The sequence below is a fragment of the Rhinoraja longicauda genome, chromosome 1 (genome assembly GCF_053455715.1).
Source record: "Rhinoraja longicauda isolate Sanriku21f chromosome 1, sRhiLon1.1, whole genome shotgun sequence".
NCBI classification, from domain to species: domain Eukaryota; kingdom Metazoa; phylum Chordata; class Chondrichthyes; order Rajiformes; family Arhynchobatidae; genus Rhinoraja; species Rhinoraja longicauda.
The window spans coordinates 92650975-92795153 of record NC_135953.1 but is presented as its reverse complement, the minus strand read 5'-3'; the positions used below and the strand labels follow the sequence as shown (position 1 = coordinate 92795153).

General features: G+C 40.9%; 1 protein-coding gene across 4 annotated transcripts; it reads left to right on the top strand.

The window, feature by feature from the left end:
• Positions 1 to 48276: 48276 nt before the first annotated feature.
• pde5ab (phosphodiesterase 5A, cGMP-specific, b) lies at positions 48277 to 140349 on the top strand. Of its 4 annotated transcripts, none has more exons than XM_078402389.1 (21): positions 48277 to 48914; positions 68808 to 69381; positions 70959 to 71048; positions 73456 to 73527; positions 75799 to 75888; positions 80357 to 80494; positions 82084 to 82151; positions 90701 to 90812; positions 90932 to 91016; positions 99161 to 99336; positions 102269 to 102319; positions 106301 to 106447; positions 112103 to 112228; positions 114774 to 114868; positions 115572 to 115659; positions 117767 to 117867; positions 121190 to 121267; positions 130282 to 130345; positions 137745 to 137819; positions 137981 to 138064; positions 140149 to 140349. In XM_078402389.1, exons 1-21 carry the CDS (start codon positions 48817 to 48819, stop codon positions 140260 to 140262), a joined length of 2526 nt encoding a protein of 841 aa, XP_078258515.1. In that variant the 5' UTR covers positions 48277 to 48816; the 3' UTR covers positions 140263 to 140349. The 4 variants fall into 4 exon arrangements, with proteins under 4 accessions (XP_078258515.1, XP_078258507.1, XP_078258532.1 ...); XM_078402381.1 differs by having other exon boundaries at positions 102269 to 102328; XM_078402398.1 differs by lacking the exon at positions 48277 to 48914 and adding an exon at positions 50976 to 51110 and having other exon boundaries at positions 102269 to 102328.
• The last annotated feature ends 3830 nt before the right edge of the window (positions 140350 to 144179 follow it).

The following is a 144179-nucleotide window of genomic DNA, read 5'->3' as shown; positions in this document are numbered from 1 at the left end:
AAGAGCCCAAAATATTCTCATGTTATAATGTCGGCTTTAGCACAATACACCATTTGAGTGCAAAGTTGACATTCATCAGGAATGGAAAGGGTACAAAGAAGATTTACAAGAATGTTGCCAGGACTTGAGGCCCTGAGCCAAAGGGAGATACTGAGCAGAGTAGGACTTTATTCCTTGAAGGGTAGGAGGCTGAGGGGTGATCTTGTAGAGGTGTATAAAAATATTATAGAGGTGTATAAAATCATGAGGGGAATAGACAGGATGAATGCCCAGAGTAGGGAGAATCAAGAACCAGAGAACATAGGTTTAAGATGAGGGGGAAAAGATTTAACAGGAACCTAAGGGGCAACTTTTTGAGTTTTGAGTTTAGTTTATTATCACATGTACTGAGGTACAGTGAAAAGCTTTTGTTGCACACAGAAGGTGATAGGTATATGGAACGAGCTGCCAGAGGAGGTAGTTGAGGCAGGTATTATGGCAACAGTTAAAAGGCATTTGGCCTGGTACATGGATAGGACAATTTTAGAAGGATAGGAACATTTTAGAAGGATATGGGCCAAACATGGGCAAATGAGACTAGCTTGGTGAGACATCTTGCTAGGCATGGACAAAATGGGCCGAATGGCCTGTTTCCATGCTAAATGACACTATGACTCTAATGGCCATCCAGCAGATGGTTAAGCAGTTGAATGGCTCTGTGTTGGTATTGATTGAGGGAGGTGCATGTGAGTTCTGGTGAGCAGCTCTTTAGCACCTCACGAGTGCAACTATGGGAGGAGAAGGAAAGGTCAGCACAGTAGTTCAGCAGGTGGTCAGTCTGAAGAAGGGTCTCGACCTGAAACGTCACCCATTCCTTCTCTCCAGAGATGCTGCCTGTCCCGCTGACTTACTCCAGCATTTTGTGTCCAGCTTCAGTTTAAACCAGCATCTGCAGTTCCTTCCTACACAGTTTAGCAGGAGGTGCGGCACGGTAGCGCAGCGGTAGAGTTGCTGCTTTACAGCGAATGCAGCGCCGGAGACTCAGGTTCAATCCTGACTACGGGTGCTGCACTGTAAGGAGTTTGTACGTTCTCCCCGTGACCTGCGTGGGTTTTCTCTGAGATCTTCGGTTTCCTCCTACACTCCAAACACGTACAGGTATGTAGGTTAATTGGCTGGGTAAATGTAAAAATTGTCCCTAGTGGGTGTAGGATAGTGTTAGTGTGCGGGGATCGCTGGGCGGCACGGACTTGGAGGGCCAAAAAGGCCTGTTTCCGGCTGTATATATATGATATGATATGATATGATATGGTTCCAGCATTCCAGGTTCAATCCCAACCTCTGATCCTCTCTGCTTGGAACTTGCACATCCTCCATACAACTGCCCAGGGTTTTATCTGGTATCTGATATCCCCTCATATTCCAAATACATGCTGGCTGGGAAATGATTTAGCGACTCTAAATAGCATACATAAGTGCAGGAGAATCAGGCTGAAGTTGATGGTTATTGCGAAATAATGGGTTACAGGGAAGTAAGTGGAAGAATGGGATTGATGGAATAGCTCGGAGAGCTGCATAGATTTGATGGGCTGAACGGCTTCCTTCCATGTGGTAAGAAAATACGACAAATATGGATATGCAGGGATTGAAGGGATATGGATCATGTGCAGGTAAATGAGATCAGTTTAACTTGGCATCTTGTCGGCACAAACATTGTGGGTGGTAGGGCCTGTTCCTGAATGGTACTGTTCAGTTATCAAAGTTCTAAGAAAAACGTCATGCCACTTAAAGCCTAGTTCAACTCTCAATGTTGGTGATAGAAATCGTTGGACAATGGTGTGTCTAAAGAGGTTTTTAGTGACCCTGTGAGACATTGGAAGACATTCTTGGACAATTTGTCAGGATCTCACTTACATTTTATTGCTATTTTTCTTGGATTGTTTCTCTAACATTGCCTAATGAGAGTGAGTCCTTTGGACAGTGTGTGATCGTCTACAGGAGAATGCTCTTTGCTGGTCATGAATGAAAGGAAGAGAAAATGAGGCAGGGGTCTGCAGGGGAGGTTTGGAGGGGAATGGTTGGGGGGGGCAGAAGAGGAAGGATGGTGAGGAAAGGTTTCAGTCAAAATAACTAATCCACTCTGTTTATAAGATTTTGGGAGACTGCCCTTCACCATTAAATCCACTATGCCCTGGAACAAAAGTGTAAAATAAAAGGAGGCAGTAGACGAACAAGTCCCTCAGAACTACGTCACTATTCAAAAAGATTAGGGTTGATTGATCTTGCCCCCCCCCCCCACACACTTCTCACAGTCTTCCCTCCCCCGCTGACACAGACGTCTGGAATTTATTCAATAACTTGGTCTCCGTAGCTCTGTGGGGTAGAGAATTCTAAACATTTGAAACCCTCTGAGAGAAGAAATTCATCTTTCTTCCCATCTCAAATGGGTGTAACTTCTTATTCTGAAATTATGTCCCCTAGTTAGACTTGACTTTATTTTAGACTTGACTTTACTTTAGACTTTAGAGATGCAGCGTGGAAACAGTCCCTTTGGCCCACCAACTCCATGCTGATCAGCAATTACTCCATACACTGGAACTAGATCATCCAATCCATGTCCACCGTGTCAGTCCCTTTCAAAATATTCTATGTTTCAATATGATCACCATTAAATCTTTTATATTTTAACCAATATAAGTCAAAACTTCATTTCATGCATCATTTCATTTCATACAAGATTTCATACATCAAGCCAGCCCCTTTCATCTCGACTAAAATTAATTACACTTCTTTCCACTGCATTCAGTGGAAGAATATCCTTCCTTAAATTGTAGTCTAAAACCATCCAGTACACTAGATGCAGTCTCAAGGATGCCCTGGCAAGCTGTATTAAAACCTCCCTACCTTTTACTTCATACCCCATGCCATAAAGACCAGCTTTTCTAATTACTTGCTGTGCCTGTGTGCCAATCCTTTATGTTACTTACACAATAATACTCAGATCCCTTGTATCGGTACACTTAAATAATAATTAATTTAAATAATAATGTTCTTATACATTCCTACTCCAAAATGGTTGGCCTTGTAATTTTGCCCCATAATACTCCATCTGACAATTTCTTCCCCACCCACCTTACTTATCTCTATTTCTTTGCAGGCTTTTTTGCACCCACCTCACAACGCACTAACCTGTTTCTTCTTTGCATCATCAGCAGTTGGCTACAGTCGGCTCAATCCCTTCATCCAAATCGTTCACATAATTTGTAAATAGTTGAGGTCCTGGCATTGAAGTCGATGACATGCTCCTGGTTACTGATGCCCAATCCAAAAATGTCCCACTTATTTTCCTGTTACAAACATAGAAATTCTGGACATGCTCAGTGGGTCAGGCAGTATCTGGAGGAGATACTTCAGATCAAAAATTCTTAATTAAAATTTAAAAAGAGAATAACAAGTTAGTTTTAAGTTACAGTGTGGGGCGTGGTGGGGGGGGGGGGGAGGTGGTGTGGGGGGGGGGGGGAGAAGGACTTTGCCCTTTCAGGACAAAGGGAATACTGATTTTCACACAGAGAATAGTATGTTCGTGGAACGCTTTGGCTGGGGTTGTGGTGGAGGCAGATGTAATAGTGGTGTTTAAGAGACATTTTAAATAGGCATATGGATATGCCAGAGATGGAGGGGTATGGATCATGTGCAGGCAGATGAGATTAGAGGAGGCCAGAGGGATACAATGTTGATGAAATTATCCACAGGTGGAAGTTAGAGAAAGAACACAAAGGAACATTGAAGCCACAGGAATGTTCAGCATGTGGATAGTGCTGGTGGAGAGAGAAAAACTGAAGCATTATTACAGATGGATAACCCTACAGTGGAACTGCCCAATTCGGGTATCTTTCTATAACTTTGATTCGGCTGCATCTGAAATATTGTATATAGTTCTAGTCGCCCCATTACTGAAAGGACGTGGAGACTTTGGAGAGGATGCAGAAGAGGTTTACCAGAACGCTGCCTGGATTAGAGAGAATGAATTATAAGGAGAGGTTGGGCAAACCTGGATTGTATTCTTTAGATTGTATTCGAAAGATTCTTTAGATTCTTCAGAAGCTGAGGGGAGTCCCGATTAAAGTAACTATGAGAGGCTTAGAAAGAGCAGTCAGAAAATATTTCCGAGGGTGGAAGCATCAAAGACTAGATAACTTTAAGGTGAAATGGGCAAAGTTTAAAGAAGATATAGGGGACAGGATTTTTACACAGAGGGTTGTGTGTTCCTGGAATGCATTGCCAGGGGTGGTGATGGAGACAGATACAATAGTAGCATTTGTAAAGCTTTCAGACAGGCATGTAGCTTTGCAGGCAATGGAGGGGTATGGATTATGTGCAGACATGGGTGACATTAGCTTAGTTTGTTCGGCACGGACACTGTGGGCCAAAGGGCCTACTCCTGTGTTGTACTATTCTATGTTCTATGTAAAATGGCGAAAGTAAATTACCTGAAATTGGGCAATTCCATGTTGGTTCCAGTGAGTTACAAGGGAAGGTGAAATGCTGTTCTTCAAGTTTATACTGTGTAGAGTACCATGGACATCCATGTCTAATTGGAAGTGGGAGCGGAGAAGTAAGGTGGCAAACAACTGGAAGCTTCCCTGAAAACTAACAATTGGCAGATGTCTTATTCATATAAATGCATTGCTTACAACCTTGTGCAATCTTTTCTTTTGCAGTAGCTTGACAAATGGAACATTATTTATCAAAACCCAAATACTGTATGTTACTTCTACTGGTTCTCCTTTATCCATTGTTAATTATATCTTCAATAGTAAAGCTGTCAATCACTTTTTTCCTTTTCGTAAAACCAAGTTGACTGTGCTTTAGTGTATTATGGTTTTCTTAATTTTTGGCTCTTACTTCTTAATACTAGAACCCAACATTTTCCCCGATTAAAGATGTTAGGCTAACTGGCTTACAGATTCCAACTTTCAATCTCCTTCCTTTCCTGAATCGTCGGCTTCTATTTGTGGATTCCAATCCTTTGGAATTTCCCCAGAATCCAAAGAGTTTTGGTTGATTAAAACCATCAAATGTACTAACTCTACAGTCACCTTCTTTAAGACCCTTGTATGTCGGCCAGAAGATCCCACAGACTTGCTGGACTCTAGCCCTATCAATTTGCCTCATACTTTTTGATTCATTTACAGAGATGGCTTTAGGTTCCTCTCTCTCCTTAGTCCTTTGACTTTATATTATTGTTGGGGCGTCTACAGTGTCTTTTGCTGTGAAAAATGATCTAAAATAATTATTTAGAGATGTTTCTCTATTGCCCAGTATGGATTCCCCAGTCTCATCCTCGAAGAGACCAATGTTTATTTTGGCTTCTCTTTCCTCTTCATAGAGTTTCTAATGATCTGTTTTAAAGTTATTGCTAGGTTACTCCCACGTTCCATCTTCTCTCTCTATAATGTTTTTGATCCTTGGCTGACTTTTAAATATTTTATGTTCTTCTGCCCCCCCACTACTTTTTTTTACAAATTTGAATGTTTTCTTTCAACTTCTCTAAATAGCTATAGATGTTGCATTCTTCTCATGGTACCTTTCTTTCTCATTGAAACATGGCTATGCAGAGATTTGCAAAATATCCTCTGGCCATTTACCCTCCCTCCAGAATGCCCTTCAGCCATTCAGTGACATCACTGACTTTGAAATCAGAGAAGCAACTTACCAAGACGCAAAGTGCACGGGTAACTCACTGAGTCAGGCAGGATCTCTGGAGAACCTGGATAGGTGACATTTCAAGGTGGGACCCTTCCAGCATTTTGTGTGTTTTTTTGTAAACTAGCAACTGCAGTTCCTTGTTATCTATGTTCTCCAGAGATGTGGCCTGACCTGATGAGTTACTCCAGTACTTTGTATCTTGTTTTGTAAACCAGCATCAGAAAGTCTTAGTATCTACAAGCAACATACCGTCCTAGAGTCATATTTGTGGCTGCAGATAAGTCTGGTCACTCCCCTGATTATTGTCTCCCCAATCCTCATTGCTCTTCCTCACCTCTTCCTTATATTCCTACCCCAATGTCCACACCCTCACCTCCTGTGCTGCTGGGCCTTCCAATGCGGTGCTGATGTGGATCTGGCTGCCCAGGGGAACCATTGTCCTCACCTGTACCCTGCAATGAACAAACGTGCCATGACTGCGTTGTCTGTGTTAGTCAAATCACTTGTAACACTCACTTTGTACACTACAGATGAGGTACGAATATATTTCAATCCTACTTGCATTTCCACATAAGAAGGGGGTCTGGAACTCCTCAATCCCAGAAGCATATCTGTGCCTCATTCTCTATTGCCAGAAAATGCTAATGAAAGAGAGAACCAAAATCCAATAGGATTGGGGATTCCAGGGCTTATTAACTCTGTTTGCACGAGCTGCTCATTTAAACTCAATTGTATCTGGGACAGATTACATTTTCTTTTGCATTTACCATGATGTGTCCAATCACCAAATCCAGCTGGACCAGGCAGCGAATGTTATTGTAATCATCAATCTTGAATTGTGATACTAACTTCAAATACTTAAGATTGGAGAGTTATTCTCATCTGAAGGACCGTGACACAGTTAATCATCACAACATGGCTGTAAAGTGTTTTAATTAAAATGTGACTGCTACAAACCTGTCCCTGTCCTTTTCTCAATGAGTTAATCACACCACATCAAGGCATGAAAGATATAATATATGCTGTGCTGCTGACAAAAATGGAGGTGGTGAAATCACATGGGTGCATATGTAATAAATTGCTAAACGAGAACAAATAAACATTTTCTTCAAAGTTATTTCTTCAAATTATTGCAGCTAAAAATGCTCATATCCAATGCAAACATTTTTGAATGAAAAATGTCTTTCTTTTTGATGCAGGTTGGGTCTGATATGAATGCAATATCAATTGACAAATTAATAATTGAGATTATTGCTTTTATTGAACCATACTAATTTAATCTATGGTTGTCTCATAAATATTGAACTTTAGCAATGCGCACTTAGTGGTCTGCAGTAACAACTCATGATTATATCTTCATTCTTCTTCATGGTACTGTCAACATCTGCGTTTTGTAAACCATGCACATGGTATTGTTTCAGCACACCAACACATTCATTGGACTCGGAATATGAAAGCCAGTGCAATTGTGAGTTCAATGGAAACAACACAGAAAAATGTAAATGTCTTCCCTGTGTCCAGATTGGATATGCACCCATTTCTCCCTTTCCCCTTCCCCATCTCCTTCCACTTATATTCATTTCTCTGGTATCACAATTCAAACCTTTTCTATCCTTATCTCCTATCTTGCATATTTTGTCTCTTTACCTATGGCCTTGGTCCAACCATCTGCAAATCAATAACCCCTTCACTTGTATCCACTGATTACTTGCAGGCAGGCTTTTTCCTGCTCCAACCTCACTTACAACTCTCTCCCCATATTACAATCAGCCTGAAGAAGGGTCCTGACCCAAAATATCACTTATCCATATTCTCCAGACATGCTGCCTGACCCGTTGAGTTACTACAGCACTGTGTCTTTTTTTGGTCCTCAGGGAATGTAAATTAATTCAAGGTGTAGGTGTGAGTTTATTGTGCAAAACCGCAGGACATTCATGGCAGAGTCAAACCTCCAACTTTCCCATTATGAGGATGTTAAGTGTAGATTTTTTTGTCTCGTTTGGTTTAGTTAATTATTGTCACGTGCACCGAGATACAGTGAAAAGCTTTTGTTTGTGTGCTACCTGGTCTATCCAGTGGAATGGATCTTGGTTTGTAGGCTGGTAAGAAGGTTTGTAGCAGCCAATCAAGTTAGGATGCCCAGTGATCCTGGACAGGTGGCGTGTTTGAGGAGTGAGCATCGAATTATGGGAGAAATGATTGGGACCAAGAATTATGTGGTACAAATGAATTGCAGGGGCAGGATGGTTGATGTTTTATTCATTTTATTAATCTTTTATGGCAGAGAGGATAGAAAATTAAGTTGAAGTGCAGAGTAGAAGAGATGTTGAAGAGAATAAAAAAGACCTTCCGAATCTGGAGTAGGTGTAAGTAATGTACAAGGCACATCTGTACCACTGAGAAAGGGAAGAGTGCAAAGACCCGTGTCAACATGAAATTTGTAAACGCACCCCATATATTATAATCACAATTTAATTATGTTCCTTTGTTTAACAGGAGTGGTTCTTTTAAAGGGAAAGCAGTGTGATACATTGGATTGTGACACTAACTGGCAGGTTAGCTGTGACTTTTCAGGTTGACGGGCTACTATCATCTGAAGGGCTATGTCACATGGTTAATCAATGCAGAAAGTTTATCCTGTTCTTGCAACTCTCGTTAAAATATAACTGTCAGGGGTAAAAGATGTTCCCCATTCCTCCCGGCCATGGTGACCTAGATGTCAGCTAATGTACACTACACCCAATCATTAATTACACCTTATCTTCAGTTATTACCTCAGAATTGCCGTAGCTCTGAGAACAAGAATTGCATTAGTAATGTACATGCCAATTATCAGAACCTCTTGGTGCAAACTTTCAACATGCTTTGTAGTGTCCACTCTCATCAATCCCACACCACATGTATATTGAACAAGTCTCTGCTGTAAAGAATACCAGAAAGAAATGCTGAATTATTGCTTTATCTCAGATTTCAAATCATGGCAGGAACCACTTATGTAATGTGTTCATGGTTCTGTATATCCTATTTGATTATCTTTCTGCTTTTTAATTAATCCCGGATATCCGATGTTCATCTGTCATGGTTAACACGCAGAGGCTGTGAATAAATGAGCAAAGAAAATTCAGACTTTGATGCACATTGACTTAGAAGTTATGAGACGATGTCTGCTTATTCTAGAATTTATCAGTTCATTTAATTAAATGCCTGGCATCCACAATAGATTTTTTTGTAAGAAACTTTTGTACTCACAAATGTTTATTTGGGCCAATCCGTGACAGCAGAGCCATTGCAATATGGTTGATCTTAACCTAACAAGACATTTAGTCAAGGGCAATCAGACATAGACAAGAAGAATATGTAAAATGGAAGCAGGATTAGGCCATTCATAATAATCATCACTGATCTACCAAAGCGCCAGTTTGCTGCACCAAACCCCTATCCTTTGATTGGCCTAATGTTCAATCAATGCTGGTCTTCCCATCAGTGCCCACATTTCCTGAATGAATAAACAGTATCACCTAGCAATCCTTGATGTGTCATTTTAATTTTCAATGAGCTGATGTCTCCAAAGAAAAACAAATAGAAGCCACAAATGTATTATTTATTGGTCTATTCATACCACTAACTGGGTTTCTTAAAAATCCAATAGGATTGTTATTGTATTTTCAGTTTTAACCATATTATTTATTTCCTGATACTTCTTTCATCTTATGGGATACTAAGCATTGTTCTAAAACCTCTTAAAATGTTACTAGTGACAAAACTAATTAATATAGCAAAAAGAAAGCAATTGTATTAAATGATGAGTTTTAAGTACTAGAAGTGGCCAACCATATTATATATTTCCATTCTCTGGAACTTTCCTTTAAGGTCTTCAGTGAGATATTAATATTTGCAAGATGTTTCTTTTTTTAACCAATGATAAACAGTGGCTCTTTGCACACTTTTCTGCAGCCTAAAACAAAACATGTTTCTATTCCTTGGAGCGCAAGAGGATGAGGGGTGATCTTATAGAAGTGTAAAAAATCATGAGATGAATAGATTGGGTAGAGCACAGATTCTCCTGGCCAGGGTAGTTGAATCGAGGACCAGAGGACATAGGTTTAAGGTGAAGGGGAAAAGATTTAATAGGAATCTGAGAGTTAACTTTTTCACACAAAGGGTGGTGGGTGTATGGAACAAGCTGCCAGAGGAGGTAGTTGAGGCAAAGACTATCCCAAAGTTTAAGAAACAGTTGGACAGGTACATGGATAGGACAGGTTTGGAAGGATATGGACCAAATGTGTTGCAGGTAGCATGTTGGCTGGTGTGTGCTTGTTGGACCAAAGGACCTGTTTCCACACTATATGCCTCTATGACTATGACTCTACATTTTGCTTTTAGAAAATGTGCAACATAGAACATAAAACATAGATCATAGAACAGTGTAGCACAAGAAGAGGACCTTCAGCCCACAATGTCTGTGCCAAAGACGATGCCATCACTGATCAACCTGCACATAACCCATATCTCCCCATTCCCTGCATATCCACGTGCCTTTCCAAAAGTCTATTAAATGCCACCAACAAGTCTGCTTCAACCAACACCCATCCAGGCTCTCACCACTCTCTGTGCCAAGCACATTTCCTTTAGAGTTTGTCCCTCTCACCTTAAAACTAGTATTTGATTTTTCCATCTTGGGAAAGTGGTTTAGACTATCTACCCTATCTATGTCTCATCATTTTATGTACTTCTATCAGGACTTCCTGCAGCCTCCGGCAATCCTGAGAAAACAAGTCAACCTCTCCCTGTAGCTAAACTCCTCATCCAGGCATCATTCTGGTAAACCTCCTTTACTCTCTTTCCAAAGCCTCCACATTCTTCCTGTAATGGGTTGACCAGAACTGCACACAATCCCATAAATGCAGCCTAACCAAAGTCCCAATGAAGCTGCATCATGACTTTCTGACTTTTATACTCAATGCCTCGACCTGTAAAACCCAGCATGCCACAAGCCTTCTTTACCACGATATCTACTTCTGTTGCCACTTTCAGGGAGTTATGGACTTGGACACCAAGATCCCTCTGTACATCAATGTTGTTAGGGGTCATATAATTAATTGTATATTTTCCCCTTACATTTACAAAGTGCAACACCTCACAATAGTTCAGATTAAACTCTATTTGCTATTTCCCCACACATTTCTGTAGTTGATCTATATCACACTGTATACTTTGACAGATTTGTGTGGTCCCAGCACAGATCCCTGCAGAACTCCACTGATCACAACCTTTAATGATAAATGATGATAATAAATGCAGATTTTAGCGAACTATCCATCAAGTTTGAAAGCATCTGTGTCTAAGTGTAGCAACAATTTCTTCGCCGACTGCAGTCTGGCTCCGTTTGTTCTCTATGCGTTGGCAATGTTTCATTCATAGATTTAAGGCTGCATTTGAAATCCTGATTATAAATGGTTGTAAATTGCAGAGAACAATCCAGCCAAAGTGCTGTTGCACTTTCATTTGGTAGATAAAATAAACGCTATATGATCGCACTTTTCTAAAATAATGTGCAACAGCAAATTAAAATATCTTCAGTGATGAACTTTAACCAATTGTTAATATTGTGAGGAAGAGGCCAAGGTCCTCTCTCCTCAATGCTATGTTTGTTTAAGTAATAATGCATTGCTCCAGGGCTAAAGTGGCAGTGAGTGAACAATGTCATTGTGAAAAGTGACAAAGTGAGAGTCTGGAAGTGACAAAGTGCATCACATGTTGTATCTCGGTTTGAGGTTTACATACTGACTGACCTGGTTCTGTCACAAAGGATTATTTTATTTTTTTCTAACTTAGGCATGAACTCAGATAAATCTCTTGGCTCAGTTAGGTTTGCTGCATGTTGAAATCCAGAGAATTTATTTCCCCTGGCAGTACAATGGATAACAAAATTCTCATGAACATTTAACAATTTAAGTTCCAATTATTACAGAGAAATTTCAGTACCATGGTTTGCAAGAGCAGTTCAAGCTGAATGGCCTTTAGCAGCTATATTTATTTCTGACAATTTTTCTTATATTAAAAAAATGTTAATTGGGTTAATTGCTTCAACAAAATACCATGTACAAGAGTCGTACAGAAGGAAATTTATCAGGTTGAAGCCAGAACTCTTCTTTAAAGCAGATCTGGCTCTATCTGCATCAGTGGAATGGAACTGCAGTATTAACATGAAGTCTTGGTGTGAGTGTCTGTATGGTTAGACGATAAGACCATAAGACATAGGAGCAGAATTTGGCCATTCAGCCCATTGATTCTGCTCTGCCATCCAATCATGGCTGACCTATTTTTCCCTCTCAATTTCATTCTCCTGCCTTCTCCCCATAACCAAAGACCTATCAATTTCTGCTTTAAAAATACTCAATGACTTGGCTTTCACAGCTGTCTGTGGCAATGAATTCTTTAGATTCACCTTCCTCCGGTGAAATAAATTTCTCCTCATCTCCGTTCTAAAGGTACATCCTTTTATTCTGAGGCCGTGCCCTCTGGTTCTAGAATCTCCCACATTCTCTTTATTTCCACTCTATCTCGGATATTCAGACCAAGCTAGTTGAGAGCTGGATAGTAAAATAATGGAGGCCTGGCTAAGTTTAGTTCTATTAAATGAACTATTGCATTATAATTTCATGATCAAGGACAAATTTCACTCAATATGTACTCACTAAGGAACACAAAATTCTCAATGTGTGGAGGCAACAAATACATACATAAACATTTCAGTGATTGCAGAGGGGAGCTGTGACTTGACATAGCTTCAGTTTGAAAACTTACACTGGATTGGCACCTTTACTGAAGGAAATATGCCAAGCGGTTCACAGAGCTGTGTTCTAAAATGGACGCTGAGACAAAGAAAGGAATGGCAGATAGAAGAGACAACTAAATCCAGTTGCTAAACACTTTAACTCTCTTTCCCATTCCCACGCTGACCTTTCTGTCCTGGGCCTCCTCCATTGTCAGAGTGAGGCCAAACGCAAATTGAAGGAACAGCACCTGATATTTAGCTTGGGCAGCTTACAACCCACCAGTATGAATATTGATTTCTCTAACTTCAAGTAACGCTTGCATCTCCTCTCTCTCCGTTCCTCCCGTACCCGAATCATTGTACTAGTTTCATGGCATCCTGGTGAGTTTCATTGTCTGTATAACTCGTTTTCACCTAGCCCACAGCTAACAATGGACTGCTTATCATATCATATCATATGTATACAGCCGGAAACAGGCCTTTTCGGCCCTCCAAGTCCGTGCCGCCCAGCGATCCCCGTACATTAACACTATCCTACACCCACTAGGGACATTTTTTCATTTACCCAGCCAATTAACCTACATACCTGTACGTCTTTGGAGTGTGGGAGGAAACCGAAGATCTCGGAGAAAACCCACGCAGGTCACGGGGAGAACGTACAAACTCCTTACAGTGCAGCACCCGTAGTCAGGATCGAACCTGAGTCTCCGGCGCTGCATTCGCTGTAAAGCAGCAACTCTACCGCTGCGCTTCCTTGATCATCGTTACGTTTTTGCATATATTTCCATTTCTTTGTTCTATATTTCTCTATATCATTATCTCTATCTCTCATTCCCTTTTCCCCTGACTCTCAGTCTGGAGAAGGGTCTCAACCCAAAATGTCACCCATTCTTTCTCTCCAGAGATGCTGCCTGACATGCATTTTGTGTCTATCTTCAACTAAAACCTTTGTCAGGAACAGGTGTTTAAAGGTGGGGGCAATGATGGGACAGTTTAAAAGGAGAAAGAGGTGAGGGCGTGACGCTCAGGTAACCTAAGGCATTGGAGCTGGGAAATAATTGGAATTGCAGCGGAATTCAGTGGAATTTACAGGGTGGCTGGAGAAAGTTAGAGAGGTAGGAAAAGGGGAAGACATTCAAAATACATAAAATGATGGATGAGATTCTGAAATATCTGCAATGATGGATCTTGGATATGGCTTGGATATGGGCAACGGAGGATGTGAGGGCAGCCAAGAAAGCAAAGCCACAATTGCTTTTGAAAATAACGAGCAATGAGTAAAAGAGAAATAAACAGGCACAATGATGATATTTATTGATTTAAAACTCATCTCTGATTCAACCTGAAAACTGAGGTTTGTGCAATCTGATTGATTATCTGGAAAATGGCAGAATTTTATACAATGACATAAAAGTGGGTAGTATCATAGACAGAGAAGATAATTATCAAAAATTGCAGCAGGATCTTGATTAGTTGCGGAGGTGGGCTGAGGAATGGGTAATGGAGTCTAATGCAGATAAGTGTGAGTGAGGTATTGCATTTGGGGAAGTCAAACCAGGCTAAGGTTTACACCACGAATGGCAGGGCTCTGGGAAGTGTGGTAGAGTAGAGGGATCTAGGAGTGCAGGTACATGGTTTCTTGAAAGTGGTGTCACAGGTAGATAGAGTAGGCTTTCAGCACATTGGCCTTCATCAGTCAGAGTATTGAGTGTAGAGGTTGGGACTCCTGTTACGGTTATACGACATTGGTGAGGCCGCATTTAATGTGTTCAATTTAATGCGAGCTGCAGGTCAGCTTCAGGTGGAAATTATGGCAGGACCGCGTGTGGCTGAAGCTCCCAGAGGGAGGATGGAAGAGGTGCCAGAGGAGGTAGTTGAGGCAGGTACTGTCACAACATTTAAAAGACATTTGGACAGGTACATGGATAGGAAAGGTTTAGAAAGATATGAGTTAAACACAGGCAGGTGGGACGAGTGGAGATGGGGCATATTGGTCTTTGTGGGTAAGTTGGGCCAAAGGGCCTGTTTCCATGCTGTATGACGCTATGACACTTTATGACTGTTTTTAACAGGCAGAAAGTTCAAGGCAATTACTTGCATTGTCATCAGTGGCAAAATTTGACTTATGTTCACATCCTTGAAGTGAGGCCAACAGATGCCAGGCATAACTAATTACAAGGGCAGCTTTTTATATCCTTCATGAATTGTCCTTGAACGATTGGTGATGTGGAGCTTTTTGAACTAAATTAAACCTTTAGCACGAGGGTCTAATTTGGTAGGAAGCACTAGAATTTTAACCCAACTATTCCGTTATAATATTGGAAGAATCGTTAGCACAGGGCAAGGATGGAGAAATGGAACAGAACCTGGAAACAAACATGGATATATTTGCAAAGTAGTAAGGTGTGTAGAATTGATGGTAGGCAAGTAGGCCTGTTACCCTTGGCCTGAGGGGCAGAGTCACAGATGTGGGAAATGTAGTTGAGGTTTTGGTGGTATGCTGTAGAACATTGTGTGGATGATATAGACTGAAGCCATGTTGTTTCGATCATGAAAGGAATTAACGTTTAAGGTAATGGACAAGGTAACAAGTGGGCTTTAGCATGGGTGGTGTTAAATATGTTGAGTGTTGATGGGGCTGCACTCTTCCAGGCAAATAAAGAATTTCATTCCTATGAAATATTGCAGATAGTGGAAAGGCTTTGGGAGTGAGAGGTTCATCTCTCACTGCTGAACATTCAGGATCTAACATGCTCTTGAAGCCAGTTACTTACAGTCATAGAGTCATACAGCATGGAAACATGCCTTGCAACCCAACTTGTTCAAGGCGACCAAGATGCTCCGTCTCAGCTAGATCCATTTGTCCGAGTTTGAACCAAATCCCTCTAATCCATTCCTATCCTTGTACCTGCCCAAATATCTTTTTAATTTGGCTATTGCACTTGCCTCATCTCCTCTGGCAGCTGGATGCATAGGCCCACCACACGACATGTGAAAATCCTACCCCTGAGGTTCTGATTAAATTTTCCCTCTCTCATCATAAACCTACGCCCTCTAGTTCTTGATTCCTCTACCCCGGGGAAAAGACTGTGCTCAATCACCCTATGCCCTTTATCATTTTATACATCTTTATAAGATCACCCATCAGTCTCCTACACTCCAAGGAATAAAGTCTTAACCTGCCTAACTTCTCCTTTTACGAGCCCTGGAGCATTCTCATCATTTTTTTTGCACTTTGTCCAGCTTAATGTCATCTTTCCTGCAGCAGGGTGACCAAAACTAAACACAATACTCCAGGAGCAGCCTTGTCAATGCCTGCAACATAACATCCAACTTCTATACTCGACTCCCTGACTGATGAAGGCCAGCATGCCGAAAACCTTCTTCCTCACTCCCTGCCATTCTCCTGCCTGTTTTGTGCACTGAACTTGCTGTAATTGACTTCATCATCAACTCCCAGCATCTCATCTGCTTCACTGCTGCTTTGGATCCCACTCCCCTGCCAATCTAGTTTAAACTTTCACAACTAATACTGGAGAATCTGCTTGACAGGATATTGGCCTCCCTCCTGTTCAGTTGCAACTTTTCCCTCTTATACATGTCACTTCTGGCCAGAGGAGATCCCAATGGGCCAAAAATATGAATCCCTACCCTCTGCATCAACTCTCCATCAACGCATTCATCCATCCTCTCTTCCTGTTCTTACTCTCATTAGCATGTAGCACTGTGAGTAATCCAGAGATTATTATCCTTGAATCCTGCTTTTTAACCTTTAGCCTAGCTCCATATATTCACTCTGCAGGACCTCATCTCCATTCCAACCTATATCATTTTTCTTCTGACTGCTCCCCCTCCCCCTCCCCCTTGAGAATGTTCTGCAACCACTAAGGGACATGCCCAACCCTGGCACCAGAGAGGCAACACACCATCCCCAGTGACTCATTTGCAGTCACAGAATCCTCTGTCTGTCCCCCAAACTATCTCTATAGCCCTGTCTGGGTTATAGAGATAGTTGAGGGACAGACAGGAGGCTGGCTCTGCCTTCCCTTTCCCTCAAAGTCAGTCTTGATGCCACAAACACTAAAAGCTGGAGTAACTCAGCGGGTCAGGCAGCATGTCTGGGGAAATGGAATAGGTGACGTTGCCTGAAGAAGGGTCTCAACCCGAAATGTCACCTATTCATTTTCTCCAGACTCGCTGCCTGGCCCACTGAGTTACTCCAGCTTTTTGTGTCCGTTTTCGGTTTAACCAGCATCTGCAGTTCCTCCTTACACTCTAGATGCCACTGACCTGGCTGCTGCTTTTTCCTGAGCAGTCACCTCCCCAACAGTATCTAAAATGGCACACTTGTTTTTGTGGGGAATGGGCCCAGGGGATTCCAAATGTCTCTACCTACTTCCTTTACCTTTCCTGGTGGGCACCAGCTGCTGTCTGCCTGCATGTCAGATGTGACCACCTGGCTGAAACTCCTATCCACGATGCTCTCAGCATTCCAGATGATCCTGAGGTTGTTAAGGTGCAGTTCCAGATCTATCATGCCGTCTGTCAGGAGTTGCATCTGGACACATTGTTCACAAGAGCAGTCACGAGGAACACTGAGAGCTTCTCTGATTTCCAACATCTTGCAGGACGAGCACACCTCCACCCTGAATCAACTAATATTGCTTTGAGAAAACAGATTATCTGAAATGGTGGCAGAAAATGCTAACAAATTTGTTTCAGAAATAGAGATACTTCCAGCTCCAGATGAGATGCCGGAGAGAAGTAAATCTACTGTTCAATTGTGCTTTTATTGTCACATGTGCGAAGTGCAAACACACTGTGAAATTCATTTCTTACAAACAGTTCAGTAAAGTATTGCCATAGCTAAGCACATCCCCGATTAGCAAATTGTACAGATAGTGGTCTACTGATCGGGCATGCAAGAGGCACCATGTTTTGGCGCTATTTTCAAAGTCTAGTCTTCGCTCTATTTCTTTCGAGCGGAGCATGGTCCAGACAAATCCCAGGTGTTGTGGGCCTCCAGCCATTGCCTTCTCTTGGACGTGTGGATCGACCAGCGAACTGACATCCTCTTCTCGCCCATCCACCTTTGTTCCCCAGGGACGCCTCCCGCAACCGACCTCAATGGCGCAGTAGGCCAGACCCAGGTTGCCTCTCTTCTCCTACCAGCCTTGCTCCTTACCAGTTGTGTCCGTCGTCGTCGCCGGCTCTATCCTCCTGGTCTTTCGTCTTCAGGGGACGAGCAGGGGCCAGCTCAGTGGGCTCCCCTTTCCAGGCCATGGCCCACCTATGAACAAGGGACCGGCTCGGTGGCAACCCCTGCCGGCCCTGGTCCGCCGGGGCTTGCCTGCCGGCCCTGGTCCGCCGGGGCTTGCGTTGGGTCGGGAGGACCGGCACGGCAGCTTCCCCCTGCAGGCGGCGACCCTCTGGGAGCTTTAGCTGCACACGGCCCTGCCAGAATTTCCACATGAAGCTGACCTACAGGTCGGATTAGGGGAGTGGTAACTAAACATAGGGATGGAAGATGGAGACTAGAATTTGGATAGCGACTGATGTTCACTCAGCAGGGCTTATTCGATCAGTGAAACAGCTTTCTGGTTTGAAGCAGATGTGAGACCCTCAGGACAGTGGGCATATTACCAAAGAAAAACAGTGCAAGCTCACATTAAAGAAGTTTAGCAACAAAGTGCTGGAGTAACTCAGCGGGTGAATTTGTTGGCAAATACATGTAGGAATGTGGGGATGCTAATTTCTTCCACGTTATTATTTAAAGCAGAGACTTTTTTTTTCTTTTAATAACTCCTTTCAATATTTTTGAAACTGCATTGCTAAAAGCATGAAATGTTTAAGTAAAGCTCATCACTACTTGTATACAGTACTCAATTCATTTACCACAGACTCGCTACATAAATCTTTCTTTAAACTATCTGATGTGCACAGCAGAAAAATCATGTTGGGACCAAGGCAGCTGCTATCACTGATGGGTTTGGAATACAGATGGAGGAAGTTTTGACTCATCTGCTAGATATCAGGCTGGCATTATTGGCATAAATATGAAAGCTGACTCCATACTCCATTATCCAAGCAACTGCTTCGGGATAACTTAGAAAAAAAAAGTAGACTAAATTACACGACATTTCATGCTGCCGTGTCTCCTAATATTAGAACCAAAAGCACAATTTGAGATGTAGTGTAATTTTCACACAGGAATTGTCAAAGAAAACATTGGGGTAACATCACCAAAAATTATTTTTAATTGAAGATCGCATGCTGAAGGATAATCATAATAATCATAATCATACTTTATTAGCCAAGTATGTTTTGCAACATATGAGGAACTTGATTTGCTGTACAGTCATACAAATAATAAGCAACAAAACACATGGTATAGCTCCCGTACCTTTCTTTTTTAAGGTATCTTTTCTATGAGTACACAGAATATAGGTTATGTTCATGGACGACTAGTTGAGCCAATGATTCAGTTACATTCAAATCTACTCAGAACAGTTGGAGAATAAAAATTGATGCAAGGAAATAAATGAATTAATTAACCAAGCATCTGTAACAGTTACAAAAAAAAACAACAGATTATTGAAAAATCCATCGTCATCAATAAAATTCTTCAAATAATGTGGTTGACAACTGATTTTATGCTCAACTCTTTCCAATAAGACTTGAATTGCTCACCATTGTGTTGAAACGCAAAAGATAATCCATTGTCAGAGATAATAAACACTATTTGTGCATTAATTGGCTTTCTCTCTATTTCTGCTGAGACCAGAAAGTTCTTTGAGGGATGTTGTCTAATAAGGGGTGGTCATTGCAAGTAATAGGATCTGTAACAATTATTTTTAATGCAGGGATGAATGTCATTGAAGGTGCTGTTACCCCTCCCACCCCTTACCCCACAGAATCTACCACTCACTTAGATACTAGTCACAATTTCTAGAGGTCAATTACCCTACCAAATCCTATGTCTTTGGGATGTGGGAGGGAATCGCAGCATCCAAAGAAAACCCACGCAGTCAATGTGCATAAACACAATGAAGATGGCATGCAATATCAGGGTTGAACTTGAGTTACTTGAGCTGTAAGTCAGCAGCCCCATGGACTGTGCCACTGTGCCACTTTGTGACACTGTATTCCATTTGCCATTTCTTTGTCCACTCTCCCAACCTGTCCAAGACCTTCTACAGACTCCTTGCTTCCTCATCACTACCTTCCTCTCCACCTATCTCCGTATCATCTGCAAACTTGGCCACAACGCCACCATTTTCATCATCCAGATCACATGCAGATTAAAACACTTTTTTGCTGTTGTTTATGAAATGTCCAGAATTATTTGTTAAACCTAACAGATTCCATCAACTGGAATCTTCACCGGACCTTCTAGTTTGCACATTCAAACAGGGCAATCAGAAAAATTCCACATTGTGTGCATTTCCACTCATCAAGGGTTCTATTGAATATTGAGGCAAGTTTGAGCACCATATTTGGGCAATGATTCAGATTCTGCATTTTTGTAGATAGGTATGTATCAAATGGTTTAATTGCTCTTCTAGTTAACTTCCTTCCAACTGTTGTGTTTTCATCTGTTTTATGAGATCATTCTGGTTCCACACTGCAGGGAGTTTTGGCAAGTCAGACATATCAACAGAAGTAACAAATTTTGAAGTGCACTCAGCACTTCACACTGGCCAAAATACCCCAAAATGGTTCAATAAACAGTTTTTACATTGTATTACAATTCTTTCATTACTTAAGGGTCAATTTCAATGTCAATACCACAGTCTGCATCAACACACTAATGACTTCAAAATGGGGTGAATGAACTTACACCCTCTTATGGTCAATTCAATGATCAGCCCCAATGCCATTTTAGAGACAGCAGCCTTTGTACAATCATACGCCTTCCTGTTAAACCAGCAGACCCTCTTTTGTATTCAACCCGCCATCCTCTGACATGCCTCTATCATTGTGAGCTCCACCTTTCCTCAGTTATCGATGCAGTCTGCTTTGTTCTACACCTTCCCAAACCTCTAGTGTCCCCCTCCCTGACTCTCAGTCTGATGAAGGGTCTCGACCCGAAACATCAACTTTTCCTTTTCTCCAGAGATGCTGCCTGACCTGCTGAGTTACTCTAGCATTTAGTGTCTATCATCTGGCATCCATAAGACCATTAATAGCTTAGATGGGACATCCTGGTCAGCATAGATGAGTCGGACCAAGAGGTCTGTTTCCATGCTATATGACTCTATGAAAGCAATTTTAGGATGGAACTGGTTGGATTGCAAGTTGAACAGATTTTGAGCAGTTTAATGGAAAGTGGACTCAAAAAAGACATTGGAAAAATAAAATGTATGCTTCTTTTTGTGAGGAAAGAAGCAGTTTTACCCAGACTTATCCTCTGTTTGTTTGTTGTTCCAACCTGATCAATATTGTCCAAAGGTAAGTCTGACAAACTGCATTTAGTACTTACTTAGAAGCTGCAAGTTGTCAATTCCACTTAATGGACGCAACAATTTTGTTGTCCCAAAATTAAGATTGACACCTACATCTTTCCTTGCACTATCCTTCTCAGTGATAGTAGCCAAATAAGACAGACTTTTAATTGTTCAGTTTTCTTCGGGTAAATTTTCAGATGAAGTGCACAACTTAAGTATATTTGAAGACAGGACCAAAAATCTGCAATTTTAAATTAACTTTTTCTCTCACATCCCCCTTCTGAAGAAGGGCATTTGACTCTAAACATTAACTGAATCTCTTTCCTCAGATGCTGCCTGCACCGCACCTCAGATCCATCTCGGCCTCTTTATTTTACATAACATATTTATTTCATTGAGATTTATTTTTTATTTTTTAAAAAGCTATTTATTTTAAAGAAGAAACGCGATTTTTCCAAGTCACATTGGAAACCCTACGAGGAATGGGCCCAACGGGTCTATGTTCTAGTTCCAAATAAAATTGCTCTATTCCTTAATTAAATCAGTAAAGGTCCACTTATCTGATCTATGGCAGAAATGTGTGCATAACTGAAAATAAAACAATTTAAAGGTTGCAAAATCACTGCAAATTATATATTAAATGTAATTTTTTCACCTTAGTGATGTGGCTATTCTGGTGCTCTTATCTAATTTGCCTTATTGATTTAGGTATGTTTATGCATCGATCCTCTTATGTCTCCATGATTCCCTCTCTCTGCCCCCAGTATACTTTGGTTACCATCGAATTCTGAATCTTCATTGCTCACTAGTATGTTTACTGTATGAGTAAAATATTATTGATTAAAGTAAGCAATTCAAACAGCTTTCTCCAGATAAACAGTAATTATAGACTAGACAATGAAAAAAATATTTTAATGTATTTTTTGAAAGAGTTCCGTGGGAAAGTTTGCAGCAATTAATTAAATTAAAATTGACAAAATATGATTTTATGTGCCAGGATGTTCAATAATATGAAAAATCAAATTATTTACTCGCAGATAAGCACTCTAAAACACTGCAAGATCAAATGAGTTGAAATATTGAATGGGAAAAGGATGAATGGTATTTTAATAAAATATAATTAGTTCTTATTTTCAGGACAATTAATTTTTTGGAGAAGATGAATATTTGTTTAATAATGTCTTTCCCTGGCCAATTTTTAAATATATGAATCAATGACCTTCTAAATAATTTCCTTTTCAATTATGATAAGAATCCTCAAAGTCAATGTCATGGTTAGTAAATGCTGGTCACCTGGCAGTACCCAGATTCTGAAACATAAATAAATCATTGCAATTAAGAGGTTATATATATAAATGATTGAAATTAGCCCATTTTACTCTTATTTCTAGCAACCATTATAAATTTTACAATGGTCCCATTTAGACATATGTAGAGTAAGGCAGTGGAGGAGACATCTTACATCTACAAAGCAGAGATCTGAACTATCCATTAAGTGACACTAAAGATTCCATTACTTTTTCTGCAAAAACCATGAGAACTCTCAGAAATCGACTAAGATTTACATCCATTCTCTAGTGCTTTTCTGTTGGCAAAAATGTGCCAGTTCGCACGATTAATAAACATCTGTGTCATATGGCATATTTTGAAAGCAAAAAAATGATGTTTAACATTTTAGAGGTGCCAGTTCATTATACTGCCACATACTATCACAAAATAAGCATTGCCCATATCTAAATGCTACATCTAACCTCAACCTAAATCTAAATGCTCACAGCATTCACAAAAAGGTAGATGAATTATCAAATATAAGTAAATATGTATGATCGAATTGCCATTCTGGAAATGCGGATGCAGGATGATAAAGCAGTGGTCTGAATATTCAAGGATATTTGATATTCAGGAAGTACAAGCAAGAAGGAAAAAAAGGTGTCGTTATTAATAAGGGGAGAGATCAATGCAATCCTCAGCAAATCATAATGTGGAAATGGGATCAATCAGGGTGAACCTAAGAAATAGGAAAGGGCAAAAAACATTAGTAAGATTCATCCATAGACCACCAAATAGTCATTTTAATAATGGGCACAAAATAATTCAGTTAAGTAAAATAATACAGCATTTGTGCGGGACTATAACCCAAGTGTAGAAGTCAAATGAAATGGTTTTCTAGACTTATATGTTAACGAACCAACCCATAGAAACATAGAAAATAGGTGCAGGAGTAGGCCATTCGGCTTGTCGAGTCAGCACCGCCATTCAAATGTTAATGACTGATCATCCAAAATCAGTAACCCGTTCCTGCTTTTTCCATATATCCCTTGATTCCGTTAGCCCTAAGAGCTAAATCTAATCCCCTCTTGAAAACATCCAGTGAATTGCCCTCCGCTGTCTTCACCCGGGAGAAGAACCATTTGTTTTGTGTAATGAGAAAGGATTCATTGATAATCTTGCTGGGAAGAATGAATATGATAGAATTTCACTTTCAGTTTGCAACTTGAGTCTTAAATTTCAAAGTACATTATGAATATATAAAGATTGGGTAGATTTGATGGGGACAATCAATGGCTAGCTTTAAAGAAAATAAACCATAAATTTAAAAAATATATTCCTTTATGGTACAAAATGTAATAGTGATTCATCTGTACCTGATAAAGGAAATAAAAGTTATTACATTAAAAGAAGAGGCTGATAAGTTGCCAGATGTAATAGTAGGCCAGAGGTGTGCCTGTGATGGGTGAAGATCAAGAATGTGTGGATGACACAAATGCTGTTGGTAACATCTAAAAGAGGATGATGAATACTCGGCAATCACACTTGATCTACTTGGAGGGGTAATTGGCGGCATGACAACAGTGTACATGGCAACAAACAAAAGCAATGGCAGAACAGTGAGATGCAGGACAGGGCAGCTCATGATTATCTCTATTCATGGATGTGTTATCACTACTCCTGTTACTGCCTTGTATAATTTATGTACAATTTATGCATAATTTATGTTCTCTGTAATGTTTGAGTGTGTATGCCGGCGAGCAAGCTTTTCATTGTCCTGTACTTCATCGTACTTGTGCATCTGGCAATAAACTCCACTTGGCCTGACTCACTGATAAATCTTGCCCTAATTGATTTATTTTGATTCCTGTTTCTCAGATGCCTTAAATTAAAGATCTTAATCCTCATATTAAACCTCCTACATAGCTTCACCATGTTTGGAATCTCTTTAAGCCCAATGATCCCAGCCACCACTGATCTCTACTCCTCCCATTTTGGATTCTTGCATATCCCCTTCTTCCATCAAATTCCCATCAGCTATTGTCTGCCTTTGCATCTCTTTACAACCCATCACTTTGTGTAAAATTTTGAATCTCTTTTTCTTTGTATCATCATCGATTTTTTTAAAGCTGTTTATATGAAACAATTTAAAGAGTTTTGTATGTATTAAATATTCTATATAGATTCAAATTCTTAATGTTCTCAGTTAATTATAATAAACTGATTCTATGATTGTTTACGTACTCTAGCAATATAAAGCATTTTTACCATGACCATAATTTCTTAACTTTTCTTGCTGCAATCAAATGTTTCTTGGAGCTTACATCATGTTGGTTAGAGTGACGGATTCAATGTGAATGATGTAGGACATAAAATCATAGGGCTGCAGCTTTGCTTTATTTATTTATTGTGGGAGAGAATCAGCCACCATCTATGTCCAGGTCTATTCAATCAGTTCTATCGTCTCCCCGACATGAGTGATATTGAATGAAGATGAAGTATTTCTCCAATGACTTAGATTTAGGGCATCTTTGGCCTACAGGAAATAAAGAGTAGAAAATCTGTGAGTCATCTGAAACCTTTACTCCAAATTGTGTCAATGCGGATTCCTGAAAAGGACAAATTAAATTAAATTCACAAGAAAAATTCCAAAATAAGAGGATCATTCGATCATGCTGTCATTTGTTTCATTAAAAGTGAGTCATGTCTTTGACAATTAATTACAGATGAGGAATTGTGTGACTAGAAAACTTGATTGTTACAATGATATATTTTATGAACAATGGTTTCATGATTGTGCCTTCTCAATAATTTATTCAAAGTATTTCTGAAGAGTTAATTAACATAGCAAACATGTATTAAAGAATGATAAAGGCATATATATTTATTTTAAATGGAAATGCAATAGAGATTTAACCTTTCAGACTAAACTAATTACTTTGGGAAATTTCTGCCAAGGACTGTGGGAAAGGGTAGATTAGAGGAAATCCTAAGTACATTTAACAGAGGAGAACAAGAAAAAAATCAGGATCTAATGATGTCTTATATCAATAAATAAAATGTTAAAATAATAGCAAAATAAAGAAAAAAATATTACATAAGGAGCAAAGAGGAGAAAGAAAATAATGTAAAATTCATTATTTATTGAAAGTCTTTTCAGATGATTCAAAATCTTAAGGGAGGAGAGGAGACTCCTGTCCTGCATTTGTGATTGAAAGATTAGTTAATTATTATTAGTACTTCTTATTGTTCAAAAGTTTATTTTATTGTATTCATTGACAAAATATATCAAGTTTCTAAAAAAAGGAAGCTAAGGGCTGGGTGAAGCGACGGCGCAGTGGTAGAGTTGCTGCCTTACCGTGCCAGAGAACTGGGTTCGAACCTGCCTATGGGTGCTGTCTGTACCTGGTTTGTTCGTTCTCTCTGTGACTGCGTGGGTTTCTCCAGGTGCTCTGTTTTTCTCCCACACTCCAAAGACGTACTAGTTTGTAGGTTAATTGGCTTCTGTAACTTATAAATTGTCCCTAGTGTGTAGGATAGTGCTAGTGTATCGAGTGATCGCTGGTCAATTTCACAAAACTGGGCAGCCATAGCAAGCTCATCACATTGTGGTTCATATTAAGACTTCAACCATGCACTGCCTGAGTTCAATTGAATTGATTTAAACTCACAGGTTTTATCCTCAAGAGGAGGGGCAAGGAAGGAGGGAAAGAAAGGACATAGCATTTCCCCACACAAGCAGCTTTAACACTTTCTGCCAAAGCTTAGAGCGCTTATTGGGTTTTTGTGGACCTTTCACCAAAGCTATGTGAAATGAGTGGGAGAACTATTTGGAAAATAATGTCCTGCTGTTTTGAGTGCATTGGACAGAGCATTTATTTTCACAAGATCTTTTCAAAAAGTCCGAATATATTCATGGACTGTCAGATACCTAAGCCTACCTTGGCATTGCATTAACGTTATATTCCACAAGATGTCAAACCTAATTGGTGTGACATGGTCTACATGGGTAGAACTCACACATTTACCTGGAATCGGCTTTTTGGTCCTTCAATTTTTAGCCCACTACACAGGGAAATTTGCATCGCCATAGAAGTGGAATAGATCTGTCACATTGAGAGTAAGCAACTAAAATGATTATGCTCAATAAAGCTACATAAGCTTATTTTATCCTATTCAAGAACAGAATGAAATGCTACACTTGAAGAATTTCTCAGGCATTTGTCCACTGAAAAGCATCTGATAAAGAAATAAGATTTGCACGTGAACTTTTAAACATGAGCAATGGATATTATTTAATGTATATACTTTTGTTTTGAGTCAATGTTATGACATCAGGTTTAAATGATATAACATTCATTTCAATGGTAACAGACACTGACTAAAAGCCAGCATTGGTTTCAACAGGAAAAAATGCAAAACTCCTTCAACCCAATGAGTCACTCAAATTAAAAATGATTCAAAATACATGTCGCAATTAAAAATATTAATATTTATTAACGCTACAGTGCATGTTGTAACATTGGTTGTAATTTAAAACTTTAATTTGTGGGAGGGATAAGAATGCATACATTTGACTGGTTAATGAATATAGGAAAGATATTGTCAAGCTTTAAAGGGTTCAGAGAAGATATACAAGGATGTTGCCAGGACTAGAGGGTCTGAGCTATAGGTTGAGTAGGTTGGGTCTTTATTCCTTAGAGTGCAGGAGGATGAAGGGTGATCTTATAGAGGTGTATAAAATCATGAGAGGAATAAATGGGGTAGATGCACAGAATTTCTTGCCCAGAGTGGGGGAATCGTGGACCAGAGGATATAGGTTCAAGGTGTAGCGGAAAAGATTTAATAGGAGTCTGAGGGGTAACCTTTTCACACAGTGGGTGGTGGGTTATGGAACAAGCTGCCAGAGGAGGTAGTTGAGGCTGGGACTATCCCAATGTTTAAGTAACAGTTAGACAGGTACATGGATAGAACAAGTTTGGAGGGATATGGACCAAACGCAGGCAGGTGGGACTAGTGTAGCTGGGATACGTTGGCCGGTGTGGGCAAGTTGGGCTGAAGGGCCTGTTTCCACACTGTATCACTCTATGACTCTATGACTCTAGTCCACTGCAGTCACCGTTGCTCAGCCGAACACTTAGGTTCACAAAATGGTTTTGAGATAATACCTACCTGATCATGACTTATCTTTATCTGAGCATCATTTATTTACTCCTCGTCCCATAATTTCGAGATATACGCGATCACAGTAGGTGCCGAATTGGGCGATTATTGATACCAGAATAAAATATGCCACTATACCTATTGAGAGCAACCATTCATTTTAAGTCACTGTCATGCAGCTGGCAGTAAGTAGATAGACACAAAATGCTTGTGTAACTCAGCGGGACAGGCAGCATCACTGAATAGGAATGGGTGACGTTTCAGACCCATCACCCAGTAGGTAGGTTCTGAAGAAGTTCTGCTGAAATATGTGAAAAGAAATAACTATTAACAAATTAATAATTTTTACATTTCTTGGAAAGTGGAGGCAAGTATAGGTAGGAAAAAACTGCAGATGCAGGTTAAAATCGAAGGTAGACACAAAATGTTGGAGTAACTCAGCGGGTCAGGCAGCATCTCTAGAGAGAAGGGATGGGTTCACCCAGGGAGAAGGCAGGGAGAGAAATTTGAAAGAGGGGAAGGGAAGGACAGAACTCGGCAAGTAATAGGAGGATATGGGTGAGGGGGGTTACTTTTTCACTGCTCCCCCTCTGAGATTCCTGCTGCTCTCCTGCTTTCACAGTTTGCAACTCTTCAAACCTTTTGTTCAGCTAATTCCTTTCTTGCTCACCCATTTTTTTGCTTTTTTTTCTGTATTAATTTGAGCTCCCAAAAGTGAAAGCACTAAGATATAATCCATTAATCCATTAATATTTTCATATTCTACTTCATTTATTTCAACATTAGGACTTTCTATATCTTCAATCATCACTGCTGGGGATATTTTTAAATAGTTCAACGGGTAACAGTGTAATTTCCTCCGAGTTGATATAAGTCTCACAATGTTTGCACCACTTTAAGATTTTGTTTCAATTATTTTCTACTTCTAAGATTTCATATGGTGTATTGGAAGACTTGACCAAAAATGTCGATGGGATTTTCTTTCTTCCAGAGCCTAAAATTTGGCAAAGTATCAATTCTATTTTACCCATGGAAAATCTGCTGGGATATTTTTAATCTTCATTTATGGTTGAGAGTAAGTTATTTTCTTTGTTCTTCGTATTTTTTTCCAGCAAATAGGACAGATGTCTAATTACCTGATCCTCGTGCAGTGTTGGGTGTTCCACACTGAATTGTGCCATACATTCTTCCAGGCTTGCTGCCGATTATAATTTAATGGGGTTACATGCTTCACGCATCAGAGCATTGATGATTGAGTTATTTGACATAAATTTCCTGCTGTTGCTTGCAAATTTCTTGAAGGATGTAATTTCATCCGATCATTTTACCAGCCACGAGTCCAAGTGGGATTGTCTGGCTTGCAGAGATGTCAATTTTTTCTTAATTTAGTTTTTTGATATTTGTGATGTATTCAAGCTCATGCTCAATTCGGTCCTGTTGTCATGGTGATCTTGTAACGGCAATGAAATTGGTTAGGAATTTCAAGGAAATTGAACCACTGTTGAGGAAGGGGCAGCGGCTTTTTTCCATTATGATGGTGTGCAGCTTCACAGAAGATAACATAGCATTGCTAATCCTATCTTTCCCAGAGGTTGCGCCAGAAGTGCTGTTGAACATGAGTTTAGGAGTTGCAGGGTATCCTGAAAATAGTACATTCTGCAGGTAAAATGTGCCTGTGGTTCAGAGAATGGATATTAAGTTAAGTAGCAGTTTGGTGTGTAGCTTCTTGGCCCCACCACTGCAGGGGTATTCATCCACATTTCTGTTGAGAGCCTTACAGAAAGTGGAGAGGTGCTGAGGGGGTGGCCCATTCACTTCAGAGTACCCAGCCATAAATAGTCCTTGTTGATATGATATTGGCATGATTAAGGTTTTGATCAGTTGTGATTGTCGGGTTATTAATGGTGGAGGACTTTGCATGACCTTAACAGTGATTGAGCCTTTTCTGGTTCAGGAAGGTCAGAGTCAGACATCAATGTGGCATTCACTCCCTACTTAAAAGAATAACCCAACTTTAGAGGAAAGTCATTCACAAAGAAAACTAATATCATTGAGTTTGCTACCCTATGAAACTCTAACAACAATATACTGGGGCTAAATAACTGGTGGTTTGACAAACAATAATCTCTTCCTGTGAATTTGATGTCATTCTGACCAATGACTGATATTTAGTTACCTTGATTTGGCTGTGGTTCTTTGGCTGTGGTTCCTATTAAAGCATATATGGCACAGAGAGGTCTCATCGGACACCCGGTATCTCCTCTTTGGCATAGATTGGAGAAGTGCAGAAATACCAGTTTTGAAATAACTATGTCCTGATAAAGTATCGCAATTAGTGGTGCTGTAAAAATACCAGAAATCAAAATACCTCTGCAATAAAGATTCATGCATGCAGCTTGGGCATTGGAAATACCTAGCATCCCCCAAAAAACATTAAATGCTATTAGTGATGCTGTGGAATGGAAATATTGTGGGGATCACATGTTTGAAAATCAGATCGAGTGGGCCAACAATCAACAAAAAAAATTGGGGTTTATATCTTGGATCATACCCTTAATTAAAGTTCATCTTTAAAACTGTCCACAATGTGATAAGGAAAATTATCAATGTTCAGGAAGAAGATATTGATGCAATATTGAGGTCAAGACTGGCATTTGGAAAACCAAAATTAAAACAAAGTTTTGCTCATTGAAATTACTTTCTCTCATTATAATATCATCTGCTGAATGCTATGTCAGCAAGCTGCATTTCGACAGCTGTTTCGTGGTGGGGTGTTTAAAGAGAGAAAACTTCTCCTGAAGGGAGATTTCCATCAATGAATTCTGGTATTGCTTCTATTTCAATTTCTCTTGTGATTGTTGCTGAAAATGGTTGAAAGAAAAATAAATATTGCCGCCAGGCCTTTATATGACTCCCTGGAGGTGCTGCTGGCAGTGATCAATGGGAGGAGAAAGAGCAAAGGACTCTCAAATTAACCCCCACGAGAGAAGTCGAATTAAGCCAATTCTTAAAAGATGGGAACAAGAGTCACTGTTGTGTATGCCTTATTATGTTTGGTACACGAGCAAATCAAACTTGTCCTTGGCTGATTGGATCCTGTTCTATAGGCAATAAGGTGTACTTATCCACATCATCATCATATCATATCATATATATACAGCCGGAAACAGGCCTTTTCGGCCCTCCAAGTCCGTGCCGCCCAGCGATCCCCGCACATTAACATTATCCTACACCCACTAGGGACAATTTTTTACATTTACCCAGCCAATTAACCTACATACCTGTACGTCTTTGGAGTGTGGGAGGAAACCGAAGATCTCGGAGAAAACCCACGCAGGTCCCGGGGATGTATCTTTGTTGATGTACGTGGGCTCCTGGTTCACGGGTATGTCGATTTTAAAATCACTTTAAAAAAAAAAATTGAACATAGAACAGTACAGTACAAAAACAGGCCCTTCGGCCCACAATGTCAGTGCTGAGCATAATGTCAAGTTAAACTAATCTCCTCAGCTTGCACATGATTCATGTCCCTCTATTCCCTGCATATCCATGTGTCTATCCAAAAGCCCCTAAAATGAAAATATCGTATATGCCGTCACCACCATCATTGGCGGTCCATTCAAGGCACCCATCACACTTTGAACTTTGCCCCTTTCACTTTAAGCGCCACTCTCTGAAGCCTCCACATTCTTCTTGTAATGGGACGACCAGAATTTCACACTATACTTCAAATGTGGTCAAAGCTGCAACATGACGTCATGACTTTTAAGATAGACACAAAATGTTGGAGTAACTCAGGAAGCATCTCTGGAGAGGGAATGGATGATGTTTTGGGTTGAGACCCTTCTTCAGACTGAGAGTCAAGGAAGAGTGAGACTAGAGATATGGAAGCATATGATGTGAAAATGACAGAACAAAGCAGACGATGAACAAGGAAATGTAGAATGGTTCATTGTTAGCTGAGGGAAAGGTGACAATGAGGCATACAATCAGTAAAATTAATCAGGACGACAGTGAAACTCGTGAAAGAATTAAGGTGAGGGAGGAAGGGAGAGAGAGGGAAAGCAATGTTGGTCGGTGTGGGCAAGTTGGGCCAATGGGCCTGCTTCCACAATGTATGACTCAATGACCAACTAGCTGAACTTCACCAGCAGAATCACAACAGTAGGCAATAGAGATTAATCAGCAACTAACATGCAAATTTTGGAAAGAGAAAATCCTCGAAGTACTGAAAGCTACATCTGTGGAAAGAGAACCAGAATTAATATTTTATGTCCTGGTCTTATTTTTCAGGTTTCCGGCAGTGGTATTGATTTTCATTTACTGCTGTGCTCGTGATAACCTCTTTCACCACCTTTGCTCAGACTGCCTGAACCTACTTGATCTCCCGGTTGCTAAACACTTTAATTCTCCTTCCTATTCCCACACTGATCTTTCTGTCCTAATTCTCCTTCATTGTCAGAGTGAGGCTAAATGCAAATTGGAGGAACAGCATCTCGTATTTTGTTTGGGCAGCTTACAGCCCAGTGGTATGAATATTGATTTCTCTAACTTCAAGTAACCCCTGCCTTCCCTCTCTCTCCATCCCTCCCCCACCCAAGTCGCACTAGCTTCTCGTTTTCACTCAACAAACAACTAACAATGGCATGTTTCCTTTATGATCGTTACTTTTTTGCATATCTTTCATTCATAGTTCGTTTTCTCTCTACATTATCGTCTATATCTCTCGTTTCCCTTATCCCTCGCCTGTGTGAAGAAGGGTCTCGTCCCGAAATGTCACCCATTCCTTCTCTCCAGAGATGCTGCCTGTCCCGCTGAGATACTCCAGCTTTTTGTGTCTATCTTCTTCAAATAGTATTGTTGGGAAATCCTTTCTGCTACACAATGAGCATACTTGTGTGAGTTTAGAGAACGCATCAGATGGAGTGTTGAGCACCAAAAAGACAGCTTGTCATAAGGTATGCATTTTATGCCATATTGCCTCCCCCACATACATCAGCAGGCAGTATTCATGGATATAACATTACCTTCACCAACTTAGCATCTGATATAAATGATAGCACATAAACTTGAATTATTTTAAAACTAATTGATCACTCAGAACTCGTCAAAGTCCCTCAATATATTTAAACCACATCCTAGGCTGTATAATACATTTGTTTGAAAATAAATTACATATTTGGAATTAAAAAATCCCTAATGCAAGGAATAACTTTCTCTGGATCTCCTTTTGTAGGTCATGGCAAATAATTGGATGTCAAACAGAATATTTTAAACAAGGAGCTCAAAAGGCACAAAACTGTCTGTTATTCACAACAAACTGAGTGTTTAAATTCGTGAAATATTACATTATTGGATCATAATTCCTTTGCTAGCACATAAAGGATGGATTTCAGCATTCTCTCAATATAATAAAAATACCAGGCTGGTATTACCTCTATTGGATGATCTATTTGTTGAAATTGTTTCAATTTTTCTTGTAATCATGTCTCAACCCATGGTTCATTCCAGCAAATACACTCAGATTAAGGTAAATTAACTATTCTTAAATTTATGAGATGTTTTTCTTCCTTTCAAACATTTAACATCTTTACAAAATCCAATCTCTTTTTGTTTAGCTTTGTTCTCAGAAAACTATGCTGTTAGTGATGAGGAACAGAGTGCTCACCAAAAGGAATGCAACATTTAAGGTGCCAGTTCCTTTTCTTTCCTCGAAGCAAGAAATCTTTGCAAAATGATCAGTGTGATAGGTGTCACGGGAATTACATCTGCCTGAAATAACATGTATCTGATCCAAGTACGAGGTTGCATTATATAATTCCCATATATTTTGTTATGTTTTATGATCTTAAAAATTAACCTGATATTATAAAATGCTCTGGTTAGTTTAAAGAGAAGGTTTAGAGAAAACGTGCTTATACGTTTTCTGACAAGTTTTAATCTATATTTTGTAAACATCACAAATTTATATCGTCCAGCAAGATCGTATTAAGACCAAAGCTTCTGGAACACCTAGTTGACCAAACTGGAGCATCCATAATTCCAAGTTTACCTGTTCTAGCATAGTTTCCTGAAATTGCTATCTGATCTATTCCTGTAATCGCTAGCTGATCTTATTGATTAGCAATGACATCCTGAATAGTGATTGGTGACAGCCTCATTCTTATTTTTAATACAGAAATCGAGCAATTGCCTGGAAATTACACTGAACCTCAAAGGCACCAGATCCACAGAGAACTTGTCTCCCAGTGTCCTTTCCATATTACGACTATAAGGGGTCAGTATCCACCCCTGACACGTTTCTCAAATGATAGGGGATGATTTTGTTAGGCTAGGGATGTGTGTGAGAAAGAAGAGGGAAAAGAGGGAAAACAATACTACATGCGGAATATGAAAAAAAAGCAGGAAAATATTGAGGGAATAGGTGGCGGTGGGGGGAATGGGAGGAAGGTGGGGAACAAATTGGAAGGGGACTGCTGTTTTAATGCCATGTGTGGGAACACTCCTGATCCTTTTTTTAAATCTAGTACTTCCACATTGAATATAGATTCACTTCATTCTTCAGTTAAAATGAGTTCATGGAAATGATGAATTGCAGAGTTTCTCTTCCAACTTAATTGTTGCACTATGAATGTCTGGAATACAAAAGGATATCCACTTCGTAACTTAGTTGATCAGATTATGATTATGAATTAAGGACTTTGTATTTGACTATAGTTTTCATCGGTAACTATTTCAGCTTTTCTCAAGATATGGGTAAGCAGTTGCTGAGATGTGCAGGAAACCCCAGGCAAAACTTCATTTAAGTCCAAAAAACTGATTATAAATTCAGTTGAACTATGCAAAATGGGAACAAGTACCGCATTAATCTGGGATCTAGCAATGGGCTTTGATTAAACTTGGAAAGATTTTCAGTTTGCATCAACACATACTTTATCATTCAGATTTATCAACATAACCCGATTAGTAATATATCCAGATGTTAAAATGCAAGTAAGAATAATAAAGTAAAATCACAAATATTAATGCCTCATTTCTTTCCATGAGGGATGCTACAACAGCTGTGAGCATTTACAATAATAACATGCAATCAAAGCAAGCAGTTTTAACCTGTGTTGATTTGTGCAGTTATTGATAAAGAAAGGTGATACGTATATGGATGAGCTGCCAAAGGAGGTTGTATGGTAACAAGCCTATGCTCTCTAGTTTTAGAGTCCTCTGCTCTGGGAAAAGGCTACGAGCATTCACTTAGGATTGTGTATACTTCAGGAAGGGTCACCCCTCAGCCTCCTATGCTCCAAAGGAAAAAGGAAGGCAAGTAAAATAACAGCATGCAAAAGACATTTCAACAGTATATAGAAAGGAATGTTTAGAGGTATTTGGTTCAAACATGAGCAAATGGAACTAGTGTGTATGGGCATCTTGCATGGTGTGGAACAAGCTGGGCTGCAGACTGTGCTGTATGACTCTATGGCAGACTGTGCTGTATGACTCTATGGCCGACTGTGCTGTATGACTCTATGGCCGACTGCAGTGAGAGTAACATGGGAAGCAAGATAGGAAGGGGGTTCCAGCCAGTGAAGCACTTCTAAAATTTTGCAATTGAGGAAATGTTCATGGAAATGGCGTGCCCTAGCAAGTTATTATATTCCCAGGAGGAGTATCAAGGTAGTATCATCATGAGAAGAGAACAGGTATTATGGTAGCGCAAGCAACAGAATTTGCTGTTGGGTAGTGGGAGTAGCAACATAAACAAAGACACCAAATGCTGGAGTAATGCAGTGGGTCGGGCAGCTTCCCTGGAGAACATGGATTGGTGGCATTTCAGAGATGAGGAAAAACTTTTTTAGTCAGAGAGTTGTGAATCTGTGGAATTCTCTGCCTCAGAGGGCAGTGGAGGCCAATTCTCTGAATACATTCACGAGAGAGCTAGATAGAGCTCTTAAGGATAGCGGAGTCAGGGGGTATGGGGAGAAGGCAGGAACGGGGTACTGATTGAGAATGATCAGCCATGATCACATTGAATGGCGGTGCTGGCTCGAAGGGCCGAATGGCCTTCTCCTGCACCTATTTTCTATTGTCTATTGTCTAATTCAAGAGGCTCTTGGATAGGCATGTGGATGTGCAGGGAATGAAGGGATATGGATCACATGCAAGCAGAGAAATTAGTTTAACTTGGCATCATGGACATTTCGGGCCAAAGTGCCTGTTCCTGTCCCTTACTATGTTCTATTAAGACTTAATTCATGTACGTTTCTGGGAACTCTTCATAATGTATTCACCTTATTATTTTGGCAACTTCTCTGTTATTGTGAGTTCCTGAGCAACTTCTGAAACTATTCATTGTTGACTGTTGAATCTGTATTTGTTTCTCATCACAAGCAATGCATGTCCATAATGGTAATCGTCACCCAACAAAAAAATCTCATCTCCTGGTACTTTTTGTCCATTAAGTTAAATGTATCTAGTGGTTATTGACTTCCCAGCCAGTGGAGATTGTTTCTCTGTGTTTACACTACCAAAACCTCAACATCATTATTGCAGCATCCTCTCTTAAACCAGCACTCCACAACTGATTGGATACACTGTGCTTTAGAATATCTAAGTTTTCAACAAGCTTTGGGTCAGTTGTGAAGATGAGCTGAGGAAGGCAAATGGAATTTAACTCTGACTAGTGTGAGGTGTTGCACTTTGGTATGTCAAACTAGAATAATTACATTGTAAATGGTGGAGACCTGGAAAGTGTTGTAGAACAGAGAGATCTAGGAGTACAGGTGCATGGTTCTCTGAAAGTATCAGTTCACATGGTCAGAGTGGTGAAGAAGGCTTTTGGCATTCTTGCCTTCACTGAGAACAGAAATTGGGGTAGTATGATGCAGCTGTACAATTCATTTGTGAGACCACACTTGGAGTACTGTGCACAATTCTGGTCACCTAGCTATAGGAAGGATGTCATTAAGTTGGAGAAGGTGTACAAGAGATTCACCAGGATGTTAGTCCAACTTATGGGCTTGAGTTATAGGAAAAGACTGGATAGACTGGCACATATTTCTTAACAGCATAGGAGGCTGAGGGGTGACTTATTGAGGTTTACAAAATAATGAAGGGCATAGGTAAAGTGAATGCTCATAATCTTTTCCCCAGAGGTGAGGATGATAAAATTAGAGGCTTAAGGGGAGGGGGGCGAGATTTAAGAAGGATCTCACGGGCATTGTTTTCACTCACGGGGTACTTCATAGTTAGACCAAGTTGCCAAAAGAAGCTATAAAAGTAGATACAATGAGGACTTTCAAGAGATATTTGGACAGATATATGGATATGAAGGATTTAGTGAGACATTAGACGACCCGTGGACCTGTTGGGTTCCCGTTGTTACTAAAGGTTCTTCAGTAACTTGTCATTTTCTTCGTTGAACTAAATTAAGGCGCATGTTGCAATCAAAAGCGCTTGAAAATTGGTTGGGCAGAAAGCAGCCAAACCGGTACAGCATAGCACAACTATTTAAACGAAACACGACCCATGGGTTCCCGTTGTGACAGCGGTTGATGAAAAAAAAGACACACAATTTTAATATTATTGAGTGGTCAAACTTTAACTTGAAGAAAGTTTGAGCATTTACCTCAGGAGCTATCGTTCAACATTTGAACAACAACCCCAATCGGCTCCAAACCCCTCCTGCTTTGGAATAACACCCTCCCTGTCCCCCAGAATCAGTCAGACCCCCCCCCCCTCCTCTGCCATGCACAGCAAGATCCCACTCAAATTATACTCAAACAACCCTTGCATTTGAACCACAACCCCAATTGGCTCCAAACCTCTCCTGCCTTGGTCTAACACTCTACCTCCCCCACTCCAAAAGCACACAGCAAGATCCCAGGATATACCCGATGCTGGAGCGGCCAGGGAATCTCCCCAGGGACTGGGGGTGAGCGAGGGGGGAGAGGAAAGGGAAGAGGGAGCCACTAACCCCAGCCCCGGGTGGCCATCGCGGCGGCCAGCAGCTGGAAAGCGGCTGCAAGGCGCTGCCCCATGTTCGTCCTGCCGGCGGCCATTTTCTTTGACCTTCTCTCTGCCGCGGCGCTACACCACAGGAGGAAGGTCAGGCGTGGGGCACGCCGGGACGGGCGCTGGTGCTCCCGGAGCTGCTGAGCACGCTCGTTGCCATCGGGCTCGGCAACCCTCCCCCAACTGCGCATGCGTGGATACTGGGCGCCTGGAATATTATGTGTAGGAAGGAACTGCAAATGCTGATTTACACCGAAGACAGGCACAAAGTACTGAAGTAACTCAGTGGGTCAGGCAGCTTCTCTGGAGAAAAGGAATAGATGAAGTTTCGGGTTGAGACACTTCTTCAGACTGAGTCAGGGGAGAGTCCACTAACTCTCAGTCTGAAGAAGGGTCTCAACCCGAAACATCACCAATTCCTTTTCTCCAGAGATGCTGCCTGACCCACTGAGTTACTCCAGTATTTTCTATCTACCTGGAATAGTATGTTAAGTTCTGGACATGATTGCACAGGGAATGGTATGGAGGAGATTCACCAGGAAGTTGCCTGGAATGTTTCAGTAATGAGGAGAGAATGGATAGGTTGTATTTGAAGCACAGGAGGCTGAGCGGGACCCTGTTAGAGTGCACAAAATAGTGAGACAGGGATAGAGCAGAAGAAACCTTGGCATAGATGACTAAGAGCAGGGGACATAGGTTTGAGGGGAGGAGTAAGTAGTGTTTTTCTCACAGTGGGTATTTGCAATCTGGCATGTGGTTCCTGAGATGGTGGTGGAAGTAGATACTTATTAAAACGTTTAAGAAGCATTCAGGCAAGCACTTGAATTGCCAAGGCATGGTAGTGGGCTGTGGACCAAGTGCTGGTCTTTGGGATTAGTATAGAGAGGTAATTGATGATTGACATAGATATGGTGGGATGAAGGGTTGTTTCTATAAACAAAGTCTGATCCCTCTAATCATAGTTCTTCTTTCCAATCTTGCTGGTATTTGAGTATATAATTACAGCAGCCATGGTGTACATTGAGAATGCAGAGTACATTTCTGCAGTTCTCTCAAAGAGACTGAATCAAATGTTGTTATTATCCATTGCATACTTAAAGTCGAAGTGAGAGAGTCATAGAATCATACAGCACAGAAACAGGCCCTTTGGCCCAACTCATCCATGCTGACCAAGATGCCCCATATAAGCTAGTCCCATTTGTTTCAGCATCATAAGGCCACAACCATTTCCTACCGCACAGTAGCAAAAGGAAGAGGATTTGAAAAGAAGTAGGAGGACGATTAGGAGAGGAAAGTTGAGACAGAAGAAAGGAGAAGGCAGCATACCAGCAGCTGGTAGAACTGCTTTTTCACAGTGCCTGGGTTCGATCCTGACTGCGGGTGCTGTCTGTATAGAGTTTACACATTTTCCTTGTGACTGCATGGGTTTCCTCTGGGAGCTTTGGTTACCTCCCACATCCTAAAGATATATATGTTTGTAGGCTCATTGGCCTCTGTACAATTGCTCCTATTGTGTAGGGAGTGGATGAGAAAATGGGATAACATAGACCTGAATAGGAGGTGGTCGGCCTGGACTCTGTGGGCTCAGTGAAGGGCCTATTTCCATGCTGTATATCTAAAACTAAAAACTTTAAAACTAAAACTAAGACAGTGATGAAGATTGGATCACTCTGAATGTTCTGTCATTTACAATCACTTATACTGTACATAGTCCTGAATGCTATGGGACTTTCAAGGAGTGGGCCCCATGACAATCACTGACACATCTCACAGTCATGCTTCAATGTATTAAATAAAATTCTAGAGTTTAAAATAACATTAAATGGCTTTATATCCCTGTGCTCCACTTGAGAATCCCGATCCACTAACTATGCACTTGTGTGGAAAGTTAGTACCTGCCAAGATGAAGAACTTCTTGGACTTGATACGATAAGTGAGAAGCTAACATGGTCTACACTAGTGCCTTGTAATGAATATCTACATCAGGTTAATCTCACCATTTCACCTTGACAATCAAGGACACTGTCATTACTTATTCCTGACCAGCAATATCCCAGAGGTCACCACTGACCAAAAACTAACCTCGACTAGGCCCTAAAGCTGCAGAATGTCAAAGGATGGTATTTTTCGGTGAGGGATGTAATTTGCAAGGTATCACAAAATGCTGGAGTAACTTAGCAGGTCAGGCAGCATCTAGGAGAGAGGGAATGGGTGACGTTTTGGGTCGAGACCCTTCTTCAGACTGATCTTTGGCAGATAGATTGTCAGAGCCTATAGTCCGGGTCATTTTACCATGTACAAAGCACAAGGGCAGTTCTCTATAGCTCTTAAGGTGCTATGAATGAACTCTACTTACATCTTTCAGAATACTTCAAAGTCACTGAAGGAATGACAGGACAGGGCATCATGGAATGGGAAATTAAGGATTAGTATGTCCAGATATGAAATCTGGCCAGAGTCTGGAAGAAGGTAAGTGTCCTGAGGAAGCAAACGTGAAGGGAACAAACACCACAGAACAAACTTTAAGGAATACTTACCCACAAATCAATAGCTAAAACTGATGTTTTAATGCAAAACTGAAACACGCCTTGGCTTTCAGCCTGCTTCAGTGAGACACAAATATGTAAAAGAATTTGACTTTGATATTTGATTGAGAGGTGCTTTACATGCCCCTTGCTGTCAATTGAATTACTCTCTGCCTCAATACATTGCATATCGTAAGCATGAAGGATTCCCATCAGATTTTCTGAAATATGGTCTATGGACAGAAACCTCCCTGTTATGTTTAATGGCACATTTTAAATAACATTCGTTAATATAACATACAAAATCTTTGAGCCAGTTGGAAGAATTTTAAACGGCAATATTCAGCTTTTTTGCGGGTTTCATTATTGTGTAAAAGGCCTTGACACAAAAGAAGTAAAATTTACATGAAATGAACTGAATCTGAATACTGCTTGCTCTTAACAAGGAGCAGTTCGGTTATAAGAAGATGAGACTGGATTCACCCTTTTAAAACAATGGATGGGGTTACTCTGAACCAAGGCATCCAAAATATTATAGTTGTACTAAGTTATAACAAAAAGATCCTGCATACTCTGTTAAGTCATACAGCGTGGAAACAGGCCCTTCAGTCCACCTGCCCATGTTGACCAAGATGCCCCATCTATTCTACTCCCACCTGCCAGTGTTTGGTCTATATTCCTCTTAACTATGCATATTTGTGTACCTGTCCAAATGTATTTTAAATGTTGTTATAGTACCTGATTCAACTTCTCTGGCAGCTTGTTCCATATACCCACCATCCTTTATGTGAAAAAGTTCCCTTTATGTTCCTATTATATCTTTCCTCTCTCACCTTAAATTTATGTCCTCTGGTTCTTGATTCCCTCACTTTTGGTAAATGACTATGCATTCACCCTATCTATCCCCCTCATGATTTTACCCACTGCACCTAAAAGCTCTTTCATGGACCAAATGCCCTAATTCTACTTGTGTTTGCATTGAACGTGGCATATGGTAGAAAAATATTCAAAGCATCATTTAAAAAATATGTTATTACTTTATTTACTGACAAGATAGAAGAAGGTTAGTCAGATCATGGCTTTTCTGCCAATTTTGGAGCAATGTCACAGATCTAATTTCCCAATTTACTTCATTGTCACCTGCTTTCTCACACATGCCCATGAACAGCTCTTCCAACCCTTCCAATTCTCCTATGACTACAACAGCCAATTCACCCGATGACCAGCACATCATGGAGAAGTGGGAAGAAACCAGAGGACATGGAAGTAATAAATATGGTCTCAGAAAGAGGGGTATGGTGGTGCAGTGGTAGAGTTGCTGCCTTACAGTGTTTACAGTGCCAGAGACCCGGCTCCAATCCCAGCTGTTTAGTCCCGGGTGCTGTCTGCATGGAGTTTGTATGTTCTCCCCATGACCACGTGGGTTTTCTCCGAGATCTTTGGTTTCCTCCCACACTCCAAAGCCATACAGGTTTGTAGGTTAATTGGCGTGGTATAGAATGAAAATTGTCCCTAGTGCATGTAGGATAGTGTTAATGTGTGGGGATCGCTGGTCAGTGCGGACTTGGTCGGCTGAAGGGCCGGTTTCCACGCTGTATTTCTAAACTAGACTAAACTAAAATGATTGTGTAAACTCCACAAAGACAGCAACGGAGATCAGGATTGAAGGCTAGTCACTTTAGCTGCACAAACTTGTCTCTCCTCCCCCACAAAGAATTTAATTTGTTACAGAGTTGTTTCCACTGCAGCCATAACAATAAGTTATTTTTTGTATCAGCCAGAGGGTAGTAAGTTTGTGGTATTCTCCACTATGGAAAAGCACAGAAACCTTAACCGTTCAAGAAGAAGGTAGAAATATTTATTTATGCTAAAATAATCAAAGGATATGGAGAGTGGGAACAAGCCATTGAAGTGGATGATCAGCCATAATCATGCTGAATGGTAAATGGCCCTTTCCTGCTCTACTTCTACGATCTGTTTTTAATGCCATAGATGATGAAAATCTGAAATAACAAGAACATTGAGAAGGCTAGGCAATGGAAGCCGAGTCCATCTTGAAAGAAGTAGTTTCAGATCACTGACATTCCATCAGAACTGGAAGAAGTTAAAGATATCCAACTGACATAAGGAAGTACCAAAGTATGTGCTTGTGCATGGGTGTAAGTGAGTGCATTTGTTGAGGGTAAGGGTGGAGGAGAAACAAAGTAGGGTGGAAGACACGAGAGATTAAATGACAAAAAAAATGTTAGCATGACTTAAAGGGACGGTAGTAGTGCCAGAAAAGAAATATAGGTCATGAGGGACTGTATTTGGCAGTCGTGGAACCATTATTTGGAACAGATGTAAAATAAAAATAGTGGTCACAATGATCTGACATTTTTGAACTAATTGTTGAGTCTAAGATGCTGCAGAGTGTCTAATGGAAAGAAGAAATATTGTTTCTTAAGTTTATGTTGAGCTTCTGTGGAACATTGGGAAAAGAATGTTGGAGATCATGAATAAAAATGTTCAGAATGCTGAAAGCTGGGTCAGAAGAGGAAATAGATCACCTTGAAGGAGTGTTTTGTGCTCTGGATAGGATGGGGGTCAAGGGTTGGAAAATAGGATGTAATTGTTAGATGTTTCCTTGGGTTGACAAGATTAATCACATGCTAACCACATCATTGACTAAACTGAAGTGCAAAGACAAAAAAATGGATATTCTTCCTTTCCTTGTTGACAATCTTTATTACTTGTATCTTCTTGAGTTCAATACATAACCCATGATATTGCAATATTTGCTATTCTTGACTGCATATTAGATTTCAAATGCTTTAAGGACAATTAACTATCACTTCTCGAAACTGCTATTCCTCTGTCATGTTGGAATTTCAAAGCATTGATTTCTTCTTTGAAATATTCAGGAAACCACTTTGCAAAGATGTTGACATACTATATCCTACAATATTGACTGAGTCTTCACCAAGCCTAGTTTGGTCGGAGTATGTCCAGCCTTTCTGTGATGCATTCAATTGACAGCACAGTATGGCAATAATAAGTATTGTGCCCTCACCGATTCAGTGATCTGGGTTTGATGCTAATCTCAGGCATGTCTCTCATGCTCAGAATGAACATGTGGAGGTTCATGTTTTCTCCATGACGACCACATGACTTTCCATAAGTTACTCTGGTTTCCTCTCATATCTCAAAGATGTACTTGATTATTGCAAGTAATCCTTTGTATAATAGGTATCAAAAGAATAAAAGCGGAGTTGATGGCAAAATAACTTGCAGGGTACAGGGAAACAAGGAAAGGGGCAGAGTAGGACTGAAGAGATTGCTGACACGATGGGCTAAACAACCTTCCTTCGTGTCAAGATAAATAATGATTGTCGAGGATGAATTAATTCTGCTATTGAGTGGGGCAGTTGGGACCCTGAGAAATCCCAACACTGTCTTGCTGAGTGTTGTTTTTAAATCTGAGGAGAAAGAAAGAATAGTCTTTAAAAAATTGGATTAAAGAACATTGCCATGTGGAGCTTCCTTATAGTTAGGTCCTCTTGGAAGCTTGCCCAACTGAGAGAAAGCATTCACTTGCAAAATGGTGAACTGCTTCTTATAAATAAATTTGGCATTGAGAACATGTAATCCATTGTGATGACTGTATATACAGACATCTTGTAAGGGCATTCATGATACACAATGGTGGCTATTTGTAATATCTTGGGCCCTAAAAAAATCAGACTCTTTTTGTTTAGTTTAGAGATACAGCATGGGAAACAGGCCCTTCAGCGCACCGGGTCCGCACCGACCAGCAATCCCTGCACATTAACACTATCCTACACCCACTGGGGACAATTTTTACATTTACCAAGCCAATTAACCTACAAACCTGTACGTCTTTGAAGTGTGGGAGGAAATTAAAGATCTTGGAGAAAATCCATGCCGTCACGGGGAGAACATACAAACTCCATACAGACAGCACCCGCAGTCGGGATCTAACACGGGTTTCCAGCGGTGCATTCGCTGTAAGGCAGTAACTCTATCGCTGCACCACCATGCCCACCCCATGACCGCTCTTAAAGAAAATGACAGTGTTGTCTTATTGGTACTGAGTACTCACAAGGAACCTTATGAAACAACTAGCACTATGAAAGCAAGTGTGTTTTACTTGATGTCTCTGAAAGTTTTGGATCTAGTGATGGATTCATACAAACATGAGGAACAATGCAATAGGAACAAGAGCACACCATAAGATACTCTACCTCAAATCTACTTTCTTTGCTGATCTCCTTATCCATTGAAAAGCAGATACTGCAAATCTTTTAAAAAGTTAGAAAATACTGTAAATAATTTGTAGAAGAGGTTTACCAGAATGCTGCCTGGATTAGAGGGTATTCGCTATTAGGAGGTTGGATAAATTTGGATTGTTTTCTCTGCAATGTCAGGTGCTGACAGAAGTACATAAAATAATGAGAAGCATGGATAGGGTGGACACTCAGAACCTTTACCCAGAGTGGAAATGTCAAAGACAAGAGAGACTGAGAGTGACAAAATATTACAAAAGTTATGCGGGCAAGATGTTGTTTTAGGCAGAGAATGTTAGATGCAAGGAATATGCTGCTTGGGGTGGAGGTGGCAGACATGATAGTGACGTTAGATAGTGTGGTGTCGGCAATACTGCCGGGTTTGACAGTGACCACACTGGCACTTGCAGTAGGGTGAACTCACATGATATATTTTATCACATGATCTAGTGGTAAGAAAGTCCATAACCACATGGGGGCACTGTCCTTAACCATCAGGGCACATGTGTGGTGGAACTGGAGATCTCAGGGTTGGCCTGGCAGCCTAGTCCTAGTCTTTGAAGGAGTAGTCCTAGCAATCTCAGGCTTCTCCCCACAGTTCACCCTCAACTAGACTCAAGAGTGGTCTCGGGTTTATCAGAGCACTCTCAGGTTTATACTGGCCACAGCTTTGGGCTTGAAAAGGCAGCCCTGGAGTTATCTGGGTTATCCTGGTGGCCCAGTCTTTGCTTCTCTCTGGGCACACTCCCTCATTGTCCATGGGCAGGAAGATGTACTGGCATCTCAGGCTTGCCCCAGTCTTAGATTCAGTAGATGAACTGGCTATGTAGGACTTCGTCACAGCAGCTCTGACCACACAAGGCCACACTGGTGGTCTCAGGTTGGCCCAGTGGTTCAGTCATCCTCAAATCTGTGACACGAGGAGCACAGCTAGCAGGGAGGCATCCTTCTCTCCTCTGACTAGAATGCCTGTTTTCTATGGAGTAGGCTGATAAGATTCAAGTGGCCAACCAATATCAGCTAAATGGATCCAGCTGTTACCAATGATGCTGGGGATTGGCCTCTCCTGATCAGTTAGCAAGTGATAGGGATCAAAGTGACATCCAAAGGAGGGGGTGTTGTCACAATAGACACATGGATATGCAGGGAATGGAGGAATATGGATCACATGCAGTGAGAGAAGATTAGTTTAAGTTGGCGTAATGTTCAGCATGGACATCGTGACCAAAGAGCCTGTTCCTGTGTTGCACTGCTCTATTTTTTATATTATTTAGTATCAAAGGCAAAATAAATTCGGCCTTGCTCTCCATTGGGTTCATGAATTGTTGCACAGGACATGTGTGCATGCACAGAGACAGTCAAAGACACACTGAAGGCAAGCACATAAGGGAATGCAGAGCAGTGGCGGTTGATATTTTGGTCTTGGTTGGATGCATAAACATGTTTAAAATTTTCAACTGTGGTTGAGTGAATAACAAAATGGTTAGAATCAAGTGGTGGATGAAATGGGAACTGGAACTGAATGAGGAATTAGGACTTGAATCACATCCAATATTTTTTTCAGATTGCCCAAGTGAAATAATTACTCCTTTTCTCCCTTGACATCCTCAAGTAAGGATTGGCCTTTGTGGCTCCTGCTGGTTGCCCGAGAACCAGAGGACCGGAGAACAGGAGAGGAGGATGGAAGGAGCTGGCAACAATGGAGGCAAGAGCAAGGGCGGGTAAAAGATGGAACCCCGATCTTACCCTCTGTGCTCTGAAGGTAGAGTGTGGAAAGTGCCCCCTGGGCACAAAGGCGGAGGTGACCAGATGAAGACAGGCCCTACAGCCTGGGTTCTGCTTTATGTCAGCAGGCTAGTTGAACATTCAGGGAGTGCTATCCTTTGCATTTTCTGAAAATCCCTTTATGTCTAATTCATAGAATACATAGTATACATAGTACAGAAGCAGGCAATTAAGGCCGACTAGTGATGCTCCTGCTCCACATAAACCTTATCTTATCCTTATATTCCTGTCTGCATAAACTTCTATTCCCTTCTCCATGCGTCTAATCACCTTTCCCTTATATCCATTCATATTATTTGCTTTGTGTATTCTTTGTTATATTTTAGCCACTTTCTGGGTAAAGATGCTTTATCCCATCAAGCCCTTTCATAACAATAAAGAACCTCATCATCCTGCTAAAGAAAGGCTTTGTCCATTACTTCTGTGGCAGATAATTTAGAGTTAATTTATGAGACTGAACACCAAAGTAAAAATGAGAAGCAATGAGAAAAATGAGAAGCAAAATAAGACCAATTACAGAAGTGAAAGATTGCCTACTATATTATGTTATTTGAAGAATATTCTGTAAACATTGCAACTTGATAATCTATGTATGTACAAACTGTTTAAACACATAATGGAATGGCAAATAGAAATTAATGGCATACAGTGACCAAAAGTAAAATATCTAACTACTACTATTACTACATAATTTGATTGATTCAAATGTCCCTATAACAGTATTTTGGGGTTGGCCAGCTGGCATTCCTAAATCACATATGCCTTTCTGACAGCATGAAGTGTTGCCCTTTGCTTTCTTTAGCTGCCTCATTCAGCTGTCAAAATTCCAAAGATGCAAAAGCAAGAATGCATACAAAGGCCATCAAAGAAAAGATTCCTACCATTCGCATTGGGGCATTCATATATATTAATTTATTACAAAATGTATGCAATATTTCATAAAATATAGGTAATGTACCCTATTGCCTTCACAGTTGAAGTTACACAGCATAATGTTGAAATCTCAAGTATTGGCTGTTCATTTTTGCAATCAAGTAAATTATTTAATTGACAGTGCTTGACTCGAAAGCTCGATAAAGTGTTTGTTACTAAACTCTATTAAATTGTAACTGGCACGCCCAGAACTTTACAATCTGAAATGGCCTGCAATTATCGTCGTTTTTGTTTGTTTGCATTTATTTATTCTCTTTTTTTTTCATTTTTCCTCTCGGTAGCATTAGCAAAATTCTGTGATACAAAATTATAATCCATATCTTATTTGGACGGATATTTGAAAAAGGTTCCGATTGGGTAATGTGGCAGATTTTATGGATGAGATCCTCCACCATTTCCCCGATAACAACAGAACGGTCCATCCTATCTTGATTCCTGTCTCCCGGCGATTAGCCCCCGTTGCCTCCAATTATGTGCCATCTTGCCCTGCAAAAGAATCGGGAGCATAAACATGTCAGTGATCTGGCTGTCAACTTGTGACCGAATATTGCCTTTCACAGCTGTCCGGTGTCATTGCCATGTGCGAGTTTATCAGCTCTCCTGGTCTCGTGAGAAAATAATACGGCTCCTTCTTCCATCCTCAACTTGCATTAAAACTGCGGTGCAATGTTCCAAAATCTCCCCTTGGTAGAGTCATTATTATATCATGTATCGACAGCACCAAGCACGTTTCCTTTAAAGGGTGCAGGTTCCCTTTAAGCAGTCCAGGCTAGCTTTGCGTGGCTGTGGTTTGGAGCTGCCCACCAACAGAGTCAGTGCTCGCTGCATGCCGCAGTCATGCTCATTAGCAGACGGCATCACAAATAAGGACCACAGGTTAATTCCACATCGCAATCTGCACGCCGTTTTCGGGGGCTACTGAATTTCATACTTCGCATCTCTTTGTTGGCTGAGAGATATTATTCATCCCCTGGGCCTTGTACGATGCAGCATAAAACATGTTAAGGAAGGCGTCTGGGACCAATTGCAAAGTTTAATCAGGCTTTATAAAACATATTATTGGCGAGAACGACATTAGCAGTTGATACCAACGTGGAAAAACACAGCGTACTGTATTTATGAATGCAGTCACAAATGTTGGAAACAATGATTCCAAATTAAATATTACTGGAGCAAGTTATTTTCTGATAATACTAATACGACCAAAAATGCAATACTTTGTTAAAAATGGCCGCTGTGTATTTGCACATTTGTAAGAAAATGCAATAAAGTGAAAAGTTGATAACTCCTCCGAGTCATTGTCTGACTGGGGTTTCGTTGAACGTCTTACCCATGAAATGAACGATGATTGACAAATCAGAGCAATCACAATGTCCAAATCAGAGCAATCACTCTGTCCAAATCAATGGTGTGCAGGAGGAGATTGGGGTTGACTGGCGTGTTTTGGAGCTACTCCTCACTCCTCTGCTGCCCGGTGCCTTGCAGAACTCCTCTGTAGCCCCGGGCTACAGTACCCACCATCACGGAGAGGGGAGTGGATGGGAAGAGCCCGGCTCCTGCAGCAGCGGCCACGGTCAGCCACTGGCTGCACAGGGAGCGATGTAAACCCGAGCAACCGGGCAGAGACTGACAGCCGGCGGCTGCTCCGGGCGCGAAAGGGTGGATGCCCTGGGGAGGAGTGGAGTGGAGTGGAGGTGGTGGGGGAGTCCCGAAGACAAGAGTGACAGCCTCGGGGGAAATGGTTGCAAACCCGGGGAGAAGGGCGAGAGAGAGAGAGTGTGTGTGTGAGTGATAGTGCGGCAGAGCAATGAGGGGGAGAGTGAGGATGCGGGGGGAAGAGCGGTAGACCCGGAGCAACAAGGCGGTGGAAGTTGCAGACCCGGCGGGAGCAGTCACTCGAAGAAGCCCAACAGGGAACTGAAGAGCAAACCTGGACCATGGCGACGTACAGCCCCACCGACCACGAGCGCACGGAGGCTTGGCTCGATGATCATCTGGACTTTGCACATTCATACTTCGTTCGGAAGGCTACCAGGTAAGGGGGGCAAAACGAAAGACCTGCCAGCCTTTTTTTTTTAAAGGAACCCAAATGCGTGCGATCGGACAGGGAAGCGTGTTTCTGGAGAATTGTGTGTCGTGGAGCATGCATTACGCTATTATTAATTTGCAGGTCATTTGGGGCTTCTTGTTGACAAGTTGATACGGCGCGCAGTAGAAGTGACAACTTCATAAAGTTTGAACGGCGTTCGGGCAATGAAAGGTCACAGAACTGAAAATGCTGGAATTTTACTAATCGATAGAATCGGCCGAGGAACGAAAAGCTGAAGAATCGCAATTAGTCGACAAACACCCTGTTATTTGTAGCTTATATTTGGATATAGATGTTGGCGGGTAACAGCCGCACAATCACAGAACGTACTTACTATTTCCTTGCTGTGTCATGTGAAAAGTTGGGATTGTTTTACTTAAGCGGAGTATGATGATGATGATGATAACTATATGTAAAACAAAGGAGTAATCTTTCACTTTTTTAAACAGAAAACAGCTGCCAGGTTAGAGTTAATAATACTTGGCAAGAATAATCCACGACATACTGCTGTTGACAGACCAGAATAATATATATTGCAGTCGGCGCAACACGTCAAATTGAAATATTGAATGATAATTGGATAAATTGAAAAAAAAATGCAGATGACGGAAATCTGAAATGAAAATGAAAAATATTGTAAACACTCAGCTGGTCAGGCAACGTGGGTGGACGGGGAAGCAGTTCAGATAGAAAACTTTGTAATAGGAAAAACTTCGATCTGAAATATTAGCGGTGTCTCCCTCTCTCCATAGATTCTACCTGACCACATGATGAAATTATATGTATTATATGAAATTTTACAGTTGTAGGAAAGAGTAAGAAAGTTGATAATATTCATACAAATAGTTTTTGAATTAAAGTGCTAAACTCATAAATATTGTTCCAGAAATTATCAGAGCATTGATTTTTCTAACAGTTCAAACCATATTCCTCAAATTTTAAGAATGTGCTTATTTTACATAGTTATCTTTTGTGATCTTTGCAAATCATATAATATTTGAGCATTTTAAAACAACAAAAAAGACAGTGCATTATTGTAAATGGTTTATTCCCTGTAAATTGATTTTAAAAGGCTGCTATCTGATTCACAATTATTTTGCCCAGAGAACAAAATTATTACTGCTTTAAATATTGTAATGCCAAATGGAAAACATCAACCCCGATATGAACTGTCAAATAATCAGTTGTGTTCTCCACAGTTTGGTGGTAGAAACATTGGTTTCCTTTAACATATTAATGCCCTGGGCAGCATTTCAAAATCTGCAATTGGTACAAGGTTTGGAAATGTGGTGGACGTTGAGGACAAAGAGGAGACTGACATGCTGGTGGAATAGGTAGTTCTGTGAAGGATGACATTTAATATGGGGGGGAGGGTGTAGGGGTGGTGCAAGGTAATATATATATATTCATTAGGAAAATATGGAGTGTGTTGTGAAAGGACAGCAGGTTCAAAATGACTTGGATATATTTGTGAATAAACTCTTGAATTTGGAAGGACAGATTCAGAAATCTGTGAAAATGCATTGGAGTCCTAGGCTTTATAAATAATGGCAGATAATCCAAAAGTAAGAGTAACATTAGTTTGGCCGCAATGGGAGCATTGCACCCAGTTCTGTTTGCTGAACTATTCAGACCCTAGTACAGGCCAAAAAAGATTCAGTGGAACACCCTCAATGATACATACGTGGGTAGACCGGAGAATTTGGAAGCATTCTCCTTAGAATAAAATAATTTAAGAGGTGATTTGATAGAGACATTGCATGGTGAATTAAAAGGTGTGGTTTCCATTGGCAGAAGGCAGAGCTCATAGCTTTAAAGCTATTGGTAAAAGAATGAGGCACTACATTAAGAAACATTGCTTCAGGCAGCAAGTGGTCTGAGTTGGTATTTACTGGCTAAAGGCTGATGGAAGCAGATGCTATCATGAATTCCAGAAGAAATTAGAAACATATTTGAGGGGGAGAAAAAATAAGAGTATTTAGGAAAGAGCTTGGAGAATAAATGTGACTGGATATGTTGCACAAGTATCACCTGAAGATTGTTTATGGCTCAAGCATGTCACCAAGGAGATGAAGAGTCTGATTCAGTGGAGGTTCTTGATGGCACATGGATGAATTCAGAAGAAGGGGAATGAAGTGTGGGGTAAGGATAAAGGTAATTGCTCCAGTCTTTGAAATGTTTAGGTGGAGGAAAATACAGGAAATGGACCAATGTCAATTTGTCACCATATGCTGCCAAAATAAGCCACTGATGGGATGATTATAGAATCTGCCTTCCATAGTAATGCACATGTGCTTCAGGAAATTATTTTCTAACCTGCCAAAAATTATATATATTTTCTGTCAATGTGGGTTTGAAATGTTGTGCTATAGATGAATTATTGAACCTGATCTTATGAGGAATCTAAAATAACATTAGATGAGTTAATATTTCTGGCGTGGTCTCATTTTTTGCTCTAAGCCTCAGAAACTCATCTAGGCCAACAGTCATCAGCAGCAGGAATTTACATTGATAGAAAGAAGTATGCAAAAGAGTATAATTCTTTATGCTGCAAGTAGTATGAATAAGAATTTTAATTCAAAATTTGAATGATGCTCTTTGGAAAAGAGATGATGTCTGCATTTATCATGGTGCTATTAAAAATCATGAAGGAAGTAGTCAAGTTGGTAGTACAAAATAGAATTCTTTTGTTTACACGCCATGAATATCACAGCGCAGTGCAATTACAGAAGCAATTAACTAAACATCACTTAAGAAATGGCATTTTACACAGAATTATTGGTGACAATTTTATGCTCGTCTCTCCAAGGAAAAGTGACAAGAATGAATACAGTGTTGATTTTACAGTTCCTGATCATATTCCCGATTGAAAACAGTGAAGAGTAATATTGGTTTGCATTTGCTGATCATTGATTTTTTATTCAATTATATCACTAAGTGTGTGGATGAAAATATGGGCCAGGAATTGGAAATGTGAAAAATATTACATTTTTATTGCCTTGTGGGCCATTTAAACTCTGTCTTTGCATCATCAATCCAGGAAGACAAATAAATCATCACAGACCATATAACACTTAGAAGCATTTTGAACTGTTTCTTGTACCTATGAGCTAACACAAGACAACAGTGACAAAATAATAATGATTTAAAAATCTGATGACAAAGTGGTTATATGAATGTGTTAAACAGTTTTACCCAATATTCAAGGAATGCAATACTCAGTGAGACAATACAATAGGCATTCCGTATATTCAAAATGCTTCAGTGTCGAGAGAAAACAATAGTGCTAAGATTTTCTCAGCAACTATTTGAGATTGAGCTACTAATCATGAAGTAAGAGCATAATCAACAATAATTTATGCAGGTCTTAAACAAGGTATCACACAATTGATAATTGGAATCAGTTAATGAACAGAAGCAGAGAATAAGGTAAATTAGTCATTTTCAAGTTCTGAGGTTGTCTAATGAGGTGCCCCACTTGCTCACAATCCACATCAATAATTTGGATGAGGGAATCAAGTATAATATATCTGAGTTTGCTGATGATATAAAGTTAGGTGGCTCTGTAAGCATTGGGATGATGCATTGGAGGAATAAAGACAGGCAAAATGAATGCCTGAGGACATTGCAGATGGGTTTATTATAAGGAATCTTATGAGGTCATTCATTTTAGAAGACAAAAATAGATGAATTAATTTTTAAATGGTGAGAGACTGAAAGCTTTTGGTATTAAGAGGTATCCTTCTACATGAAATACTGGAAACTAATATGTAGGTTCAGCAAGGAATTAGGAACAAAAATGTATGGCGACCCTTTTTGCAAGAGTATTTGAGTAGTTGTATAGTGACATCTTACTCCAATTGCATTGAGCCCTGGTAAGGCTACATCTGGACCACTGTGCACACATCTGCTTTCTTTACCTCGGGAAGACTATACTTGCAGTAGATAAAATGCAGCATGCATTTGTCCAATTGATTCCTGTAATGGTGAGATTAAATAAATGAGGTGAGCCTTTTGAAATGCACATCATTCTAAAGCGGCTTAACAAGATAGATGTGGTGTTGATGCTTCTCCTAGCTGGGGTGCCCAGATCCAGAGGTGATAGTCTCAAAACAAGAGGCCATTCAGAGATGAAAACACATTTCTTTAAAAGGAGGCCGGTGAACTTGCAATATTCACTATTTCAGAGGGGAACGATGGTCAATTGCTCGATAGATTCAAGGAATTCATTGCTAGCTTTATTTGAAAAATATCAAGAACTTAACACATGAAATTTGTGTAGGAATGTGGCACTGAGATTTTACTGAATAGCAGAGTCGGCATGACAGGCCAAATAGTCTACTCTCATTTCTAGTTCACATGTTCTCATTCATTTGTGGCCAGTATACTATGAATGTGAGTAAAAAGATATAACTCAAGACTTGTAACGCATTCATTCAAATATATAATTTAAACATGGGATTAATATAGGACTGGTGATTGATAGTTGATGCCGACTCAATGGGTTGAAGGGCCTGTACATCTCTATGCCTCTTACAAAAGTTGGTGTCAATATGAACTGTTAATCCAAATTATTTGATGTCACCTCTACATGGTTACATCATCAAGTAAGTCTTCAAATATTGAACCAAGAATTAGGTGCAGTTCAAATGTGATGGATCTTATCATCATCCCCCCACCCAGCTTCATCATTCATCTTTCAGTAGCTCATCCAAGGGTGGTGCAGCTGGTAAACTGCTGCCTCACAGCATCAGAGACCTGGGTTTAATTCTGACCTCAGGTGGTGTCTGTTTTAAGTTTGTATGTTTTTCCTGGGACTGTGTGGGTTTCGGCCAGGTGTTCCGGTTTTCTCCCACGTGCCAAAGATGTGCAAGTTTGTAGATTTATTGAACTCTGTAAATTGCCCAGAGTGTTTAAGGAGTGAATGAGAAAGTGGCATAATATAGAACTAGTGTGAACGGGTGATCAATGGTCAGCGTCGATTTGGTGGGCTGAAGGGCCTGCTTCAGTGCTGTATCTCGAAGGCATTCTTAGAATATTATTGAAGTGCTACTTGGATGGTACGACAGAACTGCTGCCTCATGGCCCCAGCAACTTTGGTTCAATTCCGACTTGTGATACTGTCTTTATGGAGTTATCACATTCTTCCTATGGCAGTGTGTTCTTACTCCAGCTGCTCTGCTTTCTACCCACATTCCAAAGACATACTGGTTGTTAGATTAATTGGCCATTGTAAATGTATAGGTAAATGGCAGAATCTGGATGGAGTTAATGGGAATTAACAGGATTAATTTAACTGGGTGTTTTATGGTCAGTGTGGTCTGAAGAGCTTGTTTCTATGTTGTACACCTACACAATTGCTTCATATGAATACTGTAGTACGGTTGCTAAATAACTTTTGAAGATTCTGTTTAGAATATAGAGATATGTGCTCTGCGCAGCTTTCATAAGGACCATATTGGTGACATTAGTTCAGTTGTTCATTTTTTAGAAACTTAAGTCAAAAAGCACAGTGAGCCTCATAGCTTGAAAAACAGCAAAACAGTTGACACAAATTGGGATGCAAGCATTAAATATTAACACCAAAATAGTTATTGTAATTAGGTAGAAAACTTGGATGAAGAAAATATTAGGTGGTAAAAATTAGCACGAGTAATCCTACAGCATTGAAGTTTTCATATAAGTATGGGCAGTATTTAAGAATGCAATACAGACGTCTTCATTCTGCAATCCAGGTTTCCATACATTACAAACTGTTCTCTAACCACCTTCATTGACTTGAAATCATCCAAAACTTTGATGCCCATATCCAAACTTAGGTCCTTTACTGTCAAACGTTTGGATGCTGTCCCTATCCAAATTATTTCCCTTATTTCAAATCCTTCCTTGGCCTTGCTCCATTCTAAAATTAGAACCTCTTCCAGCATGATCACTTACCATGGTATGTGTTTTGCATTTATGATCTCTTTCACGTTTCCCATTTGAATTGCTTCTACCTTGCCAAATGTACCTTCAGCTACCATACTTGAGAATTCTCTGCCGAGACCTCTGCAACGCTCCAGACCATCTCCTCTTTTAAGACCCGTTTAAAATCGAGATTTTGATCCAGTTTTGTGTATCTAACCTGATGTCTCCTTCTCCGACTTGGTGTCAAATTATTTTTGATAGAACTCTTGTATGTTGGAAAGTTAAGTTAAAAGTGGTGTTTGAATGCCTGTTGTTGAATCTGGGGACTTACTAAAATTCGTAACATCAGTGAACGACATGGTGATATGTTTTATGAGCTCCCATGACTTTTTGGATTTCTTGCACCAGATGCAGTTGATATATATATTAAAAAAAGTTAGCAATCAGTTTTCTCCCAAATTAAGTCATGAACTTGGTGTCTCAAAACAGGTATATTTTTCCTCACACTATGATATAATGCCTCAGTTGCAAAGTGGAAGCATCTAGGACCATTTTGCAAGGACGCTGTAATTAGGTGTGACACTGGGGAAATGGGGTGTCGGGCTGGGGTGGGTTTGGCAGAGTGTTGGAGGGAGGTAACGTGCCCTCCATAATGTTTGGGACAAAGACCCATCATTTATTTATTTTACTCTGTACTCCACAGTTTGAGATTTGTAATAGAAAAAAATCACATGACGTTAAAGTACACATTGTCAGATTTTAATAAAGGCCATTTTTACACATTTTGGTTTCACCATGTAGAAATTACAGCAATGTTTATACATTGTCCCCCATTTCAGGGCACCATAATGTTTGGGACACAGCAATGTCATGTAAATGAAAGTAGTCATGCTTAATATTTTGTTGCATATCCTTTGCATGCAATGACTGCTTGAAGTCTGTGATTTATGGACATCACCAGTTGCTGGGTGTCTTCTCTGGTGATGCTCTGCCAGGCCTGTATTGCAGCCATCTTTGGCTTATGCTTGTTTTGGGGGCTCGTCCCCTTCAGTTTTCTCTTCAGCATATAAAAGGCATGCTCAATTGGGTTCAGATCGGGTGATTGACTTGGCCACTCGAGAATTGACCATTTTTTAGCTTTGAAAAACTCCTTTGTTGCTTTAGCAGTATGTTTGGGATCATTGTCCTGCTGTAGAATGAATGGCAGGCCAATGAGTTTTGAGGCATTTGTTTGAACTTGAGCAGATATGATGTGTCTATACACTTCAGAATTCATTATACTACTACCATCAGCAGTTCTATCATCAATGAAGATAAGTGAGCCAGTACCTTCAGCAGCCATACAAGCCCAGGCCATAACACCCCCACCACAGTGTTTCACAGATAAGGTGGTATGCTTTGGATCTTGGGCAGTTCTTTCTCTCCTCCATACTTTGCTCCTGCCATCACTCTGATATGTTAATTTTCATCTCATCTGTCCACAAGACCTTTTTCCAGAACTGTGGTTGCTCTTTTAAGTACTTCTTGGCAAACTGCAACCTGACCATCCTATTTTTGCAGCTAACCAATGGTTTGCATCTTGCAATGTAGCCTCTGTATTTCTGTTCATGAAGTCTTCTGCGGACAGTGGTCATTGACAAATCCACACCTGACTCCCGAAGAGTGCTTCTGATCTGTCGGACCGGTGTTTGGGGATTTTTCTTTATTATAAAGATAATTCTTCTGTTATCAGCTGTGGAGGTCTTCCTTGGCCTGCCAGTTCCTTTGCAATTAGTAAGCTCACCAGTGCTCTCTTTCTTCTTACTGATCTTCCAAATAGTTGATTTTGGTAAGCCTACGGTTTGGCTGATGTCTCTAACAGTTTTATTCTTGTTTCTCAGTCTCATAATAGTTTCTTTGACTTTCATTGGCACACCTTTGGTCCTCAGGTTGATAAACAGCAATAAAAGTTTCCAAAGGTGATGGAAAAACTGGAGGAAAGACTAGGTGCTGAGAGCTCTCTTATACCTGCATTACATACACCTGTGAAGCCATGTGTCACAAACATTGTGGTGCCCTGAAATAGGGGATTATGTATAAACACTGCTGTAATTTCTACATGGTGAAACCAAAATGTATAAAAATAACCTTTAATAAAATCTGACAACGTGCACTTTAACCACATGTGATTTTTTTCTATTACAAATCTCAAATTGTGGAGTACAGAGGCAAATCAATAAATGATGGGTCTTTGTCCCAAACATTATGGAGGGCACTATATGCTTCAGCCCTTAAAAGGGCTCTTCTGCTTCACACAAGTTGTAGTAAATCATAAAATAAGAGAGAGCGAGCAACAGAGCAGAGAACATGGATTCATGGACAAAGACTCCAAAATGGCAGTTGGGCAGTTCAGCAGGATAGAGTGGGGTATGCAGGTACCAGGATAATCCAGGTACACTTTAAATGGGGTGACAGTGGAGTTCACCTCTGGAGCAATATCTCTCACATCAACCCCAGATATCCATGCTTGGATGTAAGATGATGATGAGCATGTAGCTGACATGGCTTTGAGAGGCATTCTGCAACATTACATTTATCCCTACCAAGTCCCAGCTCACTTCTGGGACAGTGAGGGAAAACAGGGTTACAGGGCTCCATTGCATCTGGTAAGACACATGAAAAGAGTGGCCTGCTTTTGGGCAGGAAGAAAAGAGAAATTGTTGTGGCAATGACTCCATTCTGTAATATTTTCCCGAGGAAATCGCAGAAGACCATGAGAGGGAAGCTTTAGGAGATATCAAATGGGAGTATGCAGCAAAATGCCGAGTGCCTTGTCATTATTGTCTGGTCTGTTAGGGTAGAAGTAAAAGATGACTGTGAAGGTGGAGCAATTCATTTAACATTACTCACAGTAGATAGTGTAGAGTCAAAGGAAGATTGCTACTACTCGAGTTGACACAGATGCATACCAACCATTATCAACACATCAGCAACACAGAACCTGGTGGGTTGGATTTCTGCTTCCATGGAATCAAAGAATGAGGCTATTCAAAGGCTCTGCACCACTGTGTAGTCTCAAGTCGAGCACTTTGGATCTCTGCTAACCCAGAGGGAGCGACAGGACAGCATTCAGTTCCTGTTATCCAGCATCACCGTGTTGTCTCACTTGACTAAATTGAAGTCATGAGGGCGTCATGTTCTGGGCAATGTTCATTGCAGTTGGCAGTTATCTAGTGGCTAACGCTATATAGCCTAAGTCACAGACTATTGGTACACCGTTGTCTATCTAGTCCTTGAAGAGACCCAACAGCAAATGGTTGAACACCACAGTCGGAGCCAGAGGAATCTGGATAATAGTTTATCATTGGTATCATCATGGCGATCTGCTTCTCCATCCATGGAGAGATGGCAATCTCACAACAGCCAGACAGCAAACTCATTGGAGCACTGCAAGGCAGGGTAAAAGCCTTCAATCCAACAAATTGTGCAATATTTGACAGATTTTTAAAATATATATTTTAATTAAATGTTGCACAATTTGTTATATATATATATATATATATATATATACACACGTAACTTGGAACACATAACCTTTGTGGCTAGCCCACAGACATTCAAGATCAATATATCTGTTAATGATGTCCCAAATTAAAGGTCTCTTATACGAAAACATTAGTCATCTTTATTCATATTTTCTATAAAATAAAGCATGTTTGAAATTTAGAATTTCATGTGAAATAAAGAAACTGCAAAAAAAAAGTGGCCATGTTCAATGTGGAGTGAAGAACGCATTGTACAATACATGATAACTGCATTAGAATACAAAGCAGCTTTTTTCAGCTCCTGCAAAAACTGAAACACAAGTGCTTCAATAAGCTGCGTTCAGCATAATAATATTCAGCTTTGAAGGTATATTGTGGTCAGTATCACTGGAGAATCACTGAATGGGGTGAGGGGGTGGGGAGAAGTGGAACTATTATCTTCTATTCCAGTGGGGTATAGATAGTTGACCAAGCTCACAGAAAATGCATTATATAAGCATGTAATTAAATAAAATAAGATAAGCTATCAAACGTGCAATCAGTGGTCCATGAGTCACCAATCACTCTCAATGTAATACTGTGCCCCCACACCAGTGAACACATTGAGAGATCATGTTTGATTTTCATTTCCCTTGCATAACCTAGAACACATAAACTTTGTGGCTAGCCCACAGACATTCAAGATCAATATTTCTGGCTCAAGTTCTGAACAAGGTTCTGGAGGAACTCAGTGGGTCAGGCAGCATCTGTGGATAGAAACAAATATTTCTAGCTGCTGGGTTACCTAGATATATGTAGTAAATTGCTCTGCTGTGACTAGCTTTTCCAACAGCACTGCCCCATTATTTTGTGAACTGCTTGAAAACATTTCTAGATCAAGATATTATTAAAAATCAAAAAAGCTATAAAAGCAGAACGTGATGGACAGGCAGCATATGTGGAAAGAGAAACAGTTACTTCAGGTCATGGACCCTTCATCAGAAAGTTACAAAAGAAGCTAATAGTTTTAAATTGCAGAGAGGATGGGAGAAGGCTCAGTAAAACAAGGAAATATCTCTGATCGGATAACACGATAATTACCAAGATGATCCTACATTTTGCGTTGCTGTTTGATTCGTAAATTCATGAGGCAAGTTGGAGAGAAAACGAATAAACAGAAAGAAAACCAAATTCACAGATTTTCACCAATAACATCTTTGAAAAAAGACACCATTTGTACATGAAAAACGCCATATAACTGGGGTGGTGTGGTGGCGCAGTGGTAGAGTTGCTGCCTTACAGTGCCAGAGAACTGGGTTCACTCCTGACTAGGGGTGCTGTCTGTATGGAGTTTGTATGTTCTCCCCATGACCTGCATGGGTTTTCCCCGGTTGCTCCGGTTTCCTCCCACAACCAAAGACGTGCGGGTTTGTAGGCTAATTGGATTTGGTAAATATTGTAAGTTGTTCCTAATGTGTAAGATAGTGCCAGTGTGCGGGGATCACTGGTCGGTGTGGACTCAGTGGGCTGAAGAGCCTGTTTCCACGCTGTATATCTAAATGAAACTCAAAACTAAAACTAAAACTTGACTGCCACCACTATATAGATTCATTGTAATCTACCCTTCAATAGCTATAAAAACCTTTGATTCTTCTTTTAGCTTTCTCTCTCCCATTTCTATTTATTTTCAAATTTATTGTTGCAGATAGTTCTGAAATTATTTGGTAATGTACTGCAAATTATTCATGTACACCTACAAGATAGACATTACTGATATAAAGATTCAATTATTGAATGGTGTTGGTACATTGATAGAGGCTGTCTTGCCAGCTGCTGTCAGCTTTAGCAGAACCTAATTCAGCTTCCAATATGAGATGTTGTTGCATTGGTGTTTATACTATAATAAAAATCACATTTGTTTGCACTAATCACCACGACAAACTTACTTTGTCATGAATAATACTAGGTAAATTTATACCGCATAGATGTCTTGCTTAATTTCCATATTATTTCAAGATCAATATTTCTGGCTCAAGTTCTGAACAAAGTTCTGGAGGAACTCAGTGGGTCAGGCAGCATCTGTGATAGAAAAATATATTTCTAGCTGCTGGGTTATCCAAAACCATTGGATAGATTGCACTTTATTTTCTGCCTTTATTCCAAAATTGGTGCTATATGCATCAAATATAATCAATACATCATTGATCAATCACAGTTTGTAAATTTCTATCAGACATGTTGTACAAATGCCTTTTTGACTCCTATACTGTTCTTTACCATAACCACAAGAGGTGTCTCACGAACCTCCTTACAGGATCTTCAAATAAACGTTAGTCCCTGATTATCATGGTAACTTGATCTTCAACCTTTAGGGGAGACCTTACCCTGAGTGTGCCTGCTAGCAAAGTTTCTGTTGTTAAAGTTCCATTCTTTGAGTTTCTCTAGTTTTACTTAAAGCAATTAACTGCCCATCCACTTCCTCTAATTCATCCATTCAATCTCCTCTCTCCTTTGCATTTTTTTCCTGTAGCATTGCCTAATATTCCTGTTCATTATTACTCTCACTATTACAATATTTCTGCTAAATAAGTAAATAGCATTATTGTCACTGCCCATTTGATGTTACTTCCCAGACAGATGCCCAATCTCTTACCATTCCACATGTGAGGTGCTTGTGGAGCCACTCTGCTTTCCGTTGTGTCATTTCAGGTATCCTTCATAGTGGAAAAAATGGCTCTGAATGGACAAAGCCTTAATTACCTCACTACTCATTCCCTGGGACCCACCTGCTATAGCACATTTATGGCCCATGGATTAACTTCATCTCTAAGCTTCCTCTCACGACTAACTTCAATCAGTCCTTCATTTTCCAACCCTACAATTTGTTTATACCTTTCCTAGAGAAGAATTTCACAAATATAAAACAATAAGTAAGATATAATATTCTGAGATCTGCTTCACAGCATAACTCCATACAATAATACCATGGATTCAATTATATTTTTTTAAAGGAAATATCACAGAAGTGTAGTTTTGATTTCCCAAAATATACTATATGAAAGTACCACCATTTCTGGAAGAGTCGGCACATAGCATCATCTCTGCTTTTATGTCACCTTTTAATTTGCATTTCAACAACAAGTAACTCCCTAAAACTCCCTTTCAAGACTGAATTGCCACATTTAATCATTCCTTTTCATTTCTCAGTGCTTTGGTGATAGAGATCACCGTCTGCACCAAAACATGAGCATCATGCAATTTTAGCATCATTCTTCTCCTTTTGGTCATCACTGATTTTCCAGTGAGGTTCACTGTTGTTATGGGCTTGGATTTTGCGATTGTAACATTGATGCTGTCAGCATTTGCTGCTGTAACATTTTGAAATTGGCAGTGATCGTAATCTTAATTTTACAATAACAAAAAATAGGTGCTGTGCTCCAGATAAATCTTGTATTTTTCTCTTTGTGAATTTAATACTTTTTCAAAGAATTGCTGTGGTAGATTATTCACTTTCATTGACACTCTCCATCAGTTGTGAGTCAGTTGGCAGCACTTTCACCTCTGTGTGAGAAAATTGTGGCTCTGTAATCCTTGATACAGTAACGTACATTGTGGGAATTTTAGCTTCAGTTTTTAGCATTTTATACAGTTCTGCAATAACGCATTTCTCTTAACGCAAATTAGATATAACGTGATTGATGATTTGAGGATCACTAGCGAAATTATGTGGGCTTAATTGGTTCTAATGTGAATTCAATAGGGAACTAGTGAACGACTTAAATGTTATTTTGGAAATTGACAGGCAGAAGAAAGTTGTCTTGACAAAAAAAACGTTTTGGAAAAAAATATTTTTCCAAGTAATCTCCTTGCAGTCACCAGATAGCATTGTCTCTTTAGAACACAGTTGTTAGATTCACCAAGTGGCCACTGGAAAAGACAATCTATGGCTTCTATTGATACTTGTACAATAATACTCTATTATGTAATGTGCATCCTTTAGTATTTTTAGCTTTCAGTAAAAAAAATAAACTATTACTCTTATAAATACCTTTAGTTTTGAAAATCCTGGTGTGATAAAAAAAATTGCAAAACCCCCTAGCCCCCATCCTCCGCTTCCCCATTGACACAATTGTCTTTACAAGGTGATTTTCCATAATGTGTTGTTTCTTAGGAATGCAACTATCACGTTACAATAGAGCTACCTGTTTTAAGGAAAATAAGACATATGGGATTCATACTGGAAAATGTTGCTTTGGTGAAACATCAGCCATATTCTTTTGGATGACAAACCTGAAACAAAGGGAAAATGCCCTACTCCTGTTTCTATTTCTTACACTTTTGTATTCCCAGGAGCATTAACAGAAGAAAGTGACCAGATAAGAAGGTAGTAGAGCAGAAAAAGTAAAATTTAAGGAATGCACAGAAGTGTGAAATGCAGAGAGTTTGAAGAAGGACATTGTGAGGTTACGAATTTGGCAGCCCTAATAATGTAATGCAAAATAATGATGGCGAAAAGGACAAAATTAAAGGAAAAATAAGTCTCAGTGTTGTAGACTGAAGATTTCAGATAAATGGGGGATTAAGGCCTAAAAACAACTTAAATACAAGGTTGTAAATCTTAAAATTGAAGTATTACTTAACCAGAAGGCAATGGAGCAATGCCAGTGTAGGATTGATGAATGAGCAGAACTTGGCATGTTAAGGCACTGACAACTGAGTTTTGGATGAGTTTAAGTTTAAGAAGGGAAGAGAATAGGAGGCAGGCCAAGAGTATGTTAATGTAGTGAAGCCAAAGGTAACAAAAGCTGAATGAAATTTGTAGCAGTGAAAATAAGCAGTCTTAGTGATGGTACATACAAATGGTCTGAAGTTGAACACTGGGCAGAAACTGCTAGGAAGAGGGTTGATGGGAAGGGAGTTTGCAAAGGAGATCAATGACAATATTTATATGGAAGAAATTTCACAGATTGCTGGGAAGGCTTAGACAATTTAGAGATGGTAGAGTGAGGAGAGAAATGGTAGTATGGTAAAACTGTCTTGTCAACTTACATGTGGAAATTGACATGCTTTTGGATGAATAGTCATAGATAGACCCTTGGGGAATGCTAGAGGTGAAGAGCAGGAACAGAAAGAGAAACCATTGCAAATCATTCTTACACTGTGATTGGACGAATAAGACTAGAATTTAACATAGTCCACTTAGCTTCATGACAGTAAAAAAAAAATCTGTGATTAACCGTTTCAAATGTTGCAGGCTGAGAAAGTCAAAGAAGCTCATCTGGCATAATGATTTAGTTATACCAAAACAACTGCCTTACTGCAGGTTGCAATCCTAAACATTGTCTTCTACCTAGTTTGATATTGTCACATTGGCTCAGTGACTGGAGCAAGAGCTGTTTCAGTGCAGTGGCAGAGGTGGAAATCTAACTAGATGGGTTCATACATGACATTCCTGGAAAGATCAGCGCAAATCAGGAGTTGCATCAGTTGGGAGACCGGCCCACACTTGTACTTGTCCAATATTTCATTAATTTAAATACATGCAATATTTACAGGCTTTATTGTTCAAATGCTTTCTACCCAGGAGGTCATCCAAATCGAAGAGTAAAAGTGAAAAATGTGCTCCTCTATCTCCAAGCAACTTAAGTTATGGAATATTTATTGACAACATCAGGTTCTTGAATGTATTGGAAGTGGCTCGCAGCAGATTCTCCTGAACCAGCATGGAAAGCAGTGATATTTAGTAGATTTTTCAATGTCTCACGCTATTCATTATCAACAAATTGTGTACAAATTGTCATAGGTCGTTAAAACTACTCGGAAGAGTGATGGAAGGACCTTGCAGTCAGGGAAATCTAGGCAGATAAAGGCACAAAGAACTGGAGATGCTGGTTTACGAAATAGGACACAAAGTGCTGGAATAACTCAGCAGGTCCGGCAGCATCTCTGGAGAACATGGATAGATGATATTTCAGGTCAGGACTCTTCTTCAAACCAAGCCAAATGATGGACAACACCAGATGGGGAAATTTAAGTTAAAGACATTACATCACGTTTACCTGGTTCTTGATCATTTAAATTGTCTTAGCACTAAAAACAGTATAACTTTGTTACGCAGTTTCCAGTTTAAATGTTAATAGACTGTCAGTCATGTTATCAGAGCCTGATCGGTATTCATATTTAAGCATGGATCCCGCTAGCCTCTGGCACTTGTCTTCTCACCCATGCAGATCACTCATTTGGGATTACAACCCACAGCAAGGCAGCAGCATTGGTACAGGTAAATCATTACGAACTGAGTTAAATCAATCCTTTAATGCCTGATAGTTTTCAGGTTCTGACTGGCAGCTGTGCTTTAACCAAATTTTAATTTAAGATTTTCATTATTCAGTTTTCTCCTTGCTTTTCATTTGTTTGCTGTGGTTCAAAAGCTATCTGGCTTTAATGGCATTTATGCACCAAATAGTAAGTTGATTTTTCTTTATTTTCTGTCTGCTCCTTTCCATTTTCTTTATGTAGATTTCTTAAACCTATATCATATGATATTTCCTACGAGAAAACAAAGTTGTTCTATGCCGGCCTGCACTTTTGTAATTGTGGCCACTCCTAGAGTGGTATGACTGCAAATGCTTTTATCTCAACAGTTAGTGAAGCAGCATTAATTCCAAAAATGTATGGATTCTATTTTAAAATGAATGCTTACTTCCTTCACAAGCCCTTTCCTAGTTATAAGTACTGTGGACTGAGGATTTCAATTGCTGGAGATATGTTACTGTGCATTCACTATTTATCTGTTTTCCTCCCCTTCAATATGTGGTATGGATCTGCACTAATTGTATATCAGCCTAAGATTTTCAAATTGTCGTATTACATATTTCTTAGAGTTTGATGCCATTTATCAGCTTGTGGATAATTTGCCATCAATTAATATATATGGATATATAGGGCACCTATCATTTGTAGATCCCATATAACAGTGTAGGCTGCACTTGCAGTGTTTCATTGCTACAACCAGACAGTTCTTGAACGCTGTCCTCCCTTGACCAAGCACAAGTAAAATACTTTTTTTCATTCTGTGACTTCCTTGTTATTTGCAAAATGCCTTGTTACATTTACCAAAATACTTGCAGATTCACACACTTACACTGGGGAACTTTGTCGATTTCAAAATTAACCCTAATAAATTTTTACCTGGGTGCCAATCTGCATAAGATTTCCTGAAGATTGGTAATGTTGAGTCGCACAAACATTTTATTTTGGATAATTCTTTCAGTTATGCACATGAAAAATATTAGTAGTTATATTTTGTTACTACTGGTTCTGGAAAATTATTTAAAAAAATATGCTGCCAGCAAAATAAATTAAAATGACAATATTGGGCTTTGTATGTATATCACATATGGTCAACACATTTGAGAGCATATTGCAAAAATGATTCTTTTCACTGAACACCATAGTACCGAGCAAGCTCATCCCTAAACTTCTAGACATTGGTCTTGAGGCCTCCATCCACAACTGGCTTCTCGAGTTCTTGACTAGCAGATATTTCATTCACCTAGACACTGGTGCCCCTCAGGGTTGTGTGCTCAGTCCCTTGCTCTACCTCCTGTACATCCTGTGACTCGACAACACCAAGCACAATGCCAACTCAATCATTAAGTTTGTCGATGATAAAAATTTAACCTGGTGGATCTACAACAATGATGAGACAACAACAACAAAGAGATCGAGAACCTGGTGTCATGTTGTCAGGTCAATAATCTAGCCCTTAACATCAGCAAGATGAAAGACTTGGTTGTTAATATAAGGAAGTGAAGGGGTGAACGCTCACTGTCATCAACAGAGACACTGCAGAGATGGTTAACCAAACTCTTAGACATTCATATCACCAGCAACTTGATCTGGTCCCTTCACACAATGATGCGACAATGAAGACAGTGCATCAGCATATTTACTATTCTTTGGTGTCTGAGATGATTCAGTACGTCCATGAGGATTCTCTGGAACTCTTTTAAATGTGTTGTGTCAAGTATTTTGACGAGGTGCGTCTCAGCCTGATATATTAACTGTTCTGTGCTTGATGGTCTGAAGCTGCAGAGAGTGGTGAGCACTGCCAGTCCATCATAGGCTTGTCACTTACTTCCATCCAGTCCATCTTCATGGTGCATTGCATTAGGAATGCTAGAAGTATTGTCAAAAATGTCTGCCACCCTCATTATTTTCTTTTCCTTCTTCTATCTCCTGAGAGATGATATGAGAGATTGAATAATTGGAAGTCTAGACTTAAGAATAGCTTCTTCTCCATTGCTATCCAACTCCAGAACAAATTATTTATTTCACATCCAAATTCACAGAGGTGTTGCTCTGCATGGAATGGAATAGAATACTTTATTGTTACATGTGACTAGGCACAGTGAAATGCACAATGTAAACAAATAGCAGCTAACTATGGCGCTGACAAAGTTACAAAGCACGCCGGCTCCTTATTTTGTTCCACCCCCTCGGGGCTGTCCCCCCACGCCGAGTCCTACATTGTTCTTCCTCTCCCCCCCCCCATGGCGGTTCCCCCCACACTGGGTCCTCCATTTTTCTTCCTCTCCCCCCTCATGGCGGTTCCCCCCACGCCGGGTCCTACATTGTTCTCCTCCCCACCTCCCCCATAATATTTTTTTCGCTACTCAGATTTTGCATTATAATCTTCCCTCGTTTTGCACTGTTATGGTACATTGTTGTATTTATCATTATACGTTTTGCTCAGCGAGCTTTATGTGAACAAGGAATTTCACTGCATTCTGCTGTATTTGATAATAAACTAATCTGGTCTGTCACTTTCATTTTGTACATAAACTGAGTAATCAATTTAATCAAATAACAATACGCTATGTTACCAATTCAGGTTTTTATGTTAAATGGAGAGTGTTGATCAAACATGAGGAGAACTCACTGTTCATTAAATACTTTGGAACATTTTACACCCATAACAAGGTTAATTGTTTTGTATTACAAAGTAATTCTTCAATACTTCACCAACGTTTGGATTAGATCATGTTCTCAGATGCTACCATGGGATTTGAAATACAACTGTCTCTCATTGCTTCCCTGGATATAAATCCATGGGTGTCCTTTTCAGTGACCCATGCTCCCTGTATGGTTGAGTGGCGAGAGGACTCTGAGTGACAGAGACCCCGGGAAGGAACAGGATCTCTGGTTGGATCTAAGATTCAAGGGGGTGGAGTTAGGCCCTCATGTTCTTAGTAGAGGGAATGTATTTTAAAAAAAAGGACAAGGCAGACTGCAAAATTGTATACCTTTCCTGCTTGCTAATTACCGCAGGGAAGCTTGGTGACATTTCACAGCTGTGCCCTTACTTGTGTTGTTGGAAGTGTGTGTGGAGAGGTGAGGCCGCTCTCCGTCCCCAAAATAAACTCAGCTGATAAACATCCTTGAGGGTTCTCCTGCCCGTCCCACGGGAAGATGGAGCATTGTTTATCATCAGCAAGTGCCATAAGGTCGCATGGCATCTCCCCCCCCCCCCCCCTCGCCCACCATCGATGTGCAGTGCAGTTTGCCAGCAGCCCAGCTGGCTCAACTGAGTCAGAGATTTGACAGCCCTGAAGACAAACAGAGCAGCGCACATTGCAGCCACAAACTCTCAACTAGGCAAGGATGGGCCTTCAGTCGAGTGATCCCTCCCAGTAGGGTTGAGTCATGTAAGGAACAGTAACAATCCACTTACCTGCACTTATCCTTTTAACCAAGGTCAGCGACCCCATTGATACAAATGATCATGTTACATATACCAGCCATCTGGCCCCTCAGCTCAGGGTATTCGTGCTCTGACTCTGGCCACAGCTCTGGGTCCAGCAGCTTTTGTGTTGCAATGCACGGGTGCAGAAGGCAGATTCGCTCGCATTGTTGTTACCAGTGGTTCTCTGCAGAACATGAGATCAGCATGTTTCACCTCAAAAAATGTTCTGCTAATATGCACCAATATTCCATGTCAATTTTTTCACAGCAATCTTTGAGGTGTTAGCAGTTTTGGAAATAAACGGCAATTTAGTTCTGAACAAAACACAATGGTAGAGACACTGTTGAGATGGTTAACTACTTCAATCATGTTTGAGTTGGGCTGAAGGTCTTGTTTCAGTGCTGTATGACTATGGAATTGTATGTGCAGTGGTGAGGTTGCAAAGAGGTTCAAAGGGAATGTTGGAAAGTGAAGTGAGCATGGCGGATTGGAACACAAGGAGCTGTAGATGCTGGAATCTTCAGCTAAACACAAACTACTGAAGAACTCAGCGGGTCAGGCAACATCTGGGAAGAGAATGGACAGGTGACATTATGAGTCGGGACCCTTATTTTGACCCCCTTCTTCGGATATTATGTCAGCAAATTAATTTTCATGCGATCGTGTGCTTATATTTCACAGGGAAATGGTCAACGCATGGTTTGCTGAAAGAGTGCACACGTCAAATGAAACGGCGAGGGACGTAAACTCCATGCATCACAAGGCCTGGCCGGAAATTCTAACCCCAGGGACTCCTACCAGAAAAATCTCAGCTTCCGAATTCGACAGACCTCTCAGACCCATTCTTGTTAAGGATTCGGAAGGGGCTTTAACATTTGTCTTTGATTCCAACAAGAAGGATCATATGCCGTTAAAAGTTCATAAACCTGGCTGTGAGACCACACCAGTCAATGATCAGTGCTCCAGACTTTTAGAGCTTGTCAAAGACATCTCCACCCATTTAGATGTTGCAGCACTCTGCCACAAAATCTTTCTCCACATTAACGAAGTGATTGCGGCTGACAGGTACTCGCTTTTCCTGGTGCACGAGGACAGCTCAAATGAAAGGTTTCTTGTCAGTGCACTCTTTGATGTTGCAGAGGGATCCACCCCCGAAGAGGCTTCAAACAACTGCATTCGGTTAGAATGGAACAAAGGGATTGTGGGATACGTGGCAGCTACTGGGGAACCACTGAATATTAAAGATGCGTATAAGGTTTGTAGGTGCCTTTATTTACTCCTGATGCAGAAACAAGCTTGATTACTCCATAAATCATTGATGGTGCATTTCCTTCTTATGTTAAGCTCGATAGAGCAGTCTTACACATTTTGACATGGATTTATTTGCACAATCAAGGACATTTATTTTGACGTGAATAAAATACATGATGTCGGTACAATAAAATGGAACTGAAAAACTGCACAGAAATATTAAACAGACCTTGGTGTATCAAAACATACTCAGGATTTAAATTTAGAAAATCATAATATTTAGTTTTGATTTTAGCTTTCAGGAAGACTGTTTCTTCAACAATCACAAATGGTAAACACACCAAGGAGAAACAAATGCCATCAAATGCTCGTCATATGTTAACCCCATCGTCCTCAGGATCATTCTCGTAAACCTCCTCTGGAGCCTCTCCAACACCATCACATCCTTCTTCAGGGGCTCAAAACTGCTCACAATACTCCAAATGCAGTCTGACCAGTGCCTTATAAAACCTCACCATTACATTCCTGATTTTATATTCTAGTCCTCCCAAAATAAATGCTAAGTTTGTAGTTGCCTTCCTTCACCAACACTCCCAAGTCCCTTTGCACCTCTGATTTCTGAATCCTCTCCCCATTTAAAAAATAATTTACGCGTTTATTCCTACTACCAAAATGTATGACTCCACACTTTGCTACACTATATTCCATCAGCCCTCACTCTTCCAAACCTGTCCAAGTCCTTCTGCAGAGTCCCTGTTTTCACTACACTACCAGCCTAACCCGCTATCTTTGTATCAGCCACAAACTTGGCTAAAAGCTTTCATTTCCCTCATCCAAATCATTGATATACAACATGAAGAGTAGTGACCACAGCACCTGTGGAGCTCCACTAGTCACTGGCAGCCAACCAGAAAAAGCCACCTTTATTCCTACTCTTTGCCTTCTGCCATTGAGCCAACCTTCTATCCAAGCTGGTATCTTCTCTCTAATACCTTAGGCTTTCATCTTCTTTAGCAGCCTCGCTCGTGGCACCTTATCAAAGGCCATCTGAAAATCAATAACTTCAATAAATGCAGGTTTAAATTTAAATAAGGAAATAACTGATTATTGTCGACATCTGTAACTGCCTTTTTAATTTCAAACCTTCCTCTTATAAATATACTAAGCTGCCAGCCCAGCACTCTAGAAATATCAAGAAGAGAGTCCCAGTAAACAATGGGGAATAAATCTCCAGCACTAAATTCCATTTGTGAGCATCCATGCACTGGTGCATTGCAGATGATTATTTCTCTGGATTCCCCCTTTAAATACAAACATAATATCCAGGAATAAGTAATGAAAACAAATATCTCCAGGGTTAAATATCCTTTTTAAGCAAGGGCTGCTTTTTATGTGAGTCAAGTTGCAGACTAAAGATTAATAAATGCAAGGGTAAAAAGTCTATAATCTAGTGTAGTTAATATTGCATGACAATTATTTTTTTGATTGGGTAAATAATTGGAAATTTGTCATTTATTGTTTACTATTGCTTCTGTATGCAATCATTGATAATGTCTTACAATGTCTTCTATAATTCCACAGGACTCCAGGTTCAATGCCGAAGTCGACCAGTTCACAGGGTATAAGACACAGAGTATTCTCTCCATGCCAATAAAGAACCACAAAGGGGAGGTACCTATCTATTACAATATGATTTCTGACCTATTTGTGCTGCTGTATTGAGGAGCTCAGAGATAATTTATATTACCTTCTGTCGTGCCTTCAGATCTTGATGATTTCATGAGCTCATATCTGGAGCAGTGCAGAACATTCAGTGTGATCTTACCAGACACTGTACAGCTCCAGTATTGCTTGTAGGGATTAATGCAGCAAACCCTGCAAATGCTCGGCAAGATCTGCAGGAATTAAAACCGAACATAGGCACAAAATGCTGTAGTAACTCAGCGGGTCAAGCAGCGACCCCTTCTTCAGACTGATAGTCAGGGGAGAGGGAAACTAGAGATATGAAAAGGCACAAAGAAAAAATGAATGAAAGGTATGCAAAGAACAAATCAAAGCCCTATTAATTGGAATAAGGATGAAATAATAAATTACATTTGCTTTGTATCGCAGCATCCTACTTTTTCTTTGTGCTGCCTTGCAATATATCAATATGACAAGCAGCAAATCAACTACATCTATCTTCATTTGCTTTGGCAATTTCAATCCAATTTACAGTAACAAGGTGATATTTTTCTTTTAAAATTCCAAAATGCAATATCTGTGAGAGGTGGTTCAAGGTGGCATGCCACCATCAACTCCCAAGCAGTTAGGGATCGGCAAGAAATAATTCTTGCCAATGACATCCCAACCCACAAATGAATTTTAAAATGGTGCAGGGGAAAAGGGGATGATAATGGGGTAAATAAAGGTCAACTAAAGATGGCGTAAATGGTTGTAGAAGGATAGTAATCAGAAAATGTTGAACTCATTGTGATGCTCAAGGACAGAGATATCAAATAGAAACGAGATGTGGAACGAAATGAGTGTTGCCATTTCTTCCATTTTTGTAAATTAGATCAAGAAGCATTATCAATTGTGCACTAAGATTTTGCTGGTAACAAGACTGCAGTTGAATTGAAGGGTGTTTGGATCAAAGTATTTGAAGGTGTGTCCTTCTGGAGTACTATAAGATTAGTACAAACCCAAATAGTTTGGCATGGTTTTCCTACAATAGTCAAATAATTGAAATATTCTTAATAATAACACCTGTTAGAGTATTGTTAGTTTTAGTTTAGAGGTACCTTAACGATACAGCATGGAAACAGGCCCTTCAACCCATTGAGTCCATGCCGATCATTGATCACCCATTTACAGTAGGTTATCCTACTCTTCCATTCACCCTTTACACACTATGGGCAATTTCCAGCAGCCAATTAACCTACAAATTCATTTGTCTTTGGGATTTGAGAGGAAACCAGAGAATTCGGAGGAAACCCACATGGTCACAGGGAGACACAACTCCATGCAGACACGTCAGGATCGAACCCGGGTCTCTGGTGCTGTAAGGCAGTAGCTCAACCAGCTATTCCATTGTTCTGATATCAAGTAGTGTGAGTTTCCAAAATTGATTATTATTGTTTCGTCCACAATAAATTTTCATAAAGGAAAGGGTAAGATTGATTTTTCTTTGACAACTTGAATGCAATCTGTACCATGCAATTAAAGAATTGACCATCTTCACTGAAGAAGGGTCTTGACCTGAAACGTCACCCATTCCTTCTCTCCAGAGATGCTGCCTGTCCCGCTGAGTTACTCCAGCATTTTGTGTCTACATTCACAAATTAAGTACCCACTTTCATTTGTGTTTCATTGATTGCACAAAAGTTACCATTTGATTGAATCCAAATCTCATACACTTTAAGTAAAAATGTAAATTATGTAAGAGAAATTAGTTATGTTGCTCTTAACATCAAAATACCTTGATTCGCAATTAAATAAGAAAATAAGGCATTTTTAGGTGCTTTCTGTTGGTTTTTAAAAGCCTCAATCCTCTAGGGAGTTTGCTTATTTGGTGATTGTTGTGGAAAATATTTGGGGATGGGAAGAGAAGCAAAGAGGCAAAATGGGGAGTGAAGAATGGACAGAACATTTTTCGAGGGTGTGATGGTGAAAGGAACTTGTTTTGAGAAAGATTGATGTCTTGGGCTTCCCAATAGCAGCCCAAGTAGAATGGTGCCCTTTTTGTAAGACAGAAGTAAACGTCAAACCTCAGGATATTACCTACTTCAATGTACTCCTCCTATGGGAACCAGATTTATGTGTGGCATCATGGTGCATGCCCAGTGGTTTCCATGTCTCCTCACTTTAAACCCAAGGGGAAGTCATATTAAATATCTAGGAATGTACTTTTGTTTGTACAAATGTGATTACTGTGCTTACTGGTATGGTTTTAAATAAAATTAGTAAATAATTAGTAAATGTTATCTTATAATAGAATATTTCCAGGTCAATATATCTTTTGTTAATTTGGAACGTTTGGTAGATTTATTATTATTACAGCTATATTTAATTGCTGTACAACCATTTCTGTTTACAGGTAGTTGGTGTTGCCCAGGCAATCAACAAGAAATGTGGAACTCATGGAACATTTACCAAAAATGATGAAAAAGTAAGATGATATAATTTAAGATTATTTGCTCATTCCATCCATTCAGACTATTGTGATTGTGAAGGACAGGCAAGCATATTTGATCTTACTGTCTGCAGGTTCCCCTCCATGATGCATGTTATTCTTCTGGAACTTTCTATCTTGCGGCGCTCTGAGTGTAAATTCAAAAAAGGTGTGCACTATTTCAGGAAGTCAATTCATCTTCAAGAGCAATTAGGGAAGGACAATATTTTAGCTTTAGAATTGATGCCCAAATCCCATAATAAATAAATAAATAATACGAAGATAGACACAAAAAAACTGGAGTAACTCAGCGGGGCAGGCAGCATCTCTGGAGGGTAGGAATGGGTGATGTTTCGGGACGAGACCCTTCTAACAACCCGAAACATCACCCATTCCTTCTTTCCAGAGATGTTGCCTGTCCAACTAAGTTACTCCAGCATTTTGAGTCTATCTTCAGATTAAACCAGCATCTGCAGTTCCTTCTTACACATAATAATTAATACAAAACCTTTCATTTTCGATTTACTATTGTTACATTAAATACTGAGTCTAATCATTTGAAATTATTGTTCTTTCATGGTTTGTGTATTTAAATTTGCAAATCAAGTTATCTAAAGAACATTTACATTCAAACAGAACTGCACCAGATTGCTATGCTAGAAACAAGGTACTGCAGATGTTGGTTTACAAAAGAAGATAAAAAAAAGTGCTGGAGTAGCTCAGTGAGTCAAGCAGCATCTTTAGAGAACATGGATAGGTGATGTTTTGGGTCGGGACCCTTCTTTAGATCGAAGAAGGTTCCCAAGCTGAAACATCACCTATCCATGCTCTCCTATGATGCTGCCTGACCGATTGAGGTACTCCAGCACTCTGTCATCTCCAAATTGGTATGCTACTTCCCAGTTCAATGTTTGAGTTCAAAAGAATCAGAAGCCTTGGTTTCTGTTCTTGGAGCTATTAGAGTGGCTGTGATTGGTATTAATGTGGACTTTCATCTCTATTTTTTCCTTCACCTCCAGGCCTGAAACAGTGAATTAATATAAGCTAGAGTTTCAAAATGGTGAAGGGCACTAAGTGATGATCTCAAATGGTGTCATTGATGTTGCTGGGATATTTATCCCTGAGGTTTTTATTGTTCTTCCGGGTATTATGGTCATCATCATTAAATGATAAACAAGAGATTGCTTTAATCTGTATTAATGTCAACATGATTCAACTGTGAGAACATTGGCCTCTGAGTCAGAGAGCACAGTACACGTTTCAGTTCAAAACTTAAATGTAGAAGGTAGGGTAATGTTTTTGGTAAATGCACCATCCTGAATGGTATTGAAATCATATAATCTAAGACCAGAAGAGCAAAAAATGTTGCCCATTGTACCTGTGCTGGGTGATTGGAAATGTTTCCCGAGGCTATTTAAGACATGGGATGGTAAAGTGAAATTGTGGTTATTTAATCTTCTTACTCAGCTGGATGTGCAAAATATCTTCGCAATATTTTACAAAAATTGAAATTATGATTTTGCAATGGTCATTCTGAGTGTTAGTTCTCTCAGGTGTCATGGTACATAAAGTACACTGTAGAGTACACCTGAATGCTTGAATTCAGCTGGCTAGGAATTTTCTTCCTCTATAAGCAGGAGATTAGAGTCATCTTTGTGACCAATATTCTTCTCACAAACATTGTGAAAAATAGATTCCTTCATTTGGTCTCTATCAGATTTGTGTGCAGATCTGCCATATATTACTTGTGAAATATGTTGAGATGCTTTTGAGAAATGGTGAGTCTGTAAATATGGAACTTTGATTTCTGCTGGAAATCTTGATCATTGCAGTCGCGGTAGAATAGCGATTACAACATTTAGTTATTGTTGAATGTAGTATAGATTGGTTCATGTGTCGTTTGCATCTACAGTGAAGCTGCTGTATCCCCAATTTTTCAGTCCCCATGGACCATTATGCCACATAAACTAGCCACTGACTGCCAGATTTGTCTGGACATGAATACATACTGTAGTCTCTGTGACATGCATTGGCGACACCAGACTACTTATTCGGCACATTTCTAAACATGTCGACTGTGGAGCTTTGTTAATCCAGCTTTTATGATTTATTCCACTGTGTAAATTGCTGAACAAATTGATTCTTTCTCGGTAATTCAAGATTTAACTTTGAATTATTTAAATGAAACAGGAGGAATTAGAAGGTAGTTCATAATATCAGTATTTTCCTGATGATTGGTGTGTAGCACTAATATTCCAATTGTTTCAGGATTTTGCTGCCTATTTGACATTTTGCGGGATTGTCCTCCACAACGCCAAGGTGTACGAGACTTCTTTGCTTGAAAACAGACGCAACCAGGTAATTCCTAAACTGAGATGACATTGCAGTACCTCAGCATTAGCACAAATGCTAGACATGAACAATTGCTTGGGAAGGTGCAGTTGGGGAAGCTGCATTAACAGTGGGAGAAGTGGGGTGGGGCAGGAGGGCAGGTGAATTCCTGTAGTCTATTCTGTAAGATGCAAAACACTGGGAAAAAAATAATGCTCATACTCTTTCTCCAATGTATTCAGCTTTTCTATTGAAGTTTTAAACTGTATCGGACCCCCATGAAAACTTAATAAAAGGTGATCTCTGTGGAGAGAAAATCAGTTGCTGCCTGGCCGGCTGAATATTTTAAGCATTTTATGCCCTTGTTCCTCAAAAATTTGATCTTTTAGTTTTGTTTAGTTTAGAGATACAGCGCGGAAACAGGCCCTTCAGCCCACCGAGTCCGCACTGCCCAACGATTGACACTATCCTACACGCATTAGGAACAAGTTACATTTTATACCAAACAATTAACCTACAAACCTGTACGTCTTTGGACTGTGGGAGGAAACCGAAGATCTCAGAGAAAACTCACGCAGTCGTGGAGAGAACGTACAAACTCCATACATACAGCACCTGTAGTCGGGATCGAGCCCGGATCTCTGGCACTGTAAGGCGGCAACTCTACCGATGCACTGCCATGCCGTCCCAGGAATTTAAATCAAATGTTGCTTTCCAAATTATTTTATCCATTTACCTTGCATCTTCCGTGCACATTATAACAAATATTGCATTTTGTCCAAAAAATGAACAAATCACAACAGAAGACAATCAGAAATATGTATAATTATTAGACGTGCTTCCTGGTCTTCAGTTAATATTAATTTTCCTCCAAAGAGCTAGGAGATGTTAATTTAATGAAACTACTGACTATTTTGTAATTAAATAACTTTTCCTATTTTTACCACTTTCCTACAAAAACAAAAAAAGATAACACCACAACTGAGTAGCAAACAAATTGGGTTTAGCTAAATTAGCAGCTATATTTAATAGTTTTTTTTTTATCAGACTGCCTCTGATTAATGGCACCAAATCCCAATTTACATAAAACAAAATATTATTTTAGTTTAGTTTAGAGGTACAACGCAGAAACAGGCCCTTTGGCCCACTGAGTTCGCACCGACAAATGATCCCCGCACATCAACACAAGCCTACACACAGTAAGGACAATTTACACTTGTACCAAGTATACAAACCCAAGCCAATTAACCTACAAACCTGCACGTCTTTGGAGTGTGGGAGGAAACCGAAGATCTCGGAGAACGCCCATGCAGTCACGGGGGGAACATACAAACTCTGTACAGATAGCACCCGTAGTCAGGATCGAATCCGGGTCTCTGCTGCTGCAAGTGCTGTAAGGCAGCAACTCTACCACTGCGCCACCATGCTGCCCATTACTAGCACCATTTTGGTGTACTAATTTTCTTCAATGAAAATTCATTTTTTAGGAGGCATGTTTTTAGCTTTACTTCCTAGATTTAAACTCAGTGCCAACTATTCAACATAGTTCACTACAAAGCAAGCTCCTGAAATGAGGATGCATTGCTTGGTTTGGTTTATTATTGCCATGTGTATCCCGGCACAGTGAAAAGCTTTTGTTTGCATGCTATCCAGTCAAAGAAAATAATATACATGAATTTAATCAAGCTGTTCACAGTGTCATAGTGCTCAGAAAAAAGGATAAAGGGTCCAACATTTAGTGCAAATAAATAATATTGAAGTCCAATAAAGTCAGATTAAAGTAAGTCGGAGGTCTCAATGAGATGGATGGGAGGTCAGGACTGCATCCTAGCTGACGAGAGTACCATTCAGTTGCTTGATAACATCTGGGAACAACTGGTGTCGTGTGCAAACCTGTAGATTGTGTTGGATTGGTATTTAGCTGCACAGTCGTCAGTGTATAAGGAGAATAGTAAGGTGCTGAGAACAAATTCTTGCAGGGCACTAGTGTTGAGAATTATCATGGAGGATGATTTTAAACTTATCCACACAGACTGTGGTCTGTGGGTCATGAAGTCAAGGATTCGGTTGCAGAGGTGACTGCTGACTCCAAGTTCCACAAGTTTGGAGATGAGATTGGTTGGGATAATGGTATTGAAAGCGGAGCTGTAGTCTACGAATAGGAGTCTGATGTAGGTGTCCTTCTTATCCAGGTATTCCAGGATGAGTGTCGGGCCAGGGCAATGGTATCAGCCGTGGACCTGTTGTGGCAGTAGGAGAATTGCAATGAATCACGGTTGCTTGGTAGGCAGTTAATGTGTGCCATAACCAGCTTCTTAAAGCACATCATGATTATGGATGCCAAGGCCACTGGATGATAGTCATTAAGGTATGAGATGGGGGCAGCACTGGCACAGCGGCAGAGTTGCTGTCTTGTAGCGCAAGAGACCCGGTATCGATCCTAACCAAGGGTGCTGTCTATACGGAGTTCATATGTTCTACCTGTGACCGCATAGGATTTTCCCGGATGCTCCGATTACCTCCCACACTCCAAGACGTACAGGTTTGTAAGCTAATTGGCTTCAGTAAAAAGTGTAAATTATCTCTAGTGTGATCACTGGTTGGAGTGGAGTCAGTGGGTTGAAGGGCCTGTTTCCACGCTGTATCTGTAAACGAAACTAAATCTTGCTTCTCTTTGGCACTGGGATGAAAGTAGTCTTCTTGAAGCAGGTGGGCACCTGGGAATGGAGTAGGGAAAGATTAATGATGTACGTGAACACTACTGCTAGTTGGTCCGTTCAGTTCCTAAGGATGCAGCCAAGGACAAAATGCATAAATGATGCAAGTCATTATTAATGTGCAATTTGTTGCAACGGAGAGACAATCTCAAGAAATATAAATTCCCAGTTGCTTGATTATCTATCCCATTCTGTCTAGGTTCATGAAGTGACATCATACCTTCATCTCGCCCCTCAAACTTCACAAACTTGCTGTATTTGTGCCTTTATTGCCCAGTAGGCATGAAATAAGTCTGGCAATGAATGGCCTGATAATTCCAAATCAATCTCTCAGTCAGAAAGTGAACAAAAAAATGGAAGTTTGTACTTTAGTTAGTGAAATTTGTTGCAGACTTTAAACATTTACTCTCTGTCATTTTTCTCCATTGATCCAGTTTTTCTATCTTTCTACTTTTCGCTGTGTTGCTCACAATAACATTGTATTCTGTGTGATGTATTCTGAATTTTTGTTGTCCTCCATTTAGTTTCAATGTCTTTAAATCTCATTGTTTAAGCTGCATATTGTTGGTGTTTTTTTCAACAAAGCCCCATGTCCTCTTCTCAAGCAGACCCTTTGGGGTAAGGATGACCTGCTTGTACTCCAGTTTTGTAGGTTCTGCGATGATGGATGAGCCTAATAAGGAGCTTACAGATTTCGTCATGCTGCGATAAAATGTGTTTGATGGGGTAGGCATAGGGGAGCTTATGAAACGATGTTCTCCCAAAGAAGTTTATACTTTAATTTTGTACACTCTTGTCATGTGGATTCAATGTTTTCCGTGGCATCCTGAATGTCACTTTGCTACTTTGAGCAGGATTGAGTTTTGTCCATGTTAGAGACTCTGAGCAGGTCAGGCAGCATATGTGACAAAAGGGTCACAAAGTCTCTGCGTCACAACCTGAAAGGTTTGCTCTATATTCATTTTCAAAGACAGCTCGTCCGCTGAACATTTCCAGTATTTCCTGTTGGGTTTTTTTCAAATTTCCTGCAATAATTTTTTTTTTAAATGTCATAGTGTAACTTTCTTTGCTTTACAACTTACTTTGAGATTGGGGCAAAATATACTGGGATGGTGTAAAGGAGCTGATGAACAATTATGCAATAAGAGGGTCATCCTGTTAATTTGCTGTCACCCAGAATTATTTTACATATGTAGCTGGGCATCAATATGGTAAGACTTGAAGTTTTTGATTCAAAAGTGTCTAATTGCAGAACAATTCCATTAAAGTTAACTCATTGAATATTGCTTGGTAATAATGAATGGGTTATCTATTCTGACAGGTTGCATTTTATAGGTACCTAAATCACATACATAACAGTACATGATCACAAGTTATCAACAAAACGAGCATGCTGCTGTTGGCACAAGAAAGAGCGGTAGATTATTTTCAAACTGTCCTGAAGATGTATGAGGCTAAACATTATTCTGGTCTCTGTTATGAATATTGTAATAGCATTAATGAATCTTTCTTCACTTTGATTCCAAAATCATAAATCTTTTCATTTTCAATATTTCTACAATTTCACAAAGTTATGATCTGAAGAAACATTCCTAATGTGGTTAAAATATGCAGGGATGAATGAAACTCTCAACACATCACAATCTGATAAATATTACCTTCTCAAAAATGTTTTTATTGGAATGGAAAGAAAAAAAGAATTTTTCAAATTTGGTTACAATTACATGCAAAGGAATAACATGCATTTTCAATGTATTAATAAAGCTTTCTTTCAAAAGGTTCTACTTGATCTTGCAACTCTGATATTTGAAGAGCAACATTCCTTGGAAGTAATTTTGAAGAAGATTGCAGGAACTATCCTGTCATTCATGCAAGCTCAGAGCTGTACCATCTTCATTGTGGATGACAACTCCTCTGTAAGCATCATAGAAGAGCTTATAATAAAAACCTTGCATTGTTTCTTCCTTGTTAAGGGAGGGCAAGAATAGAATTCTTCAGCTGATGAATTCTCACAATGTTTACCAGAATGGCCTCTAAACTCACTATAACATAGATGCATTCTCTTGATCTTGTATAATGGAACATGAACATGGTGAACATGTTTAGGGGCAAAATATTTCAACAAAGTCAGGTTGAGTTTGGTTTACATATGTTGCTTATATCAGTCTCATGAGTTTACACCATGAGGTTGCAGGTACCCATTCCTTTTATCCAGAGATAGAAACATAGAAACATAGAAAATAGGTGCAGGAGTAGGCCATTCGGCCCTTCGAGCCTGCACCGCCATTCAATATGATCATGGCTGTTCATCCAGCTCAGTAACCTGTACCTGCCTTCTCTCCATACCACCTGATCCCTTTAGCCACAAGGGCCACATCTAACTCCCTCTTAAATATAGCCAATGAACTGGCCTCAACTACCTTCTGTGGCAGAGAATTCCACAGAATTCCACAGAATTCAACAGATGGTGCATGTCCCTCTGAGTTACTCCAGCATTTTGGGTCTATCTTCACTTTAAACCTATGTCCTCTAGGATATCCTTTATGAAAAGTTCCACATAGTAACATGCCAAATATGTAATATCTGACATTTTTTCAGGCTTTGGTTTTGCTTGTTTTACTGCATATCAAATCGAGGAAGTCTAATAGTCTGAGAGAACAGAAAATTCTCTACTAGGCATCCAGTGACATATATAATTATCTCTTGGTAGAAATGCCACAGAACTGTTGTAATTTTGGCCTCTCATTTCATTTCCTTGCAAAAAACTCTGTTCACCCTGTTCCATATTCTTTCTCATTCAATGAGAGAAGTACGCTGCCTCTGTTCCTAATGCCACGAGCATGACATTTCTCTGCTGTGAATTCATAGATCTATGAAAAGTAAAATGAAGCTGCTTAAGTAATAATATTCATAAACTAGTCCTGTTGTCTGTGAGGGCAGGTGTTCAACCCTCTAAGCAGGCTGACAAATGAGAGCATTCTCAATAGAACAATTATAAGACAAAGAATTGATTTTACTCTGTCACAGAAAAAAAGACATTAGACCATCAAAATAAAATAATTAGATTAAAATTGTTAGTAGTAACTCTATCCATGTCAGATCCATTACAGTTTTATTCTTCTAAATTGGTTTAGTTATTTTCATTAGTCTGTTTGATTAATTGATTACAGGATATCAGGTTATTGCCATGTCAACAAAACCACGCCTAACAAAGAAAATTAGTTTTTAATATTCTTTAAATAACAGGAAGCATGGGTCTGAGCAAGTTTTTTCTTGATGTATTAAGACTGTAGGGAAAGGTTTGGCAAGTCAATGTTTTACTTTTTTTTAAACCTTTATTACAGTGTTTTAAAATTCCCTTAAATCAGGACACAGCTCCCAGAGCTGGTCGGGTCTCAGTGATTGGAGTGTGGATGCCATCATCCCTGTGATGGCTGCAATCTTAGCAGAATTAATTTCTTTGCAACATTAAAGATATTCTCTGTGATTTTAATTGCATTTTCAGGATTCATTTTCCAGTGTCTTTCACATGAATTCGGCGGAGCTAGGAGATCCAGCAGAGTTCCAGAGGAGGTAAAACATTACATCGTTAATCATCTTTCCTTGAAGCACAGAAACTGGGTTAGAGATTATGAAATTTGCTTCAGCAATAAACGGCAGCGCAGCTTTTATCCAATCACCCAAGCTGCATTTAAACCATAAATTTAATTTATTTTTACTCTATAAAGACCCTGGGGAAATTCATTCGTGGAAGTAATAAGAACATTTTGTAACTTGATCAAATAAATCCCAGTGCCTGAGATAGACTCTTGCCGTATTTTGAAACAAATATAAGAAATAATCATCTATCTATCTATATACTACTAAAACTCAGATCTTGTAGCGTTGTTTGTATATATATTCCACTGATGTCGGCTGAATACGGCAATTCCGGCAAAACGGTGAACCGTAGCGCCACGATTTTTGTACCGCCTTAATCACCATGCGGTTCGCTGCTGGAAAATGATATTTTTATTTAATTCGGACGCATATTTTTTAAGTTACAGAGGTCTAAAAGTGCTGCCCCCCCTGATTTATCGAAGTTTTGACAGAAGGGGGGCGCTGCGGTCCGGCAGTGCTCAGTACGCATGCGCGGAATCTCCTCACTCTGTACTCAGCACGCATGCGCGGCATCTCCTCACTCGCACCAAAACAATGGACGCCGTTAGCGGCGCCAGCCCGCGATCACCGGCTCACCTCTCCTCTCTCCCCTTGCTTCTCTCCTCTCTCCCACACCCGGGAGAACATCTCCCCGCTATCCCCCCCCCCCCCCCCCCCCCCCCCCCCCCGGGCCTTTGAATGATGAGATCTCCCGAAGCCCCCCCCCCACCGGACTTTTCACAGATCCGATCACCCGCACCCCCCCCCCCCCGGGCCTTTAACTGATGCTAAGAGTGTGTCTGGGGGAGAGAGAATGGGGGGTGTGGGGACGGGCCCAACGGGCCCGCATAGAACGGGCACACTTGTTCTAGTTGTCTCTCAAATTAATCTTTGCAAAATATATATACACGTATATTTCGTCCACCCCGACAGCATCTTTTTTTCCTTCCATTTTCTTAGGTAAACAAATAAATTGGATATTCAAAAACTTTTAACTGTAATTCTAAGCAATTAAAATATAACTGAACCAGTGAAAGGTAAATGTAATAACTGTTCAGATATGTTAAATCTTACATGTATACTGAAGAATGTTAAATTTACACAAAAAAAAGATTAGCGAGAAGCAAAATCAAGAAACATAAATTGGGTCAGAAGATAATGGCGTGGTGTGGGTTGATATTATTACGGATCCAGGATGAACTTTAAGGTAGTGAGATTCTCCCTTTCCTTTTTTATGTTATTCAAAAATAAACAGGAATTTGCATGAATCCACTCTGGATTAATGCAGAATTTGAAGCAAAATTATCACCAGCATGTAAAGAACATTGGGTTCAAGTGTACTGATCTTCAGATTGTACAGAGCGGGTCAGTTTGTTGCTGACTTGGGCGTCTGTATGTTGCAGTGTGGAATTTGGATAAGTGCTGCAGATCAGATACCAGAGACATCCACTCCCACCACTGAGTCCAGGGGTTGAGCACACAAGCATTCTGAGCTGATAGGCCAGATGCACTTTGCCCCTGTCGCTCAGCTTTACTCCAGCAATAGCTGCCGTATTTAGTGGAACTCTATTCATTTAAATGAGCGTTTGACGACACTTCACCGGTGTTTAGAAGAATGAGGGGGGACCTCATTGAAACGTACAGAATAGTGAAATGCTTGGATAGAGTGGATGTGGAGAGCATGTTTCCACTATTAGGAAAGTCTAGGACTCGGTCACAGCCTCAGAATTAAAGGACGTTCTTTTAGGAAGGAGATGAGGAGGAATTTCTTTAGCCAGAGGGTGGTGAATTTGTGGAATTCATTGCCACAGAAGGCTGTGGAGGCAAAGTCAGTGTATATAATTAAGGCAGTGATAGATAGGTTCTTGATTAGTATGGGTGTCAGCGGTTGTGGGGAGAAGGCAGGTGAATGGGGTTATGAATGAGAGACAGATCAGCCATGATTGAATGGTGGAGTAGACTTGTTGGGCTGAATGGTCTAATTCTACTCCTATCCCTTGTAACCTTATGAACGTGACAGATTTATTTGAAAAGGTGCAGGTTCCTTAATTCACCTTAATATTTCTAGTTAACTAATCACCCTCAAAGTCATATTGAAGTTAGTTTCTTCATTTTATTTAACTTACATTTTCAGTTTCATATGATCAGTTGTAAGCTGTCTCTCATCAGCAGACATGTCCATATGGAAAATTGAAACGTCCGGATGGAAAATTGAACCTTCAGGGCCAAATACAATGAAGTGCGGCCAAGGGAAATGCACAGGATTGCAACTGCTGGCAGGCTAGGAGCACAGACCAATCCATCATAAACTGCTACACATTTCCTTCTACAGTTAGCGGCAGCAAATTCTAGATTACTGCATTTTAACTGCATCTTGTGCAAATGCCAGATTTTACTATTCATTTTATCCTCTAAATTAGTTACATAATTACTTTACCTCATTTTTTTTTGGTAATTTCTTCACCCTTTTCCACTTTTAGCTGTGTGAGAAATGCATTGCATGAGAATTTGCCTCAATCTTACTTTTTATTAATCCTGCTCTAGTTATATTTTCAACATGAGTTATCTTTGAGCATACGGGTGAAATTAGTAGAGCTGCTGCCTTTCAACTCCAGTAACCCAGGTTCAATACTGACTTCCAGTGATGAGTTTGCATTGTTCTTCATGTGACTGTGAGTTTCCTCCAGTTTTTTCCCACATCATCAGAATTATGTGTTAATAGGTTAACTAGCCATTGCAATGTGCCCCTGGTGTGTGGTAGAAGCTGAGCAGAGTTGAGGGAAGCGTGGAAAGGATAAAATAAGATGTGTGATAGTCAGCTTGTGCTCAGTGGATAGTAGGGCCCGTTTCCATGTGACATGACGATGACATTTTCTTAGACAATAGACAATAGACAATAGGTGCAGGAGGAGGCCATTCGGCCCTTCAAGCCAGCACCGCCATTCAATGTGATCATGGCTGATCATTCTCAATCAGTACCCCGTTCGTGCCTTCTCCCAATACCCCCTGACTCCGCTATTCTTAAGATCTCTATCTAGCTCTCTCTTGAATGCATTCAGAGAATTGGCCTCCACTGCCTTCTGAGGCAGAGAATTCCACAGATTCACAACTCTCTGACTGAAAAGGTTTTTCCTCATCTCAGTTCTAAATGGCCTACCCCTTATTCTTAAACTGTGGCCCCTTGTTCTGGACTCCCCCAACATTGGGAACATGTTTCCTGCCTCTAACATGTCCAACCCCTTAATAATCTTATACGTTTCGATAGGATCTCCTCTCACCCTTCTAAATTCCAGTGTATACAAGCCTAGTCGATCCAGTCTTTCAACATACGACAATCCCGCCATTCCGGGAATTAACCTAGTAAATCTACGCTGCATGCCCTCAATAGCAAGAATATCCTTCCTCAAATTTGGAGACCAAAACTGCACACAGTACTCCAGGTGCAGTCTCACTAGGGCCCTGTACAACTGCCGAAGGACCTCTTTGCTCCTATCCTCAACTCCTCTTGTTATGAGGCCAACATTCCATTGGCTTTCTTCACTGCCTGCTGTACCTGCATGCTTCCTTTCAGTGACTGATGCACTAGGACACCCAGATCTCGTTGTACGTCCCCTTTTCCTAACTTGACACCATTCAGATAATACTCTGCCTTCCTATTCTTACCACCAAAGTGGATAACCTCACACTTATCCACATTAAACTGCATCTGCCATGCATCCGCCCACTCACACAACCTGTCCAAGTCACCCTGCAACCTCATAGCATCTTCCTCACAGTTCACACTACCACCCAGCTTTGTATCATCTGCAAATTTGCTAATGGTACTTTTAATCCCTTCATCCAAGTCATTAATGTATATTGTAAATAGCTGCGGTCCCAGCACCGAGTCTTGCGGTACCCCACTAGTTACTGCCTGCCATTCTGAAAGGGACCCATTTATCCCCACTCTTTGCTTTCTGTCTGTCAACCAATTTTCTATCCATGTCAGTACCCTACCCCCAATACCATGTGCTCTAATTTTGCCCACTAATCTCCTATGTGGAACCTTGTCGAAGGCTTTCTGAAAGTCAAGGTACACCACATCCATCGGCTCTCCCCTGTCAATTTTCCTAGTTACATCCTCAAAGAATTCCAGAAGATTAGTCAAGCATGATTTCCCCTTCGTAAATCCATGCTGACTCGGAACGATCCTGTTACTACTATCCAAATGCTCCGCAATTTCGTCTTTTATAATTGACTCCAGCATCTTCCCCACCACTGATGTAAGACTAACTGGTCTATAATTTCCCGTTTTCTCTCTCCCTCCTTTCTTAAAAAGTGGGACAACATTAGTTACCCTCCAATCCACAGGAACTGATCCTGAATCTATAGAACATTGGAAAATGATCACCAATGCATCCACAATTTCTAGCGCCACCTCCTTAAGTACTCTGTGATGCAGACCATCAGGCCCTGGGGATTTATCAGCCTTCAGTCCCATCAGTCTACCCAACACCATTTCCTGCGTAATGTGGATTTCCTGCAGTTCCTCCGTCACCCTAGGATCTCTTGCCACTAGAACATCTGGGAGATTCCTTAGTGAAGACAGATCCAAACTACTGGTTCAACTCGTCTGTCATTTCCTTGTTCCCCATAATAAATTCCCCTGCTTCTGTCTTCAAGGGACCCACATTTGCCTTGACTATTTTTTTCCTCTTTACATACCTAAAAAAGCTTTTACTATCCTCCTTTATATTATTGGCTAGTTTACCCTCGTACCTCATCTTTTCTCCCCGTATTGCCTTCTTAGTCATCTTTTGTTGCTCTTTAAAAGAGCCCCAATCCTCTGGCTTCCCACTCTTCTTTGCTGTGTTGTACTGCTTCTCTTTTATTTTTATACTGTCCTTGACTTCCCTTGTCAGCCACGGGTGCCTCTTACTCCCCTTAGAATCTTTCCTCCTCTTTGGGATAAATTGATCCTGCAACTTCTGCATTATTCCCAGGAATACCTGCCATTGCTGTTCCACTGTCGTCAGGAGAACCAGAACAAAATTCCTGCCTTCTGCTCTGTCCCAAACAAATTCAACTCTTTTCTTACATTGGAAGTTAGCAGCTAGGATTGATGTCCAACTAAATCTTTGCTACCAAGATGCATCAGACAACTGCCAAACCAGATTTCACTAGTACCATAGTAAGTCACACACTATTGCATAGAAGATCAAAGTTTACAGCTGCCCTGGTTGAGATATAGGAATGGAGGGCGGCTAATGTTGTGCCTCTATTTAAGAAGGGCTGCAAGGAAAATCCTGGGAACTATAGACCAGTGAGCCTAACATCTCTGGTAGGCAAGTTACTGGAGAGTTTTATGAGGGATAAGATATGCATGCATTTGGATAAACGGGCTGATTAGGGATAGTCAACATGGTTTTGAAAGTGGGAGATCGTGTCTCACAAATTTGATTTGAGTTTATTGAAGATATAACCCAAAAAGGTTGATGAGGGCAGAGTCACAGATTTTTTCCATATGGACTTCAGCAAAGCACTTGATGAGGTTCCACAAGTTAGGTTGCTCTGGAAGGTTAGATTGCATGGGATCCAGGGAGAGCTAATCGAATGGGTAGAAGATTTGCCATAGAAGGAAGCAGAGGGTGATGTGGAAGGTTGTTTTTCAGACTGGAGGCCTGTGACAAGTGATGTGCCTCATGGATCAGTGCTAGGCCCATTGCTGTTTGTGGTTTTTATCAATGATTTGGATGAGAATGTACAAGGAGTGATTAGTAACTTTGCAGATGACACCAAAGTGAGTGGTATCGTAGATAGCAAAGGTGGTTATCAAAAATTACAGTAGGATCTTGATCAGTTATGCAAGTGGGCTGAGGAATGGCTAATGGAGTTTAATGCAGATAAGTGCGAGGTGATGCATTTTGGGAACTCAAACCAGGGCAGGACCTTTACAGTGAATGGCAGGGCTCAGGGCAGTATTGTGGAGCAGAGGGGTTTAGGAGTGAAGGTACACAGTTCGTCAACAGGTAGACAGGGTGGTCACGAAAGCTTTTGGTGCATTTGGCATCATCACTCAGACTATGGAGTAAAGAAGATGGGATGCTTTGCTTCAGTTGTACATTGGCAAGGCCACTTTTGGAGTATTGTGTTCAGTTTTGGTCACCCTGCTATAGGAAAATTGTAGCGTGCAGAGAAGATTTACAAGCTTGTTGCTAGGCTGGAGGGCTTTAAGAGATGTTTAGACAGGAACATGGTTGGGAATGGTTTAGAGGGATAGGGGGCAAACACAGGACTAGGTGGGACTAGTGTAGAAGGGGCTTCTTCATTGCTATATACGTTGGGCTAAAGGCCCTGTTTCTGTGTGTTATGACTCTATGGCTCTATGACTAAACAATAGACAATAGACAATAGACAATAGGTGCAGGAGTAGGCCATTCGGCCCTTCGAGCCAGCACCACCATTCAATGTGATCATGGCTGATCATTCTCAATCAGTACCCGTTCCTGCTTTCTCCCCATACCCCTTGACTCCGCTTCCCTTAAGAGCTCTATCTAGCTCTCTCTTGAATGTATTCAGAGAATTGGCCTCCACTGCCCTCTGAGGCAGAGAATTCCACAGATTCACAACTCTCTGACTGAAAAAGTTTTTCCTCATCTCTGTTCTAAATGGACTACCCCTTATTCTTAAACTGTGGCCCCTGGTTCTGGACTCCCCCAACATTGGGAACATGTTTCCTGCTATATATAAACTGCAAATTAGGTGAATTTTCTGTTTATGGCAAAAACCATACCAATATATTTTGAATTCTGACATCAACTTGTATTGCAATAACTTTATTAAATAATAAATTCCTTTCACAATAATTTTGCAGAAACCTATCTACACAAAGTTTTCACCATCTCTCATTTCCACGAATGATTCTTATCTACATTTTGACAGGTTCCATTATAATATACAAATATAGTATAAATATAAAGATAGAGTAAGTTATTTTAAAAGAGAGACTGAATCTCATCAACCAATCCCGGTCATAACATTCCCCACCTCTAACTACACTTTATCCACTTTTAATTTGTTGTCTGAAAGAGGGTAAGATTGTATTTGTTACACTGAGCATTTATTTAATGCCATATACTGAATTAGCTGTGGCCTTGTCAAAGTTACACCAATGCCAACTTGTTCCATGCTTGTCTTATTGCTACAGTTTTGGTTCATTATGAACACTGTTTCATTATGAGTGCAGTTTAACTTCCTTTTAGTAGAAGTTCCCCACACTTTTTACTCTCTTGTTCTAAAGCTCTAGTTTTCATTAATTGAGGTACCCTGTGCTCTTCCTTTCCGTATGGTTTATATTTTGAGGTTGTTTTATTTCTGTATTTTCATCACAAATCCCATCCTTTTTTCCAAACTATGTCTTTCATTAGAGTTTAATTGCTTAATAATCTGAGTTCTAAGAAACTAACATCAGAAAAGATTGATATTAAAATAAATGATTATTTTGATGGATCCCAGACGATCATCACATAAACCAATCTCCCTTTCATTGATTCCATTTATACCCCGTGCTGCCTCGGCAAGGCCAGCAGCATAATTAAGGACAAGTCGCACGCTGGCCACTCCATCTTCTCCCCTCTCCCATCAGGCAAAGGGTATAGAAGTGTGAAAACGCACACCTCCAGATTCAGGGACAGGTTCTTCCCAACTGTTAATCAGGTGACTGAATCATTCTACCACATCCAGAGAGCAGTCCTGAACCACCTCACTGGTGACCCTCGGACTATCCTTGTTCGGACTTTGTTGGCTTTACCTTACACTAAATGTTATACCCTTATCATACATCCAGGCACAGTAAATGGCTCGATTGTAATCATGTGTTGTCTTTCCGCTGACTGATTAGCACGCAACAAAAGCTTTTCACTGTACCCTGGTATACGTGTCTATAAACTAAACTGAACTGAACTGATTAAAAATGATGCAAATTGTGTCAAAAATCCTAAAGTACTATCCAGGGAAAGAAACGGACAATAATACCTCCTGCCAACTCATTTTGCAGATGAATTTGCAAATGTTTACACTCCCCTGCTGGATTTGAGGAGGAGCCTGATGGACAAGTATAGTTGAGCCATTAGAGCTGATCAGCTTTGTGGAAGGTTGAGATGTCCACCTGAATTCAGGAAACTGAAACTTCCATATGGTTGAAAAAGATTATGGTTTAAAATATTCATCATTTTATCTGAGTGTGTACACTTATTTGAAAAGGCCTGTTTAAAAACTACTTGCAATACTTTAGGTAATCCAGCATAAATCCAACAGTAAATTGGATTTAGATTTACTAAATGGACGTAGAAATCATAAATGGTGGCTTAATCTTACTGACCAAACATTCTGGAAGGAAGCAGAGAGAGAAAGCTCTGTTTAAATAAAAATATATTTATCTGGGAAGGATGGGCAGAACACTTGTTAACTACTGAGCCTGCTAACATAAATGTATTTGTTTTTAGCAGGAACTATGATGTAAACAAAATCAACTATATGTTTGCAAAGTATGCAAAAAACACCATGGAAACATTGAATATTACAGATCTTTGCAAGGACACGAGGTTCATGTGGACAGTAAGTGAATATTTGAAATCCTCGACAAATTTATGCAGATTTAGTCCTAGGATCATATAATTTAATTACATTTGGAATATTCCTGGTAGCTTTTAACCCTCTTTTTATTTGCTTGATAGAATGAAAATGCAGAAAATACAAACAAGCAAATAAAAAGCTTGCTCTGCACCCCAATTAAAAATGGAAAGAAGAATAAAGTTATAGGTACTGGAGCTTCTCTGAACATTTTAATGTGCATTTTTGTTGCTTGTGTGTGTGGGGTTTTATGTACATTTTCATTCATTCTATCAGCAATCCTTAAATAATTCATTTCCTACATTCAAAGATGTGTGGTTTGTGAGAGAAATATTGGATTCTTGGTTCTCTGCCGTCTTATGTACCAATTTCACTGGGGTGCGTTAATTATTGAAAAAGCTTGTTTAACTGCTGTGACAAAAAAAACAAGTTTACACTGAAAATTGGAAAATCAGACACTATAAAACCTTTAAATTAATTGAGATTTCCTTGTCTGCAGGAGGTTCTTACATTCTGTCAACCCAATCTGTGTTCTTAGTACTGCTATTATTGAACTGGAAATTATTGAAAAAAACAAACTTAATTAATTTATTGCTTTACTTTCAAATAACCATGCTTCTCTTAGAATTACATACATTGTACTTCTTTGGAATAAATAATTAAATTACAAAAATATCTAGAAAAATTATAAATGCACAGTTATCATATTGATGGAGCTCAAATTATGATCTGTATATAATTTCAAGAGGAGAACTTTATTTTAGTCAAGGTTGTTCCTATGTTAAATTATTATATAGATAGGTGGATCGATGGACAGGGATATATATGTATAACTATGAATGTGTGTAAAATAATTTAGATGCATATAGGTGGGCAGATCTGGAGAGATGGATCAAAGAAGGATCAATCAAGATGAGTGGATGTCGATGAACTGATGGGTTGAATTAATGTGTAGAAATGTGGATAGATACGCATGAATGCAAATGAATGGATGTGGATGGATGGATATTGATAATGGATCTAACAGATGGATATAGTTGGATTAGATTAACTGGATTTAGTTGGGTAGACATGGATGGAATTTGATGTGTCGATATTGATATACTAATGATGATACATGAATACTGACACGTGTTGATACATGGACATAATTTGGTGAATATTGATGGACTGATAAAGATGAATGATAGAGAAGGATGGATATTATGCATGTTTATTAATGTGAAGATTTAAATGGACAGCTTGATAAACTGCGATAGAAGATTGACATTTAAGCATGTAAATTGATGGATTTAGGTTGTCGGATACTGATGGATAGGTTTAGATATGTTGAAAAAGATGGGAGGACATTGACAAATGGATTGATTATTTATTTTAAGTTCCTCATGTGCATTGAACCTGTATTTGTAACCAAGTGTGCCAAGTCATATGTAACTACCAACCAGGCAGCAATCCAAATACTGTGCATGGAAGAACAAGAATTTATCTATGTAATAGAAAACATAATGGAGGTGTTCTTCAGATGGACCTTGTGTACATTCCTGCTAGTCTAGATAAACCTTTACCAAGTCCTTAAATGACAATATTTTTAGAAAAATTGAGTAATGGTAGTGAGGGATCCAGGTAAAATGTAATTAATTTACATTTTTTTAAATTAATAGAGTTGATCTAAATAATTTAATTGTTTTAAGTAATTTAAATGGGGAATTGACAGAATTTCTCCATACAAAATGACACATCACGTGGCAATTTCAACATGTATATTATCATGACAAATAGAAAGAACTTATTGCAACTGACATATGAACATTCTTGCCCCTGGGCCATGTCTACTTTTTCATCCTTTTTCAACAAATAATATAGCAAGAACTAGAAGACATCAGTGGGAATGACCTAAACTCTACTGTATTTTCAGGTTTGACACATTGTTGATGGCCTCTTTTTTTCCCCTTCATTGTTTGCAGGCCAGTGAAATTAACATTTAAATTAAAATATGCATAAATCCCCATTTTATATACTTCAACACTTTGTACTGATGTAATCAAGCTATGACATCTTCCATTCTTTTATCATTCAAATTCCCCCTGCTTTTTTTACATGCTTCACCCTGGATAGACAGGTTTAGTAATATGACATTTATTTTGACATCTGAAACACCGCCTTTACAGTGAAGGCAACTGACTAATCTGGTCTTACCAATACGTTTCAGCCTGGGCCCAAATTTGTTTTTGTAATTTTGGAGTGAACTAACAATCTTTAATTTTGGGCTGCACAACCGCAATTGCTTGTGGTGAATGGCAATATCTAGCATTCTTTGATTTCATTTCCATTGACGCGGCACTTTGAATGTCCGGTTTTACATACTCAACAATTTTGACTGATCAGCCAATCCACACATAAATGGAATGCAATTCTGCACTTCAAGGCTAAATTAGTTAAGGAGGCAATATACCCACTAATTGTCTCACTTGTCCTTGTCTCAAATTGCAGCTTTCGGCTATTTAAAGAACTTCAGATAAAAGAAAAATTATATCATGGGTCCCAGTGATATCAGTAAATGGGTTGTGGGAGAATGTCAGCAGTGAGGTTTAGGGATGGTGACAGAAATTGGGAATTGGATTGATATATATGGAAAGATTCTACATAGAATCGTTAGGAAAGGTTAGGTGCAGTCCAAATGTGGAAACAAAAAATTGTACATGCTGGTTAATACACAAAAGGGGGACAAAATACAGCAGGTCAGGCAGCATTAAAGATACACACAAAAAGCTGGAGTAACTCAGCGGATCAGACAGCATCTCTGGAGAAAGGAAATAGGTGAGATGCTTCTTCAGACAACATGGTCTCCAGAGATGCTGCCTGACCTGCACTTTGTGTCCTTTTTAGGTATAGTTCAGTAGTTAACAGCAAGAAAGGACACGCTGAAATAAATGCTGAATGTAGCTCATGTGCAAAATCCATCACTTTTTCACAAATAAGTTGTTTTAAATAAACACGTGTTTTAAAAACAATAAAATTGTTATCATTTAGCTAACCATTGTTCATAAGTTGAAATAATTCATCCTTTAAGAAATTGCTGATTAAAATATCGTAGAGCATGTGGCTCGTCTTAATTATTTTGATGAAATAATTATAATTTCATAATTTTTACACCCAAGTCTAAATGATTTACTCATACTGTATTCTGACATGTGTCCTGCGGGAATACATTTTCAGTGCATGCCTCTACCTATCTCTTCTCAGCATCCCATAAGTAAAATCTTTGCTGTCGCATTTTTTGTGTGACTTCCATGTCATGTACATCTTGATTTGTTGATTCATATTTGATGTTAACCATGACTGTATGGGTTTTGTTAAAATTATTCTGATTTATTTGATGATATATTATAGTTTCCTCATTAATATGACATATTATTTAAAAACTGTAAATGACCATTTAAAATAAACCGAAATCTAGAATGGCATAGAATTTCATCAATGGAATCCATGGAAATATTTTGTTCAAAAATATTGATCAAGGACCTGATAATATCCTGCAATCTTGAATAAGCTTGGCATTAGAATATTTTACAAAGGCTTACTATCTCCACCCTCCAAAAATCTTTCAAACCAGGTAGGTGATATCAAATAATTGCTGTTATGCCATTCTAAAGTTGAATAATATATATAGTCCTTAAAATTGCTACATCAATTTGAATCGGTATCAGTGCATAGTAATTTGTGCATATGTGAGCATTCCAGTCTCGGCACATTGAAATCGCATGGGTAAAAATGGATTCTTAAGTATAAATCAGAATCACATATAATGAAGTGCTGTTTAACAAACTGGTTTCAAAACTGAGGATTTTTGATGCCAATAAAGACAAAAATCTTTCATTCCCTCTACGATCCTGAGATATGGATGATACAATAAGCAATGGGTTTAATTAAACGCAGCAAACTCTGGCAATTAACCAGCAACAGACCAAGATTGGGACAAGGCTATCACAACTCGGCATCACTCAGAACCAGGGAAATGTCCAAAGGTACCATAGTTATTTGCCATTGTTCCAAAGTTAAGATACATAATACTTGCAAAGGCATTATTGGGATAACTAGTGTAATTATTTGCATATGGAAATAAGAACAATCAATGTCTATGCAGTTGAGAGCTCAATGGAGCCAGACTTCATACATTAATCTCAGCTGATCAATATTACCAGAAATCCTGGGATCAGCTTCAGTTATAATGTATGCTTGATATATAGCTTTAAATATCTGGAAACTCAAAGAAGAAAACAGAAAGCCAAGTGTTGCCAAACCTTGCATAATTTCAAGGCCCACTGCACTGAAATGGACACAGTCCTTTCCAAATGTAAACTCAGGCTAAGGAAGATTTGATCCTGTTTGCTTTCAAGCAGGCAAAATGAGATAAAATGATTCCTATTGTAAAATTGAAGATCACATCTCAGATTGTAAAATGACACAACAAGAGACAACCACAGAAGTGGTCAAAGTGCAAGCATGAAGAGGCACAATTCTCATGTATAATTTTCAATTATGCATTGGTGCCTTATAGAATAGAACATGAAACAGTACAGCGCAAGAACATGCTCTTCGGCCCTCAATGTGTGCCAAACATGATGCCAAGCTAAACTAACTTCCTCTGCCTGCATGTGATCCATAACCCTCCAATCTCTGAATATCCTCGTGCCTATCTAAAAGAATATCAATGCTACTATCGTATCTGCTTCCACCAACTAACCTGGCAGTGCATTCCATGCACCGACCAATCTCTGTAAAAGACCTCTTGCTCCACACATCTTCTTTAAACTTTCCCCCTCTGACCTATTCTCTGACATTTCCATCTTGGGGAAAAAAAAATTCTCATCATCTACCCTATCTATGCCTCTCGTAATGTTATAATTTTTTTAATCATACCTCCATTCAACCTTCAACACTCCAGAGAAAACAATGTAAATTTGTCCAACCTCTACTATCTGCTAATACCCTCTCATCAGGTAACATTCTGGTAAACCTATTCGGCATACTCTCCAAAACCTGTACATCCCTCCTGTAATGGGGTGAACAGAACACACAATAAACTTATATTGTTTATTGGAGCCATCGCCTCTACTCCAGCCCCCCCACGGGCCTCCATCAGCTTCACTGCTGACTCTCACCTCTCCACCGCCCACAAGCGGGCCGGAGCCATCGCCTCTACCCCAGCCCCCCACGGGCCTCCACCAGCTACAACGCCGACCCTCACCTTTCCACCGCCTCACCTGAGTTCCAGGCTCAGCATCAGACCTACAACCTTGACGACAGCACGTGGCCTGACTCTGCTGGGTCCTACTGTTCCCCCATTCCTAGAGGGAACCTCAATAGTGATGGGTCTTCCCTTTCCCTCTCTTTTAACCAGGTTATATTGACCACACCTAGCCCAAACAATAGTCCTCACTCCCCTCCCCACCATCCCCCCACCAGATTTTGCTTGGACTTTTGTCCACTCCCCGCCCCGGCCCTCCTCTGACCCCAACCCCCACCCTTGTCGTGTCTTCACCATCCTCCCTGATATCCACCTTTCTGATACCGAACGGTCTGTCCTCAACAGAGGCCTCACCTTCGTTCCCCTCCGCCTCCACCTCAACGAGTCCTGGGTCCACCACAACTTGGAGCTTTTCTTCCGTCACCTCCGCCTCCGTGCCTTTTTTTTATGGGAAGGAGTCCTCACGACCCAGTGATGACTCCTTCTCCCGTCTCCACCAGTCCCCCTCCTCTTGCACCCCCCAGAACGGCCTTCTACCCTCTCTAGACCTCTTTATTTCTAACTGCCGGCGTGACATCAACCGTCTCACCTTTTCCACTCCCCTTACCTACTCCAACCTCACGCCCTCTGAATGTACTGCCCTCCGCTCACTCTGCAGCAACCATGACATTATAATCAAACCCGCTGACAAGGGAGGTGCCGTAGTAGTCTGGCGCACTGACCTCCACCGGGCTGAGGTCAGGCTATCGCTCCCAGACACCTCCTCCTACTTATCCTTGGACCATGATCCCACAGATGAGCACCAGGCCTCATTCTCAAACACCATTTCTGATTTCATCACTTCTGGCTGTCTGCTTTCCACAGCCTCCGACCTTATCATTCCCCAGCCATGCACAGCTCGTTTTTACTTTTACCCCAAAATCCACAAACATAACTGCCCTGGCAGACCCATTGTTTCTGCCTGCCCCTGTCCCACGGAAATGATTTCCACATACCTCGACTCCATCCCTGGTCCAATCTCTCCCGACCTATGTCCAAGATACCTCACATGCCCTTCATCACTTTAATAACTTCTGCATTCCGAGCCCCCACTCTCTCATCTTTACTATGGATAGTCAGTCACTCTACACCTCCATCCCCCACCAGGAAGGCCTTAAAGCCCTCCATTTCTTCCTTGACCGCAGAACCATCCAATTTCCCTCTACTAACACTCTATTCCACCTAGCGGAGCTGGTCCTCACCCTCAATAACTTCTCCTTTGACTCCTCCCACTTCCTCCAAGTCCAAGGCATAGCTATGGGCACCAGCATGGGCCCCAGCTATGCCTGCCTCTTTGTAGGGTACGTTGAACAATCCCTGTTCCAGGCGAACACTAGCGCTATCTCCGAACTCTATCTCCATTACATTGATGCTACCTCCTACACCCATGCAGAACTCATGGACTTCATCAACTTCACCACCAATTTTCATCCTGCAGTCAAATTTACTTGGACCATCTCCAACAACTCCCTCCCCATTCTTGATCTCACAGTCTCCATCACAGGAAATAAACTATTGACTGGCGTCTATTATAAACCCACTGACTCCCACAACTATCTCGACTACACTTCTTCCCACCCTGCTTCCTTCAAAGACTCTATCCTCTACTCCTTATTCCTCCGTCTATGCCGCATCTGCGCCTAAGATGAGGTGTTCCATACTAGAACATCCAAGATGTCCTCAGTCTTTAGGGAATGGGGGTTCCCCTCTCTTATCCTAGATGAAGCGCCCTCACTCATGTCTCCTTAGGACCCCGCAGCTCCGCTCTTGCTCCCCCTCCCCCTAGTCGCAACAGGGACAGAATCCCCCTAGTCCTTACCTTCCACCCTATCAGCTATCGCATACAACACATAATCCTCCAAAATTTCCACCACCCCCAACGGGATCCCACCACTAGCCACATTTTCCCATCTCCACCCCTTTCCGCAGAGACCGTTCCCTCTGCAACACCCTGGCTAACTTATCCATTCCCACCCAAACCACCCCCTCCCCAGGTACCTTCCCCTGCAACCACAGAAGATGCAACACCTGTCGCTATATCTCCTCCCTCAACTCTGTCCTGTGTCCCCGACAGTCCTTTCAGGTTAAGCAGAGGTTCACTTGCACCACCTCCAACCTCATCTACTGTATCGGTTGTTCAAGATGTGGACTCTTGTACATCGGCGAGACCAAACGCAGACTGGGCGATCGTTTTGCGGAACACCTTCGCTCAGCCCAACTGAACCAACCTAATCTCCCGGTTGCTGGACACTTTAATTCTCCTTCCCATTCCTACACAGACCTTTCTGTCCTCGGTTGTCTCCATTGTCAGAGTGAGGCTAAACACAAATTGGAGGAACAGCATCTCATATTTCACTTGGGCAGATTACAACCCATTGGTATGAATCTTGATTTCTCTCACTTCAGGTAGCCCCAAATTCCCTCTCTATCCCTCACCCACCCAAGTCACACCAGCTTCTCATTTTCACCCTATAGACAGCTTGCAATGGCCTGTCCCCTTTATCATCGTTACTTTTTTGCATATCTTTCATTCATTGTTCTTTATCTCTCCACATCACTGTCTATATCTCTCATTTCCCTTATCCCTAACTAGTCTGAAGAAGGGTCTCGACTTGAAACGTCACCCATTCTTTCTCTCCAGAGATGCTACCTGTCCCTCTGAGTTACTCCAGCTTTTTGTGTCTATCTTCAGTTTTGTGTCTACCACCTGGAAGTTAAAATTTCTCTCCAGCATTGTTGGTATTCAAATCCCATCCTGTGACCTCGCTGACAGTGGCAACAAAATGATAGAAGTAGAGTCAGACAAACTCTTTCCTTATCTATCATATGGAAGAACACAAAGTGAAATATGTCCGATTGCAGTAATACATCTTAATATGATTATCGTGATGCTAATTTTCTGTAAATATTGTTCGTGACATCATTTTAATGCATCCATGTTTTTTTCCAGCCTCTGTATTGCCCGATTTCGAACAACAACATGAACTGAGCCAGTTGTAGAACCATTGAAATTATAATTTTTATTATCTATAATTGTGCTCTGCAGGTGTCTGCCAGCTAATGAACAAAATGGGTGAAACCTTTGACAAAATCAAGGCCTTCAACAAAAACGATGAACAATTTTTGGAAGCATTTGCCATTTTTTGTGGTCTGGGCCTACAGAACACTCAAATGTATGAAGCTGTTGAAGTGGCAATGGCAAAACAGATTGTGACACTTGAGGTAAGAGGCAAAAAGGAGATTTTAATTTTCATCACTACCTTCTAAACCCACCATTTAGTCCACCCTCATCCATTGAACTGATCTTCATTTCCCGAAGGCTGCATTTAAATTGATCGCTTGTGTAGAAATAGCCAGAGATATATTATTACAATTATTCACGAGCTACTTCAGGCTTCTAGAAGGACAGAATCGGACCCTGTTACTAATGTCTTAGTAACTGCCCAAACAAAATCTTTGATTCCCTTTGACCCAACCCATAAAATATTATCTATATTCAGAAGGCGAGTGAAGAGACTAGAATTAGTGTTGGGGGGTAGGGCTCTTGTCTTATAAAGGGCACTTTCGGCCAACAAACGTCCTTGTTCTTGTCCTGGGAAGCCTGGAGTGTCCAATGAAAGACTGGTGCCGGCTCCCAACCTGTAGAATGTAGCATGTGATCAAAACCTGGATCTCCAAGAATTCGGACTATGATACACTAGAGATTGGTGTCCTTTGCAAGATTACTGATTTAAGGCTCCTGAAATTGGAGATTCCCAGATCCTTTCCAGCTCCGTTTCTAAGGCGGGCATGTGGAGACGCACGCAAAATAGAGTAAGTATAATAATAATAATAATAATACATTTTATTTATATAGCGCTTTTCATATACTCAAAGACGCTTTACAGAGATTTTGAGAACATAGGGAAATTAATAAATAAGTAAATAAATAAATGAACAGAGAAAGGAGACAGTAGGTGAGGTGACCTTCAGTGGTTGAAGGCAGTACTGAACAGGTGAGACTGCAGCGATGTTTTGAATGTGGTGAGTGTGGGGGAGTCTCTAACGGTTTGGGGTAGTGAGTTCCATAGGGTGGGAGCAGCGATGGAGAAAGCCCTGTCCCCCCAGGATCTGAGTTTAGTCCGGATGTGGGGGGATAGGAGATTGGCAGCGGCAGAGCGGAGGGTGCAGGTGGGAGTGTGCCTGTGGAGGAGGTCGGTCAGGTAGGATGGGGCCAGGTTATGGAGGGCTTTGTAGGTTATGAGGAGGATTTTGTACTGGATTCTCTGGGGGATGGGGAGCCAGTGGAGTTTATAAAGGACGGGGGTGATATGGTCACGGATCGAGGTGTGTGTGAGTAGACGGGCAGCGGAGTTTTGAATGTATTGAAGTTTATTGATGATTTTTGAGGGTGCGCCATAGAGGAGGCTGTTGCAGTAGTCCAGACGGGAGGTGATGAAGGCGTGGATGAGGGTTTCTGCAGCTGTGGAGGAGAGGGATGGACGGAGACGGGCAATGTTTTTGAGGTGGAAGAAGGCTGTCTTTGTGATGTGTTTGATGTGTTTGTCGAAGGAGAGGGTTTGATCAAGGATGATTCCAAGATTCCGGATGTGAGGTGAGGTGGATACTGGGAGACCATCAATGTTGAGGATGAAGTTTTGGGTGGATTTGGTGAGCATTTTTGGACCAATGACCAAAGTATGTAGAAACAAGGAACTGATTTACAAGATGCTGGTTTACAATAGAAGACACAAAGTGCTGGAGTAACTCAGCAGGTCAGGCAGCATCTCTGGAGAACATGGACATGCAACATTGCGACTTGACTGAGTCTGAAGAAGGATCCCAACTTGAAATGTCACCAATCCACGTTCTCCAGTGTAGGTATGTGCTGGGGATATTCAAACTTAAGAATTCTGCCAACTTTTCTTTGTCACTGGAAGTGGGTCTAAGCAGATGCATTATAATTCTTGGTATTTGCTTTAGAATAATATTAATTTAAAATGTTTTGGAATGTGTATTTCTACATTGTTCATCCTCAATCGCTCCTTGAACAGGATGGCTTGCACGGGCCGGTCAGAAAGCAGGTAATGGTAATCAGATCTTTAATTTCAGAGTCAGTCAAGCTAAAAATGCCAGATTTCCTTGTTTGATAGGCTAGTCCTTTTAACATTACTGTAATGACTTAATTGCAGTAATACTACCTTCCAGGTTAAATAAGTCTCATCAGCTGATCAGAAATACTTTCACTGTAATTTGGGGGAATGACTGTGAAGTATAAAACCTGGTAAATGATGGTAGAATCCCCAACTTATCCAGACAAGGCCATCAATGAAAATTGTTTTGATCACGTCACAGTGAAAAGAAAGTAATAACAAAATTAGTTTCTCTGATGTAATTTTAATTCCCACCGTGGGCTACCAAAGTGAGGTGTTTCTGATGACAATAACATGTCACAATGGGACCATCTAAGCCCAATGGTACTTAAGAATTTTGCTGTTCCTAAATCTTGCCACAGATATAATTCTCACTGACCCTTCTTTTAAAATGGAACCATCCTCCTTAACAGCTAATGGCAGGTTACTTTTAGTTCGTTGATTTAGGAACTGAACAGACCAAGAAGGTGGTTAGAAAGTGGAATAAATGGCATAAATATTTTTTTCAGGAGCAACCAGAAGACACATGACACGATCAGAACATGTTGCGGGGTTAAAGTGGGTGAGAGAAGCCACATGTTGAATATAAGTGTTCATGCAGATCACTTACATTGAATATTTTGTCTCTATTCTGAAAATTCAGTGACCTGCCTCATGCTTCGCATTTGCCTCATGCTGGATTTCCGCTATCGCAGTCGAGTGGCTCCCTGAAGCTTGGCGGCCTCACTGTCTTGATGATCTCATGAAGAGCTGCATTGGTGAATGGCAACTTAGCCTCAAGCATAGGTCCTGTCCAGGAAAATAGTCTCTGCACAGCTAATACCATCAGAAGCCTTTTTCAACTAGATTCCAATAAATTTAGAAATGGTGGAAAGTCATTTAAGTAATTACAAAGTATAAATTAAATTAAGTTAAATATTTAAATGTAAATAATTTACTTGGGTAAATGAATGGAAAAAATGCTCTTGATTGCAGGCATTGGATAATAATGTGTTCAGAACATGTTTCTATGAACTTTTCAGGTACTTTCATATCATGCATCTGCCACTGAAAATGAAACTGAGGAGCTTCAGGTAACAGCGGTAAAAACACTTTTAATTTTACATTTGACATTCTATTATTTTGTACATCTTTAATTTACATTTTAATTCTGTATAGTTTGTGACCATATTTGGTAAACCTTTGATGTCCGGGCAGGTAAATTTGACAGAGTTCCAGCAGCATTATTAGTGTCAAAACCTTCGCTCTTTCCAAGGTTAAACTAAAGGAAATTGTGGTGCATCCAAGAATGGATATGGGACAAATAGCCTGTTAATGCATTGGAAAAGGTAAAGTAGCAAGTGAGAGGTAGATGTCATCAGTGTATGTGGAAATTGACTTTATTTCTGTGAATAATATCTCGAGGGAAATTCTATAGATGCCAATAAAGAGAGATGAGAATAGATTCATGAGGTGCACAAGAGAAGAAGGAAAGCATTTATTACCAATTCTGTCTGAATGCACATGAAAGAATGTAATCAAGGAAGGGCCTTTCTGACCTATGCAGGAGTTGCATATAAGTGCTGGAGGAACTCCGCCGTTCAGTCAGCATCTGTGGAGGGAATGGGCAGGGGACGCTTTGTGTATGGACACTTCTTCAGATGGAGTTGTTTTGGAGGAGGGTGTTGTGATTGACTATGTGAAAGGTTGCAGAAAGATTAAAGTGAGCAAGGATGATCAGGGTCAATGAGGATGTTACTAGTGACTTTGCTTAAAGCTATCTCGGTGCTCTGTAAAGATTACCTATCCTGACAAGTTATCACATACAATGTGCTCCTCAGCTTCCGATGGGGTTCCGTTCCGAGAAACCCATCGGAAACCAAAAGTATTATAAGTCGAAATGCATTGAATACACGCGATCACGTGGCCGGAAGCAAGTGGCTGCCGTTTGTACCATCGCAAAGTCGAACTATCGCAAGTCGAAACATCGTAAGCCGGGGAGTAGCTGTAGAAGTAAAGACTGGAGTAGCAAAAATTGTAATAATTTAGCATTTACATTATGTTCATAGAGTCATAGAGTGATACAGTGTGGAAACTGGCCCTTCAGCCCAACTTGCCCACACAGGCCAACAATGTCCCAGCTACACAAGTCCCACTTGCCTGCGCTTGGTCCATATCCCTCCAAACCTGTCCTATCCATGTAACTGTCCAACTGTCTCTTAAACGATGGTATAGTCCCAGTCTCAACTTCCTCCTCTGGCAGCTTGTTCCATACACCCACCACCCTTTGAGTGAAAAAGTTACCCCTCGGATTCCTATGAAATCTTTCCCCTTTCACCTTGAACCTATGTCCTCTGGTCCTCGATTCCCTTACTCTGGGCAAGAGACTCTGTGCATCTACCCGATCTATTCCTCTCATGATTTTGTACAGCTCTATAAGATCTCCCCTCATCCTCCTGCACTCCATGGAATAGAGACCCAGCCTACTCAACCTCTCCGAAAGCTCACACCCTCTAGTCCTGGCAACATCTTCATAAATCTTTTCTGAACCCTTTCAAGCTTGCAATATCTTTCCTTTAACATGGTGCCTAGAACTGAACACAATCTTCTAACTGCGGTCTTATACAACTGCAACATGACCTCCCAACTTCTAAATACTCTGACTGATGAAAGCCAAAATGCCAAAAGCCTTTTTGACCACCTTATCTACCTGCGACAAGACCTTCAAGGAACCATGCACCTGGACTCCGAGATCCCTCTGCTCTACAACACTACCCAGAGGCCTACCATTACTGTGTAGGTCGTGCCCTTGTTTAACGTCCCAAAATGCAACACCTCACACTTTTCTGTATTAAATTCCATCACCCATTCCTCCGCCCACCTAGCCAATCGATCCAGATCCTGCTGCATTCTTTCACAACTATCTTCACTATCTGCAAAACCACTCACTTTTGTATCATCAGCAAACATGGTAATCTTGCCCTGCAAGTTCTCATCCAAATCGTTGATGTAGATGACAAACAGTAATGGGCCCAGGACCGAACCCTGAGGCACACCACTAGTCACAGGCCTCCAGCCTGAGAAGCGACCTTCCATCATCACCCCCTGCCTCCTTCCATAGAGCCAATTTGCTATCCATTCAGCTATCTCTCCTTGGAATCCCATGCGATCTAACCTTCCAGAGCAGCCTACCATGCGGAACCTTGTTGAATGCCTTACTGAGATCCATGTACACAACATCCACAGCTCTGCCTTCATCAACCTTTTTGGTCAGGTCTTCAAAAAATCAATCAGTTTGTGAGACACGACCTCCCACGTACAAAACCATGCTGACTATCCCTAATCAGACCTTGCCCATCCAAATGTTTGTAAAAGTAACTTTCCAACTACAGACGTAAGCTCACCGGCTTATAGTTCCCAGCATTTTCCCCTGCAGCCCTTCTTGAAAAGAAGCACACCATTTGCCACCCTCCAGTCTTCTGGCACCTCTCCTGTATTTAAGGACGACTCATAAATTTCAAACAGGGCTCCCGCAATTTCCTTTCTAGTTTTTACGCAATGTCCTTGGATATATCAGATCAGGCCCTGGAGATTTGTCTACCTTCATACACGACAGTACCTTCAGTACTTCTTTGACAGAAACACTGACTGCTCTCAAGGCATTTCCATTGACTGCCCCAAGTTCCTCCGTCCTACTGTCTTTCTCCTCAGTAAATACAGAGGAGAAATACTCATTTAGGACCTTGCCCGTCTCCTATGGCTCCACACAGAGGTGACCGCTTTGATTCCCGAAAGGTCTCACTCTCTCTAGTTACCCTTTTCCCCCTCATATATTTATAAACTCTTTTGGGATTGTCCTTAGTGCTACCCGCCAGAGCTATCTCCTGGCCCCTTTCTGCCCATCTGATCTCTTTTGTCAGTTTACTCCTTAGTTCCCGAAACTCCTCCAGGGATGCACGATCCCAGCTGCCTATACCTGTTCCATGCATCCTTCTTGTTTATGACCAATGACTCAATTTCCCTCATCAGCCAAGCTTCCTTACGTCTGTCTGCTTTGCCCTTCATTCTAGCGGGAACATACATAACCTGAGCTTTCGTCAGCATACTTTTAAAAACATCCTACTTGGCCGATGTTCCTTTCCCCTCAAATAACCTGCTCTAGTCAACTTGAGCAAGACCTTCTCTCATACCTCCAAAGTTGGCCTTACCCCTGTTGAGCATTTTAACACATGGACCCTCTCCGTCCCTATCCATAACTATCTTAAACCTGATCAAACTGTGGCCACTGGTCCCAAAAGGCTCCTCCACAAACACATCATTAACTTGCCCTTCCCAGTTTCCCAATACTAGATCCAGCATTACCCTTTCACGTGTGGGGGCCTCTACATACTGCTTAAGAAAACTTTCCTGAACATTTTTGAGGAATTGTACCCCATTTAAACCCTTCACACTATGATTTTCCCAGTTAAAATCCCCTACTCCAACAACCTTATTTGACCTGCAGCTGTCTGCAATCTCCTGGCATATTTGTTCTTCTAATTCTCGTTGACTATTCGGGGGTCTGTGGGACACTCCCAATAAGGTACCAATCCCTTTCTTGTTCCTCAGCTCCACCCATATAGCCTCACTGGACGAACCATTCGCAATGTCACCTCTGATCACAGCCGTGACATCCTCCTTAACCAAAAATGCAACCCCCCCTCCTCTTTTTCCCTCACCCCTGTTACTCCTGAAGCTCCTGTACCCTGTAACATTGAGCTGCCAGTCCTGCCCCTCCCTTAACCAGATTTTAGTCATGGCTACAACGTCCCAGTTGCTCATACCTATCCATGCCCTAAGCCTTACCCATCAGGCCCCTTGCATTAAAATATGTGCAGTTTAAAGCAACCCTCCATCCTCCCTCTCCGCCTTTCACCTGTATTCTGTCCACTAACCTTTCCCACACCACCCTCCATACCAACTTCTAGCCTCTCACGTGCCTCTGTCCTGTACGAGATCCCACCTCCCTACCAATTTAGTTTAAACCCTCCCGTGTAGCATTAGCAAACCTGTAAATGTTGTTTTCCTTTTTACAGGTCAAGACGGTTCCTTCTGCTCATTCACTTAAGCTACTAGATTTTAGCTTCAGTGATTTTGAGTTGTCTGAAGTTGAGACAACATTGGCTGCCATCCGGATGTTCACTGACCTGAATTTTTTACAGAATTTCCAGATGAAATATGAGGTATATCTAATATGTGGATCCACTACTGAGCCAAATGATTAATCCTATAAATTTAAGTTTTGGCGATGAGCACAAAGGAAGCCTTAATAATTTATTTAGTAAGTGGGATTAAAAAAAACTTTTAACGACAGTAAGAAAAATAAATCATAGAATTTTGAGCACTATATATCTTGTTAATGTAAGAACCAGATTTGATTAGAGGATGAAACAGTTTTCCATGATTTTGAAGCAGAAATTTTGAAGGATGTCTAGTATTCCTCCTTACTCAATATCAAACAGGTACAATTTACAGGTACAAGACATTTATTTACAGCACTTTCATTCGACCTACTGGGTAGAGAAGTATTAGTTCTGTGCCTGTAATAGTAAACGCTCTGATTCTGCACTTCTGCATTCAGAAATGGAGATTAGGAAGTTGACCATGAAAATCAGTGAAACCAAGGGTTCTGCCAATCTTATCAGTTTGGAATTTGCAGTCAGCAGCAAGCCAACCAATATAGAACATGGAACAAAGAACAGTCCAACACAGGAACAGGCCCTTCAGCCCACAATGTCTGTGCCAAATATGATGCCAAGAAAAAATTATCTCATCTGCCTGTACATCCAATTTGAGTTTTCAGCTGGAGCCTTGCTGAAACAATCCGGCCCAACCTTCAACTGTGAGGTGCTCTATTACTTGTGCCAGTATTTCAATAGCATCAAATAATGGCTGGAGGAGGTAGTTGGAGAATAGGTCCCAGCCAAAAACTAGTTAACAAACAAAACCTTTGACAGCCCACTAAACCAGTTGGCAAATTTCTGACATTCAGAAACATTAAATAACTATTCAAATCTGTTAAAAATTATTCAATATTGAAAATATTGATAAAACATAAGTATTGAAAAACTTAAGTGAAATGAAATAATTTTAATCAACTTTTAAAATAATGGTAATACTTATCTTGGTAGATATCTCCAAGCCATCCTCCTTTGAAATTAATGGAGAAGGACTCACTGCAGTGGGTTTAAATTAGTGTGGGCAGGTATCTAAAGGTTTCTGGCATTTATATAGGGAAGTGCTGCTGGAATTTCCCTGCGAAATCCAAATATTATTTGCCACTGAAAAATTAGAACCATATTATATTTTCTGAACCCTACTCGTATTACATGAAACTTTCATTTAATTCCAAATCATCTGCAATGGAACAACAGGGATGGTGGGTTGATGTTTAATATTGCAGTGAGCCAATGCATTTCTGTTGGTGAATAATCAGAAATAATTATTGAACAACAAAATAATCTTTATGGCTCAGCTTCAGATGAGTCATTATACATTTTTTAGTAAATCAGCCATCCTCCTGCAAGGCTCTTTCAGGGCAAACTGACCTTTAAGCTCAAATAACATTGAAAATAATATACAAAAGACCTGAGATATTTCATGCTGATTCAAATCAATGTCAAAATTATGGATTTTTTTTCACTAATGTAAAGAATAAATTGCAACCTTAATTACAACTACTCATTCTAGTTACGAAGGGGAAAAATAAATGCTGTTTAAGTTGCAGATAAATTACATCCTTTGGCAGTTTTCATCTCCCATCTTTCCCAATATTTAATGGAACTTGTCGATATAGATAAAATAATAATTATTAAAACCCTTCCACTGTGTGGATGAGAGTTATTTCGCGATTAAATTGGAATTGGTCTAATCCATTCTCTGCTAAATAAAATCAAAACAGTACTCAAATAAAGGGAAATTAATAACTTATCTTTGGATGAGAATTCTTTTGCTATTAAATTGGAACTGGTCTAATCCATTCTCTGGTAAGCAAAATCAAAACAGTACACAAATAAAGGGAAATGAATAACGTATCTTACCCATCGTAGCAAATCCTTTCAGCTTGAGACATGCTTTTTAGGCTTCTGTTTCACATGCACCCTCCATTCCAGAGCCCCGCACGCTGTGCTCCTGATATTTTTTGAGTTAATAATGAAGATTTGTAGTTTTTCCCCCAAAGAATTTCTTCTGGGAATGGAGAAAACATTTAATACCCAGTCTATGATGTCATTAACTGTGCAACTGTTTCCGGGTAAACCTCAGCAATGCTGAGACGGTTCATGCCCAAAACTGGGTGGTTCTGGGTGGTTCATACCTAGTTTCCAAAATATTGCTCGTCGACTCAGAAATACTGGCATGCATTTAAAAACGTAGCAAAAATGGGTCCAATTTGTAATCTTTTTGGTAGTAAACTCTCTGCCTCCAGAACATGGTGACGTGATTGTGTGTGCAAATAATAGCTTTGTAATCGTATTGCAGAAGTCTGTACGAATAATTTTAAGAGAATCAGTTCAGTCACTTAATTCCCCCCCCCCCCCCTCCCTTCCCCCCCCCCCCAACCCCCAACCCCACATAATTATTGTTTAAGAAGCTGGAATCTTTTGTAAGAACTGTAGCCAAGTGATTGAGTTAATGAATCAGTAATCCAAAGACATGCTCACTTTACCCCACAAGAGCTTTGATTTAAAATTTGGTTAAATTAATAATCTGGAAATATAAAGCTAACTTTAATGTGGTCGATTGGATTAAAATTTGGCTTGGCCTTAGAAGACTGAGGATAGTGATGAAAGGATTGTTTTCTAACTGGCGATCTGTGACCAGTGGAGTTCTGCAGAGATCAGTGCTGGGACCTCTGTTTGGGATGCATGTAAATGATTTGAACGATAAAACAGGAGGGCTGATTAGTAAATTGGCTGATAACACAAAATTGGCAGAACTGTGGATAGTGAGAAAGGTTGTCAAAGGATACTGCAGGATATCGATCACTTGTGAATTTGTGCAGAGAAACAGCAAATTGACTTTAATCTAGACAATAGTGAGGTTTTGCACTTTGGAAGTTCAGGTGTAAGAAGAGTATATACTTGTAAATGGCAGGACACTTAGCAGTAATAATGTACAGAGATATCAAGGGATGCAAGTCCAAAGCTCCATGAAAGTGGCAACACAAGTGGATAGGGTGGTAAAAGAGGCAAATGGTGTTGCTTAGAGGTATTGAGTTAAAGGTTGACCAGATGCATTTAGAATAATTTATGCAGTCCTGGTTGACACATTATAGGAAGGATGTAGAGGGTTTGGACAAGGTGCAGAAGAGGTTTACCTGAATGCTGCCTGGTTTAGAGGGTATTAGCTAAAAGGACAACTTGGGTTGTTTTCATGGAGCTTGAGGTTGAGGAATGACCTAATAGAAGTATATAAAATTATGAGAGGCATAAAGAGGATAGATGGTCAGAGTCCTTTTCCCATGGTGGAAATATCATAGAAGGGAATGTCAGAGAAGTTTAAGCTTCGAGGGTGAAAATTTATAGATTTACAAAGTAATTATTTACATAGAATGTTAGATGCCAAGAATGTGCTACCAATGGAGGTGATGGAAACAGACACAATAGCAATGCTTTGGTATTATGGACTCAGTGGGCCAAGGGGCCTGTTTCCACACTAAACTAAACTAAACAAAACTAAACTAAACTAAACTAAACTAAGAACACCAACTTCTTGCTCTTTGCGGCAATCAGAATCAAACAAAGCAAACCAACAGAGAGGACACCTTCGCAGGTTGAAATAAGAACTGCTTGAACACAGGGGGCCTCATGGTTGTGCAGAGGTGCAGCTGATGCTTCATAGTTTCAGTCCTAACCTCAGGTCCTGTCTGTGTGAAATTTGCACATTCCCTCACCCCAAAGTTGTGTGGATCAGGACAGTGGTACAGCAGTAGAGTTAGTACTTAGCACCAGAGGCCCAGGTTCGATCCTGACTACAGGTGCTGTATGGAGTTTGTATGTTGTCCCTGTGACTGCTTGTGTTTTCTCTGGGTGTTCCGGTTTCCTCCCACACTCCAAAGATGTGTAGGCTTGTAGGTTCATTGACTTTGGTAAATTTGTAAATTGTCCCTAGTAGGTAGAATAGTGCTAATGTATGGGGTAATCACTGGTCAGCATGGACTCGGTCGGACGAAGGGTCTGTTTCCACGCTGCATCTCTAAAGTAAAGTCTAAAGTTTCAGAAGCATCTAGGCAGTCACATGAACAGGCAAGGAATGGAGGAATATACTGTAGATCATGTGCAGGCAGATGGGATTAGTTTAATTTGACATCATGGTTGACACAAATATTAAGGACTGAAAGATGTGATCTTCTGCTGAATTGTTGCATATTCGATGTTCTTGATGTTGATCTTGAACCTACTGATTATCATAGAGTCCTGTCCAATTCACTAATGTTCATCAGGGAGGAACACGCTTTTACTCAGCTATGTCAATCCAGACACAGAATGTGGTTGACAGCCTTCTCAATGATCTCGTTAGCCCCTCAGTTGTAGCATAACTGCTATTCATCAGTTTAGGAAGGCAGCTGATATCTTCTTTTCAAAGACTCTTAGAGGTGGGCATTAAATTATTTCTTTGCCTGTGATACCCACGTCCCATGAGGATTAAAGGGAAGAGCTTCCATATGGTGGCTACAGAGTAACATTTATACAGATGTCTGCCAAGCTCATCTTTCCTGCTGGTGTCTGTCAAGGGAATTGGTGCAATTTGAGGACTTGGTATGAAAGATGTTCAATGGTAATGAGAGATGGGGCTATTTTACGTTTATTTATAAAAATATTATCAATAATATTTTGATTCAAAGAGAGAGAACAAAACAGGTCACAAATATATTTTTGTCAGTATTTTTTTAAGATCAGTATTTTTCAACGGTATCTTTTCCAGGATCTTTAATTTATCTTTTAACGTTGAAAGTTTTTGCAATAAGATCTATTAATATTGGAAAATTTGGCAAAATAATTTGGGGAGAAAACAAAGTGAGTAAGGAATAGAAATCAGTTCAACAGAATTGGAATTACTAGGTGTGTTCACCTTTAGAAAATAAAAATAAAACTATAAATTACGGTCAAGTCATGGGGGTAGTGCACCTACCTATCCTCAGTAGAGGTTCTGAAATAGCCACTTGATCATGGGCAGTTGGCAGAGTCCAAGTATTTTCACTGCTGTATCAACACCACAAAAAACCAAGACAGCAACAAATAAATGAATGTTAAATTATACGACAGGAGCTTGAGTTAATTATGTTATTAATCATACTATTGCCCAAAAGACCAGATCAAAATGCCCATTATCCTTCTGCATTTAAAAGGTAATTCAGCCCATCAAGTCTAGTCCACCATTCAATCATGGCTGATCTAGCTTTTCCTCTTAACCCCAGTCTCCTGCCTTCTTCCCACAATCCCAGACACGCTTACTAATTAAGAATCTGTCAATATCCACCTTACAAATATCGATTGACGGCCTCCATAGCCTTCTGTGGCAAAGAATTCCACAGATTCACCACCTTCTAACTAAATAAATTCCTCCTCATTTCCTTTCAAAAGGTGCATCCTTTTATTCTGATTTTATGACTTCTGGTCCCAGACTCTCCCACGAGATGAAGCATCCTCTCCTCATTCACACTATCCAGGCCTTTCACGATTCAGTAAGTTTCAATTAGGTCCTTCCTTATCCTTCTAAACTCATTTTAAAGAAGAATTGGTGAATGGCAGCCTCGTTGGCAGTCTGAGTTGATCCAAGTTGAATATTTTATCTATAAAACAACAATTGCATAAATAGTGAATTTTTCCCCCTCACAGGTTCTTTGCCGCTGGATTTTAAGTGTTAAAAAGAATTATCGAAGGCATATAGCATATCACAATTGGAGGCATGCATTCAATACGGCTCAATGTATGTTTGCGCTGCTGAAGTCCGGCAGGATTCAGGTTTGTTTTTTCCCATTTTGTTTTTACATGCTGTAGACTTGTTGCTGATTATTATTTGGGCTCAGCTATGCTTGTGTTACACCTAATCTGTAACCGTGAGGGTGGCCATTTGCACTGTCCAGTGCAAGTGACTAAAATATCCCAGATCCAACCGCATGAAAAAAAACATTTGGATAAATTCGTGCCAGACTTTCCACAAATGTAAGCAACCATTCTTAAAAACCTTTAACATGCCATATTTTAATCCTTAACTAACAGTATTTTGGAAAGTGCATTTGAGGAAATATGCTTAAAATCGAGTGAGGTTAAAAATGTATACTTGATACAGTAAACCCTCATTATTACGGACCTCTTTATAATGGATTTTGGTTATAGTGCACAGACCTACCGACCATCATTGCCAGGCCAGACTGCCGACACCATCATCGGCCCACACTGCCTCGCTGGGTACTTCCAGCCAGGCCGCTGACGGCAGGCCAGTCCCGTACCCTGTCCGCAGCCACTTTCATGCCGGGCTGCTGAGCTTCATCGCCAGGCCGGGCTGTCAATGGCGGCCCACATCACTTTCCTGGCTGCTTCCAGGCGGGACCTGCTGTTGCCACTGCCGGCCCACACCACTTCCATGGCCACTTCCAGACCGCACGTGCTGCCACCATCACGTGATGGGCCGGGGTCATCAAATCACCTGGATTGCAAGCCGAGTTCCAGATCAAGAGTTTGAAGAAGAGTCCCGACCCAAAACCTCATCTATCCATCTTTGCAGAGATGCTGTGTGACCTGCTGGGTTACTCCAGAACCTTGTGCTCTTTTGAATCTCATACTCAGTTATAGCGGAAAATTGGCTATAACAGACACCATTTCCCCTCCCATGGTCCACTATAACGAGGGTTTACTGTATTCCCAGAGCTATCTGCACCACAATTTGCTCCAAATGTGCTCATTTGTAAAATCAAATCAGTACTTCCACATTAAATTACCATTAAAATTCTCGTTTTGGAAATATCCCTGAAGTCAACCTTAGAGTATGTTATTCTCTCTGCATGGACTGATTAACACCTTGTACTATTACCTGTTTGTACCTGTTGACAACTGATCACAGTGCAGTTTAATGTTAATAACAGTAAAACCTGATGAGTTCCATGCAATGACCTCACTGGATTATAGACAATAGACAATAGACAATAGGTGCAGGAGTAGGCTATTCAGCCCTTCAAGCCAGCACCGCCATTCAATGCGATCATGGCTGATCACTCTCAATCAGTACCCCGTTCCTGCCTTCTCCCCATACCCCCTCACTCCGCTATCCTTAAGAGCTCTATCCAGCTCTCTCTTGAAAGCATCCAACGAACTGGCCTCCACTGCCTTCTGAGGCAGAGAATTCCACACCTTCACCACCCTCTGACTGAAAAAGTTCTTCCTCATCTCCGTTCTAAATGGCCTACCCCTTATTCTCAAACTGTGGCCCCTTGTTCTGGACTCCCCCAACATTGGGAACATGTTATCTGCCTCTAATGTGTCCAATCCCCTAATTATCTTATATGTTTCAATAAGATCCCCCCTCATCCTTCTAAATTCCAGTGTATACAAGCCCAATCGCTCCAGCCTTTCAACATACGACAGTCCCGCCATTCCGGGAATTAACCTAGTGAACCTACGCTGCACGCCCTCCATAGCAAGAATATCCTTCCTCAAATTTGGAGACCAAAACTGCACACAGTACTCCAGGTGCGGTCTCACCAGGGCCCGGTACAATTGAAATTCTAAAACATGTGAAGATGGGTTTACTTGTGTTTTTAGGGAAAAGACTCATTCATTCTATCATTCAAGATCCAAGTTCAGGTTCCAGAGGTGAATCACTTTGTGTTAAGGTATACGTTGCTGTAACAAAGCCTCCCATGGCATTAACGCAGTCAGTCAATATACTGTAGGTAGTGAAGCAGATTTTCAGCTTTGGACCATAAGGTCGACAATGTGTAGAACCATGTCAAACAATTCTGATGAAACCAAAAATCAGATGGGTTTGATAATGGGTGAGTGATCTGCTCTACCATATTATCACCCACATAGTAAGTACATGCATTTATATTCATCAATAGAGTCAAACATTGTTTCCTGTGTGACGCATTGTTTTCAGTGTTTTGAGCTTCTACAATGAAAAACTCATGGAATTTTATTTATTACTGATGCCCATGGAATTCTAAAAGTTAAATCTCAGGTTGAAAGGGACATCGGAACTGAATGGCTGAAAATATTTGAACCAGAGCTTCTGAATATTCAGTATTCATTTTGATGTCTTAGTCTGTTTCTTCTTTTAATTCCAACATCTGCAGTTAGTATCGAGTTGCAAACCTTAGCAGGAACAAAACATTGAAAACAGTGCTGATCTGTGAAACTACATGTTGGATTTGTTTTCTGTATTCCGATCAAACTGACAAAAATAATTTTGCACATTTCTTTCTCCGCTTGCATAACTTCCACCCACCCTTAAAAATATTGTATTATCTGGGATTTAATATTGAAAAGTTCAATTGTCTTTTTGTTACAGAACAAGTTAACAGATCTAGAGATTTTAGCTCTCCTCATAGCAACACTGAGTCATGATCTGGATCACAGGGGAGTGAATAATGCTTTCATAAAGAGGTATTGACATTGCAAATGTTGTGAGTCAGACATGTTCCGAACAGTGACTGGATACATGTATTAATGCTATTAACACTATACTGCAGTAGTTTGCTATACTGTTTCTCAAACTGGTTTTCTGGGCTTCAGTCTGGGCTTTCTGGGCTCCATAACTTTCTCTACCCTTTCAATCCTCCAAACATTGCACTACACCAAACTTGGTCTAATCTGCATCCCCAGTTTTCATTGATTGGCACTCATGCTATTAGGATGCTAAGGACTGCAGGGTTCATTAAGGTCGTTCAGCACCAACCTCTCAGGGGCAATTAGAGATCTTGTTAGTAACATAGAAATAGAAGGGGAGTGAGAACAAAGAGGAATATCTACATTGTGTTGTAATGGCAGGAGGGGTTAAATGACAAAATGGGCAATGATAGAACAAAAAAAGATGAGGTTTGAGATAGTGCACAGGTGAATGTGGGAATTTGTCATGTGAAAGTTTGAAGTCATTATTAAGCCTGCAAGTCTGTAATGTGCCCGACCAAAAGACAAGCCTCTGCCCTTAACATTTGATTCTAGGAGAAGTAAAAGCTACTTCAACCATGAACCGTCACTTGCAGAAGGAACCTAATTTAAAGCATTATTTCTTGCAGACATTTTCTTTTTGGTAGAGTTTAGCGAAACAAATAACATGAGTATCCTCTGTCTGATTGATGCTGTGTAGGAGTGAGCACCCACTGGCCCAGCTCTACTGTCATTCCATGATGGAGCATCACCATTTTGATCAGTGCGTCATGATACTCAACACTCCAGTAAGTGACTGACTCATTGTTTTTGTCTTTCATATTAATGAGTAAAGCTGATATTCTAATACTACAAGGGCTGGAGCTTTGTTTTTCCGCATCTGTCCATTAACCAATAACTATTTCAGCATTTTTGGGAGATTTTGCAAAATCTATTTTCAAGCAACTTTGGGTGAGTGGGCAGATGCATGACAGATGCAGTATAATGTGCATAATTGTGAGATTATCCACTTTAGTGGCGAGAACAGGAAGGCAGATTATTATCTGAATGGTGTCAAATTAGGAAAAGGGAAGGTGCAACGAGACCTGGGTGTGCTTGTACATCAGTCACTGAAAGTAAGCATGCAAGTACAGCAGGCAGTGAAGAAAGCTAATGGCATGTTGACCTTCTTTGCAAGAGGATTTGAGTTTAGGAGCAAGGAGGACCTACCACAATTGTACAGGGCCCTGGTGAGACCACACCTGGAGTATTGTGTGCAATTTTGGTCTCCTAATGTGAGGAAGAACATTATTGCTATTGAGGAAGTGCAGTGTAAGTTCACCAGGTTAATCCCAGGATGGTGGGACTGACATATGATGGAAGAATGGTCCGACTGGGTTTGTATTCACTGGAATTTAGAAGGATGAGAGGGGATCTTATAGAAACATATAAAATTCTTAAAAGATTGGACATGCTAGATGCAGGAAAAATGTTCCCGATGTTGGAGGGTCCAGAACCAGGGGACACAGTTTAAGGATAAGGGGTAGGCCATTTCACACTGAGATGAGGAAAAACCTTTTCACCCAAAGAGTTGTGAATCTGTGGAATTCTCTGCCACAGCAGACATTGGAGGCCAATTCACTAGATGATTTCCAGAGGGAGTTAGATTTAGCTCTTAGGCATCAAGGGATATGGTGAAAAAGCAGGGTACTGATTTTAGATGATCAGCCATGATCATATTGAATGGCGGTGCTGGCTCGAAGGGCAGAATGGCCTACAGCTGCCTCTATTTTTCTATGTTTCTATGTTTCTATTATTCATTAATATTGCAAATATCACAAATCATTTTGTGTGGGAAAGAACTGCAGATGCTGGTTTAAATCGAAGATAGACAAAAAATGCTGGAGTAACTCAGCGGGACAGGCAGCATCTCTGGAGAGAAGGAATGGGTGACGTTTTGGGTCGAGACCCTTCTTCAGACTGATGTCTGGGGAATGGGCGGTACAGAGATAAAGTCGGAGACAATAAGACTGGTCGAGAAACTGGGAAGGGGGTGGGATGGAGAGAGAGGGAAAGCAAGGGCTATTTGAAGTTAGAGAAATCAATGTTCATACCGCTGAGATGTAAACTACCTTAGCGAAATACGAGGTGCTGTTCCTCCAATTTGCGCTGGACCTCACTCTAACAATGGAGGAGGCCCAGGACAGAAAGGTCGGTGTGGGAATGGGAGGGGAAATAAAATAATTTTGTTTCTGTAATCTTAATGATCCACCTTGACTCAATGCCAGACAGTTGTAAAATTCAGAAGCTTGTCATGTTCATCAAATCTGTTTTGTTTGACGATGAGCTGGCAATCCCACGCTGTATTTCACTGCATTGAACAAACCTGAGCTGTTGAGTATACAGGTCAGAGTTTGGGATATTCTTGTGAATGTTTGCTACCTGGTGACTGAAGGTTTAAATAAGACTTTAGTTAACTGAGGTATGACGAGCATGTTAACCTGTTCACTGACAAGTCTTTTTTTCACTATTGGTCATGACCTGAGTATACTCGGGGATGGCACTGAACAGGTTAAAGGAGCAAAAGCAATTGGCCAGCATATTTGGTAATTAACTGAGTTAAACTGTTGATATTAGTGGCATATACAATGCACACTTTGCATTTTCAATCAAAGGCTGTTATGGTTAGGCTTTAAATTAATGTCTAATTTTTAACTTTCTGCTATAACAGAAAAATAAAGTTAACATTTCAGTTAATTGATCTTGCAATCTGCATCTGAAAGGTAGCTCTATTTCTCCTACCCAGATGCTGCTTGACCCAATGAATGTTTCCAGCTTTTTTTGTTTTTAATTCTCTTTTGTAGCATCTGTGGAATCTTGTTTCTGGATCAAATAATTATTTTTTGTTCCCTCCAGGGAAACCAAATTCTGAGTGGCCTTTCTCTGGATGAATATAAAACTACCCTGAAAATGGTCGAGCAAGCAATTCTTGCCACAGACTTAGCAGTCTACATGAAGTAAGTATTGAGAGAGTAAAGGCCTGTGGGGAGCAGGGGGGAAAGTGGACAAGGAAAGTCAGCTCATCTATGGTGCTATTAAATGGCAGGGATGGCTCAAGGAGCTGAATGGAATACTCCTGTTGCTATACCCAATAGCCTCAAGTAGTCAGGGAAGAAAGGTTGTCAATAAGTAGACAGAAGCTGAATTGCACACATTCAAGCTGAATTAAAACATAAAACGTAGAAAAGTACAGCACACGACAGGCGTTTTGATCCACGTCTGCACCAAACATGATGCTGAGCTAAACTAATTTCAGCTGCCTTCATTTGATTTATACCCCTCCATATACAGTATATCATTGTGCTTAAACTTTGTCCCTTTCAACGTGAAGCTATGCCCTCTAGTCTTTGACATTTCCACCATGCAGAAAAAGGCTCTGACCCTATTTATGCCTCTCATAATTCTATATACTTATTTCAGGACTCCACTCAACCTCTACCATTGCAGAGAAAATAATCCAAGACTGCCAAACTACTCCTGCTAGCTAATGCCTCCTAATCCAGGCATCATTCTAGGAAACCTCTTCTGCACCCTCTCCAAAGCCTCTATATCCTTCTAGTAACAGGGTGACCAGACCTGCACACAATACTCCAAATGTGTCTTATCCAGAATCCTATAAGCTGCACGATGACTTCCTGACGCACATACTCAATGCACTCTCAAGTTCTGAAGTCTAAATTTCAAAATTCAAACCTGTGTTTCAGATAACAGATGTAAAATTGTTGTAAATATTTTATATTGGGTAATATAAGTAAATTCACTCATCTTCATAATCTGTTACAATTAACACTCACAATGGAAATGCATCCTACTTATTAAATATAATAATGCCTTTACTTATCAAACAACATTGCTGAAAATATTGGCTGGTAGAATGTTAACCATGATAATATGAAAATGTGCACTCTCTGAATAATGCACTGGGTTCTCTTACATACACAAACATCAGTACAAAATAAAGGTACTTGAAATATATGTTGAGTGGTCCCATAATGGAGGAATTATAGGAAGATGAGAAAGAATTGTAGCAGGAATAAAGCTAGGGGGCACATCTGACAGCATGATCAAAGAGTTAGATTTTAGGAAGAATGTTAGAAGTCACAGGAGCAGGTAAAACAAAAATGTATGAAGGTTCTTCTGCCTAAAAGAGATGCGGAATGAAAAGGGTGCATGAGGCACATGTAGAAAATTAGTCCGTTCATAAGTTGTAGGAGCAGAATTAGGCCATTCGGCCCATTAAGTCTACTCTGCCATTCAATCATGGCCGATCTATCTTTCCTAACTCCATCTTAAAAATATCAATTGACGTTCTTCACAGCCTTCATTGGCAATGGATTCATCAGATTCGCCACCCGCTCACTAAAGAAATTCCTCCTCATCTCCTTTCTAACGGAGGTCCTTTTATTTTGAGGCCATGGCCTCTGGTCCTAGACTCTCCCAGGAGTGGAAGCACCCTCTCCCCATCCACTCTATTCAGTGGAAGCACCCTCTCCACATCCACTCTATTCAGGCCTTTCACTTTCAATGAAGTCCCTCCTCATCCTTCTAAATGCCATCAAACACTCATCATATGTTAACCCAATCATCCCTGGGATCACTCTCATAAATCTCCTCTGGACCCTCTCCACGCCAACACATCCTTCCTCAGATATGGACCCCAAAACTGCTCACAATACTCCAAATGAGGTCTGACCAGTGTCTTGTAAAGCCTCAGCATTACATTCCTGTTTTTATATTCTAGTCCTCCCGAAATAAATGCTATCATTGCATTTGCCTTACTTACTACTGATTCAACTTGCAAGTTAATTTTTTGGTAATCCTGTTCCAGCACTCCCAAGTCTCTTTGCACCTCTGTTGCCTGAAGTCTCTCTCCACTTAGAAAATAGTCTGTGCCTTTATTCCTACTACCAAAATGCATGACTCCACATTTTGCTGCACTGTATTTCATCTGCCACTTCTCTTCCCACTCTCACAATCTGTCCAAGTCCTACTGTAGAGTCCCTGCTTTCTCTGCACTACCTGCACCTTCACCGATCTTCATGTCATCTGCAAACTTGGCCGCAAAGCCTTCAATTCCCTCATCCAAATCATTGATAAACAAGTTAAAGAGCAGAGAATAGATATACTCACATGGGAACATGGAAGATCACTTTATTTACAACAAAATCATGAAAGGCTTATAGGTGGTGGGGATGATTTCCTTCATTTTTCATTGAGGGCAGTGTACATATGGAAGCTAGCTATTATGGATTAATTGGGATGTGGGACTTAGCACAAGAGATGAATGATTTTGGGGTTTACAATAGGGAAATTCCTGGCAAGGAGAACATTGGATCAGACATAGAAACATAGAAACTAGGTGCAGGAGTAAGCCATTCGGCCCTTCGAGCCTGCACCACCATTCAATATGATCATGGCTGATCATCCAACTCAGTATCCTGTACCTGCCTTCTCTCCATACCCCCTGATCCCTTTAGCCACAAGGGCCACATCTAACTCCCTCTTAAATATAGCCAATGAACTGGCCTCAGCTACCTTCTGTGGCAGAGAATTCCACAGATTCACCACTCTCTGTGTGAAAAAAAACTTTCTCATCTCGGTCCTAAAAGACTTCCCCCTTATCCTTAAACTGTAACTCCTTGTTCAGACCCTCGTCTGATGCAGTAGTTTATTTATCAATGGGATAAATACAAAGCACATATGCATGTGCTGTGGAGATCGAAGTAGCCTGTTTACCAGGTGAATTTTATGTTGAGTTTGGTTCTCACCTCAGCATTAAACATAATATGTAGGATTCACTTTGACGTGTCTAATCTACATGATTTTTTTTTTTAAATCACAGAATCCTAACAAAATAGTTTTATAGAATGGAGAAAAATCAATCTCATCCACAGCTGGACGTCAACCAGTCAGATGATAGTATCGTGGTTAGAGTTGTGGGTTATAGGGTCCAATGGAAGCTGATTTCTTTGAATTTTTTAAAATCTTTTCACGCGGTTGTAATCTTGTAGAACAGACCTCTACAGGGTCCATTTCAGTAGTATTCACAGGATTTATATGCTGTAACTGTAATTCTTTTTTGTGCACAATCCGCAGGCATTGTCACTTTCATTTCACTGCACATCGTGTATGTGTATGTGACAAATAAATTTGACTTGACTTGAGGATGGGCAGCCTTTTCTACCAAGCTATTGCTTAGATGGTAGAATAATGCAGAGAAAAAAGACCGTATAAAACATGTTATCTATAATCCAATGCAACTACAATTAATATTTTTAGGAGAAGAGAAGATTTTTTTGATCTGGTGAAAACCAAACAATTTGACTGGGAAGATAAAAGTCATAAAGAACTGTTAATGTAAGTAGCAAACTTGTATATCATCAATGCACTAAAATGTTATGCCGAAATAATTTTATTCAATTGTGCCAATAAGTGACCAGACAGGATTTAAAATAAAAATGGAGTAAATGTCATGTTATTGTTAGATTTTCATGATAACATTCAGTCAATAAAACCTAGATATGCTTCTGCACATGTTAACATTTAATAGACAGTAGGCCAGATGAAGAAAGCTGAATAAGTCAACTCTTTTTTTTAAATGAGAAACATTATGAAAGGTAATTCATTGGAAAATATAGTAAATAACATGAAAAGGTACAAAAGCAAGAACAAAATGCAGAAATGTGTAGACTAAGAGTGTTATTGTAACAATATCTGAAGCAGTTTAACATAAAATCTAACATAACAAAGGTTGTCAGTTAAGAATACAATTCAATGAAAAAAATGTTGACCATGGGAAAATGGTAGAGGGAGCTCTGTACAAAATGAATATTGCACAGTGTTAAATTATTAATAAGTAAATGACATTTACATAAAAACAACCATCTTCTATTATGTTATGGACTATAACATCTCAGAATTGAAAGCCCAGATGTTGTTTCTCCCATTCTGGCATTTACCTTATCTATTCCAGACTCTGTGCATTTACCCTATCCTATCCTGGATAATTTGAAAAATCACAGGAACATGCCTACAATATTTGAGTGCACCTTTTGCTGGGGCAATTATGTGACCAGCTTTACATCATGCACCACCATCCCCAATGTGTTCAATTCACCTGTTTGTAACTTAGGAAGGAACCATTGGCAATTTAGGAAACCTGGCATCAATTCACCAACACAGAAATTGGACTAGAAGGATTTAACATGACATGCAAGTTGTTAGTTGTTGGCTGTAAATTGCCTATAGTGGCAGACATTGTGGGAAGGCTGACAGAAAAATGGAGAAGATGTTACAGGTAAAATGAGTGGGGAATTGGGATTGCCCTAAGTGTCAGTGTACTCCTTGTGCTGGAAAGCCTGTTTCCATGCTGTACGTAAATATGATTATGATAAAGGGGGCGGGAGGGAGAATAATGAATGTGGTATACTTACACTGTAGAAGACCTTCAGTAAGATGGAATACAACAGGTTAATAATCAAAAATAGAGCAAATTGAATTTAGAGTGGTATCCTGGCATGGATAGTAGATTAATAAACCGAATAAGCATATTTGGGTCAATTTTGGGTGAGGAGTCTGTAAGTATTGTGGTATTACAGAATCAGTGTTGGAAAATCAGTATAAAAAATTAGAATTAATGGTAGTGGAAGTTTGCCCTCGTTTGTTTAGTGCTTTAGGTTTAATTGTAGAGCATGCGGTTTAGGTTTAGGTTTATGTTTAGATTTATTATTGTCATGTATACCGAGGTACAATAAAAAAAAAACTATGTTTTGCATGCTATGCAATCAGGTCAAAAAATGCTATACATAAATACAATCAAGTTCAACTCAAGTACAATAGGTAGGATAAAGAATGCAGAATAAAGTTCTCAGCATTTTAGGACACCAGTTCCATAGACCAAGTCCAATGACTGCAAAGAGGTAGAGGTGAATCAGACTGTGCCATAGCTTGTGGTTGGACCATTCAGAAGCCTGATAACTAAGGGGAAGAGGCTTTTCCTGAGTCTGATGGTGCGCACTGTCAAGCTCCTTTACCTTCTGCTCGACTGGAGCCAGGCAAAAATGGAATGACCGGAGCGTGACGTTTTTGATTATTCTGGCTGTTTTTCCAAGGTAGCATTAAGTGCAAATGGTGTCAATGGTGGGGAGTCTGCTCTGTGTAATGGACTGGGCTGCAACCACAACTTTCTGCAATTTCGTGCAGTCTTGGGCAGAGCTGTTTCCAAACCAAGCTGTGATGCAACCCAACGGTGTGCCTTCTTCGGTGCATCTATAGAAGTTTGTAAAAGTCAAACTTGGCGACACCGGCTCTAACCTCCGACCATCGAAGGGATTTATCCGAGTCGCTTCCTCAAAAAGGCAGCCAGCATCATCAGAGATCCACACCATCATGGCCACCCACTCATTTCACCCCTGCCATCGGGAAGAAGGTACAGGAGCCTGAAACATCCAGGTTCAGGAACAGTTTCTTCCCTACAACCATCAGGCTATTAAACACTACAACCTCAAATAAGCTGCTGCTGCTGCTGCTGCTGCTGCTGCTGCTGCTGCTGCTGCTGCTGCTGCTGCTGCTGCTGCTGCTGCTGCTGCTGCTGCTGCTGCTGCTGCTGCTGCTGCTGCTGCTGCTGCTGCTGCTGCTGCTGCTGCTGCTGCTGCTGCTGCTGCTGCTGCTGCTGCTGCTGCTGCTGCTGCTGCTGCTGCTGCTGCTGCTGCTGCTGCTGCTGCTGCTGCTGCTGCTGCTGCTGCTGCTGCTGCTGCTGCTGCTGCTGCTGCTGCTGCTGCTGCTGCTGCTGCTGCTGCTGCTGCTGCTGCTGCTGCTGCTGCTGCTGCTGCTGCTGCTGCTGCTGCTGCTGCTGCTGCTGCTGCTGCTGCTGCTCCTCCACTCAAAAAACTAATGAAAGTTCAGTATGTATATATACATATATAAATTTATATGTGTGTGTACTTGTGAGTATGTGCATATATACTACTGAACTTATTTTTCTCTCGTTTATCATATTGTTTACAGTGTACTATGTTTACATATTCTGTTGTGCTACAGCAAGTAAGGATTTCATTGTTCTATCTGGGACATATGACAATAAAACACTCTTGACTCTCTTGACTCTGGACATGACTAATTTCCTCCGTCTCCTACGGAATTAGAGCCAATAGCATGCCTGCCGCTTTAATGTGGTTGGTTATGACAGATCATTGGCAATATTAACTCCAAGGAACTTGAAGCTCTCAACAATTTCTACTTCAGCACCATTGAAGCTGATTGGGGCACATTCTCCACCACACCTCCTGAAGTGATAGGTCCTTTGTCTTGCTAACATTGAAGGAAAGGTTGTTGTCCTGACTCCATGTTATTAAGTTCTCTATCTCTTCTTTTACTCTGTCTTGTTGTTGTTCACAATGGTGTCATCTACAAACTTATACATTTAGAAGTAAAAGTGAAGCTGCATATTTCATTGAAATGAACAATGGAAAATGGAAACTTGTTTGTGGAGTATTGGAATGTGTAGAATGCACAATCATAAGTTGTGTAGCAGAAAAATGAACAGGATGAACTTGTTCTTACAGCTAATTTTCCAGCTATGGTAAATATTCATGTATGATAAATAGCACCAGTCAGAGTTCTTGCTTCACTGATTATAAGCCTACATTTATAATATATTTTAATGGAAGGTTGCATGAATAGTTGTGGCAATTGAAATACTAAGATTGAGCATGAACAGATGAAGCCAAAAATGTTAGTTTTATTAGAATGGCATGAATCCAAAAAGTTGAATTTACGTGGTTCTCTTATTTTTGCATTTGTTTATGATTTTTGAGTTTGAAATTACTTCTAACTTTGCATAGGCATACTTCCATTATTTCTCTTTTTATATTGACTAGTCCTTTCCTTATAGCTCCCATTATTGACTCCTTTTTTTAGGATTTGTCATTTGTCATATCCTCAAGAAGTCCCATTGTATATCACAATCAATTACTTTTATTTGGAGTTACTTTTTTAGAAAGAAATACAGTGGCTGATTTCCACATACCAAGATCCACAAAATAATACTGAAGATAGACACAGACAGCACCTCTGGAGAAAAGGAATAGGTGATATTTTGGGTTGCAATCCTTCTTCAGACTGAAAGAAAGATGTGTGGGGGGAGGGGAGAACTTGAGGCAAGAGAAGCCCAGAACAAATTAGAGCCGGCAACAGATTACCTCAGGATGGGTAGAGTCCATAATGGCCCTTTGTTGGCTGGAGGAAGATGTGTTAACAAGAGGGATGCAAGGATGCAAACAGTGGAACTGGCAGCTTGACTGGGGTTGGAGGTGCGGAGGGAAGATAAACCCTTCCTAAAGTCATCTGTTCTCTTTGGCAACAATGCATTGCTATGAGATGAGCTTAATGCCTTTTATACCATTTTTGTACAGCCAAACTAAACTCCACTTGAGTGCATCCCCCATGCACAATATATGGCTCTGTCCAATACACCTCAATGGCAGGTCAGATCTGCTTGCACGAGGATAAACGCTCAGAAAGTGACCAGCCTAGATGGACTCCCTGGATGGCGACTGGAATCGTTCACCAATCAATTGGCCACAGTCTTCACCGATATCTTCATTCTCTGACTTCTGCAATCTGCTGTCCCCATCTGTTTCAAGGAAACCGCCATCATTTCAGGGCCCAAAGAAAATAAACAACCTGTCTTCATGACTACTGCCCAGTAGTTCTAACATCAACTATAATGAAGTACTTTGAAAGATTAGTAATGGCCCACAATTGTGCCAGTATTCTGAACAATCTAGACTTTTGCAATTTGCTTACAGGAAATGTACAGTAGGTCTTTGGAGAACACTTTGTCTTGTGCTGCATTCAGCTCTAAATCACCTTGACAATAAGAACACCTATGTCAGGTTGCCATTCATTGACTATAGCTCAGCTTTCAACCCCATAGCCATCACCGTGAGGTACATTCACAGGTGAAGACCAGCTCCACTGCATACAAGTCAAATGATCCCGAAGGCCTGCTGTGATCTCTGCATAGCTATCAGGGATGCCAAGACACAATGCTTGAACAACCTTCAGTCCCAGCATAATCACTCGGACACACAGAGAATGTGGCACGGTCTGAATAAGATAACTGGCTGCAGAGCAATTCATGCAACATCATTGATGATAGTGCGGCCCTACCCGATGAACTGAATGCTTTCTATGAGCAGAAGGCCAACAGGGTGGTGACATCTGTCCCTTCGGACTCAAGTGTGCCACTTCCTAGGGTTACCGTAACATAGTCTTCCTGACGATTAACCCACGGAATGTAATTGGCCCAGAGGGAGTTCCAGGCAGTGTCCTTAGTCGCTGCACAGACCAGCAAGCGGGAATATTTGCAGACATCTTTAATCTTTCTCTACTCTGTTCTAACGTGCCCACTAGCTTTCAAGAAGACAACCATCATCCCAGTGCCAAAGAAAAGCAAGATCTCATGCCTTAATGACTACCATCCAGTGGCCTTGACTTCAACCATTATGAAATGTTTTGAGAGTCTGGTTAGGGAACGCATTAAATCCAGTCTACCAATCAGTCTTGATCCACTGCAGTTCACCTACCACCACAACAGGTCCAGAAATGATGCTATGTCCCTGGCCCTACACTCATCCCAGCAACATCTGGATAAGAGAGAAACCTATGTCAGACTCCTATTCATAGACTATAACTCTGCCTTTAATACCATTTATCCCATCCAAGCTTATCGCAAAACCCGCAGGACTTGGCGTCAGCACTCATCCTTGCAACTGGATCCTCGACTTCCTGACCAACAGACCTTAATCAGTGCGGATAGGGGACAAATCATCCTCTACGTTCAACCTCAACAAAGGGGTTCCGTAAGAATGCGTTCTCAGCTCCCTTAAATCCAATTCAATTTACAAATTCGCAGACGGCACTATCATTTTGGGCCGGAAATCAAATAATGGAGTACAGGAATGAGATTGAGAACCTCGTGACCTGGTGTTGAAATAACACCCTTTCTCTCAATGTCAGCAAAACGGAGGAGATCTTGATCGATTTTAGGAAACATACCCTGGCATGCATTGAGGAGCTGATGCAGAGATGGTTGAAAGCTTCAAATTCCTAGGAATCAATATCACTTACAACTTGTCCTAGACCACCCATATTGAAGCAATGGCCAAGAAAACACACCAACGCTTCTACTTCCTTAGAAGGCTTAGGAAGATTGGCATGTCCCCAACACTCTCATTAACTTCTACAGGTGCCGTGGAAAACATTTTATCGGGATGCATCACAGCATGGTTTGGGAACAACCCCATCCAAGACCACAAGAAATTACAGAGAATTGTGGGTGCAGCCCGGACCATTACACAAACTAAGCTCCTCCCATTTACTCCATTTACACCTCGCACTGCCTTGACAAGGCCAGCAGAATAATCAATGATGAGTCACACCCCGGCCACTCCCTCTTCTCCCCTCTCCCATTGTGCAAAAGGCATAAATGTGTGAAAAACACCTCCAGATTTTTGGACAGATTCTTCCCTGCTGTTGTCAGGCAACTGAACCATCCTACCAACAACAAGAGAGCAGTCCTGAACTACTATCTACCTCTGATCGGCCTCTACTGGCTTTATCTTGCACTCAACGTTATTCACGTTCATTTATGCCTTTTGCCCAAGAAAGACATTCTAGCCTTCGAGGGAGTACAGAGAAGGTTCACCAGATTGATCCCTGGAATGGCAGGACTTTCATATGAAGAAAGACTGGATAGACTGGGCTTATACTTGCTGGAATTTAGAAGACTGAGGGGGGATCTTATTGAAACATATAAAATTCTTAAGCGGTTGGAGAGGCTAGATTGTTCCCGATGTTGGGGAAGTCCAGAACCAGGGGTCACAGCTTAAGGATAAGGGCCAAGATGGTCTTTTAGGACCAAGATGAGAAAACATTTCTTCACACAGAGAGTGGTGAGTCTGTGGAATTCTCTGCCGCAGAAGGTAGTTGAGGCCAGTTCATTGGCTATATTTAAGAGGGAGTTAGATGTGGCCCTTATGGCTAAAGGGATCAGGGGGTATGGAGAGAAGGCAGGTACAGGTTACTGAGCTGGATGATCAGCCATGATCATATTGAATGGCGGTGCAGGCTCGAAGGGCCGAATGGCCTACTCCTGCACCTATTTTCTATGTTTCTATGTCTGATCCAATGTTCTCCTTGCCAGGAATTTCCCCTTTTGTAAACCCCAAAATCATTCATCTCTCGTGCCAAGTCCCACATCCCAATTAATCCATAATAGCTATGTTTCTGTGTCATTGCCATGTATCTGTACACTGCGGATAGCTCGATTGGAATCATGTATTGTAAATTGTAAATTGTAAAAACCTTTATTGTCACTACACAAAGTACAGCGAAATTAAAGCAGTCCAGATGATGCAATCACACACAGCAGACAGTACAAAGGATAAACCTTTATCCATAACAAGCTAAACCTAATCTACTGAATTAAACAAACTGACCTCTAATACAATATAGACAAAACAATTACAATACGGTCGAGGCAGTGTACAGTGCAATCAAGACAGCAAGTTATTGCACAGCAATGAGAGCTAACATATTGCAAGTGCCGTTTTTTTTAAAAAATAAAAGAAATAATGTAATTAAATATAAGGTGCGGTCGGTTGTAACATGTAATAAGTTTAGCAAATGTTAAGCAATATAAGTGCAGTAGAATGTAAACTTGTATTAAATTGAGGCTTATGTTTTCTGACAAGTAACTGACAGTGTTCCGATCAATTCCGTTCCTTCCATTCAGTTTTATGTGAGTGTCTGGCAGTGTTCAGCTCACGTATGACACTGAGGTAGAAGCTGTTCTTGAGTCTATTAGTCCGTGATGTAATGGACCTGAACCGTCTTTCCACTAACTGGTTAGCATGCAACAAAAGCTTTTCACTGTACCTTGATGTACGTGACAATAAACTAAACTAAACTAAGCTCAACGTAACATCTGAAAAAGCTCATCCCTAAAACTCTGGCCCTTTGTATTAGGACCTCCATCTGCAACTGGCTTTGAATTTATTGACCAACAGACCGTAGTCAGTTAGAATTGGTCATCAAACTTCCCCCACCCTGATCTTCAATCCTCTGATCTACTCCCAATCCACCCAAGACTATGTGGCCAGGTCCAATGCCAACTCAACGTTTTAAGTTCATCAATGAGACCACATTTGTCGTCAACTCCCCAACAGCAATGAAATGAAGTACAGGAAAGAGTTTGAGAACCTAGTGTCGAGGTGTCAGGACAATAACCTAGCTCTTAATGTGTGCAAGATGAAAGAGTTGATTGTTGACCGAAGGAAGCAATGGGGTAAATTTCCTGTAGACCCATGGTTGTGGCCAGGTACAGTGCCATCCTGAACTTTAACTTTGTCAATACCACTGTTCTTGGTAGGATCAACAAGAACGATGCGATGAAGTACGGTAAACAGATTGGGAACTCTGTGCCATGGTGTCAGGACAATGACCTAGCCTTTACATCAGCAAGATCAAGGGGCTGTTGACTTGAGCAAGCCAGGGTGGGGGGATGGCACAGAGGAGTGTTGGGGCGCAACAGCATATTTCCTTTCTCAACCTTCGGAGAAGATGTGGCAAGTCCAGAAAGATTCTCTTAAACTTCTTGCAGGGGCAGATGAGATTAATTGATTAATTTGAAAATCCTGAAGTTGCTAATCGCGTTATCATTATCCTTTTGAAAGTACAGCGTAGGAAAAGTCTCTGACTATGATGTTAATTTAAGCCAATATCATGTGCATGTACATGGTCTACATCTCTCCATTTCCTTTATGTTTATTGTCTGCCTAAATATGTCTTGAACATCACTGTTGTAATTATTTCTACCCCCTCCACTGGCAACATGTTTTCAAGCACCCACCACTCAGTTAAAAAACTGTCTCACAAATCTTTCTCAAACTTTCACCCATTTGCCTTATATCATTGCCCTTTAGTATTTGACATTTCCATGCTGGGATAAGACTCTACCTATCATCGATGCCTCTCATAATTTTATATACTTCTATTAAATCTTGCCTCAACCTCCGACACTTCAGAAAAAGCAATCCAAGTTTGTAGCCACTGCTCAAATCCAGGCAACATCCTGGTGAACCTTTCGTGCACCCTCTACAAAGCTTTCACATCCTTCCTGTGATGAAGCAACTAGAGCTACACACAATACACCAAATTCTTCACTAACATATTTTAGAATGTTGCCAGATGTAGTAGCCGGAGGAAATTCTTTAATATTTCTATTTAATTGAGTGCAAAATTACAATGAAAATGTGAACTTACTTCCATGTGTTTAATAAAATGTCATACATTATTAATGTTAACAGGGCAATGTTGATGACAGCTTGTGATGTGTCTGCAATAACCAAACCATGGCCTGTTCAACAAAAGGTAATTTGTATAGTGTCTGTGTATAAACCTATAAATATTGGTTTTGGAATCATGATCAATGGATATACTGTAGCGACCATAGAGAATGGTCCAGGTCGTCGAACCCTCGGATTGGCCAGCGAGGTCACGTGTGAACGCGACCATGGGGATTGGTCCAGGGAGCGACATCGCTGATTGGCCAGCGATGTCATGTGCGCGTTTGGCGCCCGAAATAGCAGTTCGGCGAAGTCTTCGAAGAAGACAGTAAGTTTTTGATGGTTGTCCTTTACCTTGTTGTTTAACTCTGTATTCGAATATTGCGGCTGCAATAAACTTCCTCTACAACCAACAAGTTTTCGGACTCGCCATATTGGTGACCCCGACGTGATCTGGACGATCACCGACTAAGCAGGAACCCGACGCCTCGTTGACGATGACCGCGCCGGGCACACCGGAGTTAAGCGCGGAAAGCGTTCACCTTCCGTTGTTTTGGACGCACGCACCGCAAGCTTGGTTTATCCACACCGAAGCTCAATTTCACATAAAGAAGATATCGGACGAATCCACGATGTACTACTACCTCGTCAGCGCTCTATCGCCGGACACGACCAAGCGCGTGATGCGGTTCATCGTGAATCCACCTGCGGAAAGCAAGTACGAGGCCATGAAGAAAGTATTACTGCGAATCTTCGGGTTTAATAAGCATGGTGGTGCGGCAAGACTTCTGCACCTACCGGATCTTGGAGACCAACTGCCTTCCGTCCTCATGTCCGAAATGATGATGCTAGCCGGTGAGCATACGGATTGCCCTATGTTCGAACAGGCATTCCGCGAGAGACTTCCTGAGGATGTCCGACTGCTGCTCACGGATTGTTCTTTTAAGGACCCCGAAGCATATGCAGCAAGAGCGGACGCGCTCATAGCGGCAAAAAACAAGGCAAGTGGTTCGATCAACAAGGTCTCGACATCAGTGACCACGCCACAGTGACGGCAAGATGGCGCCACGTCTCCCGCCAATTCTCCGAAAGCCCGCCAAAAAGATCCGCACAAGCACGGCTGGTGCTATTATCACCTACGATGGGGTAGCGAATCCCGCAACTGCCGTTTGCCTTGTACCTTCGCGGGAAATGCCTCGGCCGATCGTACATAGGGGCAGTTACGATTGGCCAGAACCGGCGCCTCTATGTCCATGATCGATTCACGGACACAGAATTTTTGGTGGACACGGGAGCCATCGTCAGCATAGTGCCGCCGACCGACCTCGAAACCAGATCGGGTAAGACAGGTCCCACCCTCATCGCGGTTAATGGCAGCCCAATTCGCACTTTCGGTATACGGAAGATGTCCCTTGTGTTAGGCCTCCGCACGTACGAATGGCCATTCATCATAGCCGACGTCAAACAAGCGATCCTGGGCGCAGATTTTCTCTGGGCTTTTTCACTGGTCCCTGATGTCCGCGGTAACGACCTCCGACCCTCCGCCGAAGATGAGCACGTCGCTCCGACAATTGCCTCCTCGCCCAGCCCTACTGTCCAGGCCGTCGTCGCGGCCCCCGACTCGTATGCTGACATTCTGGCAGAGTTTCCAGAGCTGCTCATTCAACGTTTTGACACGCCTTCGGCCAAGCACGGCGTGGTCCATCACATCCGCACCGAAGGCCCTCCCGTTTTCGCTCGGGCCAGGAGACTACCGCCAGACAAACTGGTGGTGGCACGGGCGGAGTTCAGGAAGATGGAGGAAATGGGAATTGTCCGTCAGTCTGACAGCCCGTGGGCCTCGCCGTTACATATGGTCTCCAAGGCATCTGGGGGGTGGAGACCATGTGGCGATTATCGGCGTCTCAATGTTGTCACCAAGGCTGATCGCTACCCCATACCGCACCTACAGGACTTTTCATCTGGGCTGGAAGGAGCGGTGGTGTTTTCCAAAATCGATTTGGTGCGAGGATACCACCAGATCCCGGTGCGACCGGAGGACATACAGAAAACTGCAACGATTACTCCGTTCGGGTTGTTTGAATGGTTGCGTATGCCTTTCGGTTTAAAGAACGCGGCACAGGCTTTCCAACGACTGATGGACCGCGTGGGCCGGGGTTTACCCTTTTTGTTTATTTATTTAGACGACATCCTGGTCGCCAGCCCCTCAGTGCAGGAACACCAGGCCCACTTGCGGATCGTGTTCCAGCGGCTCCAAGACCACGGGCTCATTATCCAACCCTCCAAATGTCAATTCGGCCTTCCTGCTCTTGATTTTCTAGGGCACAGAATTACCCCTGCTGGCGCCTCCCCTTTGCCCGAGAAGGTGGAGGCTATCCGGGCATTTCCCAGGCCCACCACAGTAAAAGGGCTACAGGAGTTCGTAGGCATGGTTAATTTCTACCATAAGTTCGTTCCGGCAGCTGCGCGAGTCATGCGCCCGCTTTTCCAATGCCTTGCAGGGAATCCGGTAGAGTTGATATGGTCCCCGACCGCAGAGGCGGCTTTTACAGCAGCTAAGGCAGCCTTGGCAGACGCCACCATGTTGGTCCATCCGAGCCCCTCCGCCCCCACGGCCCTGACGGTTGACGCCTCTGACGTGGCGGTGGGCGGGGTTCTGGAGCAGCAGGTCGGTGGCCGTTGGCAGCCTTTAGCGTTTTTCAGCCGGCAACTAAATTCGGCCGAGCTGAAGTATAGCGCATTTGACCGAGAGCTTCTGGCTCTCTATTTAGCTGTTCGTCATTTCAGGTACTTCCTCGAGGGCCGCCCATTTGTGGCCTTTACGGACCACAAACCATTAACATTTGCTTTTTTGAAATTGTCTGACCCATGGTCGGCCCGCCAGCAGCGGCACCTGACTGCTATCTCCGAATTTACCACCGATGTCCGTCATGTCGCGGGTAAGCTTAATGCCGTTGCTGACGCCCTGTCTAGACCCGCTTTCCCCCCTATTTCGGCGGTGGACTGCGAAGTGGATCCCCAGGAGCTTGCGAAGGCACAGCTTCTAGCGGATACCGTTTCGGCATACCGGTCCACCACTTCGGGATTGAAGTTGGCCCAGGTAGCTTGTGGGTCGGAAGGCACAAAAGTCTGGTGCGATGTTTCTCTTCCCCGTCCCAGGCCGGTAGTGCCGCCCTCCCTTCAGCGCCGGGTTTTCGATGCCATTCATGGGCTGGCGCACCCGTCCATCCGCTCCACCTCTGCCTTGGTAGCAGCTCGGTTTGTCTGGCATGGCCTACGGAAACAGGTAGCGGGTTGGGCACGTTCCTGCGTTCCCTGTCAGACCGCTAAAGTCCAGCGCCACGTCCAGCCCCCCGTACAGGATTTCGAGGTCCCAGCAGTTCGTTTTTTCCACATCCACGTGGATTTGGTCGGGCCTTTGCCTTCCTCCCGGGGCTACACCCACCTCCTCACGGTGGTGGATCGGTTCACCCGGTGGCCAGAGGCTTTCCCATTGTCTGATATTTCGTCAGCGTCTTGTGCTAGGACTTTGGCCCTTCATTGGGTAGCTCGTTTCGGGGTCCCGGCAGTTATTACCACTGACAGAGGGCCACAGTTCACTTCGTCCCTCTGGGCCGCGCTCGCAGAACTGTACGGTTCCAAGTTACAACCCACTACTGCATATCACCCCCAGGCAAATGGACTCGTAGAAAGGTTCCACCGTCAACTTAAGGCATCCCTCAGTGCAAGGCTTGAAGGCCCGGACTGGGTAGACCAGCTCCCTTGGGTTCTTTTGGGCATCCGGACTGCTCCTAAGCTAGATCTCGGTGCGTCGTCCGCGGAGCTAGTATATGGCTCGACACTTCGAGTACCCGGAGATTTGTTTCCGGACCTTTCAGACCAGCTGCCTACAGTCCCATCAGTGTTAGCATCTCTCCGGGAACGGGTGGGCTCCCTGGCCCCAGTTCCAACTTCACGTCATGGGTGTCCCATGGTACATGAACCGCCTTCCCTGAAGGACTGTGAGTTTGTTTTTCTGCGAAAAGATGCCCATCGCGCCCCGTTGCAGAGGGTCTATCAAGAGCCGTTCCGGGTTTTGAGTAAGGGAACGGCTACCTTCACCTTAGACATGTGCGGCAAGAGTGAGCTCGTCTCGGTGTCCCGGCTCAAACCTGCACATTTGGATCCGGATCAACCAGTCCTGGTCGGTCAAACCCCTAGGAGAGGCCGACCTCCGTTATTTCCGCTCAGTCCAGGACCCCCCGTTCCGACAGTTCCTCCAGGACCCCCCGTTCCGACAGTTCCTCCAGGACCCCCCGTTCCGGTAGTTCCTCCAGGACCTCCCGTTCCGGCTGTTCCGCCAAGTCCGGAACCCCCGGCTCCTGTGGTTCAGGCTGTCCCTCTCCGTACTCGTTATGGTCGCGAAATCCGGCTCCCTGCTAGGTTCCGCACCTCGGGTTCTGGGGGGGGTCATGTAGCGACCATAGAGAATGGTCCAGGTCGTCGAACCCTCGGATTGGCCAGCGAGGTCACGTGTGAACGCGACCATGGGGATTGGTCCAGGGAGCGACATCGCTGATTGGCCAGCGATGTCATGTGCGCGTTTGGCGCCCGAAATAGCAGTTCGGCGAAGTCTTCGAAGAAGACAGTAAGTTTTTGATGGTTGTCCTTTACCTTGTTGTTTAACTCTGTATTCGAATATTGTGGCTGCAATAAACTTCCTCTACAACCAACAAGTTTTCGGACTCGCCATAATACAGTAATGGTCCAGATTTATCTGTCAGCACCACAGAAAAGTGAATGATGCTCCCAGTCATGAGCAGTACAGCAATTTCAAGCATGGGGCAGATGAGATTAACATTTGAAAATCCTGAAGTTGCTGATTGAGTTATCATTATCCTTTTGAAAGGACAACTTGATATCTGCCTTGAAATGGATTGAATGTTTAGTTTAGTTTAGAGATACAGCGCGGAAACAGGTCCTTCGGCCAACCGGGTCCGACCAGCGATCCCCGCACATTAACATTATCCTACACACACTAGGGACAATTTACACATACACCAAGCCAATTAACCTACATACCTGTACGTCATTGGAGTGTGGGTGGAAACCGAAGATCTCAGAGAATTGGTGTGATCACGGGGAGAACGTACAAACGTTACCCCCTCCTCCCTCCCCGTGGTCACGGGGAGAAAGTACAAACTCTGTACACACAGCATCCGTAGTCAGGATCGAACCCGGGTCTCCGGCACTACAAGCGCTATAAGGCAACAACTCTACCGCTCTGCCACCATGTGGAAATTCTGTCTAAGTACATTTTTAACAGTTTGGTAAGCATTATTTATTGTCAATCAGCCACGCTGACAAATAATTATATTAAATATTGGGTCTCCTTTATCCAAGAATTAATCGCTATTGGTTAAAAAAAAATCTGAAAGTTTTAGAGGGACAATTCTCGTTCAGTTGGTCACCTTAAATGCTTGACAGTGCAAATTCATTGAAGTCAGTGCAGCTATATCTGGAGCTAAATACAGGGAGTGTTTGGTGCTCTTATCTTTGTGACCAAATCTAAATTTGGAATCATGAAGCACAGAATAAGGTCCTTTGTCCTACCATGTCCACAAGTACCATGGAGTACTTGTCTGCACTTATCCCATTCACCAGCCCTTCGCCTGTAGTTTACAATGCCTGTGTGATTCGAGTGCTCATTCAAATGCTTCTTAAATGTTGTGAGAGTATTTGCATTCACCACCTTCTCAGGCAGTGTGTTCCAGATTGCAACCAGCTTCTGGGTCAATTGATTCTTCTTCAGATCCTGTCTGAACCACTTACTCCTCATCTTAAGCCTATGCCAATTGGTTTTAACTCCCCTTCCCATTCCCACACTGACCTTTCTGTCCTGGGCTTCCTCCATTGTCAGAATGAGGCCAAACACAAATTGGAGGAGCAGCAACACATATTTCGCTTGGGCAGCTTACAACCCAGCGGTATGGATTTTGATTTCTCCAGTAACCCTTCCATCCCCAGCCCCCCTCTCTCTCTCTCTCTCCGTCCCTCTCCCACGCTAGTCATCATGCTGGTTTCACTGTCGTCCTGTCTGTATAACCCCTTATCACTTACCCCACGCTGGACCATTGTGGACTCCACTTTTCCTCGATCATTTGCTACTTTTTGCATATCTTTCAGTCATTTGCGCTATATCTCGCTGTATCATCGTCTATATCTCTCATTTCCCTTTCTCCTGACACTCAGTCTGAAGAAGGGCCTCAACCCAAAACGTCACCTATTCCTTTTCTCCAGAGATGCCTATGTGCAAGAAGGAACTGCAGATGCTGGTTTAAACTGAAGATGGACACAAAAACCTGGAGTAACTCAGCGGGACAGGCAGCATCTCTGGAGAGAAGGAATGGGTGACGTTTCGGGTCGAGACCCTTCTTCAGTCTTTTTGTATCTATACCCAGAGATGCTGCCTGACCCGCTGACTTACTCCAGCTCTCTCTCTCTCTCTCTCTCCCCTCCCTCCCCTCCCTCCCCTCCCTCCCCTCCCTCCCCTCCCTCCCCTCCCTCCCCTCCCTCCCCTCCCTCCCCTCCCTCCCCTCCCTCCCCTCCCTCCCCTCCCTCCCCTCTCTCCCCTCTCTCCCCTCTCTCCCCTCTCTCCCCTCTCTCCCCTCTTTCTCTCCCCTCTTTCTCTCCCCCCCCCCATAGAATTTGAATTCATCCACTGTACAGCTGCTTTTCAGTCCTTGGGTTAATTTCACAACCCTTCAGTTCTATTGGATAATTTTTGATTGCCTAATTCTCTCACAGCCTCTGAAGCATTTTCCACATCACTGTCATCGAATAGCAATTTAAATCACATTAATCTCATATGGCTGTATAAATAGAATATATTCCGCATCATGTGTCTTCCTCTAATTGGGTAGATTTTGGCAAACACCATTTATTAAACGAGGAACGTAATGCAGCCTGATATTCCTGATCTTCCCATTGTTACTGATTTTGTAAACCAGCATCTGCAGTTCCTTGTGCCTACATTTTGCCAGAGTTACTGTTGAGCCAATCTTCGAAATGGACAAAAACAGCCCAGGACAATTCAGTTTTTCAGTTTTAAGCTTCTAGTCAGCAGTCCCCATGGTATATGCAGGCTGTAAACAATTGTGGCATGTGTTAGGACACCTAGTGCTGGGTCAATATGCCTTGAGAAAAACAATTCCATCACAACCAAAGTGTTTCAAAGCGTACCAGCACAACAGACATTGTTGCACGGTTGACACAAAATGCTGGAGTAACTCAGCGGGACGGGCTGCATCTCTGGAGAGAAGGAATGGGTGACGTTGCGAGTCGAAGCCCTTCTTCAGACTGAAATGTCTCAACCTGAAACGTCACCCATTCCTCTCTCCAGAGGTGCTACCTGTCCTGCTGAGTTACTCCAGCATTTTGTGTCTACCTTCAATTTAAACCAGCATGTGCAGTTCTTTCCTAGACATTGTTGCACTGTTTTTCAGACAGCTGAGCTCGTGGCAACAGAATTTTTTCAACAAGGTGACAAAGAAAGAGAAGAATTGAACATCGAGCCCATTGTAAGTATCAGATTTCCATGATTCCATAAAATAACCAAATTACAGACGTCAACATTTTTTTTGCTATCAGTTTTGAAATCCAAATGTGTTTCTATGTAAGTGACATGTACCAAATAATGATTGCGAATGATATTGATTTTTTTTTAAATTTCCATTTAAAGGATTTAATGAACAGAGAAAAACGTGATCAAATCCCTAGCATGCAGGTTGGATTCATCGACGCAATCTGCATTCAACTATATGAGGTAATTTGTTCCAGTATTTCACACTGATTGTACCCATTGTAACTTTAAAGATATGTAATGTGTTCATTCCTTCAGTGTGGGTACGAGCTATAGGTTCTCTCATCTTTCTTAATAACTGTTGCAAAAGCCCTCAGAATTTTCATAGAATAATTTCTGCTCTATTTATTACTTCTGGATAGTATTCTCAAAAGAAAACCTCATAATAAGTTCTTGTAAACAATATTTTTAATTTGTACAAATTAGGTGTGGGCCTTGATGCAGGAGACTGGATTTGAGCTCTCAGTTGTCAGTTTAGTTTATTGTCACGTGTACCGAGGTACAGTGAAAAGCTTTTGTTGCGTGCTAACCAATCAGTGTGTAATTACAATAATGTTATTGTAAGTTCTTAAGTTCTTAAATACATTGTTGCCTGTTCATATTCTTTCTTTCTCATCAATATGATGAGACAAAACCTCAGAAGGAGGCTGAGGAGTGAACTTATAGATGTGTATAAAATCATGAGAGGAACAGACAAAATGGCCCTTCACAGATACCTTATCTTCTCAGCATATTTTCCTCAAGGTCACGCCAATAGCCATAAAACGACAGTATCTTCAGCTAGGCTCTCACTAATTGTTGTCAGTCACATGGCTTTTTTGTCCATGTTTTCTGTTATCGTGGTAACAACTTAGATTTTTTTTCCTGGGATAACAAAAGGATATGTTAAATGCAATCTTAAATTCCTCAAATAACTTAATCAGGATACACGTATCCCACATAATTCCTTCCAAAAATAAGACCAGAAATTTGATTCTTGCATGTTTGGGTTGGCCACATTGACCTGATCCCTTAAATGTTGTTATGGTACCTGCCTCGAGTACCACCTCTGGCAGCTCATTCTATATACCCATCACCATCTGTGTGGAAAAAGTTGCCCCTCAGATTCGTGTGAAATCTTTTTCCCTCTAACCTTAAACCTATGTCCTCTGGTTCTTGATTCTCCTGGAAAATATTCTATGCATTCACCCTATCTATTCCCCTCATGATTTTATACACCTCTGTAAGTCAGCCTCCTTCGTTCCAAAGAATAAAGTCCTAGCCTGCCCAACTCCTCCCTATACTCAAGCCATTGGGTCCTGGGAGTACCCTCGGAAATGTTCTCTGCACTCTTTCCTGTTTAATGACATCCTTCCTTTACCAAGGTGACCAAAACTGAACTTAACACTCCAAATGTGACCTCATCAACATCCCAACGTACAGGTATACTCAAAACCTTGACTGGTGAAGGCCAATGTATCAAAAGCCTTCTCAGCCACTGTCAGGGAACTCTGTAACTGGGCTCCTAGATTCTTGTCCTCTAGTCAAGTCAATGTTATTTGTATAGCACATTTAAAAACAACCCACGTTGACCAAAGTGCTGTACATCAGTTCAGGTACTAAGAACGAACATACAATGGCACACAAACATAACAGCACATACATAAACAGTTCACAGCGCCCCCTCAGAGGGCCTCAAACACTAGGGAGTAGAAATAGGTTTTGAGCCTGGACTTGAAGGAGTCGATGGAGGGGGCAGTTCTGATGGGGAGAGGGATGCTGTTCCACAGTCTAGGAGCTGCAACCGCAAAAGTGCGGTCACCTCTGAGCTTAAGCCTAGACCGCAGGATAGTCAGTAGCCCCAAGTCGGCTGACCTGAGGGACCTGGAGATAGAGTGGTGGGTTGGAAGATTTTTGATATAGTGGGTGGCAAGCCCGTTTAGGGCTTTGTATGTGAATAGGAGAAGCTTGAAGTTGATTCTGTACTGTACTGGTAGCCAGTGGAGAGAGGCCAGAATCGGGGTGATGTGGTCCCTTTTACGGGTACCCGTCAGGAGTCTCACTGCGGCGTTTTGGACCAATTGCAGGCGGGACAGAGATGATTTGCTGATCCCACTGTGAAATAGTAAATGCTAGAAAATAATAATTCTAATCATGCCCAGGAAAGTTTCTCTTTACACTTCTCTGATCTTTATCATTCTTATATGTAGTTATTGGTATAACATTTTTAAGTGCATTTGTACATTGCTGATTCATTACATTTGATTGTTGTTTATTTGTCTTTCTAGGCTCTGGCAACAATTTCTGAAGCTTGTGTCCCATTGCTTGAAGGCTGCAGGAATAACAGAAAGAACTGGGAAATGCTAGCTGCACAAAACCTAGTGAATGGAGAAAAGAAGTGACATGCAGATATTGATTATCTATTTGTGTAAGAAGGAACTGCACATGCTGGTTTAAACCGAAGAAAGATACAAAAAGCTGGAGTAACTCAGCGGGACAGGCAACATCTCTGGAGAGAAGGAATGGGTTACATTTTGGGTCGAAACCCTTTGTCACCCATTCTTTCTCTCCAGAGATGCTGCCTGTCCCGCTGAGTTACACCAGCTTTTTGTGTCTTTCTTGATTATCTATTTGATGGCCTATTGAGAAAGCTGAAGTTCAGTGAGAAATAGGAGTTAGCCTGGAGTAAAGCCTAGTAAATATTTAAAGTACTTCAACTTCTTACTGGTGGTGTTATATCCAATCTCACACTGACATATGTTCTTATTTTCTTTTTTTTTTTCTATTACTTGTACAATTATAAAATAAGCTCCATCTTTCTGAATGTACCTGTTGGTTGCTGATGAATGAAAGAATAAATAGGCAATCATGTTTTTTTAGACCTTAGAAAAACCAACTTACCACATTGACCCAATATTTTCATGTAGCAGGCATATTGTCAATGCTGAGTTAAAAAAAAAATATATAGGTCAAACACAAATACACTGGTCAAGGATTTCTCATAATAATCATGATAATATGACACATATTTGCACAATGATTAATCATTTTTCTAACTAATGCTCATTATGGTGACTTCAATTTGATTACCAAGTTACTTCTGCACATACACATAATTCTTGTGGCGTTTTCACTGCATATATGAATATGCAATTTATATTTGATGCTTACTTTCAGGGAATAAAAGGAAAAAGTAGCAGTCTAGCCTAGAAAGTATGTTTACACAGATAAGAGCACCTTTACTTTTTAACCAATTCATTGGCTTCCATTGAACATGTTCTCATATTATTTAAAAATATCAAGATTATGGTACACAAAATGATATTTATCTTTTAATCTTGCATGACAGGGGAAAATGAAAACGTGTGAAGCCACATTTTACGGCATTTCTAGTATGTTTTATATTGAATAGCATGTTATAACTTTCAAAGTATATGTATTAATGTTTGCTGTGTGAATGTAAGTCAGGAGCAAAAGAGCATAAGCAATTTATTTTGTATGTTGTAGCCATTGGCATTATTGGAGATGCTTTTGCTTAGTGTTGGCACATATTTAGTTATTAATGCTAATTTATGACAGATGTTAAAATAGTTAGAGCACAAGTTCACTAATACTGTGCACCTGGTTTTGTGACTTTATTCCCATCCCAGGCTCCCTTCAATTGTGCTTTCCATATGGAAACTTAAGATTGGTAAAATCACAAATTCCTTTTTTTATAAATTGTGACCCAACTAATCACCTGTGTTTTCATTATAAATCTGCACCTACCTGCAATCATTAGTTTTGTTTCCCAGTGATAAAATTCACATCAGCTCAGACTCCTAAAAAAGATAATATTATTAAGTTGGGTCAATTTCTAGGCAACTTTCATAATTCATAATGGATAAGACCACCTTTGCTGGTTAGTAACTTTCCAAGGAAACAAACATGTTGTTAAATATGAAAGCTTGGGGACAGAAAGGCATTAATTATATAAATTTTGATGCATGGAGCACTATTTTGTTTAAAAAAATAGGTTAATACAAAGCAGAAGCCCATTGTGTTACACCATCCTCATAAACAAGTCAATCTGAATTTCCAAAGATGAAGAGTTTCTCAGTTTAGATAAAACACAGAGTAAAGAACTACTAAAATGTGAATACTGCAATGATTGTGTGAAGTGGCGCCCTTGCTAATACTTAATGTGACATCTCTGCTCAAAACCAAGATATAAAACGTGGTGGTCTGAAGAAGGGACTCGACCCGAAACGTCACCCATTCCTTCTCTCCATAGATGTTCCCAGTTCCGCTGAGTTACCCCAGCTTTTTGTGTCTATCTTCGGTTTAAACCAGCATCTGCAGTTACTTCCTACATATAAATCGTGTCTATCCCTATTCATATTAGTTTGTGCTCCATATTAGGTAGAAAATACTTAAATATATTACTATTTCATTAATACTATCGTATTAAGCTTCCACGTACAGTATATAAAACTAACTTACAGTTAGAAATCATAACCTAGATAGCTCATGGCTATTTACAAGTGTATGATTTAGCACAATGATTGGAAAACAGCAGCACTGGAGAGTTTCTCTCGATTAGGTTTAAACACAGGTAGTGAATAATACCTATACATTTAATTCTTAATGCTGAAAAAAATCAAGGTTAAAATTATTCTTGAGTCTTGTGGCACATTCCTCAACTGATCTACCGCTTTCAGTTTTCCTGGGAATCTGGGTGAGCAATGTCATTTAAAAAGTCCACATTGATTCCTTTCTTTTCTGATTATTTGTAGTCTTAAATTATTAACAGGGAATAATTGATTCTTAAACAATCACTAAGAGGAAGTGAAAACTCTTGGTTGCAGGTGTAACATCAAAGGGAAGATTGAGCAGAAATGTTGGAATGTTTCATGAGGGTGTCTTGAAGCAAGTCTGATAACGTGATCAAACAGTATGATTAAATAGTTGAGCAGCTTTAAAGCTGCAGTTTTAAATATTTTGATGGACAAAAATTAGATACATATTTTCATAAAATACCTTCATAGTATATCAAGTTGTCAAACAGTTGTATGGTTTCTGCATTCTCAGGGCACTGTAAGAGTATCAGTACCTGATGAAAATTTCCATGAGATCAAGTGGCACACCATTCAGCTTTGTATTCTTATATCATAAAATTATCAATAAATGCTGTTTGTTTATTTTAGATTTTGATTACTTATCACTGTTGTAAAGATTAAATTTCACAAAGTTGCGATGCAGTTAATGTCAGCATAGTTCCTCAATGATAGGCTTCACATGTCTTCTGGTTGCAACATGACCATGGATGGATGGCATGAAATTGATTCCAATTTAGCCTTATCGTGGTATCTTTCCTTTACGAGGCCACAGTAATTCCTGGTAATGGAAGTAGCACATCTCATCATACTCTTGAAGCAAATGTAGATACATGAAATCAGAATGAGAAAAGGGCAACCAATCTCAACAGAAAGGTTGCATTTGACCAAGCGTAATCTAAAGAATTGAGCAAAATTAAGGTCAATGCGAATGAAAGAGAATTGTTCGTGACTGGAAGTAGGCATATGTGGAAAAGATGGAATATCCCTCATTGGTCATCTTAAAACCTACAGAACTAGAATTCAAAGCAAGTCATCTTCCACCTATGCGACAAACAATGAAGAGGATGAAGAGGATCTGACATAAAGGACGGGTGTGATTGTTGGAGACTAGTCAATGCTAACCAAAATGTTACTGGAGGGATTTCTCAGATTTAACTGGTCTAACCACCTGAATCAGTAACCTTCCCCACTTCCGTGTGAGTATGCTCACTATTTTTCAGCTTCAATCACAACTCCTGTATAATGGAGCAAACCGCAGTTGGCCTGCATCAAGTTGAAGATTACATGCAGGTTTAGGCTGCTGTGACAAGGAACACTCATTCCTTGAGTTATGAGACAATGACCTGTCAACGTAAATTATTCAGATCACATCTTCCCGACTATCTACATCTCCAGCTTTGACGAAGTCCCATTAACGTCTTGGAGGCGAACATTGATCAGAAGCCTAATGGGAGCAACCAAAATAAAACATGTCCTCAAGAAGTAATGGCTGTGGTGCTTAAAAGTGGCTTACTTCTGATCTCCTTTCATCTACGAGACTCGAGTAAGGAGTCTGACAGAATACCACTCACATAAATGGGAGCTGTTGCAACAACATTTAAGAAACATCAATATCTTGCATATTAAAACATCAATATTGTATACATTAGAACTGCCTAATCAGTGCCTGTGTTACTGAGCTCACAAATCATTCCCTGTATTGCAGACATTCAGTGTATGAA

Coding starts and splice junctions, on each gene's coding strand:
- pde5ab (XM_078402381.1), top strand. CDS start 48,817: ATGGCGACGTACAGCCCCACCGACCACGAGCGCACGGAGGCTTGGCTC. Junction 82,152..90,700: donor CCAGCAGAGTTCCAGAGGAG/GTAAAACATTAC, acceptor ATTTGTTTTTAG/CAGGAACTATGATGTAAACA. Junction 130,346..137,744: donor CATGGCCTGTTCAACAAAAG/GTAATTTGTATA, acceptor ACTGTTTTTCAG/ACAGCTGAGCTCGTGGCAAC.